Raw genomic sequence first — 121,896 nt, 5'->3', positions numbered from 1 at the left:
AGATGTACAGTCTGACTATGTCACTCCATGGCGCCTTAAAGCAGTGATTCCCAACCAAGGTGTACTTCTGCAGTTGACAGGGGGTACAGTATGTACTGTAGATTGTGTCGCTCAACTAATTCGAAAAAATAGAAATTACATTTGGATTCCAAAATATGTATCAATATATTGAGCCAGCTATAACACCTGAACACCATGTTATATAAATGAGAGTGCATGAAAACTAGCAAGCAAATAAAGAGGTCTAAACAGTTATTTGAAAGCAGGGTGCAATTTGGCACAGGCAATTTGCAATATCCCTGCCTCTGCTGAATCATTGTGGGGACAAAATTTATCCCCCTCATGCTACTTTACAAATAGAGCAGAAAAAATACCAAAAATATCTAAAATATTTTTAAATTATATCTAAGTAAATCACTGCAACGTGAGAACAATCAAATCAGAAATGGACTTTCTGCTGTGCCTCTCAATAAATGAATCAGGGGTTGCCTCATTCTCTACCCCGAGATTTGCAGAGATGTGGGTTCTAGAGGGGCGACACGACCCCTCCACAGGAAAAGCAGAAAAAGAAGATAGAAGTCTCTCATAAAAGCAGACCATTTTTTTAGTCTGACAAGTAGGCATAAACTGTACTTAGCCTCTATTATTTTTTTTTATGACAAATTTTGTGACCTGTTGAAAACTGACGAGCCATAACCGAGCACCGCCCAACGGCCCAGAGCAGACTTTCTCATTTTACAGCTAAACAGTACACTACTAGATGTTTCTGAAAACATTTGAGGCAAGAAATAGGCATTACAGTAACAGAATGCTGTTTCATATTTGATCAGCGGTGCCTAGTTTGAACGTTTGCGGGTTTCGTGAGCAGTGATTGACAGCTGCTGAGAGACTCCTCGTCTGATTGTTTGTTTTTGTCCGGGCGCGGTGAAATCTTGCAAATGCCATTAAGGAGCACTAGGAGGAGGCAGAGGGACATGATTTTTTTTTCACAGATTATCTGTCTCATGCACTACTGTCAGGATATAGAAACTGTTTTATAAAAATAACTTTTTAATTATATTCACTCAAAGTTACCAACTGCAGCTTATTCTTTCACTAAATGAAAAAGAATCTAACTATGCAACATGAAAATCTTGTTTCTGATATGTAATATATATATATATATAATTTCTAAAATTCTTACAGATTATTTTCATGCTGCTTTGGAAACATTGCTCCTTTCCAATTAAGATTTAAAGGCACTTCAAGTACATTTCTTTTTGCAGCGTGTGGAGATAGCAGCTATGCGTGCCCATCCTCGTTTGACTAGCCTGGGTCCAGAGTGGCAGATAAAAGCTCACTAAATAACAAGGAGCAGCCAGCGGACCAGTCTGCCCAAGGATAAGACACCCCCTGAGGACTGTAGCCCTCAACTTCAGTGACAAGTTAATCTAGAGAGCGCTGCTCTTCAACTGGACTTATTCCTTTGAGTGTGTGTGTGTGGTGAAGACATGTCTGCACCAGGTGATTGTGCAGCACACACACACACACACTCACTCACACACACACGTCACGTACAAGCTTTGACAATAAAATCATAGCTCTCTCAACATCTTCCCATCCCCATTTATAAATATTACTGACTCTGCTTTTACTGTCCCCAGATGCCTGCAATTCCATATAATGAATTGAAGAGACAGGCAGGTAGTGTTACAGTACTTGAGTTGGAATATTAAAGGGGTTTATACTGTATCAATCAATAACTTCATATTAATGTGTTTGAGTATAAAGAGTACCAGGGGAAGCATCTGTCTCATCTTAATATGTTCCTGTTGATGTTTACTGAGCGGAAACCTGACTCTCACCGACTCTGATGATATAATATGTTATGCGAGTGTGTCGTTGTGTATTTTCTGTATCCTCCTGTGTGTTTATGTGAATGTTAAGTCAAATAATTTTGTATCATCTTGCCTGTGTATGTGTGTGTGTGTGTGTGCCTGCGCTGTGTGAGGTTGTGTCTATGTTTATATCCACTTGCTCTTAATTAGGGGAAGCAGCGAGCATTGCCGTTCTGGAGGGGATTTTATGGCTATGTAAACATCATACATCATGATTCAGCGAGGTGAAGCGAGCGCAGCCCAGCGGCTGCCAAGTCTCGCTTAGATTGCTGTCGAGATGGTAACAGTCAAGGGTGACACAGTCAACGTGGGAAGTGATGACTGATCTGTTTTCTCTGGGTCATAACACATGAGGGTGGATACGATTTAAATGTAAACAGGATGTTTGTCTCTAGTTGCACTTCAAGTGTCACATATGCTTAAAATAAAATCAAATGATTGAGTCACATATTTAATCTCATATGCTTATTTCTTACAGCAACAGCAGAATATAGTGTCAGTTATTGCCAGTCTAACTATAAAGTAGGGATGCACCGATCCGTCTTTTTCAGTCTTTTCAGGCTTTGGGTATCGGCCGATACCGAGTACCGATCCGATACCAGTGTTTAATTAATAAACTGTGTCCCTCACTGTGTGGTTGTGACTGGGATTATTCTTTTATGTATAAGTGAACAACAGGCTTGACTTAAACATTGCTTTCCTAACTTTGTAAAACAAAATGTAACAAATAAATACATAGATAACATAACATGAATTTTGTGAATTGTTATTTATTATTAAAATAATAAATCGTACACCAACAATTTGGCAAACAAATCTTCAAAATTAACAAGAATTACATTTTTAATGCAGCAACAAATTAGTAAAATCTTAAAACAGGAATTCAAATTCCAGTATAGAATATAAATAGTATATAAACATAGAATTTAATTTGATTGATCAGCCCTGTTGTCACTGATATCCGATCCAGCTATTTGAGTCAGTATGGGCCTGATATCTGATACGGTATCGGTGCATCATTAGTATAACGCGAATAATCTCCGTCTATCTTTCTGTCTGTCTTTACGTATACTCTTTGCATATCTCGAGAACCGCTCATCCGATCTTCTTCACACTTGGCGGGTGTATTGCTTGGGCCCTAAGGGAGTGCAGTGACTAATGTGGTGCAATTTGACAAGATGGTGGCGCTATAACAAGGAACTTTACGTAACCTGTAACTTATGAACCATAAGTCTCAAAAAACATGTCATATCTCCTGAACGCTTTGTGCTATTGGGACCATATTTGGTGGACATGTGTAGATATGATGTCTAAGTGACCATGGCAAATTTGGTGCCATTTGGTCAATAGATGGCGCTGTAGCGGCATACATTCTCTATAAAGAAAGGAGTCTCTGTCTGTCTGCGTGTATACATGTAGGTATGAACTGTATGTATGTATGACTGTCCTTCGCATGTCTCGCGAACCGTTCCTCCAATCAACTTCACACTTGGCAAGATGCTGCATGCAGGCATCAGCCAAGCAAATGGCACTGCACTAGTTCAATAAAATCTCACAAAACTCTCTTCACTAGTATCAAGGAAATTACAAATGATCAATGCATTATAGTCAAGAGAACTGACACTTTTGCTTATTTACTGCAAAACAAAGGAGACTATGTTGAGACTGTGTGACCTCTATTTTACCCATCATCACTCTGTTTTCATTTCATCTTGACCGAAGAGGATAAATGTGTTTTTTCCATCAGCATTTCAGTCCCTCCACAATCGGTCATTGGCACAGACTCTGAGAGCTTTAGTTCAGGTTTTGTTAGATTCTTTTTTTCCTGTTTTGGCAATCCAACAAATGTCCCACTAAATCTAGCACTGTGGCACAAAAAGCTCCACTGCTTTTATTGTGGATGGTGTAACAAGCTTTAATGCTACCTGTATTTATGGAAGCAAAAAATCAATTCAGTTTACAGTGTACAGTAAAGCTCCCATTTGTTTCCACCAATCCCCCAGTATCCACCAGGCGATTCATTTCACTGCGAGCGGAGAGATATTTAACCCGCTGGCTGTTCTAGTGTCGCTGCCTTCAACACATGATGGATGTGTTGTGCATTATCAGGCAGCGTCGTGCATTTGTTATATATCTGAAGTTTTACATGCTCTTATTCACTTTGTCAGAGAGAAAGACAATCATGGCAAGGAGACGGTTTGCACTGGGAACAGCTCTGCTATATCACAAAATGCAAATGTGTCTTACATTACAGAAGAGGTGAAGATTACTTAGTTTTTCAACCTGTTCTTTCAGAGGAAATTGCTTTTTGAAGTTGGTGAAGTTATTAGTCTTAGCGATAAACAACTACTACGAATGGAAATATGTAAGGGAAAGCATGTAGCTGCCATATAAGACCAATCACAGCTCTTACAATCTCCACACAGCCCACGTTGCACCAATGCATCATTAAATTCTTGTGTTTCAGCTCCGGTGGGAACCTTTATGCGTGTCTCTGACATTCATATATTCCTACACCGCTCTGATCAATTTGATCCAAGAGCATACATTGACATGTCTCACACCAATTTTCTGAAGGTGCACTGAAATGTAACATTAAAATTCTGCACTGGTTATTAAAAACTGCATAATAGATTAAAAGAAAAACAACTTGTCCATCCATCCATCCCTTATCTCTAACCGCTTATCCTGTTCAGGGTCACGGGGGGGGGCTGGAGCCGATCCCAGCTGACAACCATTCACACTCACATTCACACCTACGGGATGACTGATTAATTGATTCGTTAGTTGGCAAATATTTTATTGACAACAACTGTGATTAATTTTTCAAGCAATTATCAACCAAAGATGTCAAACACTCACTGGTTCCAGCCTTTGAACATGAGGACTGCTGATTTTCTTTGATTAGTAGTTAGCATTAGAAACTGAATACTGTATGTTTAAGATTTGGATTGTTGTTGTGCAGTGCCTGTTTGGGGCGTTGCCTTTCGGAACGGGCTGACTGCTTGGTCCCCGGATGTGCAGCTTGCAGCATTGTTGGGAACCACTCATCACTTGTTGACTCCGGGGGAGTGACGAAGAGTTTGGTTGCAACGTTAGTGTATCCAACATCCAGCAACAAAAGTGACCTGCAGTCAATGAGCCACGTCCCATAAAGGCCTGATGCGAACAACATGATCGACTCAGTCCGCAGAGCCCTGAAGCCCCGCCCCCGCTGCTGCAGAGAACGCTTTCACTTGTTTATTTAAAGCATATTCTGGTATATTGTATTGCGCCAAATTCAACACTGCATGTCTTTGGGTTACCAGCAGTACACCCGTTAATTGTGAAGTAGATCGGATGAATTGTTCTCGAGAACTGCAAAGGACATACACACACACACATACAGGGATTCCTTGCTTCATAGTTAGATACACGATTAATCTATTAAAGGGGACCTATCATGCTCATTTCCAGGTTCATACCTGTATTTTGGGTTTCTACTAGAACATGTTTACATGCTTTAATGTTCAAAAACACATTATTTGTTCTCATACTGTCTGTCTGAATATACCTCTGTCTGAAACGCTCCGTTTTAGCGCCTGTCTCTTTAAAACCAAAAACATGTTTTCTGATCCAGGCAGCCCACAAAATACTGACTGGGTCGTCTTATTTCACAGTTTGTGGGTTGGTAGACACTCTATATACCCACATGTATGTGCACAAGCACTGGAAAAGTGAGTTTTTCATGATACGTCCCCTTTAAATGAAAAAATAACTGAAAAATGAATTAATAATTAAAATGATCATTCCCTGTGCTGAGGAAGGATTAAAGGCCTTTTCATTTCTCATTGGTTAATTAAATTCATTTAAAAGAAGGGAGGAGTGGGGAGTGACTTTTCTTATAGCCTAAATTACATTGATTTTGCCGTTGATAGGCAGTGGTGAACTGCGTAATATAATCCCCCACCCAAACTCTGTCTGCAGCAGTGTTAATTGCCTGTCTGTGTCTGTCTATACAGTCTGTCTGTCAAAAACACCCACATGATTGTTTTAGTTTCAGTTCAGTTAGAAATCATTTCTGGATCATCAGTTCAGATAGGAGACACAAAGTGAAACTGCTCTTCAAGTGCTTAGCATTTGCAAAACTTGACATAAATAACATGTCGCTTTCAATTCTGAGAGACAGAAATCTGCAGTCGTCAGGGACCTCAAAACCACACCAACATGGTGTCACATCACAGCAAAAAGTCTCAGTCCTACTGTAAATGTTGAAACATGTTGTCACATCTATTCTTAAGTTACTTTTTCATGCTATTTTTGGTTAAGGTCGGTGGAACCATCAGGCTTTTGTACGGTAAACTATAACCTATAAGGAGGAATCTGTGCGCTCTGCAGTATTAAATAAGCACAAAGCACAAATTAATTTGCTCAAATAAATACCAGGAAAGCTGTGAGGAGAAATAGGCCTCCAGCTGCATTCAGCTCATTTGAGCTACATGCAGTTTTACGAACAGAAATCAGCTTTTAGCCTCAAAATAATTAGAGAAACTTGATCTTAACAACACATGTACATTTCTGAGTGAATGGCAAACCTAGCACAATATGCATAGTGAAATATTGAAGTATCAGTAATGCACTTTGAGTCCATTGTCATAGATGTTTCTCATCCATTTTATGCTTTTGGCTAATATGCTGAATGATGTTGAATGCTCCTCATTTAAATGATCTGGAAATCATCTGTTTTGTTACTCATCTGATAGTTATTTTAGTTGTCGGTTTGTACAGGATGTGTTTACTGAATGTAGTGACTTGACACATTTTCACTCCATGTTTCTGTCTAAGGACCTGGCGACTCAGAGATAAAACTCTGGGACGTGCTGTACAGCGAGATCAATGCTCACAAGCTGTAGGTTTACCGGCTGCTTTAGTAATGTCTCTGACTGGAAAGCCATAAAAACCAAAGAAGCCACGGGCATCAAGATCTTCAACAAGTGGGCCAATCGTTCCCAGGAACTCAACACAGAGATAGATCATCTACATTTCATTAAATGCCACTTACTAATAACTTAGCTGTATCAGCTGCCTAATATCTTGTGTTTTCTCTCCAGCTGGCCATGCATAAAAGGATCCGTGGTCTCGATCCGGACAAAATCGTTCAGTTCTTTGAGGACTTTGAACACAAAGGGCACACTCGCCTTGCATTCGAAATGTTGGACAAGACTCTGCAGGAGCATTTGATCATTTTATCTCTGAGTAAGGTCAACGTGTTGAGTTACATATCTAATACTTATCAATGAAAGCAGGAGGGAAAATGATGTGCACACCAACACGTTCAAAATGTAGACTTTAAACTGCAGTGTCTTTATTTCTTCCTCTGTCTCTGCAGCTGCTAACCACACTTGAGTCTTTGAAAACTGTGGGTGTCATTCATGCTAACATCAAACCACAGAGCATCATGTTGACAAACCAAAAACACCAACCCTTCAGAGCCAAAGTCATGACTTTAGTTCAGCCATTGCAGCTGCTGAAGTCAAACACGGTGTTATCACGCAGCCTGTTGCATACAGGTGGGTTTTGTGTTTTCAAGCAGAGCTTTTCCATTAGTTATTTTTAGGGTATTCTTTGGATCTAATGCCACCATTTACTCTAATAATAGATGCTTGTCTTCCACTCTCAGGTTTCCTGATATTATTCTTGGCCTTCCCATCTCAGAGGCAGTAGATATGTGGTCTCTGGGTGGTGTTTTGGCAACCGTGTACCTTGGCAGCCTGCCATTCCCTCAGAGGTGCCAGTATTGCCAGGTATGTAATCTAATACATTTAATACAGCTTTATGTCAAAACCTAAATAGAAACTTGATCTTTCTGGCTGATGCATTTCATGTACATATTCTTTAACCAGATGAAAACTATAGTGGAGACGCTGGGTCAGCCGGAGGACGAACTCCTAAGTGACGGAGCCCACACCCTGCTCTATTTCAGACCGGACCAGGACTCCACAAAGCCAGCATGGAGGCTCAAGCTATGTAATCATACTGTATCTTGCACTGCATCAAGCAGAGCAGATATTTTGGTAACATTTTCTATAACGCCTATGTCTATAATGCATTATAAACATACATATATTCTGCATAGAGATCTGTATAATTATAGTTATGAGCACTCATAAATATTCATAATTCTTTATAACAATAATCATAACACGTTATAAAGCATTTTATAACGACTTATAAGTATCCTAATACTTCAAAAAGATCACAAAGATCATAGTGTATTCTAATTCCCATAGTTGAAATACATTAAACGTTTTTTTATAATGCATTATAATCACTGTCATTACGCATTATAATGTGATTATAAGCTACTCTAGGTGGTCATTGTTTGCTTTACATGAAGTGAAAAAAAATACCAAATCTATGCAAGAACAACACACAAAACTTAGAAAAATTAATTTTACTTTACTTAAAGCAAACAATGACCACTTAACATTAATGTATAATCACATTATAATGTATTATAACAGTGATTATATTGTATTATCAAAAGTATTATAATTATTGGTAAATATAATACACTATGATCCTTGCAAAAAAATGACCAGCAATTATGAAGTATTATGATACTTGACCTTATAAATCATTATAAAATGCTTTTTAATGTATGATTATTGTTAAAAAGCATTATGAATATGTATGAGTGCTTATAACGATAATTACACAGTGCTATAAGCAGATTGTAAGGCCTTATAAGTATGTTTATAATGCATTATAGACATGGGAATATAGACATAGAAAAGGTTACCGATATGTTTTCTAGATTTGGCCCAAACTCTCGCAAAAAAATGTATCTCAAATATATTCTCTGCTGTTTTAGACGGCTGATGAGCACAAGGCTGCGACTGGCTTCCGCCCCAAATCACAGAGGCAGCTTAATGAGGTTCGACTGTCTGGATGACCTGGTGATGGTAGGTGACCCTTGTTTTACTGCACAAGTAAATAATACAAACACTCTGTAGTGTATTCATTTGAACAATGTTTGATTTTGTTTCCACATGCAGCTGAACCCAGAAGAGAACTTTAACTATAGGGTAGGGTTTGTCAGCCTCCTGTGTAACATGCTGTATCTGAATCACGCAAAGTGATGCACCAATCCACCCTTTTATAACCCTGACCGAACAGGAGGGATGAAGACTCTCTAGTGGTGGAATCACCAGAGGAAGTCAACTCCTCTTGTTACTTCACCAATAAATGACAGAGCTTCAGCTGCCAGTTGCTCAGGTGTTGAAAACGTACCTGCTGTTTGCTCCAGTGATGCCTCAGATGGTGCCGCGGTTTCAGCAGATGTCTCCACTGCCTCTTTAGATGACGCTCCCGTGATGACTGGCATAGATGACAACGTTCCAGCTGGTGATGAGGCCTCAGAGAGCACTGCCGGTTCAGCTGAGGACAGATGAAGCTTTAAGTGAGTCTGTAAGAGCGGAGTCAACTGAGGCTGGTCCAGGGGAGGAAGTTTCAGCTCCCAGTTGCTCCCACTTACCCGCTGGTGGGGACTCAGATGCTGGTGGCTCATATGTTCAAGCTGCAGATGCTGCCACTGGTTCGGCTGATGATGATGAAGCTGCATTCATCCCTGCCTCTACAGAAGCTTCAACCAAGCCCCTGTAACGACTGACCTGTATGACGCTGTTCCAGCTGACGAAGGTACAGTCACAGCTGATGAAGCTTCAAATGCAGCTGAAGTCAACAGTCCCTCTGCTGGCGAAGCTCCTTCTGCACCGTTAACGGTTGACTCTGCTGACGCCAACATCGGCTCGGATGGAGTCTCCAGAAACAGTCGGTGGATCAGAAGATTCTTCGGCAGGATGTTTAGTAGTGCTGTTACTCGTCTGTTGATATTGGGGAATGATTCCATGTAATTTACTATGTCATTCTTCATGTAATTCATCATTATATTCATTCATTTGAGTTTTCAAAGGGGTTCCTTGACCTCTGACCTCAAGATATGTGAATGAAAATAGGTTTTAAAGGTACCCACGAGTCTCCCCTTTACAGACATGCCCACTTTATGATAATCACATGCAGTTTGGGGCAGAATTGAATGCAGTATAAATGTGTTATTTTCACCCATTCTTAAATGGCGTTTTTGAATATTTCTTTATACTGGGATCCCTAAACAGTCTTAGAATTGCATATATTGGGTATGACTGTAAAGCTGAGACTCTTGTGGATCAAATAAATCCAGTTGTATTCATGTGTAATGATGTTAATCCCCATAGTAGCCATTTCACATAGTGACCTTTTTTTTCAGTCAGATTTTATAGCCTACATGTGGTGGTGTGTCTTTATACTGTGACAGTTTTCCTAAAATTAGATTAGATCGCCTTGCTTACAGTATCGCAATATATTGAATCGTTACCCCTGTATCATGATACGTATTGTATTGCCAGATTCTTGCCAATACACAGCCCTAGCGCTAGTAGCATCTGCCTTAATCATTTTACAATGACAGAACCAGCCAGCGTGTACTGTACTTTTACTTTTTACCTTTTAAGTACATTTCAGAAGTAAACCTGTGAAAGCAGAAGTTTTACTTGCAATGGAGTTTTTTATTTTTCTTCCACCACTGTCCTTTGTTGGCAAGTCACCCAAACAAACACACCCCAGGCAGTCACAGATTAAATGTCTGCAAATAAAGTCGCCATGTGGATAATCATTGTTTTTTTTGTATAAAGGACATAAGGGGAATAAGGTTTCCCTGCACTGCTCTGTTCTCTTAATAAGCTAATGATTTCTTAATGCTAAAAATGCACACCTCATATTTTTAACGACTGAATACTAGATGACAGCTTTTATTAATTTTTTTACAGTAAAGTCTGCCTCCCCTGCATTGAAAAACTGACTAGTAAATTTAAAGCACTTGTTAGGGTTATATTCGGTGAATGTATTGGAGACTGTCAAGGCTTTCATTATGTTCACTCTTTATAGGCCGTTTCAGTGTGTGTTATATTTGTCTTTCTTTGTCTCCCTCATTTTGTCCTATCATGTCTATTACGCTGCATGAAGAGGGTTTATTCTTCTTCCTTAGGAACTCTATGTGCTCTAACCTGATTTAATAAAAAAAATAGATAACAAAAATAAAGAGTAATAGACATTTTGGGGTAAGTAGTGCGGAGGAGTAAGCATCTAATGCCAAACGTACTAGTGTTGTTTCTCATCTCAGAGTGGTCTACTCTTTTCCATTTACTCGAACTTGCGCTATTGCCGTCCCAAAATAAACTGATTGCAAAAGGATTTAGACCCATCACGAGTGTCACTGAAAGCCAAATATTAGCATTTATGGCTGCATTACAAGAGCGCCCTGGTTATGGGGCCGAACATTAACCAAAACCCCCCCAGAGGAGCATTAACATTTGATTGCAGCGCCCCATTAACGACGCACAAGGTCACGCAGAGTCCAGAGTGAAATAGGGTGCTGTCATAATCTTCACTTTATAGAAAGTCCTCTGACACCTGTTAACCAACGCGGCCCGGCAACACACGAGTCAAACGCCACACCACCTCCCTTTCCGGGCGAGTGGGTGGTTAATCAGCCTTAGCTGCAGATGTGTTATTTCTGATAGGTACGGGAATGAAACTTTCTGATTTAACCCAGGCCTCGGGGCCGTCCCTCCGCCAGCTGGCCTCTGCCCACTGGCACTCCCACCCCTCCTCCCTTTTCCCTTTCTCTCTCTCACTGTGTGCAGCTACTGACCCTAATCCCAAACCGCTGCTGTCACTTCTGCTTAGCCACTGCTTCTGATTACTCTACAGGGGTATGCCATAAAAGCACACTTTCTCCATTTTCTCCAGCTCAACACATGCAGCAGACTGCCGACGAAATGTGATATGAGGGATTTCAAGAACATAGATTTTGCTGCTGCCACTCTTTGCCCTTACCCCCTCGTGTGCTGCGTTCACTGACAATTTCAACAGCATCTGTGGAGCAACACGGACGACTTACGAAATTCCACAGGTGTGGAATTGCTTTCTGTGTTGTTGGGTATTTTCTCTTTTCAGTCTCTTGACATTTCACACCGTTCTGTCTCACATGGAAGAAGCCATTTTGAAAGGTTCTTTATGAAAAATTACACAGGCGTGAAAGATACTGTCACCCCCAGCAACCTTAAATATGTGTTTGAACTATATGAAAATATGAGTAAGAGGATTCCAAAATTCCACGAAAACACTCCTCTGTTAAAACGCATTACCTTGATCTTCATCATGGCACGATGTGTCACTACGACAGTTTTTATGCAGAAAAACCTTTTATAGGAAATGAAATAAAAGCAGGAAAAAATGGCATATTTGTGAGGGCAACCAAGTTCCCTGGTGTATCAAGAAGAAACCCAGAAATAGTGTGATCAAAAGCTACCCGGCCATGATGAGCATCTTTTGAGTTGTTTGCCTTTTTCCTCAAGTCTTTAGAAGGATTTTCTTAGTTAAACATCATCAAACGATAAGAGTTTGATGATGCCGGAGGATCAAACAGATCAGGATCTGTACGGTAAACACTCAAGAGGAGGTCACCAGAGAGCTCCTCAGACTGAAAGCTATAGTCATCTGGATGAGATCGACTCTGTGGACTGTTTTTATCCCTCAGCTTGCCTCTTATGAATCATGGGAACATCACTTAGAGGCAGAAAATAGAGGCCAATGACTGTCTTATGGGAAGTAACGGTCAGTGTGTGTGTGGTGGGAATGTGTTTGTGTGTGCCGACTACAAAAATATCCATTTGCAATAGTGCTCTAATCTAGTATTGTATTATAATTAGATTTTCTGTAAATATTCTTTATTTTCAATTAACTATGTCTTGGTACTTGTTTAATGATGATGATGCCATTTTTATCTTCAAAAGTCTTTACTCTGAGTAGACTCCAAGTCTCTATATAAATTAGATCTAGATTTTCACTGGAAACAAACGATATCATGTCGCCCTAAATGGTAATGCAATTTGTGCTTTAAGGTGAAGATGTTTATAGCTGACGTGTCCTGAGCCAAGGCCAGCCAGCCAAAGTATCCAGATTGTTTGTGTGGCAAGTAGTATGTTGTAATTCAATTATGACGAATGTGTTTGGTATTTAATGGTACTATGCACCATTAAAGCATGATTAAAAATGTATATGGTAAGGCTCCTAATGTAGTTTTGCAGATAATCTTGTTTTATTACCTTTAATATTTAAGTTGATATGTTGCTTACATACAGACTGGGCTGGGGGAACGTACTGTATGAGTGGGGAGGCCCAAAGCTAGTTTTGTCCCAGGGGTACGTAAAGCTTTGTTTATTCTCCGAAACGCCAGAGGGTATACAAACAAAAGATTCAGTGAAGAAGCAAGAAGTCAACGAGTGTGACCAGCAATACCCGATAAACCAAACTCCTCGAACAGAATGTGGCCTACTAAGTAGAATATTTTTTTTTATCTCTTTAGTTTTATTTCCAGACTTTTGTATAAATTATCCAGTAAGTTTGTTATTATGCTTTTAGTTATACATGGACAAATTCAATTTTGACATCTTCAGAGGAGACAAATCCCGGCGCAACCCCTGTGATCTTTGGCGGACCCCAGGTTGGGAAACACTGGTCTAATGAAACACACCATCAAGTTGCATCATGGGAAAGATAGGATCTAGCGGTTTTGGAGCTTGACCCAAATACTGGGGACTAAAAGTGAGGATATCTGGGCCTCTGCTGCATCAATTGTGTCTACTCTTTTTTTAAAATCTGTCTCTCGCAAGTCCCACAACTCTATGAAAGTGCGATACTAAATTACTGGATCACCTCTCTGGTGCTAAGACAGACGCAGGCTGAAATCCAAAAAGGAGGTTTAAGCTTATTGCTTTTACCGTGCAGTCATATTGCAGTGTTGCGGTGAGTTCACAAGGCAGTGTCTATTCTACAACAGAGCAGGTGCTGCATGTTCGAATACACCTGATTTGTTTTGTAAATGCAACTACACCTGGCATTATTCATGGACTGTACTGTACTGCTGCAGGACATGGTATATTTCCTTGAGCCAGGATGTGTCTGAATCACGCTTCACGTCTCTATGCTTTCACTCGCTGGAGGCCATATGCATTCAAACTCCCAGAGAGGTTCACCTGGATAAATTGGAGACAGTTCTCATCTCTGCACCCCTTTTATTCACTTCTGATGCATGGTATCACATAGCTCAAACCCAAGTCATTGATCAGGGGAGCGGCAGAAACTTGTTTAAGATGAAAAAAGAGCCTCACCGACACAGAAGCTCCCCAGCTAAACAGTTTCCAGGGTCGATGTCACGACTACATCGCCACCGCTGCAGCACAAGAGGGAAAGCGAGAGAAGAGAAAAGAGTGGGAGAAAATAAAAGGGGGGTTTTAAGATAGGGTTTGCTGAAGGAAGTAGCTGAAATATACATCACAGCATGCTGTTCTCTTTTGAGATCCCACTGCAGTCTCGGGAGGTGCAGGGGTGGGAGAATGGAAAACACGCTCTTTAGTCACAGAGAGATGAAACTCAAATACTGCGCGGCGAGAGATGGCAGGGATACAACTGCGGAAACTGTCTTAATGTGGCGGTGCGTTAGGTGGTAGCGTGAATTTCAATCACGGCGCCGAGTGAAATTAATCAGGGATGTGGAGGGGCTCTTGACGATTCCAGCAAAAGTGAATAAGATCACAGGAACGTCACAGTGCTGCATATTACAGGATCAGGGTTAGACAATAAGATAATCTGCTGCCGGGGATGAAGCATTATTATGAATAACAATGTCTGGGAGTGTGTGCGAGCGTGTGTGTGTCCGTGAATATTCTTCTTTGTTAATTGGAAGGCATTGCTCATGAGCTTACACCTTGTCAAATGTGTTCACCTTTGAAAACACTGCAATGTCTCTCGAGCTCACTCTGAAATGCACACATACACTTTTCCTTTCCTGAGTGTGTGTATGCATATTTGGACATATGCACAGTCCTTGTGCATCTGTCCTCCTCTGTCTCTGTCATGCATGTGCATGTATGTGTTGATAAAAACCGCCGGAGCTGCTCTGTATTCCCGACTCCCCACTGTGATGCAGAGGCTCCAGACTGAGCTATGACTCATCATGGGCTCTCAGCGAGATCTCTGAGGTCAGACACAAAAAAGAATACAGGCAGACAGAGCGGCAGAGAGACACACCAAGAGGAAGAGGCTTAACAAGCGCATAAACATGGGCTTGAAATCCACCGCCAGGTCGTAGCCAGACCACTAAAATAACCTCTTCCTGCTAAAGAGGAAGAAGACGCAGAGGAGGAGGAAGAGGCACTGAGAAAAAAAGCAGCATAGGGATGTAAAGCTTGCAGCGTCGAGGTTCAAAGCTACCTGAGCATACACACTTCTCCTTGCTTTTAATTTCCACTGTTTGTTAGATAGTGTACAAATGTGGCCACGCCTGCTGCCTCAGAGCCTTGCAGGAGCTTCGGATGCAAGTCAGCAGAGAAAAGAGACATTCAAACGGACAGACAAACCGACAGGACAGTGGCGTTATCGCACAAAATGCTTGTTACATAAACAAGCTCAGATCCTGCTTCCAATTTGAGGCCAATTACACGGTGCTCACAGGCCATGGGGAGAAACACAGATCTCAGGGCAGATTAGGGATCACTACAGCACGTCCAGCATAGGGGGCTCTCAATAGAGAGCTAAATGCAGCCATTCTGCGGTGATCTCGCAGATGGGCAAAGTGGGCAGCAGGTAGAGGTAGGTGTGTGTCTGTGTGTGCAGGTGAAAGAGGCGGTGGGTCCGAGGGTTTGTCCGTGCTCTGAGGCTCCACACGACAACGAGCAGGGGAAACACATTTGATAAGATTTTGTGCTAAAGAGCCCCATCTGATAAGGCGTTGTGGTTCATTGTGTAGAACTGAAGGAGGCGTGATAACCACAGCACAGATTGTGTAATCACTTCTTCAGTTTACATGCAGTAACCTGGTTAGTGGCCATATTCTGATTTAACTCAGGTTTACACTGCTATTAAATCCTCTGCAACAGAGTTCCTTTTTTAAATATGTCATGATTCGACTTTGTGAAGTGAAGTCAGTAAATTAGTGTCACAACGATGACGGAGATGGGCAACAAGGGAAGGACCCAAATGCAGACAGTCGCGGCAGCAGGATGATGTCAGTGGATTTTTGAAGTTGAAAGGCTTACAGGCAGGTAGGTCTGCCTACTGGTTCAGGTGGCTTGAAAGCAAACATAAAGCATGACTAAGCAATAGGGCTGCACAATTCATTGAATATTAATCGCAATAAAAAAAAAACACCTCTTGACAGCGCATTACGTGATGGTGGCACGGTAAATGTTTAAAATAATGTGCCGCCACCACGGCTGGTGTGTGTTTGGACAAGAGACAGAGAGAGGGGAAGAAATGGTGGACTATTGCACGCAGTTTCTGTAAGTTATTAATAACTTACTCGGAATGCTGCTTTGTCACTTTTTGACCTGCCTGCCCGATATTTCCTCGTAAGCTCACCCGAACCCGCGGGTTGTGGGTCAACCCGTGTATCACTAGCGCGCACCCTGCAGCGGTAGCCTGTGAAAAACTTTCCTGAATGTTGCGTTGACATTTATGACCCTTTGAGAAAGTCACTGTGAAGGTAACTTCAGAGCCGTAGCCCTGCTGTTTATCGCGGCTAATGTTACTGTTCGTCAGCCCTAAATATGTTGCTATTGTTAAGCTCTGAATACAGCACAGATATCGGCGGGACCCACCGCAGAGGACCAAACATCGTTTTTCCACCTTCGCTTTTCAAGCTTGCTATTGCAACCAGTAACTCTAAGTTAGCTTTTGTTCTGATTTTTATACTTGGCGATGTAATTGCTACCGCAGTTAGGGAGTTTATTATACAAAATAGACCTCAAAGTCTTGTTTCATTTCTTATTTTCTTATGGTTAGGTTAACTTTCAAATCCAAGCAGCAAAAAAAAGCTCATCATCCGTTTCTAAACTGTTGGAAAACGTATTAATCCATCATCATAAACCAACAAGAATCTATGTGAAAATGTGTGCAGCGAGTACCTCATTAAATAACTATATTAAAAACACACCTACACACCGATGGTTTACCCACAGTACACAGATGTTTTCACTTAACTGAGCCTCCTCTCAGGACTGTGTGGGTGTGTCCAGACTCTGTGCATAATGTTATTTCCCTTTACAGCCCTGATAGTTTTCTAGCACCTGTTAGGGTGGGACAACATTTATCATTCCCACATACTTACATACTCTTGTAACTGCAAGCTTAGCACCAGCTAACTTCAGCGTATGCAGAGCTCTATCAGGCAGAATACCTAAAAACAAATGTGATGCGAGTTATTAAGTTATAAAGACAGGCCCTGATGGGTCTACAGTAGGCTAATGGCAATGTTTGTCTTACATTTAATCCTTTTTTAGCTCCTTAGATAATTTGGGTAGAGGCACTTTTTCAAAGCAGACATTTGGACATAATTGCAGGAAAAGAACAAGTGTTACTAATACCATTCATTAAACTGCATTCTGCTTAGGTGAGTCATTTGTTCATGCTGTGCTGCCTGGCAGTGCTTACTTGGACACATGAATGTAAAAGTGTTTATTACACGGCTTTGTTGAATACTCTGATTCTGATTGGTCAATTACGGCTTTCTACGGTCTGTTATTTCTTTATAGCAGACCGTTGCTATGTATAACAGACCGTTACTATGGCCGCAGCTCTGATCTTATACTCTGGAGGACTGTTTTTGTGTCAAATTATATTATATTTCTTCAGTAAGGAGCCATGTCATAAGCGGGATAATGTACAGCTAGATCGCATCGCCCTGTCAGGGTTTATTTCACAACAATGACCCGCTAGCTGTACATTATCCTTTACATATCTAATGTAACAGAATGATAATTTATGTTATTTATTACACCTGTACTTTTCTTGTTATGACAGGTTACATGTCTGATGTGTAACATGCTTATCACTAGTTGGATTTATTATATACATTACATAAATTGCTCACGTTTCTCTGCTAAGACTTTGAGCATTAACATAATGATTTTTTGTCTGGTAAGAAATTGGATAACTCTTCCTTCTAGTAAGTATGCCACCAACAGTTGACTATTGGAGACACTAACATGTATGTCAGCCTTATAAAACCATGTAAAACAGAAATCAAATCATCATTTTCACCAAAATGAGATCAGGTGAAAGACAAGAAGGAACTTGGCTTGGGTCTTGAGTAGGGTTGCTTAATCAATAGTTGTTTGGTCTATAAAATGTCAGAAAATGGTGAAAAATGTCCATCAGTGTTTCCCAAAGCCCAAGATAATGTCCTCAAATGCCTTGTTTTGTCCACAACTCAAAGACATTCAGTTTACTGTCATAGAGGAGCAAAGAAACCAGAAAATATTCACATTTAACAAGCTGGAATTGACAACAAATCGATTAATCGTTGCAGCTCCACTCTTGAGGAATAGTAGAATTTATTCAACAACAAATGGCCTAAACTGTACACACACACTGCACTGCTACGTTCACAGCTATAACTTCACAACTCACCGTCACACACACGCTCTGGCCACTAATTGTTAATAATAAAATGAGTGATTGCTGAATTAAAGTACATTTAGCTTCTCAAGTTTCCGAGTCCTGGTTTTGTGCATGCTGCCTCACTGTCACACTGCCACGGCTTTACTGGCACACTTGAATACAAAGGAAGCCAATCGTTAATGTGATTAGTAACACCTGTGCTTTTCCTACTACTACGACAAGTCCAAATGTCTGCCCAGTTTCTGTGGTGTGCCATAGCACCACATGGCCCTCATTAGTTTGTTCTTATCAGGGCCATTTCAATACCACATGTAATTTCCTCCGATTGTAAAGCTACGGTGAAACATACGGTGAAACACAATGAACTGCAAAACATGTTCCTCAAATTTCCTTTTTGGATATTCTAACCAAACTGGAACATTTAAATGCGTCAATCTAAACTCAAGTTATATAATGTATAATTTATACTTCTAACTTTGTAGGGAGTCTTTGAACGCCCCTCAAGTATCCCATGGACATCATCAGACCTTAGTACAAGTAACTCTGTTTTGAAAAACTGGGGTGTGTGTTAAGCATGATGAGCTAAACGCCTCGTGATTAAAAGATTTGATTGAAATTCAATTTGCAGTGTAAAGGTCCCAATGGTCCAGATTTGCAAATTAAAAGGAAATGTGATTGACACTGAATGAGCCATGAGAAGTGGGTAACGTTATTTTAGCTGAAGTGCTGTAGCTGAAAGCAGTTTGTAGGCACTAGTTTAATTCTTGACTTCTTTCCAGTAATGTTTTAATCTATGTGTGAATAATTTGACTTGTTAGTTGTATTTAGATAAGTATGTCAGCTTTCTCTCATACTGCTACTTGTTTTCTAACATATCCCCTTTATATCTGTACCTTTTTTACCTCACTTTACAACAATTCGGTCTTATACTGTCACTAAATCATGGTAATATTTGAACCAAAATACATTTTTTTTGATGTGTATGTAATATCAAATGTAAATAGAGGAATTAAAGCATATGCTACCAATTATAAACTTTTCATAATGTCAGTTTAAATAGCAAAATGTAGTTGTAAAAATATCTGAAGAAGCATTTCAGACTGATGCTAATTGGCACGATATTTTACGTACTTAAAATGACTATAAGGAACTTTTAACTTGTTATGAAACAGGCTCAATATATACTATAATACTGATGTGTCTATATGACCTACATAAGCAAACGAGACCATCAGCGAGAAAATTGGTTATTTCTATATAGTTATTTTCAATCATTGGGTCGGATTCCCCGCAAAATCAGACGAAACAATTTACGACGCTCAAGTTCACGAGAAACTCCCACCGCAGAGACAGACCCAGATCCGGCTTCGCTGCCGCCTTCAACCAGCAGTCAGAGCTCCGGCGACAGGTGGAGCACCTGGCAGCGGCGGCTCCTCCTCCAGTAAGGAGTAGAGCTCCGCCTCGCTGCTCCACTGGTCCCCGCTGGGAGCCAACACTGACACCACCGTGCCTCCCTTCTCTGCTGGATGGAAGGGAGGCACAACAGAACCAGAACCAGGACTGCTGCGATCAGTTCACACCGTCAGTGAGATATTGTTCACAATGTACAGTAAATTAAACATCGGCTATTTCTTTTTCGGCAACAGTGGCATGATTTTAGAATCTCTTCTTTTGAACACCAATATTATTTTTTGTATAACATCAGTAAATATTAGAGCGCAAAATCAATCAATGAGTTGATCAATCTTTCAGTCTCTAATTAAGTTGCTTGTCAACACTGCAGCGTTATAATCTACTTAAACAAATCACATCACTCAAGCTGAACCTCATTTTAATGAGCATAATTTTTTCCATGTTTCTTCCTGTGACTCTAACCTGCAGCTCCCTCAGGAGAGGAACACTGGAAATGAAACGACAGCCGAGAGGCACTCACAAGTCTCACACATGTAATCTGCTTAAAACATTAAACAAAGGGGGGGGGGTTGTCAATAAATTCTGCTAACAGCTGATTCTTCCTCAGTGCATCAACATGTGAGTGAATCTCATTGCCCTCCTGCTTTGTTGCTACAGTGCAGCTCTGTTGCACTGCAGTGGATTTGATGGTGAAATGTGATTCCATACTGCCATCTTGTGTCGACTCCGAGCAGCACAGTTTGCTCTGCTGGCTGTTGTCAGGAGAACATGACATGGTATTACAGGGTTAAATGGTTTACTGATTTAAATTTGCAGTGTGACTGTTTACAGAATTAGCTGGCTGTGGACACGTCACACCTTTTACTCTCTAATACTAAGAGCAGCCATGTGGAGCTTAATAATGGGTTTGATGTGCAAAGCTGTGGGCACAAACACAACAAGTGGGTAATATGACAGGCCTCAAGATAAGATACACGCAAGACGTATTCAGATATTTTACTTCAGTAAAAGTAGCAATACTACAATGTAGAAATACTCTGTTACAAGTCCTGCATCCAAAATCTTAGTTGAGTAAAAGTGCAATATTAGCATCAAAATATACTTAAAGTATCAATACTCATTATGCAGAATGGCCCATTTCAGAATCCTAATTAGTGATGCATTAATGTGTTCATCACTTTAATGTTGCAGCTGATAAAGGTGGGGCTAATTTTAAGTTGGGGTGTAAATCACAAGCTTCATCACGATACGATATTTGCTGATATCACAAAGTCTGCCACGATCAGATTTTGATTTAATTCAGGGGCCTGCGATCGATTTTAGACAATATCATATACCCAATATCATATACCCGTTTAACACAATGGGTGTTAATTCACATTAACTCACAAAAAGAAACTAAAATATGATTTGACAATTGTATTACTAGGCTCTGAAGGAAGGAGGTGCACTTGGACGGAAATGGTGACACAGATGTGCCATGGAAATATCAAAATAAAGGCATATCATGCAACGATGATATTGGATCATTGAATCGATACAGCAATCCAGATCGATCGTTACACTCCTAATTGTAAGTACTTTATATACTGCCGGGTAACTTAATCTATAAAAATGTATCATAAATTGTTAGTTAATTTATATTTTGTATTATAAATCTAAATCTGCAAAGTAACTAAATCTGTCAATTAAATGTAGTGGACTAAAATGTACAATATTTGCCTCCAAAATGTAGTGGAGTAGAAGTATAAAATAGCATAAAGTGGTACCTAAAATGTACTTGTGCTTGAGTAAATGTTACATTCACACTACCACTGCACACAGGAATACTTATGAATGGCTACTGCATATAGAAATCTTTCCAGAATCCATCATCCACACACACTTGTGCTACGATCAATTACTTGCATGCTTTCGAAAGGTCTCATCAATTCTGTGTCAATAATCTCAATGACTTTAGACATTAATCTTCTCGGGAAGACTGTAGTTACTCGTGGCCTCTACCTTCTGCTGCTGCCCGTTTGATTGGACCGTTTATTGATGTTCCACAGACTGTGAGGAAAAATAATTGCACACTTTATTTCACATTCCTGTGCGATTTCTTCTGACGAGACCAATGCCGTATCGGTCTCGCTCGTGCTGAATCTGCCATGCCGAGATCTGTTTTGATGCTGTGATAACTCTCTCTGCCATGCTCTTTCAAACCACATTCATACTCGCTGTCCTGCAGGGAGAGTGACGGGCTCCGCAATGTGACTCTCTTATCAGTTTTCACACTGATGTAACTGATATTTCAGAGTGCCATGCACAGTCACGATACAGATAAACTGCGACTGTAAGAGAAGCTGTCTGGGATACCGCAAATGTTAAAAAGCATTGTGTCTGCAGTTACTCCAGAGATCGTTGGTTATTTACATTTTTACATATTTGACCTATGGTTTGACACTGAAGTCCATTTAGATTTTACAGTATTTTATAATTGCTTGGGCCTTGGATCAGTTTCCTTGGGCAAAATTTGACCTCTGGACACAAAATGAAGTGCAAAACACCAAATAAATGCTCGGTCTTCAGAATAGTACACAATGCTTATAGCTTCTTTGCATATAAAGTCACAAATCGCCGCACAGTCCAGATGGAGGGCAGGCAACTGGAGGCAGATTCTGAGGCAACGACCACCAACACTGCAGCAATGCCTATGGTTTGAGCTGTTTACGGCTGTTTGAATTGATCAAATCGGGGAAAATAAATAAGGGCTACTTTTGAGTACCGAAAATAATAGTACATAAAGGAGAAGTTAAAAAAAACTCGCAGAGAAACGGTAGCAGACGTGGATCAAAAACCTCAGACTGGAGAAGCGGAGTCAACCACAGTGTTGCTTTGAGTTGTTATTGCCAGAAAATACAAGCTAAAGTTGGCTAGGTAGCTAGTAGTCTGACACCAGTGGTGCATTCATGTACATGTTGAGTTGAAACAGCAATATAAAGAGACAATAATTCTTAAATACGTTTACTCACCCGGGCAAAAAGCAGACAGTATTCATTCAATACCACTTTGGCTCCGAGGTCGTGGACCCAACCGCACACTAAATTAGTTGTAAGCTATAGACTATTGTACGCCTTCACCTGGCTAGCCGTGACGAAGTAGTTTGTATCTTGTCCATCGCCTTGGATTACATCCAATATGTGTTTCAAGGTTGATTGTTTAATTGGTCGTGAGATTTCACATTCAATTTAATGATTAAATAATTTCATGCAAACAAAACATTTGTATTTTGAATCACTTTTTTTCAATTGTGTAGTGATTTCCAAAGCCTCTGCTCAGAGAACTACCAACCATCTTGTGTTTGATTTTCATAGATACATGACAATTTCCTCACCACAGGCCTGGGTTCACTGCGTCTGCCAAAATACCTGAACAGCAATTCTCCTTTTAATTATTGTTTGTGGTTATCTTTTGCAAGTGCAGGTTGAGGGGGAGGGGGGGGGGGGGTCTTCCACCATTACATTTTGAGCATTAAACGGCTCATTTCCTGCATTCTGGTGAATTTGTATGCATGAATTTGTGCCTTTCTGCATCAATTTATAGTGTAAATGTGTTTATTTTTTTCTGTTTCCATGACCATGGTAATCCTGACTACAATCATTTATATGAACTTACCTGTTTGTCTGCCTCGGTCTCTCTCTGTCTCTCTCTCTGTCCCTCTCTCTGTCTCTCTCTGTCTCTCTCTCTGTCTCTCTCTGTCCCTCTCTCTGTCCCTCTCTCTGTCCCTCTCTCTGCCTCAATGACTGCTACTTCCTGCATGAAGTTCACATGTTAGCAAGACTGGTAGCCTGAAAAACGTCATGTTCACGTTGAAAACATGTCGTGAAACACTGTCGTCTGAATTTATAAACTATATGTAAATTCCAATTGGTGAAATTCAATTTAAAATGTCCCAGCCTGTCAACAAATCACATGCTAAGTTACCATTCTTCTGAGCTTAGCACATTAGCTGCTATCACAACTCACAACTTACTTGGTTTTGTGACTTTTAGGGAGAAAAAGATGCCCTAATATCAGACCTCTTTCTCCTCCTCTTCTTCCTTTTCCCTTCTGGCTCCTCCATGGTTACTAAGGTTACCAACCGTCCATAGTTGCTGCCATCTTTACCGGAAGCACTGTTGCGTCTATGAGTCGCGTTATAACCGTTCTTCAAAATAAAAGTCTTGGTATAGCCTACTATCATGTTTTTATTTTGGTGCTAACTGTATTAGCATGTGGGTTGATGTTGCTTGCTGAGCTCATCCAGCTGGAATCAAATGTCTAATAACAGTTTGTTGCAGATATCTGGTAGGACTGGGCTTTCAATATGTGTGTGTTATTTATTTATTTATTTATTGGTGTATTGTGAACACTGTGTTTTTGTTGTTTGTTTGTTGTTGTCTGACTTGGTGGCAATCGGATTTCTCCACAGGGATCAATAAAGCTGTCTATCTATCTATCAAAGGGAACCCTCTATTGTGGAGCTTTGGCCTGATAGTGGCTACAATAAGTGATATTATTGTATAATGAAATGTTTTGGTGCATTGTTCACATTATTTCAGAAAATTGCCAGTAATTTTCATATGCACTGGACACTATTAGTTGTTATAATTGTGTCAGCTGTAGGCCTACATTTATAGGAAAGTCCATTTATTATCAAAGCTGAGCATACCATATTTGCAGTGCAGAATACCTATGGACGTTTATATTGGACTTTAATAGTTGTAATCCACAGAAGACAATCCACAAATGTGTAGACTACCACGATCCACATATTTCATTATCCATTTATTTTTTTTAATTTGTGTTGTGTAAAGTCAAATCCACAAAAATACAGATTGATTTGCAAATATGCATAACTTACTCTGTAAACACGTTTTTTAATTTCACATAAAACTGTTTAGGATTACATGTAAAGTAATATATACGCATTTGTGGATCTATGTGCCAAGTCCCAGTGATGATCTCTTTTTAAAAGGATTTCTGAATTTACAGAGATTGATTCAGTTGGAGGATCAGGATTTACAGCATGAGGATTATGAAGGCTGGAGGCATTAGAGCACCAGTATTTCCTTTCCTCTTTTCAACTTTGAGGCAATATATTGAGGTTACAATGTCAGGCTGTCTAGTCTTCATAATTAAGGCCCCAGTTAATCCAGAGACGAAAATCAAATTGCATTACATTGCTGAGGATGTTGACATAAGTTTAGCCTATATGTTAACATAATGTGTGATACCTATGTAATCAGTGTTTAAAATGCAGCTATCTTTGCCTCCACTTGGAGCCGCCAACGAGCAAGTGTGCTGGTACATCTTTAAAGGAAAGCATATTACAGAATTCACCCATAAAACAGTAATTATGTGTGGTTATGATGATCTCAGATCATCCTCTCATTCTGTATTCTGCTGACTCAGAGCTAATGGAGCTGCAGGGAATTACTCATATATTCCACCACTCCCTCTGGGACACTGCCGCCCTCTCATCTGGAACAAACAAACACACACATTTTGCATGTCTGCAGGCTCGCTGGTCTCACCCACTGCACTTCTAATTCAAATGTTGGATAATTAGCAGCATTTTTAAACAGCTTTGTTAACTAATGTCACATCTAACAAAAATGCAAAATGTAAAGAGTGTCACCAATACACACGTTAAACCTCTTTTATTGCTATCATTCATATTCATACACCAAATAAACATGCACAATGTTACTATTTATTTACAACAGGTTAAGCAAACCGATGCCTATATTAGCATACAGTATATAAATACATTTCACATGAAGATGTCCCAGGAACTGTGAGGTTGGTAGCCAACGTCACCTTGAGGCATTATTAGACACGGACCACAACAGGAAAGAAAGGGCAGTCCAACGGTAGCCAGTTTCCGGTTTTCTGTTGCCCAAAGTTGCCACATATATTCTGGCAATGTTGCCCATAAATGTTCTGTTTCACACCTTTGTTTCTGCAATGTATTCTCACTTTCCTTGGCTATTTGTAACCATCCAAAATGCTGTTCATTCAGAGCAAATCAGCCCTCATAATATAGTTGCAACCATGGAGCCATATAACTGATACTGTTGAGCTTTGTGTATGGATCAACTTTGAGTGAGAAAACGTTCTGTGCGGTCGCTCTTGTGGCTCTTTGGCTCCATATTGGCATTCATCTCCGTTCCGTACCGTTCACTGAGAAGATGGCTATCAAAATTACTACCCTGGTGCTGTATTGTATAAAACCTGACAGTCTGTGTTTTATCATATTAACCTTTTCAATGGGTCAGTGCTCGCCGACTTCCACCGAACAGACGCAGCTCAAAGGCAAATGAACACTGTCACCGATCACTCATCCTTTCAGTAAGACTCAAATAACTGGAAATGAGAAGAGAAGTTTGACCGTCCTGCACTTTTGGACCCCAGAGGAGACCCCAAGTAAAAGTTGCATCATTATCATCCTTTCAATAGCCTCAGCTGAGCATTTTATGACTCTTCTCTATATCATATTAAACTAAAACAAAATCAAGCAAAGCAGAAGAAACAAAAGTTTGCACTTGATAACCATGCAGGAAGAACAGAAACAAAATAAATCCTACTTTTCTATTATCATCAGGCAAGGAGAGCAATCAAAAGCATTTGTAAGTTGATGACATATTCAAAAATAGATTAAAACGTGAGAAAAAATGCAGGTAAAATATGAAATAACAGTTTAAAAGGCAATGAAATATAAATAGATATAACCAATTTAGCTGATGTTCAATACACATCGAATGGTATTTCTTAAAATTGGAATGGAATAGTGAGTGTATGTCACAGTAATAGTAAATACAGCAATAAATAAACATGCATCTTCGTTGTTAAAACTGAATACTGTTTTCTATCTGAAACGTAAAGTGTCGTGTTCATCTGCTCGTTGATTGCATGCTATTTAAAAAATGATCCTATCAATAACAAACATGATATTAACATTTGAAAATGCATTTAAAATCGAAACTTATTTAAAGGGTAACAAAGAGGAAATTAAATTAGGATCTTTGGCTCTTTGGTTCACATCACTGGTAGCGAACAATCACCTGAACTGAAACACTCACACAGAGAAAGATGAAAAACAGTCTAAAAAGCCGAGGACACAAGTGAGACCTCAAGCATATCCAGGCCTATCTCCAATTGGATAATGCACAAATGATGACATCCTGTGGAAATATTTTGGCAATTCCATTCATATTCAGATCACTCTACAATGTCTAACACATCTAGGTCTGACTACTGCTTTATGTATTACAAAAGCACAGTGAGAAACACCACCGGCGGCCTATAAATAGTGCTGCATATATCACTATTACGTGGTACCTGCCTGTCTAGGTGTTGCTGCTATTTGCATTACACCTGCCCAGCTAGTATGGAGACACAAAGTGTTCAATATTTAATAAATAAATAAATAAAACATAATAAAACACTCAATCACGTGAATAAATAAAGTGAAATTTATAAATGAACCAATACATTTTGAAGAAATGTAATGAATTATTAAAACTCATTCCATAACTATGAAATGTTATTTATGGAATAGTTTTATAGAAGTTATTTTTTATTTAATTAAAGAACATTTTATTTCAAAATGTCACTTTTTAATTACATTCACCTTGCCCCCATCCTCACCTGGCAGCGATATTACAAATTCTACTATAGCGAAGGCATGACCCGCCCTACTCTGCCTCTGATTGGCTTACCATGATATTCTTACCCTAACCCTAACCAATCCAACCAACGAAGGCAATGAGTACTAGCCAATCAGAGGCAGAGTAGGGCGGGACATGCCTTCGCTATAACAGGATTCGTAAATTAGCGAGCTGCCAGTTTGGCTAGAGGAACCAACTCTTCACTGAGTGTCTGAACATTGTTAGAATCATAACACTGATGAGGTAAATCTGATTTCGGCCACTTACTAACATTGGCACCCCAGTTAATACAAGTTTACAGCCTATCCTAGCGTCCTGCTAAGGGAGACTTAGCATTATGAAATTTTGAAATAAAAATTATATTTTTGTAAGCCAACCAGGAAGTTAGCATCGCCCTGGTTCCCTCGACAAAAAGCCAATGGGATTTTTCCATTGGGTTTTGGATTTTTGCAGAAAATAAGCTCTGTGGCAAAAAAACATTTATGATACTTTAAGTTATATTCTGCAAAAATAATCGTCACAAATGAACACCACTGTTATGATTTTTGAAACGTGAATGCAATCGCCAGAAGTAAAAAGCTAACGTCTATAAACGGCTATAAACAAACTACACCACGGTCACATGAACGTGAGTATACACAACGAGGCTGTAACGGCAGCCAAACCAGCGTGATGATGTTTAGTAGTCTCATTTAGCCAATTGTTAGCAACCGCCTTTTTAACACACATAAAGGCTTCAAAATTCACAAGTGGGGTATTTATAGATGTATTTTATGTCCTATAACAAAACAAATTTAAGCACCACATACCTTAATTCAGGCATCCAACTAAAAACCTATTAAAAAAAACTGTGTGCTAAAATGCTAACTCATTTTCGGGTTTTAGGACTCATTCCTGTAGTACTCTATGGGGAAAATGCCCGGAGATTTGAATAGTGACATTCTGAAATAATAAAAAAATCCATAATAAAATTAATGGAAATAAAAAGTATTACATAAAATGTTATAATAACTAGTTGAATTTTAATAATTTAATAAATTATTTCAGAACTTGCCATCTATATATTTCACTCTATTATTCATATGATACTTAACTTCATAATGTCATATTTATGCCATGTAATTTATTATTTAACATATTGTAGTTCCCTTTCCTTCTTTGTGAAACTGCAGAACAGATTTGTGAGATGACAACTGCCATAATACTGCTCATGGTGGCCAAGTTTCCAGAATACAACTGAAGGGATCAAAGGCCACTACATTTATAGTGTAAATGAAAAAAAAAATAAGAGAGACGGCACTGCTCAGTGAATTAAAAATAACTCACGGGAGGACGCGGAAGAAAGAGAGATTTCAACAGCGAGCAGAAATGTCCTTGGGAGACTGGTTTATAGTTTTTAAAACACTCTCCTTGTTGAGTTATTTTTCCAGCTCCCTCGTCTCTCTTTTTCATCCCTCTTCTTCTCCCATCCATTATTTTTGCTATTTCCCTCTAAATGCTGTACCTGCAGGCAGAAATGGAAGATGAAGTTGTAAAGTATCAATAATCATTCCATCACAGCAGAGAACATTTGCTCTCCCTCAGTCATAAAGCCTTAAATTACAGCTCCATCTTCTGCGTGTCAACCTTCACTTAAAATGAATATAAACTACAGCGATAAAGATGCAGACTGGACAATTTTTTCTTAAGCGATGCTCTTTTCATCTCAAGGTGTATCGGCTTTGACCAAATCTCACCCGGTCAGTGTCAGAGGGACCTTTCATTTAACAATACCTGCTGTATAAAATGTTAAGCAATGAGTTTGAGTACATAATATTTAAAAATGGAGCTGTAATCATAAGCGTTACTTTTCCCCCCGAAAATGTGAGTATGCTACTTCGCTCATGAATCCAAATGCAGAAATTTTACACACTCATCTCAAAACACACTTAAATAACACTTACTGTACATACATACAGTAAAATACACTTCTTGTCTACATACACTCTCCGTCTCAAACTCTCCGGGACACATGCTGCACTCGAGCCGATGCTAAAAGTACAGATAATAGATCCAGTAGAGCAGGTTAACCATGACAAAAGAGAGGGGGAAGGTGACTCTGGAGTAGTTGTCTATGTGGTGAGGGTTCTCCACGTGACAGCAAGTTAGGGAGCGGAGCACTTTGCGGACGAAGGCCAGAGCAGTGAGGCACCAGTGGGTGGGCGCCGGGGGCGACGCCTCGGGCTTGGGCTCGTTTCCCGAGGGGCTGGACGGGCTGACAGTGAGTTCTAGGGAGGCGGGAGGCGTGGCAGCAGCTGCGGCAGCCTCCTTCCGTCTCCTAGCCCTATTGTGATTGGAGATGGTGGTGATGATGCCGTTCATTTCGTCGTCAAGGTCGTGCAAGTGGTGGCTGTACTGTAGGAGGACGAGAAGCAAAGAAAAAATTAGCTTTGAATAGAAACAAAAACGTGACACGTGTAGATTTGAGCGTGTGTAGCACCGCTTCAAACTCACCCCAAAGTGCTCATGATGACATGATGATGATGATGATGATGGTGGTGGTGGTGATGACGATGACAATGCGCACCATTATAAAGACAATGACTGTGACCACAACAATTAACAAATAACACAGTACATCCAGGAGGTTCTCACCATGAGCACGTGTGTGTCCATGTGAGAGAGGGTGCAGAAGTGGGCCACGGCGTACTCGATGAGCGCTCCGAAGATAAAGCTGAAGCAGATTCCCAAGTAAACATCAATGGCCTTAATGAAGCAGTTGGCGTTGGGCAGTGACGTCCGGGCTCCCATCATCAGAGTGGTCATGGTCAGGACCGTGGTCACTCCTGCCACAAAATAACACACAGAGGCACTGGTGAAATACAGACTCTTTAATCAATCATGAAAGACCGTTAATACTCAATCAGCCTCTCAGTGTATGAGTGATGGAGCGCTACACGAACACACAATTTCTGCTACTGTTTTCATCAAAATGCTTCAGTCTGTTTGCCAGTGTCACAGAAGTCAGTAAATTTTGCATTTTGATGACTATATATCCTTTTAACATCATTCAAAACATTGTTAATCATCATTTAACCCTGACCCTAATCTGCCGGTGGGCAGGTGGGTGTTAAGAGGTTAAGGGATTTTGATACACAGGCAATACTTGTTAAATAGGATAAAGTCATGGCTGGGCTTTGGTCTTTTAATGGAATTTGTTGACAACACAGTAAGATAAATATTGCCTTATCCTTTGACATTCACAGAGAAACAATGGTAGTTCGTTAAACTGTATGTAACTGTGTTTAAAAAGAATGACACAGAGAGTGGGGTACTCAAATAGACAGAGCTGCTGACATAAATATCAATAAGAAGAATCATTCTAGCCCCGTCTTGCAACTCAACTCATCCAATTTACCAAGCCTACATCCCTATAGATGACCAGCATATCATATGATCTCATCTGGAGTTTGTCATATATCCCATTTCCTTACATATGAGACAATAGTTCAAATTGAACTTAGTCATTCATGGCATGGTAAGGATGCACAGATAATTATATATAGAAAAAGAGCAGCAACAACACATGAAATAAGCAAAGATCATCTGCGCTGACTTCACCAAAATTGAGCCCTTTAAATCCAGTGTGCCATGAAGTAGGATATCTTCTAGTTTTCTTCGTTTTGAGAACTTTGTGTTCTAAAAGCCCCCCTCAGTAGTGTTGGATTTAATTCAAAGCAACATCTATGTTTGGATGTCCTCACTAGATAACACCAGTGTCACACATGCTCTCTTCAACCATCAGCCCTCAAAAATCAAATCCAAACCAACGTCTGTGCTCACCAAAGGAAAGTAAACATCTCTATAGTCTATATCTGTGTAAACATTCTACTGATGACTGATTAAGAAGAGAAATAAGGTGGATTCTTTATCTCATAACAACAGTACACAGCGCCTACAGTGATGCACAACACCTACATACGCTGTGTAAAAGTGTGCGACATTTGACCAGGAAGGCAGATTTTCATATTTGATTGTAAAAAAGAAATCTTTGTCCCTTACCTATGCAAATACGTGCTGGAACAGAGGACAGGGAAATCCAGAAGGACACCCATGAGAGCACAACGAGCAGGCTGGAGGGGACGTAAGTCTCCAAGATGAAGTACAGAATGCTCCTCTTCAGCTCAAAGTGGAAGACCAGCTTCGGGTAATTGCCTTTCAGAAGAGGGACAAAAAAAACGTTGTGTAAATCAGAAATCCTTCCCATAAGGGCTCTAGTTGTTCATTATTTAACAACTGCTTTTTAAAGGTTCCATATACAGAATTCAGAGCATTAATATAACAGCAAACAACGATTTGCAATGTAAAGATATAGTGGAGTTATGTCTACCTGAGCAAGAATGAAGCTGTGCTTTGTTTGCGTAGACAAGCCGGCCGTGCAAGCATTTCAGTGCATGAGAGTCCCAGTATGTGTGCCCCACTGGCTAGCTAATTGCCTCCCACTCTGCATTGCACTCATATGGCGGTTACCGCTGATAACGCCGTCCCGGCCCACGGGCGATGTTGCTGAAGCGTAGTACTCACCCTCTGGTTCCCCCCCAGGTTAACACTGTTATCTCTGTCAGCACTGTTGCCATTGTTTGCACAGTTCCTGCTGTTAGCACCGTTAGCTGCTAGTATGGATGTAGGCTATAACAAGACCTGGATACGGTGCTGCTGTCGCTCAGCCTTGCTTCCAATTTTTTCCAGGGGCCACTAGCGATATTTCAGCGAATAATCCCCCTGCGGCCCAAAAAGCATTTTCCCCATAGATCCCCATTGTAAAAGACAAGCAATTCTCATTGGAATGAATAGACTCCATCTTGGGGTCCTATATCCAGTTCTAATAATACATCCATGGTTGCTAGCCGCGGGCTCAGCTGTCGCCATGTTGAGAGCCATGTGGATGCAATAGATATGCTCTGAATTCTGTATGGAGAAGCTTTAAACATAAGTATAGCCCTGGGAGTAACACTAAGCGATGGCTTTGAAGGTCATTGTTACCAGTTTCATAAACGGCCTCTGAGACAGATGTGTAGTGGTCCTCTACTGTGTACTGAGCCAGCTGCAGAGTGTCTAAACCACTGACAGACTCATTTCCTCTGGTCCAGTAGAACATGACGTCGTTGATGTTGTAACCCCCTGTAGGAGAGAAAAGAGATGGAAATTATAGAAGATTACAGAAATTGAATTAAAGCTGCACTAATAATATTTTAACAATGGATCCAATGAGTATATATATTGTGAAATGTTTTTGTCATAGTAAAGAACCCACCCCTCAGCTCTACGCAAAGACAAACTATGGCCGGATTTCAACTCATTGGTTTTGGTTTTATGGCCCACAACATTATTGTGTTGGATCAGACTCACAACTCTCATTAGCCTCATTTCTAGCTGCAGCAGCCAGCTGCTTTTAGCAAAAAAAAGCTCTGATAAACCCACTGTTCACTACCTTTATTACACAGCTTTGTTGAATACTATTTATTTTCTTCATAACAGACCGTTGCTATGGATGCAGTTCTGATCTCAGACTCTGGAGGACCATTTTTTGGTCAAATTATTGATTTCTTAAGTAAGTAGCCGTGTAATAAGCGAGATAATGAACAGCGAGACGGTCATTGTTGTGGAATAAACCACGTCAGGGTCCACCCCTCCGCTTCAGGCTCCTGCATTGCCCTGTCAGGGTTTATTTCACAACAAGAACTGGCTCGGTCTACAACATCCCTCACACGAAGCACCTAACACTAGACGGGCAAAGTTAGCGACTAGCTGTATACCAGGCCTGCTAAAAGGAGAGTGAATATCTGATTTAACGTTCGTCAGGTGGCCACAAACACTTCTCCAAATGAATATTAATGTTGTTCCATGTCTGCTGAATGAGTAAACAAGCAGCTGCTTGATAACACTTTCCCTATAAAACTTTATGAGGTGATAATATGTTAATATTACACAGTAGATAAAACACGTACATTTTCTTCTCCTGGAGCAGTGTCAGTGTTTGTGCAGGTGGAAATACGACAAGCACATTACACATTAGCCTAGAAAGCTGCTATAATTCATAATTATTGTGATGATGATAATGAAGAAGAGGATGATGATGGTATAGAAAGAGCATTAATAGTTCTTACTAAACCCCAAAGTAGCTATGGGGGGGAGGGGACAGCTGGGAATGTTAATTGCTAAAGCTATGCTGAAGCCTGATCCTCTTATGGTTGAGTTGTTTGGGATTGCAACCCATGGTGGGTGGTAAATTCCCTCTAATGCTACATATCAGCACAAGAGAAACATTTGGAAAGAACTAGATCTGAAAATCTAGTTTTAAGACGATATGCTACCCCCGAGAAGCAAACGGGTAAGATCTACACCGACACTTAAGTACTGTACGTCTGCCGTTAAAACAACACGACACTTTAAACTCTCTAAAATACAACGTTAATGTTTCATGAATGTATAGAGTCACAGCGGAAACAGAATATCCGTCTCTCTAACACAGTTGGACACACAGAGATCCAACAGGATTTGCTAATGGAAATGCATTTGTGGTGTTCATGTTTCGCTTCTTCAAAGGGGGTGATGAAGAGCTTAACTCTTGCCTCATACCATAACAGACTAATCATGCATATTGCACCGGGCCCTAGAGAGCCCTGATAACCCAAATAAAACTTGGAATAAGAAGCCATGCAAAATGAATGTGGTCAAAGATGCCGCAGCCAATTGAGGCAGTGATTTTCATAGTACAATGCAACACAATTAATAAGAACTAGTGGTTTCTATTATTATTAAATTTGCTGAAGACAAAAAGGTGTGATTAACAACCTCTTTGGTGTATTTTTCTCATTTATCTGCAGAGGGAGCAAGAGAATAAGAAACGTGAGAGGAAGTGCAGTTGGCTGAAGCTGGAATACACCTCTATAATCTGCTCTACATGAAATACTGCTGTTGCTCTCCACATTTAAACCCATATGGAGTCATGTATTATTGACCAGGGTGATGCTAGGAGCAAAGTCCCCTAATGAAGGGCAGTGGTGACTTTGATGCTGAAAGGTCCTGTAAATTCACAGTTTTCTCTCTCATTGTACTCATTATTTTCCTGACCTAAAGCCTTGACATTACTGTACAAATTAGAGACACAAATGGGTAGTGACATGCTGTGTAACAGCATGGAAAGAGTTACATGGGGGAGGTACATTCAACCTTCCAGTGCCCTATCACTCCTAGAAAACAAGTAGCCATATCAAAGATTTTTTTTTCAGAGCCACCACAAAAAGTTACATTAAAGCGAAGATCACAAAAGACTGCGACTATCTTCTGACTTTTTCTGCTGTCAGAATGCACTAAATATTTTACCGCAATCCCGATCTAAACGCGCCGCACCCTCCCACAACGACGCTCTCTTTAAACCTTCCTCCTGTGCAGAGAGGATACACTTTTGGCATAGCATTAAAAGAAATAAATCCTTGAATATACATCTTCATAAAGAGACAGGGCAAAGAGGGAGGTAGAGATTGAAGGAGAGGATGAACGGAGAGAGGGAGAGAGAGAGAAACAGCAGCAGGATGAGAGGGAGATTGTAAAAGAGAGAGACAGCAGAGAGAGAGAGAGAAAGAAAGATGCAGATATTTAGCCTGGAATTATTGAAGCATGTGGAGGAAGGATCCATCATCCTCTCAGTTACCTAACTTTAACCTCCAGATGTCTTTTTGTCTGCTAAGTGGGACTGGAGCTGCCGTTAAATGTTTTATTTGGCACTGAGGTCCTGGTGGGCTTCTGGCAGGGATCAGACTTAGCTTAGCCTGGCTGCCTGTCATTCAATAGCACGGAGCAGAAGCAAGCTGGAAAGCAAATGTGGCAGATGAGCGATGGAGGCTGAGGAAGGAGGAGGGGGTCTTTTTCTTCCTTCCATCCACTGCACGGCCAAAAAATCCATCTTGCCATGTTATTTATTCTAAATTGCAATTTGCCTTAATTATAAACATATTGCCACCACATTTCCACTTGAAACCATATCAAATGTAGTCAAATCAGACCTCTTAATTCAGGAGAATGTCAAGAAATCTCAGAATTCTTAAGTGGACAAAATAAGCCCACTGGCGGAGGTTTGCATTCTTAAAGAGGACATATTATGCTCATTTTTAGGTGCGTACTTGTATTTTGGGTTTCTACGAGAACATGTTTACACGCTTCAAAACAGCATCTCTTTTCACTCTCTGTCTGAAATGCTCTGTTTGAGCTCCTGCTCCAAAAGCATGTTTGGATCAGTAAAGGACCAGTTCCAATATTTTGGGAAATAAGCTTTTTTTGCTGGAAGATTGATATCACTCTCACGTCTGTGCATTAGAGGTGCCCTGTGTAATTATGTTGTAAACAAACAAAAGTTATGTGTACATACGTTTGGTTCCTCACCAAATCACATGGTGTGTATTCTTCAGGAGACCATATAGCAAAAGCTAAGCTAATGGTCCTGCCTCTTGCTTCATGCTTAAAGCTATTAAGAGGAACTTAATTTTTTTCTTGACTTTGGCGGTTCCAAAAGCAGTAGTGTTTCCGAGCACCAGAGTCCCTTTAGAAAACTTCTCATTTTACTGCAACAGGGTCTGACAGCCTGCCACGCTCAGTTCTGGTTCTCCCCTGCCTCCCTTCCCTCTAGAGGGCCCAGCAATACGGCCTGGGCCTCCAGCAGCGTGGTGTTAGTGTTGGCTCCTAGAGGGGACCGGTGGAAAAGCGAGGCAAAGCTCTGCTCCTGGCTGGAGGAGGAGCCCCTGCTGCCGGGCACGGAGCTCTCCATCTCCTGCCGAAGCTCTGACTGCAGGTCGAAGGCACCAGCAAAGCCGGAAGCGGGTCTTTCCACGGAGGCCCCGCTGGAGTCTGAGCTGAGGGAGGTTCTGGTGAACCTGCATGGTTTCATCTGATTTCGCCAGAATCGGACCGGGTAGCACCGATGACAAGCATTAAGAATAACTGTGTAGAAATAGCCAATCTTCTCGCTGATGGTCTTATGTAGGTCATATAGAGGCATCAGTATTAAATTGAGACGGTTTCATAACCTATTAAATGTTCCTCACAGTAACTTTAACAGGCCAAGAGAAGAGTGGTATCTGTCTTCTCATCTAACTCTGAGCAATAAAGTAACTAGGCATATTTCCCTGTTGAACTATTCCTTCAAGGCGTGGACAATTTTCCAGTTTTCATGACAGACTTTACGACAAAGCAACCTACACAGGAGAATACTCCACCATGACCTGAATTGCCCCCGCTGTGTGACATAAGCATGCAGTCTCACACGCAGACACATGCACACAGCAGCGGTGTAGAAGATGAGAGAAAGTGATCTGTTTGATCCTTCGGTTTGATCACATTCATTTGACATCACGCCCACCCACCAAGTCACTGCCACAGCTTGAAGCTGCACAGATCAGGATTTTCTTTATTAAGCATGAAGTGTCCTTACAGCTCTCCAGTTGTAGCGTGCAGGTCTGCTTGTCCATGGGGTACTTGGTCAGATCCATGTTGCAAGCCACGGTGGTGGTGATCCTAAAAAGCAAAAATGTTGTTATTAAAAAGAGACATTCAATGGAAAAGTGTACCTATAGTAAATATGATTTTTGCAGTAGATCTAACACAGTGGTTGTGACTTATACCAGGCATTTATTCTAACAACAACAGAGCAGATTTGTATGTGAGGAATTGGCTGTTTTTTATATGTAAGTATGCATGAATTGAGCCCTCTATGGCACATAACTGCAGATCATTTGTAAAGGAGAATGAAGGCTTCACTTTGCTGTCATGCTGTAAATCTGGGCCAGCATATATGAAAGCTTCTCACGGTATAATTTTGGTGTTAAGTAAATCAGAATTCTAAGAATGATGCAATTTTGGTTTTAGGATTAAGAATACGTGCTTAGTGTTGAGTTAAGACTTGGTCTCAGGTTATTGGCTACACATTTAACATACAGTATTTTAACATCCCGTGTTTTGGAAAAATAAAAACAATTAAACATGTATTTGATTCACATCAGGGATGCAACTAGTGATTATTTTTATTGTTTATTAATCTGTCGATTATTTTCTTGATTAATCGTCTATAAAAAGTCAGAAAATGGTGAAAAGTGTTGATCAGTGTTTCTCAAAGCCCAAGATTACGTCCTCAAATGTCTTGTTTTGTCCACAACTCAAAGATATTCAATTTACTGTCATAGAGGAGTAAAGAAACCAGAAAATATTAATATTTAAGAAGCTGGAATCAGAGAATTTTGACTTTTTTTTCTTAAGAAATTACTCAAACCGATTAATCGTTTATAACAACTAATGGATTAATTGTTGCAGCTCTAATTCACCTACATCTCCACATATTTGAATCATTTAAATGGTTACTATATTTAACCTTTTGATGAACAATATTACCAAAATGCATGTGTTGATATTTTAGACATAACTGTACGGTAATACAGTTTCTTCTATAAGCTTTCCTTTTGTAAGCATCAAGTCCTTGAAGTGTTTGATACAACTAATGATGGGCACGTCTTGATCTTTACATGGTGTGCATGAAGTTCTGATGATTGATGTGATGTAGCCATGACACATCATCTCTGGAGGCTTTCTGTTGGCTGATTCAGTCCTTAAGGGAGGGTATTTTAGGTAGACATAACTCGCGATGCGAGCGAACAAGCGAAGTTTGAAAAACTCCTCGCCCTGGCTCTATTTAAGCAAAAGTTTTCTTCAACCTATCTTCAACTGGTCAAAATTGACACTGACAGTAACTGACAGTTAATCAATATCACTCTATGTCATAGAGAGTGACATCGCTTGTAGTATATCTGGACGTTTTTCACGCTCCATTTGCCAGAGTTTGCTTGATCGCTGCATGTTAGGAGACACCACAGTCAGCACTTGAGGATCACACTTTTCTAAAAGTTACAGAGCTTCTCACTTTTTTACCAAGATTATTACTATTTCTTAGAAATGTCTTACATATATCAGTGAAATGGACACTCATTTTTTTGTATGAAATGAAATATTGTTTAAATTTCTAAACACCAATAAGCTGCAGCACATTGACACGTAAATGGGAAAATAGAGGTGGACCCTCAGAAAATCCATCTACCATGATGTACCTTGACTGTTACAGCAATCTACACAAGCCTTTATCTGATATGCATCTCTAGTCTTTACTGTACTGACATTTCTAATTTCTTCATGATATGTTTCATCACATGTAGACACGAACCGGACCCTCATAAACCAAAAAGTAGAATACAGTATTTCTAATTGAATCTGCCCATTTAACTGCTCAACCTTTAGCTCAGTGCTTTCTCATGTATTCCCTCCTGGCACAGCACTGAAACATTTACCACAGCTGTCCTTTCCTCAACACCTCATATTTCTCACTTCGCTCTGTCCCTTTACACAGCCCCAATTCCCCGAGGAGGCCATCGCTCTCCTGACTATGTTTTTTTTCCGGCTTGTTTTACTCTCACTAGTCCTGAATGCTCCCAAACTGTGACGCCTCCTCAACACTTCCTCTGTCAGGGTAAAAGCCCAGAAACAGTGCAGCAGCAGCTCTCTGTATGAAGGCAAAAGTCCATAGAGACTGACACACACACACACACTGACCAACATAAATCAACAAATGTCACTCTGTACATAACAACATCAGGCACTTGTTAAAAATAAAGAGGATGAATCACAACTCGTAGACAAGCATGTTCACACACCAGAGAGCAATGCAGTGATGTTTACAGTGTATGGAGGCATGATTAACTTGTGAGGCCAGACTGAACTGAGCCTGAATACCCAACCCAATTTATAACGATAGCATGACACCCACGTACTTTCTTGCCCCTGTGGTAGTTACAAAACAGCCATTAGGAACATTGAGAACATCTCCCGTGTGCTATTTTCCTCTTTCATTGTGTAACCAGAACATGTGTAGCCATAAAAAGAAGTTCAGCACCTTTGAGATCCAGGCGCAAATGAAATCAGCACCACGGACAGCTCTTACACAATCCATAGACGGGCTGAGGTTAAAGTATGTGACATATAAAAGCAGTGAAATGTGTTAATCCCATCATCACGGGCTTAAAAGAGCTGAACAAATTCACTCCCTGGATCATCTATAACCTTTCTATCTATAACCTGTCTGCTTGGCCCGGTGTCTAATCAGAACGTCAAGGTAAAGCATGTTTCAGAAGCTTGCCTAGAGCTTGTCACATGCTAAGCCCTTTCCACGCAGTGCAATCAATGCTGGGAAGATGCTAACGGGACTTGCTGTTGCTTTGATAGCTCTTGGTATTGACGGATCACATGCTCCTGTATTCGTACAGTCCAATACCCAAGTAATAGAATTGACACCAACTCCCTGCTCTGCAATCACATTATCTCGAATTCAACCCACGCTTCTTCCCTCAGTCAATTTCTCCTCCATTCCCTGGCCTACTTTGCATCGACTGTCGGAGCAGAAAAACAAACACAAGAACCAATAAACCAACAAGCTTGTTGGTTATCCCACCTCAGTGCATAGAGGACGGTCCCGTTGGGGAAGATGCGTATCAGCCTGTTCTCCACGGTGATGTCATGGAGGAAGGACTTCTTGGAGTCGACGATGAAGGTGTCAGGGACCCAGAGCAGCTCCACCAACCGCCCGTCGAGGCTCAGGCTCTTGTTGCCCTCAAACACCAAACGCTCGTCCGTCCAGCGCTGACGGAGGAATATGGTGGCGGTGTAGTCCTGCGAGATTTGGGCTCAAAGGTCATACAACAGAGCTAATGGACTATTTTAACAAGCATGTCACTAATATGCTGACAAACGAGTGAGGTTTTTGCAAACCAAGCTGCTCCTGTGTACCTGTATTTCATTAGTCAGCTTGTGGCTCTTCTTTTTTTTTTGCATTGTTGGGTATTGATGGTGTCAGGTCCCTAAGCCCTTCTGTGCCTGAAGCTACAGTAATCCACAGCATTGCTTCACGTCAGCAAGTCTGTTCTGGGTTTTAGGACACTGAACATATTTTGTGCATCCATGTGGAGCTACGTAATCAATTTCTCCTGTTGTGTGGCAACAAGCTGCGAGTGCAATGTCCTAGCTAAACACGTGCAGCCCCACAAGAATGAAACCCAGAGGAATGCCATCGTTCGATGTTTAAGTGAGGCTTAAACATGAAGTAGCCGGTGTATCTCTCTGTCAATCAACATGTCAAAAGTATTTTACTGATGAGCAAAATGAGCTTACATGCTTAGTTGTAATCTATTCTTGTCGAGCGATGTGTGCATATCATGTTTGGTTGAGTCTCATTCTCCTGAATTGGGAACAGAAACTACGGTCTCCATTCTCCAACCTTTTTCAAGCTTGATTTCTTGCTTGCAATGACCAGATTTGTGTGAATAGCAATGTGTGTGGGTGCCAGTTTTTGAGCTGAAGATGATTTGAATGAGTGATTTATTAGTCCATATTTCCTTTAAAGCCACCATATGTAGAATATTCAAATATCTGACATTGGCACCATTTAGTATTAGCAGGACTACAAGTCTACAGTTAAACTAACGGCTCTGTGAGGCCATCCTCGTGTTAACATGCTCTGACAATGTTAACATGCTGTTCCTTCCTATTCCTTCCTATTCCTTCCCCAGGTATAATGTTTATCACCATGTTGTGTGTTATTAGACTAACATTTGCTAATTAGCAGTTACAGCTAAGTGCTACTGGAAATCATTTTGTAGATATTTCAGAACCAAAGTACCGACAAATTATAAATTTAACCTGCTGCTGGCGCTGGATTAAAAAGTCAGGATCTCACCAAATTCATTAGGATTCATCCTTTGGGCACCATGAATCCAAATACAAAATATCACACCAATCCATCCATAGAGATATTTCAGTCTGGACTGAAGTGGCGGACCAACTGCCTGATAATTGGATCTAACTATTGCCTGAGTCATTAGAGGATTACAGAGCTGCAAATAATCTACCAATTATTTTCTCCATTAACTGTTTGCTCTGTAAAATAATGAAAAATAACAATTTCTCAGAGCCTGAACTGACCTCTTCAAATTGCTTGTTTGTACAACCAAAAGTCCACAAATTGAAAACAGAGAAAGACGGCAAATATTTACATTTGAGAAGCTGGAGAGTGACTGCAATTATTAATTATTTATCAAACTTGTTGCTCATTGATTTTCTGTCTATCTACTAATTGATTAAGTGACTAATCTTTTCAGCTCTAATTCATTCTGATGCTTTCATAAATAATTCACACTATTTACACACATGTAGGTGTTGACCCCTTTATGAAGTCAAAAGGATCAGTGAGGTGGTTTGACTTGTGGGAAAGTTGAGTAAAGGTTCCTCTGAGTGAAGGTTTGTTGTTGCACTTGATCAATTTTATTATCTCATTTACTGGTTATGATGCTGTTTCAACAAAAACCTCACAGATTTCACTCATTAGATGGATTACTGTTCTGTAACGAGCTTTCATTTTTGACACATTCAGAATTTGAATAAATGCAATTTGTAAATGGGTTTTTCAAGGCAACTACTGAACCGCAACAATTCACATCAAATATTTATTTAATTTAATTTTCAAACAGCAAGGGTTATTGTGAAAAAAGTGCATTACATCTGCGGTGTAAGACATCCATATTTGAAACTAACAAGAGTGTTTGAGAGGTAGATCAATGGAACTAGAACTAATGTTGGGCCTGGGATTGAAAGGGTTCATTCAGGTCAATGGGACATAAGGAGACATTCGTAAAACTGAACCACTGCATGCTACATTTGATTACTTTGGGTTTGTTTTTGGGCATACAAATATCGTCTTACCATGTTGATCTCTGAGATGGTGTCAATGCTGGCAATATCCAGGCTCATACCCACCGTTACAGGACCATCTAGAAACAAAGAAGAAGAAACCATCTTATGAATATATGTTTAAATGTGTCTGTGAGCGTTCATGCATACATACAGATGGCTACATGTGACTGAGTTATATGACATAACAGGGTATATTGAGGAGGCATAGGGATATACGGTTGTATAATAAGGTATTGTGTTGTATAATGAAAGGTTCTTGAAAGACAGCATATTTAAAAAACGCTAAAGATCCTCTGGCACATCAACAGCTGCAGTCTGTGGAGTGTGAATCCCCTTGAGGGAATTAGTTCTCCCTGATTCGCCATCAAAGAGGGGTAACTTTGCCGCTCTCTCTTATGTTTCATCTTATCATTCTCCTTCTCTCTCACTTATCAATCTCTATCTCTGTCAGAGAGACTAATGAGCCTGTTGCCAGACTTCAGATACTGCATGTGTTGATGTGTGTGTGCCTATTGTAGGTGTGTAGTTACCGCATGCATGATGTGCTTCTAATGTGTTTGTGTATTTCTTCACACAACGTCAGACAATTTTAACAAAACCTTAAATTAAGACATTCAGTTTGTACTTTTACTGGAGTTTAGCTTTAAAGGAATAGTTCGCCATTTGGGGAAATATGCTAATTTGATTTCTGGTGGAGCGTTAGATGAGGAGATGGATACAACTATTATGTCTGTACAGTAAATATGAAGCCACGGCTAGCAGCCGGCTAGCAAAGCTTAGCATAAAGACTGGAAGCAGGGGGAAACTGCTAGCCTGGCTCCGTCCAAAAGTAACAAAATCCACCTACCAGCACCTCTAAAGCTCACTGATTCACATGTTATATCTAATTTGTTGAATCTATACAAAAGATGAAGTGTAAAAACCAAACACTTTGGTCTGGATTTTGTTTCATTCAGACCATAGACTGTATAAAGATGGACGGCATGACAGCTCCCCAAATATGAAGCCAAAACATTTGGATCGCCCCCTGGTGGCTGGCTGCAGTACAGGTCATAAATCCACCCCCTCCATGTTAACAGATGGGCCAAACTAAAACTTTAAAGAACACGTCAAATATATTTTTCCCAAAGATGGTTTCTGTCATTTTAGGTATTTCTTATCGCGCTGATGTTCAAGTGTTAACTTTTCTGATAAGTTTGGTTTTAATTAGTTATTTGATGCTATAAAAAGGAGGTGAGACGTCATGATTGACAGCTGCTCTGAGTGAAGTAGTCGCGTAGCCAGAGGCTCGGGATTTGTACGAGAGAGGGAATTCAACTCTAACTTTCCATAACCGTCACGAGTCTGTGTGACAGAACATCTGTCAGTTTGATCATAAATGTAGTTATAGAGATATTATGGTCAGTTGTTGTGTCTTTCTAGCCAAACAGCTACCGTGGTGCTAACGTAGCAGCTAGGTGCCTCACGCTAACAAGCTGCGGCCGTGTTCGGCTCGTGATTGGCTCTGGCAGGACCTCGATAACGCGGCTCCAGCCCCCCACCCCCGATCACTGACTCCAAATGACGTCAAAATCTCAAGATGGCAGCTCCTGTATCCAGGATATTTTGGCTTCACTTTTGTGTAGTGGGAGGAAGCGCAAACGCGTCGTCCATCTACTGTATATACAGTCCATGCTTTAGACACATCCATGCTAACTGTGGTAACATATAGAGTGGTATTAATCTTCTCATCTAACTCTCGGCTAGAAAACGAATAAGCGGATTTCCCAAAATGTCGAACTAATCCTTTAAGGTTACTCCAGCATGAGAAATAATGATTCGGTTTTGAGTAGGGGGGCAATCTGCTTCAGAAATGTCTGCACTGAGCAGACCTGCTGGCGTTGCCCGGGGCTGTCTGGCCAGAGGACGACAGTGACAAGCAGAGAAACCCTGCACCTTGCACCATAATGTTGAAAATATTTTAACTTGCACTGTGTTTGTGTGGCTAGAAAATGCCACCAAAACACATTAGAGGAGAGTGCATGATGACGGCATTACAGATGCAACATATCTCGAGAAGCATTTCTGGGTGTTATTTTTCCCTCAAGGAGGAGGTAATGAATAAAAATCAATAGAAGTTCTCACAGCGCAATGCAAATACATGTGCGTGGGTGTGTGAATACGATTGTTTGCAGCCATCAGTGTGTGCCAAGCTTGTGTTCCTAGGCGGGAGGACTAGTGATTATGCTGAATAGCATTCGCCTTGGTAAAGTCCGAGGTGTTATTACAGATCAAACAGCGAGTAAACAAACCATAATCGCATTGTGGCGGATTCCCGGAGCCCAGAACAATAACGGCAGCGAGGGATTTGCAGGGAATGACATAACATCGTTCCTCTGAAAGCGTACACTGGGATAGACTTTGCTATTGGAAGTAAATTAGTCGCCTGCGGAAAATTGGAATCTAAATCACAGCGCGTATTAGCAGCTCTGATCTTGGTTAAGCTACTAACAGCATTTTAGATTTATTTAGATATTCGTATTCAAGTATATAACGTACCGGCCTCATATCAGTGTTTGCTTCTGCATTCCTTATTATCGTTTCATTACACCCGAAGTTTTATGGGATAATTTCAAAGATCAACTTGCCTTCACCTCGTATCATAAAATACATATGCAGTAAATTGAAATGTATGCATGTCAGCGTATATTACTCAGAAGGGAAACGCAAGCACAAAATTGCAATATGCACCCCTCTCGTTCTCTGTCAAACACACATTTCCCCCGAGTGTTCTGTCATTCCCGTGGCTGCATGTGTCTGCAGTTTCCTTACTGTCAAAGAAAGGCCTGAGGTACTTGTTGTATCCTTTCATCAGCCTCTGAATGGTAGGAGGCAGAATCTCTCCCTCCTTCACTTCTGCGTTGAGCATCGAGTTCTCTAACAACCTGAGAACAGAGACAGACAAAGGAAGAAAGAAGAGGGGGGTAGAGGAAAAAACACAGAAACAAGGATTATTTTTCGTTTCTGCTCCCGTTGTGCATTTACCAGGTGGATCCCTTCTTCGCAAGCACCTCGCTATTCACACAATCTGCAGGGTGTCGATTGAGCTCCACGGCAAATATTAGGAACCATGCCGAGTGGGAGAGAAGATGGGAGATTAAAATGGCAACTGAAAAACTACGGGAAGAGGAGAACAAAAAAATGTTTCTTTAATCATTTGATTACCTTAAATTGACCTGGATCAGAATATTTAAAAGCATCCATCTCTCTGTTTTTCCATTCACTTACGCCTTTAAAATTACCATTTGCTTTCTCCCCGTTGTTTCTGAATGCTATCCTTAAAGGCACATTGAAGTGTGGGAAGATGATTATATTACTGGCAATTGCGGCGGGGGGAAAAGAACACTCATTGCACCTTCCCCAGTGGTATGTGTGTGTTTGTGTATAAATCAGGCTCTAAATACAGAGCGCCTGCTCTGTAGAGAAAGCCCCGGGGCACGTGCCGTGATGTAAGAGGGGCTGAGGCAAGACAGATCAGGCCATGTGCAGAGGCAGAAAACATTCATCTCCATATGCTGGCAGCATTTCAGAGTCCCCTCTGTCACTTGTACGCCGCTGCAGTCAAATGAGTGACAAGGAGAGCATAGAAGAATATAGAAGCGAGATGGGATGCTTTTCTTACCTCATCAAATACCCACACATTCAGTCATTCATCACGAGGGTGAAGATGTGTTTTAAAAGCATCAGTATGTCATTGGAAATTAATTTAGGGTACCTTAATTGCTGTAAACAAGTTAAACGATTTGAGTCAAGATAATTGGTAGTTTCAATCTCAAGCCAGTGTTACTGTTTGTTCCATAAACCCTGTTGCTTCTTGTCATAAGGCGCTGTTTTGTGCTATGAAGCGATCCAGTAGCTTCCCTGCTGTATGTCTGACCCAGTGGTACACACTTTTCTTCTTCTTGGTGATGACCTTGTTTGTATTTGTTAATTATAGAAGCGTCTCAAGACGAATGTAATGATTTATTGATGATAAGATGTTGCATGTAGGTTTTGTTTTCTGCAGGGAGATACAGTGATTGCACTTTATGGAACACAACTACAGTTTGAGAGCAGTCTACAGCCACGCTAGCAGCTCTGTAAGGTTGTACGCACAGTACGCACAGCAGTGCTTTGAGCTCAGTGCTAATGTTAGCATGGCACACACAACAATACTAACATACACTGTAAAAAAAAACAGGTTTTTTACAGTTTTTTTCAAGAAATTTTACATTTTGTCTGTATTTCAAAATGACAGAAATTACATGTTTCATTTGTGATTTATATGTAAATGGTCTTAGATTTACAGTATTTTTTGTAATCACAATCGTAATTATCTGTATTTAAGCTTTTTCTTGATCATTTTTAAAGATAATTATTCTGTTTTTTAGAGGTTTATGACTCTATTTTAACAATTAATTTATGTTAGAAGAAAAAGGATTTCATGGAATTCTAAAAATATTTCTTGTAAAAATACAGATTTGTTTTGCAAAACTTCTGAGTTAATGTTAATTTGGGCTTTTGCAACGTAAAATTACATGTTTCATTTGTGATTTATATGTAAATAGTCTTAGATTTATGGTGTATTACTCTATTCTAACAATAAATATATGTTAAAAGTAAAATATTTCTTGTAAAATTACAGTTATAAAGGCTAATTATATAAAGATAATTACTTTTTTTTTTTTTTTTACAGTTTATTTCTGTTAATTAACGGACAGTATTTTTCCGTTTTTTAACAGACATTTTCTGCCTGCCGGAAAATTTCCGTTATTTTACACTTTTTTTTTTTACAGCGTACATAAGGATTAATGTACAGTGAGCCGGTCATTGTTGTGAAATAAATCCAGACAGAGCGATGCAGGACCTTGGCGCTTATTACTACTTACATGGCATCTTTGAGAGCCCAAATGCTAGCATGGATAGAAAATGTAATTTAACCACAAATATAGCAAAGATATCAACTGTCATTTTTCACTTTAGTCAAAATGTTGCCTCAGCCCATTTTGTTTTTAACATGACAGATGCCATTTGCTCCCAAAATTCACCTCTTCATTTGTGTGTTCAAAATGAATCACAGCTCCATGATTGACGAAGAAAGACAGAAATGGAGAGAGAAAGGTACGATGGTGTGTGAATCAGATCAAATCACTATCAAATCCATCCAGGAATAGCTAGTCCCTTTTATCTCTTCTCCCATGACAGGACAGGCTGTGAATCCAGCACACGGACCTGAGAGCAGAACTTCTCCACCAGACAGGCATCTACAAAATCACATAAAGCACAGAAAAAGTCTTCCCCTTCGAAACTCAGAACTTGTTTCACCTGACTGTGTCAAATCAGCTTAGACAGGGGGGTAACGCGCTCCCAGCACACTGTTGCTATGCTGCATAAAGTCTCACTCGCATGGCTCGCAGCCTGTTGTTTCGGCAGGCAACGGGAGTTGGATGGGAAAGCCATGTTAGTGACGGTAGTGGCAGCACTCTGCCTCTGGCATACTGCATTATCAATCTGGGTCGCCCTGTGTGACCCTCATTACATTCACAAATGGTTCTGCATCTGTGTATCTGTATAAATGGGTTCGTGTGTGTAGTTCAAGATATGCCTCTGCAGTGGCACAGGGGAGGATGGCGGCAAGAAATGAAAAATATAAAACATGTCAGAGGGGGAAATGTGATAAAAAATGACTACAATTTCAAGCAAACATACAACTACATGTGCCATATATCATAGAATTGATTTTCCTAGCACTTACTGACAGCGACAGAGCTACTGATCTTTGCAGTCCGTCAGTGTTTTACAGTTTGACTATGAAACGTGGCTTCTTCACACCAGAATATGTGCTAAGAGCTTCCACCTCCTCTCACGCTATCCATCTCTGTAAATCCCCAGACTCTCGAACTTTTGGCTGTCTAAACCTTCATGAGACCGCAGCTCTCAAACCTGCCAAACAGTCGCTATCCACTGAGCCCTGACAACGGAAGAAAGAAAAAAGAAAAGGATAGATCCGTAGAATCCTCCCAGAATCACACAGGCTACTAATTTTAGCAACTCCTCTTTGTTATGTATGTGCAAGGCAGCATGATCACGAATACAAAGAGGGTTTTTAGGCTTTGAGCCGCAGTGGGAACCACACAGAAACTCACACTGTGCACGCTCACTCGCGCCCGCACACACACACACACACACACACAAACACACAAACAAACATCACTCATATTTATATACTGTAGGGTCCCTCTCTCCCCAGACAAAAGCACAGTCTGCGGAGTGCACAGTTTCCCAGAATGCACGCTGACAGACCTGACACACCTGCCCACCAGGCTGCCTATCAAGAATAACAAGATGACACGTTGAATGCCCTCAACTGAGCTGAAGAAGGCCTCGGCCATACTAAGTCACAGGCTACTGCTTGGTTTCAACACCATTGCAAAATCATAAATATAAATTTAAAAATAACTGTGTTTTATGTGTACCTCTATATTAGCCCAGGAGGAATATTAACTATAATATATTATATGCAGATTATTGTAGAATATTTGAATGTACACGAGCAATAAAGTATCTTAAAGGTAGAGTGTGTATGATTTGGCGGCATCAAGTTGTGTGGTTGCAGATTGCAACCAACTGAGTAGCCCTTCGCTCACTCCTCCCTTTCCAAGACTGTAGTAACGAGAGCCGCCGAGTGCAAAACCGTGGTAATGCCGATCCTTACCATAATAACACTACTTTAGGAGCAACGGAAGTCAGACGCCGGCTGGTGGTACACGGTTTTGCACTCTGCAGCTCACGTTACTGCAGTTTCACAAGCGTGTCAGAGAACTACGGTGGCCTTCAGGTGACGTAAAAACAATAAAGGCTCTCTCTAGAGCCAGTGTTTGGTTTGTCTGTTCTGGGCTACTGTAGGAACATGGTGGAGCAACACGGTGGACTCCGTGAAGAGGACCCGCTCACTATGTAGATATGAAGGGCTCATTCTAAACTAACGAAAACATTACCGTAGCCAGTGTTAACACTAATACAGCCACCTTAGCAGCCACCTCAGTTTTGGACAATCTAGTTGTCCGAGTGCAAGGCAGTTTTCTGTGCAGCCTCTTTCGGCCTCACGCGACAACTGTTCATGACTTTTTTTCCTGCTAAATGTTTGTAGGGTTGCCAATTTCCACTAGTAGAAATATAGAACAGCTGCAGATGGATAGTGGCAAGTTTTTCTTTTTAGTAATAGCAACAATTTTATTGAGGCTATAACTAAAAATTCATTCTGCATCTGATTTTTGGCTGTACCAGCTGCCTCTTTGTGTGGTACGGGCACACCCTGTCACACAAAAACATAATGATTCTTAGTTTCAGGTGATTATTACACTAATGAAAACATAGTTATAGTTATTTCTGCTAATAGATCCCATTAAATGCTACACACTGGCCCTTTAAGCAGAGTAAAACGTGGTCTCTGACTCCTTTGTGTCTACTGATAGATGATGTAGCGGTTGGTGGTTCGGAGGCTCAGTAGCACTGTCACCTCACACTCCATCATGTGAACGCACCAGCTGGGTTTCCACCCACACGCTAAACACAAGCAGCACCCCCACAGGTACTTGAATTGCCTGTGGGTGGGAGTGTGTTTTTTCTATCTATGAGGACTGACAGCCTGTCCAGGGTGCAGCCTGCCTCTGACCCACTGCATGCTGAGATGGGCTCCAGCCCCCTCACAACCTTGAACAGGACTCGCTATATTCGTTAAATGGATGGATGGGTGCATCATTTTTAACATTACATTTGGCATTTGTGACACGCTAATCAACTACATGATTAAATGACAGTGAACCCAGTGACTGACAAGTGATCTCTGGTAAGTGCAGTGCAAAAAAAACACCAGAGAAATGGACACACAGTGTCGCCAAAGAGATGCAAAATGATTTCAAAAATGCATCTAGCAGATTAACACTTCAACTACTATCTCAACAGGAGGTTGACTTGAGCAGCAGAGTTACATGACACAAGCTGATATCTGAGGGCTTGATCTGTCATAGCACTTGAAACCGCTACGTTATCTGCACAGACACATGACAGTGTGGATGTAAACAACATCTTCTAATGTGCTAATTGGCCAGTCCCAAGTGGTTGCTTCTTAGCCTCCTGAACTTGGTGTGTAGGAAGTGCCAGCAGGAGACAATGATCAGTCTGTCTCTTTTTGTCATGATCAGAGTCCTCTGATATTCTCCGTAATGAGCCCTTTGGTTTGCTTGTTGTGCTCCGCTTCTTTCGTGTTCTTTCATTATTTCGCTCCTCTTCTCTCATTTGTCTTCTCATCTCTTTCTCACAGAATTAACAGTCAATGTCTGAGTTGCTTCACTGCGCCATGATGATGATAATTAACCAAACTATTACACCCATAATGTGACTGCTAGCTGTACTGTATCCACAGTGAGAAATAAGCATAAAAGCGGCGTACCACTTTATGCGAAATACTCTGAATAAAAAGAGAAAAGAATAAATCAGACACTGCCAATTAATGAGCAGGACAGGTAGCCAGTAGTTCCAGAATAAAGCTTTATAGTTCAACATTTTTACATTTGTTTTCTTTTCAAAAGTTAGATAAGAAGATAAATACCAATTTCATCTCTGTGCTTTAAGGAGCTGCTGCAGCCGCGTGATTAGTTTTGCTTAGCATAAAGACTGGAAACAAGGGGAAACAGCTAGCCAGTGTTTCTTTTACTATAAGTTCAATACACCTACCAGTACCAATACGTTGTATCCTGTTTAATCTGATATAAAAAGAAATAGTTCCAGCTTGTTACTCTCCCTACAATCACAAATTGTAATTTTTGCATTTTTAAACAACATACATATTTAGATTGAGAGACATGTTAATTAAGCCTCTTTCCCACTGGTCAAAAAAACAACTAACGTCCACTAACATCGGGCTTTTGTCTTTAGTGGGAAAAGTTACAATCGGCTTTCATTCCCAGGACAAATGACTCACACAGACAGTCACAGGTATTTATGGGCACCAGCTCAATCGGCAGAGATTGAAACATGACACCCGAGTGGACACACCAATTTTTTCCAGTTTTCCGGTGTGATGCTCCCATAAAATTCTGTCCAAGTAGCACTTGAACAGTGCTCCAAATTAGTTGGCACGAGTTTGAAAGTGACTGAATATGTAACAGATATAAAAAAAAAGAAAAGTAACCACCATTATATTTTCACTGGCCTCCATGCTGCTTTCTACTGTTTACTAACCATGTTTTCCAGGGCGTTCGTGAGGTTGAACTTGTCGCACCAGAAAAAAAACAAAAGTATACTCTTCTGGCAGTGGGAAAGGAGTCTATCGCCTATTTTTAATGGGTTTTCCCACGTTTAAAAAAACTGGTAATGTTGATGGGAAAAGGGTATGACTGCTGTTTCCTAATCACCTCCCAGCTCCAGCTCAGAATTAAATGCATTGACATGAGATTGATCTTCTTATTTCACTTTTGGAAAGAAAATAAATAAGCGTATTTTCCAAAATGTTGAACTCCTTTAGCTAACTTTTATACAGATGTTAAACATGCCACTTGTAAAGGATGGACCCACCACAATACATGGTATTGTTGGGAGAGCAGAATCTTTATGGATACGTGGATATGTCGAGCAATCATACTATATAACACATTGACTATTTAGCTGGTAGCTGTGTTAGTTAATGATAGGACCTATGGATGTCCTTCACTACTTTTTAATATTTGAACTACTCACAGTACATACAGAACATCTGGCCAGCTGATGTGCAGCAATGAGCGTCCTCCACCACCACCAGGATGGCCTTTATGGCGATATACTCTCCATCTTATGGCCTATAAGCTGCTGATGCGTCTTGTGTTTTGATGTTGGATGTGTGGGTGGAGGAAGAGCTTCAGATAGAGTTATACTGTACAGGGGTGACGGGGTGGCTTGGGATGAAGGACTCAAGCCCTGTGGGAGAATTTGCCTTTTCAGATCGTGTTTCATGACATAGCCTCCCCAGATACCCCCCCCCAACCCCCCACTCTTACTCTTCTTCTTCCCAATCTCTCAAGGCATCAGTCCAGGCAGCACTTGCACATTTCACAACAGATTAATTCAGTTGAACATAACCCCCGCAGAGAGCTGAGTAACGCTCTCCATGGACCCCCTTCTCCCTCTCCTTCCTCCCATTCTTCCTCCCACTCTGCAGTACGTTCATCTCCAACCCGCTTCTCACTCTTCTCTCATTGATTCATGTCATTCTTTGTTCCCCAAACTTCCTCAGCTGGCCTCCTCTCTGCTGCAGAAATCCTTGGAGCCGTTGGCAATGGCCATGATGCTCATCACAATGGAGCACAACATGTGTGTTCTGTCTACGAACAGGGAGCAATTTGATTGAATATTTCCCATTCGTGAACACAGACAAATCAGCTTAGCAGACTGGGATTTAATAAGGCGGGTGTGCAGCCTTTTTTTTACCCCTATTTTTTTGTATTCCCCCAAAGACGCACATGCACAGGTCCTCCGATACATTTTCATGAGATGAGTTTCCTGATTTGTTGCAAGCAAATCAGACTCTACTGAAGGTCATATTACTATAATAGTCTAGTTTCCTTCTTTATTCTATCAACCAAATTATTAATACAAAGCATTTAAACATGCTAAATGCAAGATTGGGAGCATTTCCATTGCCTCTGCACGGCTCCCAACATGGCGACAGCTGAGCCGGTGGTTCATAGCTAACGATGCTAACAGTGAAAACAGTGCTGACAAAGCTAACGGTGTTGTCCTCAAACCGGAGGGTGGGTGCTAAGCTTCCAAGACGGCGTCTCCAGCTGTAACCGCCATATGAGAGCAGTGCAGCCCGGGCTATATCAACCAAGCACAGAGAAGCTTGGATAACAATACATAAAGAGGGAAAGCGACTTCATTCTCTGCTCAGGTAGACATAACTCCACAATAGACAAATCCGTCTATTGTGTGTCTAGTGGCGCTGCCATTACTCCAATGGCAAGTCGTAGTGACTCAGTGTCAGCTAACAGTGTTAGTCTATATTAGTCTATGGGTGCTTGTAGTAACGTACGTAAATGGTTGGCGTAGATAATTCTGTTATGACAGATTGCATCAAACATGTGCGTATTGTACGGAGACGCCATGCAGTAATGGCGATTTGTCTGCTACCAATATTTCCCTGGAATCGGGTGTATCTTTACATAGCAAATAGTTGTTTGCTGCTATATTAATGCTCTGGACATTTTATAGAGAAGCTTTAATCACACTTTGGGTGCTAAATCAGTGTTTCTCAAACGGGAGAATAAGTACCCCTAGGGATATTTTGGAGTACTGCAGGGGTACGTGCGATTTTTTAAAATGTCGATTTAATAAATCATCAGTCGTGCATAGTTCTTAAAATAATTATACTATAATAAGTACAATAAAATATTTAAATATGGTTTAATAAACCATTTTTTATATTCAATATTCTTATTTTCAATGCAATTGTTAACTGCCGTAAATTGTCAACTGTCACAACAACGCAATCACGTTCAAGATTGTTCAGTTATGTGTTGCGCTGGTCGGGGGGTACTTGGTTGGAAAAATATTTCAACATTTATTACATTATTAAAAAAAAAGTTTGAGAACCACTGTGCTAAATGGGAGAATTTTAGAGACTGGTTCCAATTATGTGGGTTATGTCATCATGGATGTATAACGATTAGTTATTCAACACACCATATGGACTATGACAGTTGACCTTCAAGGTCAGAGAATCAATCTTATTCATATTCAAATGACAACTAATGACATTTGCGTCTTAATTCACAGCCCCAGATCTCAGTGAGCCATAGAAATTGCTTAATTTTCTTTCCATACAGGGCTGAAGTTACACTGCTTCACTGTATGAAAGGCACCCTCGTGACTTCCTGGTACAGTAGGCCGTAAGTCAGAAGAGGCATCTATTGTCTAGTGACAGGCTGCTGGAGAGAACAGGTAAAACATACGGCATTAGCTCAATCCTCAAGGTGTGCTCCAAACGTTCGCTCCACACTGGATGCTTCGCCTGTCAAGTTGAATTAAATGTCTTCTTTTCTTCTTTTGCAGAGAATATTCATTTTTTGCCGCTGTGAAATGGGATTTGAGGAAAGTCGCTGCCGCTCTCATATACAGAGATTATTCTCTCGCTCATCAGGGACTTTCGAGGCTTCCTCAGACCCCTCAGCTACTCCAGCCTCGGAGATGCAGAGGCAGGCACCACGAAAAAAAAGAGTTCATGTCGCAGACTTTTGTGGATAAAAGCAGCTGTTTCTCCCTTTCATGCTATCCCAGGCAGCTCCCTAAGCCCCACCACATAGGAGAATTGAAGAATTCCCTCCTGCCGAATACAGAACATTTACTGTTTTCATAAGCCCACTGAAGTCTGAATCTCAGAAAACTGTGAGTTGTGACATAACAAATGTGTGACTTTATTTCAGCCAAATCGGTAGATGGTACACTTTCATATGATTCTGGCTACTACTGTCTCATTTATATCCTCAAACATTAAAAAAGGAAGACGCCAGTTGTAGAATCATCTTGGCAAGTTGGTTGTAATTAAACCAGCTGATGGATACATTTTGCCTGGATTACAAGGCTTCACATGCTTAACAATCCTGATAGGTTTACTTTAATGTTGAAATGCCATTGCTTAATCATTACAGATTATTCTGACCTCGTTTTCATTATTAATACATGCAGGGCTTGAAACTCTGCTGATTGTTGAAGGGGCAGAGTGAGATTTGTCAATGAAGTGCTTTGCTCCATCACCCCCAGCCAATTAAGACCAAGTATTGCTCACTTTGCACTATCAACTTGTCATGCCCTCTTATACCCACGCAGTGTTTAATCAATTACAGCACCGGCACAATCAGAAATTAACCAGAATCGTACAGTAAATTGGATGGATTATTCATGTGAGCTTTACAGCACGGCCGTGTGTTAATTGTGTTGTTAATGTACATCAGCTGCTGCTTTTACACAGGACTGCTCGCCAGAGGCAGTTTGTCATTCAAGGAGCTGCAAAAATGTGAAAGTTTATGTGTGTGAAAGTGTATTATAAGTGCCACATTTGAGTCTACGCAGAGGTAGAAGGAAGTTATTCCCACTTTTATTGTTGTAGTTCGAGTAACTTGACGTCATATCTGTTTCAAGACCAAAACAAAGCTGTATCGAGCCAAAACCCTGGATGTATTATTAGAACTAGAAAGTAGAAAACATTGGAGGGTCGGCGTGGATACGACCTGCACACTCACATGTTAAATCCAAAGTGGTAAACACTACACACACAATAAAGTATGGAAACACTTTGGGTTTTACACATTGCCAGGAAAAGCAGAGCTAGACATGATGGCTAAAGCTGCATGCTAACTCTGTCATGGACAGGAAACGTTATCGTACTGCGGTAACGTGCGGTCAAGCCAGCCGTCACTCTCATCTCCGTGGTCAAATCGGCCGACGCTGCAACTGTAGAGCACCCATATACTGACATTTATGTTAAATGCATTCAAACGGTGCAGATGAAGCTGACCATGGATGTATAAAGGGAACGGAGCTCAACTTTTCCCATGGCTTAGTGTTAAAAAAGTGACCAAAAATCGCAATAAATCGTAATATCGAATCGCAATACTTAAAAATACATATCAAATCGGCACCCAAGTATCGGGATAGTATGGAATGGGAGATAGGTGTATCGTCCCAGCCTTAATTATTTGTGAAAACGGTAAGAATATGTCATTGTTAACTGCATTTCGACAAAAGCAAAAATACAAAGCCCGTACAAAATGATAAAAGAGACATATGGCTGTCTAAACAACAAGCAGTGCATAATTTGACAAATGTTCTTCAGTGAGTTTTTCCAGAGTGATTAAACACAGCTTTTGTGAGCCTGCATGCTGGGAGACGAATCCAGCAGGCATTAAATCAGCTGGCCTGCTCTCACTCTGATGTTTATAGATCCAAACGCTTGCTCACCTCTCTTTATGCAGTAATAGCGGTCTGAGAATCAGCCGTGGGTAATTGATTGAATGTGTGCACAGTCTCCTGAGTGGCTCGACTTTGGTGGGTTGCTTGTTGCCATGCAGGCAAGCAGGTCCTTTATTACTTTACAAAGAAAATTATGGCCAGTGCTGCAAGATAATGCAATTTCACTCTGACAGGAAAACACTGATGCAAATGTGAATGCTCTTAGGAAATACGGATTTAACTGACATGAAGTAGCGCAGACTTCCAAGGCCATACAATATATACGTGCATGGAATCGTTTCGACAAAGAGAGCTGACGGAGCTCATCCCTTACTGACTGCTTTGGAAGACTGAATTGTGTCTGTTTTAATTAGAGACAGTGTCACACTCACAGGATGGCGGTGTTTGCGAAGACTTGAAAAGGTTTTCATGAGTAGCCAAGCAATTTATTCCACATTCTCCTTGAGTGAAAAAACGAGGAAAGTCTAAATATATGCTTGTTTGGGTGCCAGTGCATCCACAGGACAACACTACTAGAGAAGAAAGTTTTCTTTTATTGCCATTCTAGCAGCTCTAGGGGACGGAAAAGCCTGTCTGTCAGTCGGAACATTTTGTACATATTTTCAGGAAATCTGTAAAAGAAAATGCGAATCAATGTGCATTTCCATCAGCTACTGTTAAGCAAATATTAGGAGTTTGAGATAAACAGCTGGTGGCGCTAATCCTCCAGTCAGCTGCCATTAAACTATTGCAGAGGAAGAGGATGCGACAGGATAACGTGATTAAATGAGCACCAGTCAAACTTCAAACGGGGAAAAAAACTAGATAGAAAACATGATGAAATTATGGCATTATGTTTGTTTCATGTATTCATTCGAGGAAGGTTACAGTCTCCTTACTGCTCCACACAGATCTGATGTTTCAGCCCGTTCTCATTCCCAGGGAGTCAAATACCGAGGCTTTGTCACGGCCATCAGTGTTGGATACCACCGTAAAAGGCACCCCTTAGCGCCGGTATGAAACGCACCGGGTGTTCCATTAACTACAATGTAAACCCATCCGTGGCAACAGTAAAAGCTCAGAGAAAGTGTGCCGGGAGTGTGGTAACGGAACTTAAATAGTGAAAAGACACACCGGACGGGAGGGAGGGAGGTAGATGGGTCCAACAAACACAAGGCTTTCATCCAGGAGACCGCTGTTTGTGTCCCATGCTTCACGTTACAATCAGCTGTTTGTTCGTGTCCTGTGTTCGCAACGTTCAGTTTAATTTTCATTGTACAAATGTAATAGTTTTAGGCTCAAACATATTGTTGTTTTTTTCCATTATGGAGCTAATATTGTGTTTTCTGATATTGGCATTAGTCTTAACTCTGCCAGTACAATTTAGTTTAGTTTGTTCTGGTTACGGAAAAAAAGTGCAAGATGCAGAGAATTAATTATGAATATAAAATACACAAATGCAAAATGGTGAGAAGGTAGTAGAGCTGCCAACTGAATCAATTTGCAATGTTTGAATTTATTAAAATCAATTTGAATAATTTTGTCATGTAGGTGTGTCTTCAAAACAAATGTTATTCTTTCAACTAAAACTGAACTGTGGGCAGAATCTGAAAAAGAATAGAATATAAATCTAATCGAATGAAATGGACTGAAATATCACTCTGAAGTTTAATATTATGTTGATAGAAACTGTAGACGTCATCCTGCTGAGGCTGCGATCAACAAGTGGGATTTTCATTAAGGGAAAGACACATTTAATGCCTCCGTGGTTAATCTATAAGTACTCTTAGCATTTTCTTCCTGCCCATTTCATGCAGAGTTAAGTCATTACTGAAGAAAAAACTCATTAGTTATGAAGAAAAATTAAACCAGCCAGAAAAATCCCATCAGCAGGATAATTAACTGTGTTTTCATTTCAACGGTAGATGAAACAGAGTAACAAGCATGTTAATGGATGCCTCGACCAAATGTTTCCACACATAACACGCAATTTTATGGTGAATTCAGAGCAATCATACCGTAAACAACAATGTTACTGTACTGACATAGAGTGAAGTTTCATGTGATATTTTTATATATCCAGTCATTAAATTGTTTTTACTTTATCTTTGAATGTTTATGCCAGCATCAGGTTGTGTGTTTGGATATGGATAATCATTCAAATTAGACTGCTAATAAGAGCCAAAAATTGGATGCACAACACAACGCACAAGCATTGCGTCCTAGACTGCACCATGGAACAACAAAAAGTGCAGTGTTGCCAGATGGGAAATGTTAAACTATCGTACCAGAGGCCTAAAATTATTGTATTTTGAGGAAAATTATCGTACATGAGTCATAACCACGACAACAAATAGGCGGAAATGGGTAATTTTTTGCGCTGTTATCGCGTTAACGCACATTTGTTTTGTGATTTTTAGGTCGTAGTGAGCTCAGTTTTAAAGCTAGAGTGAAGATACTGGGAAAAAAATGGGCTCTCTGGGTACCCACGATTCTCCCCTTTACAGACATGCACACATGCAGTTTGGGGCAAGTCATAGTCAAGTCAGCACACTGACATACTGACAGCTGTTGTTTCCTGTTGGGCTACAGTTTGCCATGTTAAGATTTGAGCATATTGTTTTATGCTAAATGCAGTACCTGTGAGGGTTTCTGGACAATATTTGTCATTGTTTTGTGTTTTTATTTGATTTCCAATAATAAATATATACAGTTCATACATTTGCATAAAGCAAGCATATTGTCCACTCCCATGTTGATAAGAGTATAAAATACTTGAAAAATCTCATTTTAAGGTACATTTTGAACAGAATAAAACCATCAATCTTACAATTTTAGTAATAGCCTACCATCAAAAATAAAATACAAGACAGAAAAACTGGAAGAATGTCCATATTTTGCATTAAAACAGTTAAGGCCATAAGCTAAGCTAACTAAATAAATAAATACAAAACTGGGCTTATTAGTGCATTCAAACTATATATCTTGTTTAAACTTTCTTCAAATGAGTGTTGAGAAGCTAAATTAATAAAAATGAGACAGCACAAACTAAAACCAACTACTATGTGAGCGCCACAAAATGGTCAAATTATCATACATTATGGCACTTTTGGGCATTATTGATCATACATCGTAAAGAGGGCAAAATTATCGTGCAAATACGATTATTATCGTTCATCTTGCAACACTGAAAAGGTGAACTTCTGAGCTCATGAGGATGTTATTCGACTGAAATCACTATTGTCAAGCCAGAAATATTTGAAGATCAACCTCACACTCAAGTGTAAATATCCTCACAGTTGTCCAGGTTACAACACCGCCTCCGTCACCTCCAACTCCCTATTAAAGGCTGTCAAATGTGAGTCGAGCTGCTGTCAAAGAACATAATAGTGGAGATTAGTTGGCAGAAGTTTCGTCACATCCATAAGAGAGCACATTAAAATTCCAGGGTTAGTCAAGCAGCACTTAATAGAGTTTTTGTAGAGCAACATTAAGGTATAGAGAATGAGAATATCCGCGGGGCAGGAATAATAACAGTCTAATTATATTCTCAAAAAGCCACTATCATTGTGCAGATTAATTTTTAAGGGAAGGATTTAAAATGCCTAATATTGTTTAATACATTTTTTTTTTTTTTTATGGTGGAAGAACTATCATCACAGTTACATGCTGCATTAAGGCTACACACTGCACAAAGCACACACATTTATATTCTGCTAAAGAAACCTTGAAGGGAGGACGTTGGCTTGAAAGCTGAAACATGTGCTCCGTGACAATATGTTGTAAGACCCTGAATGCACTGAAAGAGCTCCACCAGGCAACTGTAACATTTGATTTTGGTAAACGAGCTGGAAAGTGTGGATCATTAATATCACTTTTATAAGATCTGACTTTTTTGCTTTCCTTGTTAAAGGGCAACCGCATTCATCAAAACCTTTACCAACACACTTAGAGGTTATTCCTTCTGTACGATAAACATAACTTGTCTTCGTGAGGATGCTCACAAAAAAAAATCACAACTTCAACCAGAGAAATGAATCAGAGAAATTGGAGGGAAGACTCAAATTTGTGACGCAATCAGGTAAAAAGTTCAAAGGTACTGCGTGAGAGAGACGTATTGTGGACACAATAGTTTGTTTTGTTGTTAAAAGTTAGAAATACTGAAATTAAAAAGATTGAATAAAGTTTGTTGAGAGTATTTGTCTACCCTTCATTGTTCCTGTTATTGTGGAGAAGCTCCAGCATTTATAGATACAATCTTTCTCTCTGGTGTTTTGTTTTGGAGGTCCATGTTGTTCACTAAAGTTTATACCCAACAGTGTTGGACAGTAAAGAATTACTTGGTAATTTGCCACAGTAATGTGATTACTTTTTCTACTTTTTTTCTAAATTCAAGAATTACATTACATGCCAGTAACACTGCATTTTTGGGATTCGTCGTTGTGGGTGTTGTTCTGCGTTCAGTGGACAGACAGGTCCCGGAGCTATTTGTTAGTTTGGAGCAGTGGCTGGAGGTGTGTGAGTGGCAGCTATCCTCATAAGAGATGTGCCACAAGGTGACTCTAAAAGTCGTCTTATTTACATGAGTGTGTTCTTGCTAATGTTTGCTAAAGTCCATATTCAGGAATCAGCTGGTTTTGTTCAGAGTTGGAGGGTGTGTGAAACCGGCGAGGACGGGACATCTGCAATGTTAAGCTATCCGGTAATGATCAGTAAATTCACCTAGACCGTAGAGCTGGCTGCTTGTTATATACCCAGTGTGCAACCTCCGGGTCTGTAAAGTGAAGCCAATGCTGAAGTGCCTTAAACTTGCATTCTTCCTAACAGCCAGCAGGGGGCGACTCCTCTGGCTGCAAAAAGATGTCTGATTGTATAGAAGTCTATGAGAAAATGAGCCTACTTCTCACTTGATTTATTACCTCAGTAAACATTGTAAACATGAGTTTATGGTCTCAATCGCTAGATTCAAGTCTTCTTTAATACAGCATGATGTTCATTTAGTAAATTATGGTCCCATTTAGAGTCAAATAGACCATAAAGTAGGGGATGCTTTAGGGCGTGGCTATCTTGTGATTGACAGGTTGTCCGTGTTTCCTTCTTACAACTTTAACCCTTTCACAGTGTTTTCAGTTCATAAAAGTTCATTTTAACATTTTGGTCACTAAAAAATGGGTGACGTCACGATGACTACATCCATTTTTTATATAGTCTATGGTGAAATACAGTTTAATGAGTAATTACTTAAAGTTTCCATGTATCTTGCCCATCACTGAATCATCAGGGGACTGACAGAGTTATTAAAAACTACAGAAAGAACATGAACAGGATGATAACTCAATGTGGAGTGAAGTGTGACTGTATGGGGTGCCGCCAATTAGTAAAAAAATGGGGAAAATCTTTTGAAATTCACAGCTTGAACTATCTGTGCCCTCAGATAATGATTCAATTACTCCGTTACTTCTGCACTTTATCCCGTAATCATCAGGAAGTGAAGCCTGTAAAGCCGTGGTGTGTATGAGACAACCAAACACATGACAATCAGTTTGCGAGTGGCTTTTAGGCTTGAGAAAGAGGCTGCGCTGGTGAAGGAGATACAAAGTAAACCCCTATGATCTTGAGTTTAGCTAACATCCCTTAAGGCGAGCATGAGCTTTCTTTATTAAATCTTCTTTTATACCAGCTCTGAGATTTTAGGAGCTCAAAGGAAGGCCAAAATAAGATCTCAGTTATTATTAATTAAAATGGCACTACAAAGCGTTATCATGGTAATAAGGACCTTATCTTTGGCTCCGGCTTTGTGGTTTTGTAATATCAAACGGACCTCTGAGCTTTGGGGGAGCTCATACACAGATACTGTACATACTGTACAGGCTTACTTCTTTAAAATTATCCCATTGGATACTAACTCACTTATCTACATTTACAAAGAAAAAGAAATTACATCCAGGCAGCTTCCAAGTGAAACCTTGTTTTTTTTTTTATTCGATGATGTCTAAGAAATGGAGCGTTGACCTTTCCAGTTATATGTCAGAGATGAAGGTTTCTAATCACGGGACGGAGCCAGTCAGGAAAACCTGGACATTTTTTAACTTTGGGAGATTTGAACCCTTTCCTACAGTCGTAGTTGGAACATGCTAAGTGATATTTCATTAATAATTCAGTGTTTTCTGTTTAAGTACTGTGAAGAGTATTTCTGTTATATCGAAAAAGGAGTTTGAACAGTTTCTGTCTTAATGGGCACGTATGAAGGATTTATGGTGATTTGTGGCATGATTTGGTGTCATTCACCCATTTTCAGACTTACATTTTCAGTAGTCTGCCTTTCTTCACAGGGGAGGTTGGGGGGGGGGGACTTTTTGTTTGACTTAAAGCTGAATGGCTCTCGCTAGAGCCAGTGTTTGCTTTGTCCGTTCTGGGCTACTGTAGAAACATGGAGGCCAACTCCGTGAAGAAATCCCACTCCGTATGTAGATATAAACGGCTCATTTTAAGGTAAATGAAACACAACGATTCTTAGTTTCATTACACACTAAAGAAAACATACTTATTAATATTATATTTCATTTTAGCCAATCTAAACAATCCACCAAAATCTACTTCCAAAAACATTTTAAGCGAGAAATACGCTAAGCCAATAATCTCAATTCATTTGAGAACTAGATCGCTTAGTTTGACAGCTTGGTCAAAGTTTCGTGGATGGGCTCATTTGCATGTTTTTTCCCCACCTTTCATTTTGAAAGAGCAACGGCAGATGAGGAAACTCCAACGCTCGGCCGTCCAATCGTGTAACTTCATAACTCAGTCAGTCACTCAGTGACAGACTTTTGCGTTTGTAGGGCTGGCCCTCTGCGATCCAACCAAAAAAAGCAAACAATAATTACAGCAGGGTGCAAACTGGTTTCCCACAAGAAAGTTGGACACACTACTCGCCAAACACCACCCCAACCTCAATTTTACCACATAATGGGCACACTATTTCCTACATTGACACTGGACATAAATTGTGAGGTGCTACATTGTCCAATATGAACATAATTCCTGGGGATACCGGGATGGACAGGGCACCAGTGGCCGGGAGGGAATGTCAGTAACAGGATTAGCAGAACAAATGCAATGCAAATTAAATTCACAAAATTCAAATGACTTTTATGGTTAAAACGTTAGACTTCAAATCATGTGCCCAAAAAATGCTGCACTTCTAAATGGGGAACATCTGTCACATCTGTCATCTGCAGCAGGGAGTGAAACCAACTCCTCATGCAAATTTAATGACATATCATTTGTTAAAGCAGATTCAGCTTAGAAGAAGATGTTTAAACCTGTCAAGAAACGGCAGATAAAATACATTTTCATATTCTTTCACAGATCACAGCGGTGGTAAGTGTTTGCCCAGTAATCTGTTATAAATTGCCGTCATAGAAATAAAGAGGCCAATGAGTACATGCAGCCCTGTGGTTGAGAAAGTTGAACAGTATGGAATAATCACGTCTCTAGTGAGAAAATGCCTTGCTGAGGGAAAGTATAAGTGACAAGGGGACCATGGCAAACCGCTGTGGAAATGGAAATGGCAGAGGAACCCAACAGAGGCGAGATATTGCTCCAGATAGGGGATCTACAATTAAACTTAATGAACATGAAAAACTGGTTTTCACTTCGCTCTGCTGCAGAAAATGATAAATGATGGATTTCAAATAGGCGAGGAGAGGGAATCTCAAACAGCCGCTGTAGGAAAAACAAAAGCGGATCTTGGGAAATTTAAAAGAATCTCAATTGCCTCCTAATTTTACTCAGAGGAAAAGAGGCCTCGCAATTTTTTTGGGGTAAAAAAAGCTCAAATATTCTTTATTAACAATTTCTCCCTTGACCTGTCTTGGAAGCTTTCAAGCTTTTAATAAAATCACTGACAAACTAATGGATATAGTACCGTAGGTTATCTTGCGTTTCTATGGCAACAGCTGCAATAACTGCGGTAGCGGTTTTAAGCCACTTAGTATAAAAGCTAAAGTCTGATCGTATGTGTATTTTGTCTTTCAGTCAACCTTTAAATTGGCCGTGGCATCAGCTCTGAAACATGTGGTGTTATATTTTGGTAACTCTTGACAAGTGACATCAGTGTGAGCAGCCTCAAGCATTTACTTGTCAGAAGAAGTCAAATTGAGGATCACTCTTCCAAATCAATGTGCCAAAGCACTTGTTGGAGTTATGTATATGATCTCCGGGAAGCTCGCAGTTCAACATACCTTCAAACTGCATGCAGAGACTGGAGGTGTCGGAAAACATCGATACAGGAAGAGCCCAGGCGTTGAAGCAAATTTTCGTAATGGCCAAACGGCGGTACTACAACTTCCGTGTCCGTCACGTGACGCCATTGGGCCCAAAAGACGTTTTCGCGTAGACTAACATTGGGAAAGAGTTGTCTGTAACTCAGCTACCGAGTACGAACACTTGATTAGCCTTTATTCAATTAATTAGGTCCTAAAAGTTGTAAAATGCACTACTAGCTGAATCCCGAGTTATTTTCCTTCCTCCGTTCATGTGAATGAGTCTGAGGCTGGAGCGACGGCTGGGAGGCGGAGTTAAAGGAAACGCTTCTGCGCCTGCTCTATGGGCCCAATGGATGCGGAAAATCGCCGGATGATCCGGGTACTTTATCCCTCGGCAGTCGAGCCGTTTTGGCTTCATGTGCTACTGAGCAACTCTCACAGGAATGAACAGGAGCCCGCCTCCAACGCTGTATCCAGTTCTCTTTATACATCCATGGATGTTACAGGGACTGTGATGAATGCAAATGCAGATCCCACTGTTCTGATTGCATAAAAAAAGTCAACATTGTTTACTCCGATGTTATGCATATGGCAGTGTGTTCTTTATACCAGGGGTTCCCAACGACCGTGCCAGGGACTGGCACCGGGCCTTGGGTCGTTTAATATTGGGCCACGAAAACCCAAACATACACGGAGTACAAAAGAGAGAGGGGATGCCCGCACCTGACGGCTCTCATGTAGGATTACCTGCGTGCACTGTTGGTGTTTGACAGTTTGAGGCTGGATTTTCAGCTCTGACCGCCACCAAACAAGGCTTCGCAGCAGACTGGATGTTAGAAACACGCTGTGCTTGCCACTCACAAACATAACACCACGCTATGACCTCCTTGTCTCCAGAAAACAGGCTCAGGGCTCACATTGATGGTGACTTAAGCTTTGATTTCTGTGTTTTTCGTACAGTAGTTTATGTTGCATCATATATCTGAACATGACATGAGTAGTAGATTGGCATCAGGTGTGTAGCAACTCACCCCCACACTGGTCCGTCAGGAATATGATAGCTGCTGTCTGGTCCGTGCTCACAGTATCGGAATATATCACACTATATTGCGATATATTTAATCGTATAACCCCTGTATCACGATACGTATCGTATTGCCAGATTCTCGCCAATACACAGTCCTAGTAGAGACATTGTCTGATTCTGAATTAATATTGAAAATACACTTCACCAAATCCCAAATTCCCCTTTAATCAGCGACCTTAACTGCTCTTCATAGACCTGATAAAGTCATTTTAAGAAGTGCTGCCAAAACACTATTTATTTCCCCCTTTAGAAAAAACAAATTGTTCTCACAAGTCAATTATTTCTCCTCATGTTCCCTTTTGTGCTGTCAGGTTTGAGACAATCCAGTCACCTAATTATCTGAGCATAGGGGTACACTAATCTCTCCAGCTGTGACAATCAATAAAAAAAAAAAGCTGACAGGATGTGGATTTCTATACAGGAGTAAGTCATGTCTCTCCAGTAAAGGCAAGAAAAGCATACTGTAAGCCTTTAATCTGCCTGTAATAGGCTTCAGGAAAATTGTATCCATGCTTTCTGTAACCAGTGCCGTGAAACCATTGCTTCCTATATGCAGTACTGTGGTGTTACTTTATATTGTTAAGCCTCTATCGAGAGAGATTAAATGAGAAATCAAGCCTGACCGCTTCGATGCTGCCGCCTGGGTTTGTAAATGTGGATTTCTAAATGACTTGCAGAGGAAGGCAGATAGTTACAAAATCACGAATATGCCCTTTCTACCCTGTGGATGTTTTAACAAAGACATACTGTATGTACGTAATGAGCTACTTTTTAATGGCAGTAACATAAGTAACGTCACTCAACACTGAGTACAAGTCAGCTGGAAACATTAAAAAGTCAGCCAAGAGAAGGTGTTTTCGCTTAATTCCTGGAGCTAATTTGAGCTTGATTTGATAGCTCCTGCTGATCAAATCTGCCAGTGACAGTTGTATTTAAGCTGACAAAATCAACGGTCACCAGAAACAAATGAGCAACCTGCTTACGTTTGCCTCCGTCTGAAATCAAGGACCTATTGTTTCAAAAATTACTGCGAATTTAGAGTGGTAAATCTGCCACCATTATTATTGTAAACTGCATACAAGGTGTGCAACAACTTAACAAGAAATCTTAACAGGTGTAGCAACAGTAATGAAGAACAATCACATTTATTGTTTTGTGTTTCTTTTAAGAAATAAATATTTTTCAAATTGCTGGTTGACTGCATCTCTATTTTCTGATCCTTTTCATTTCTTCCTGCATTTTGTTGTTTGTGATTTTTAGCTCTCTCGCAAAAGACACCAATGTAAACATCGAGATAAAATCAGAGCAGAAGAATCAACACGTAAAAAACTAAATAAATAAAATGACTTTAAAAGCATACAGTATGTGTGGTCTGCACCATTGCAATGTTTAGTCAACAAGAAGTTAATACTTTATATGGCTGACTGCCTCAGATGACATGATATATTTGAAATAACAAGCTCAGCTGTGATCCTCTCGGATTTCTTGCTTTGTTCTTTTGACTCAGAGAGTAAAACAAAGCTCCAGTGCTGCCAGGGGTTTTCACCGAGCGCCACAGGAACATGAGAGGAGGAAGTTTACCTGAGGCTGGTTTGACACTCAACGTGTCATTATGGATCGGTGGTAAACTGTACCCTCAACATGAAGCAGGACATCAATCTTTCTACAGAGTTCAAACAGGCCATTTGTGTCCGTGTGAGCCTTTTTGTTGCTGGATGAATGTGAGACTTTCACGACCCTTTATGAGCGTTCGTTTGCTGTACGGTGAGACTCCTGGCAGTTTCAACAATGTCAAGGTCATGGGTCGTCTTCATAAAGATATTGGGTCAATAATGTGGCCATGTATGTTGGTGAAAAATCGTTGTAGGGCATTTGTATTCTGCTGGCAGAGGGCAAGCGGTATTTCCTATTCATTAAATCACCAAAGCTATCAAGGCTTCGGAGCTGAGCACCTCCTGCTGACAGGGTTTGTTGATGGACTGCAGGCCGTGATGAATCATATCACAGAGGTCATATCAATTACATACTGCGTTGTCTCTTACCATTTGCAATAATGGAATTTTCCATCGTGAAATTACACAGGTTTAGTTTGTTTATCAAGGATTAAATGAATCAGACCAGATAAAAACAAAAGATTTTGATTCATTACATTGGTGCATTTATGGCAATAATGTATAAATCTGGAATTGAAGAGAAAATGAGAGGGCATACTGAGCTGGATTTTCAACTTAATCAGCAATAACTATCCTAAAATTATCCTTCCAAGTATTGTCTATGGACAAATGATAGTGTGAGTCAAAGTCTGTCCTACATACATGCATGCAAACCCTAAGTCAAAGCTGTCACTTGTCACTAGATGTAACTTGAATTTTCAAAAACACCCCATTTCTATGTTGGGCTGCACGTCGCTGCACTGAGACACAGAAGAGGATGTTGTTCTATTTTCCAGTTGCACACAGGAACACAAGCCAAAGCGGCTGAGCATCCCAAGACAAAGCTGCACACAATAAGCTAACTACACGGGAACTGAGGACGAGCCAGACCCAACTCACTCTAAATAGACCCAAAGATAATTAGACCCAATCCAGAATTATCAGTGTACATCAGTGTTGATAGCGATAGAGTCTGCTTGAATTGGAACCTTCAGATTAGACTGAATAAAACTTTGTACCTGGCCAGATCCGGGTCTCGGTTTCCCATGAAGATCTTTTAAGTTTAGCACCTTTGTGCGTATCATGTGGGTATTAAATCTGCAGCACCTGAGCAGACTTATGAGGGCATGATTCTTTAAAATGTCAGTGAGTTATTAGCATAGCTGAATAAACAATAAGAGACTCAATAAAAATGCGGTGGTTGGTGTCTTGTTGAGCTAACAAGGACGTTATGTTTACAAGCAGCAGAATGCTGCTCAGTATACCTTTAATAAAATGTGCAAATATTGGCAGCTACTATTACGTTTTAACCCGAGCGGGATACCTGCAGACCCCAGAGGAATACTTTTTTGTCATATCTCACAGAGGCTTTATTCTATCACTCTAATTTTTCATGACATTGTCAATCAATTTGTCCCTAACAACTTTATATCATTGTTTTCTGTTTCTGTTTTAATTAGTGTTTCTTAAAAATGCCAAGCACCCAGGATGGTCGGAGCTGTGGCCATATTTATGTGTACTGCTGCCATTGCAAAGAACTTCCATATGAACCGACTTGCGGCAAGTCCCGAACTCATCGGGACTCACTCATGCCGGCGTGACGTGTACAACTGTGTTGGCGTCTAGTGTGTGTGTATTCACCAATGACAGCTGCGTCTCAATTCAGTTTCCGATTCGGCTCTGCAATTACCTCAGCTGCCGGTTTTAGGACGGAGCAACGATGTGTGACACAATTTACGGCCCCACTGACGTGTGTTGTCGCCATAACAACCTAAAGCAATCGCCCTTTTCTATTGAACTGTTAACGGCAAACAGTTCAATGCCCGTTCTACTCTTATTCTATTTCTATGGTCCTAATTTAAAGTATCACACACTATCTGGGGGGGTAGGGGCACAGTCATTGTGAAGGAGACAGACACAGATGCAGCAGACACAGATTTCCTCATGTGCTCCGTCTATTTCTGTTTACACAATATGCAAATTAACTGTAACATTCCTAAAATAATAATAATGATGTTTTTTTTTCTTCAGATGACATTCATTACATAACTAAGAGGAAGAAAAACAATACATTAACATTTTGCTATGATGGTTGTTTCTTACAGTAGTTTATTCTTGGGTCGACCCCAGTTGGTAGTCCTTGTCAGGCTGTTCTCATTCACCGTTCATAGCTATACCGACAAAAGTAATGCACTGTAATTCGTATATATATCACATAAAATCAATGCATATGTAATCCATGTAATCGTGAACCAGGATGTATAAACAGCAACAAACTCAAGGAGGAGGTCGAGGCGGATGAGTGGGTGAAAGAAACACTGGACTTTCGCCCAGGAGACCGCTGTTCGTACCCCGCGTGAAACCAGACGTCAACGTTGATTTATTGTCACGTAACTTCCGTACTTAAGTAACGCCACTCCCGGAGTTATTTTAACCCAAACCACAATCTTTTCCTAAACCTAACTAAGTAGTTTTGTTGCCTGAAGCTAACATTTCCTGTGAAGAAGGAAGATTATTTCGAAAACACTGTATCCATGTAGCATACGGAAATTGACATGTGTTGCTGAACATGCAAAGGAGAATGCATGAAAAAAGATATAAGAACCGTTGCATGAGGATACGTTGTCCTTGTGTGTTAAATATGTCGGTAGGATGAGGGTTTAAGTTATATTTTACAATAAAATAAAAAATGTTTCATGGATTAATAAAGAACAGAGATGACTTCTACAAACGTATATTCTTAAAGCTGCCTGACATGCATCAGTGTTTTGATGTCCACAGAGCACCGACTTCAGGGTCATTACACATGCAGAAGACAAATCACTCAAACACAACAATGATCGTAATCTGCTGGGATCTTTGAAAGCTCACAGATTCATGAAATTAATCTATTTCATGCTGGAATAGTCAAAGTATAGCGTTTTACACTAAAAGCATGCACACTAGTGTGGCAGGCAACCTGCTACAGCACATTAATCCCAGAGCTGATTGTGCAAAGAAGCGCTGCACTATACAGAGAATATCTTATTGCAGGATTCAGCGAGACCCGGAGGGCTCGCCTTATCGAAAATGTGCAAAGTGCATTCTGTGCTTTGAAAATAAACTGTAAAGAAGAGGAGAGGCTTCTCTTCACGGTTAACAGACAAATGTGCACCAAAACATCCCATCATTCTCTCCGTGTGACCTCTGCAGGGATTATACCACCAATTGTATGCAATGACTGATCCATGTGGTGCTGGATCCTGCTTCATCTGCTCTGCTCAGCAGCGCCATGAACGTGGCGATGGAGTTTCTTGTCTGTTGCATGGGGGGTTGTTATTGAGTATTGATGGCTCACAAGAAAACAATACAATTGGGTACCTCTCTATCTCCTCCTCAGCTCGCCGCATACAAAGCGTTGTTACAAATTAGAATCTGACATGACTAGATTATGCTCCCTGCCTGCTAAGATAGCTTTGTGGCTGCAGATCCCAGCGGTTGTGTTTCTGCACGCCGTCTTACCTGCTAATGAGGAGGATGGTGAACACGGCCCCTCCAGATGCAAAGAGAGCCATGGCTGCTAAAGGAGTGGAGACGCCAGGTGGAGTTTATCTGCGATAAAAGCACACAAAGGACAACAACATGCAATTTAGAGCTTTGCAAGATAGTAGATTCAGAAAATATGGATTTTATTTCCTTTGAAACGCATCTCAGCAAGGATGTTAGGTAGTACTTGTGCTGATCCGGTGACTCCTACATCTTGCTTTTTCAGGAGGTACTTTTCAAACTGAATCCGTTGGCACACATCACAGATGGCCTGCGCCACCTTTCCTATTTTTATCTTTTCAGTCCACAGTTCCACAAATATTGATGATATCTATCAGCCGGGTTACGCTGGTTTATCAGTGCCCCTTGGTTATCTTTCACATGTTCTCTCACACGCACTGAAATGTGTCATTTTCTTCTAGCCGCATTTGTAAATCACACGATAGCAAGTTTCGGCGCTGACATGCCTGAGGGACATTCTCTCAACAGCACAATGACCTCTAGTTACTGACTTACAGTCTGGCACTGTAGGCTTCAAAAGTAATAAAGCATATTGCGGTTTCCTTCAAAGAGAGTCATCTTGTCTCCTATATCTCTATGCTCTCCCTGTCTCTCTCTCTCTCTGTCTCTCTTTCTCATGCCCCTTTTAAGATGAAAGCAGACAGAAAACCTCCAGAGACCTGAATGACTTAACCACTGAGACCCGACTAATGTGGCAAGCTGGGCTGCGGAAATCTTTAATGAAAAGTTGAAAGCGAACTTCTGTGGCTGCGGTGTTAAAAGTGACTTTACAGTGGCGCAGGCTTGAAATACAGTAAGACCCAACTGTTGGTGGTGACGTTACCTCTTTGGCTGCAGATTTGGTTACATAACACACAGTGTGTGGTTCTGTATAAGACACCACCATGTCTGTAATGTCTTTATGTAAGCATGTAAGTAAGCTAAGCCGCTTTGGACAGATATGCAATATTTATTTTACAGATATGTAGTCAGAACTAGATTTCCTAACATGAAGTCTCAGTGCTAAAACTCTGCACAAGCCACAGCTTTGGTAGCCAAGCAACCACCCGTCAACCGAAACACACCGCACACAGCTACAATTAGGACTTATCTGCATACTGAGCAATTTTCTGTTTGTGCCTTTGCTGCCGACTTTGTCACAGTCAAACGGACTGCAATTAAAGACACGAGTGTCCCCGAAGAAGTGCAGGAATGTTTTCACTCACTGCTGAATAGCTCATTCAACAGCAATGTATTATGTAAATCATTGGCCTGACCCCCACTAGGGGTTGCCAAAGCTTCAGGGAGGGGTGGCAAGGCTTTCTTGATTTTAAGAGGTGTAAGAAAACCTTTTTAAAAATATACAGTTGGCCTATATCTCAGCATTTCATTCATTTCTGTGAGGAAAACTAAATTAAATGGTTATATTTAAAGTTTGGATTATTATTTAAGATATAAACAGGATAAGGGCACAGTGAAGACCTGATTCACAAAGCGTTCCCTCTCTGCGAAACAGCCTCGTCCTGGATTAGAAAAGTACGCAGTTAAAACAACCAAAGAACTAATAGAACGATGGCAAAGCGTCAGGGAGAAGAAAACACTGAATTTGTCAAAAAAGCAGCTTCATTAAGTATGTATGATTGTTAAAAATTTTAAAAAATATATATATATATAATACAGACAAAGATTTATTTGAAAAGTTCCTAAAAATAACAGGAAAACTCATCTCTTACGCAATATTCACAGGAAATAATCTGCTCCAAATTCATCCAAATCGCTCGTTTTATACAATCTTCCTGCAGTTATTGCGTTCACTATTTGGGCTTATTGTACTGTTTTTTTTATATGCATTGACTATAATATAAAATATCCATAAAATATGTCACATAGTCAGGGGTCGTCAGTTTACTCAATGATAGAAAAAGGGGTCCCTTGAGGAAAAAGGTTGGGAATCATTGATGTAAATAATGCATGCTGTCTAAATTCAGCATACATTTATTCATTGAAATTATACTTATATATTCTTTGCATAATTCTGCAATAATAAATCCTACATTTACAAGTCACCTTGGGGTATTTTATTTATTCTAACTTTATTACAGGTACAGATAGGAGACAGTAAAGAGCTGACAGGAGATGATGATGGAAGAGAGATGGAGTCTAAAACCCCAGGCCACTATAGGAAACCTTTTTAAATTGGGATTTAAATTGCCATTATAATGTGTGGACAATTGTCTTAAAACTACCTGCATTTCTTAGATTGGCCTGTCAATGGATGCATTTTCATTTTAGGTTTGATTCAAATTACAAATTATACCAAATGTCACAATGAATTTAACTTCACTTTATTTTCCCCTTGTGAGAGCTTAAAGGGATACAGTAGTTTGGGTGTTTTGAAGTGGGGTTGTATGAGGGACTTATCCATAGTAGGTGTATTACTTACAGTAGATGACAGTCGGCACGCCCCCAGTTTGGAGAAGCAGACGGGAGGAAAAACGTATTTTAGCCACCTAAAAGAAAGGTCCACCTAAAAAAAACAACGATATCCATTTAAGTGTATGTAATATTTAAAATATTTCCACCGCTTTATCTTGCCATCAGAGAGACCCGTCATCTACTGTAAGTAATACACCTACCTTGGATAAGTACCTCATACAACTCCACTTCAAAACACCCAAACTATCACTTTAACATAAAATCAAAATCCATGTCGTTCATGTGAGGAAGCAGCCCGATAGTACGAGCTGTGTGTGGTAGCTAAATGAGTAATAATCCCTTTTTACCATCATGTAAAACTCCATTCAAATTTACACCTGCTGCTAAAGCATTTTTTTGCAACGCTGCACATTAGCAAAGAAGGTTAATCATCATATTTCCACCGCGTCCATCTTCTCCTCGCTGACCTGTCAATCACAGAAAAACTGAGCAAATGACTGAGTGTGCTCCATTTCCACCCAGAGTGCACCACTTCTGAGTGCTTTAAGCACAATGAAGGATGTTGAACACCAAATATAAAAGTGTTACATTTGGACTGATGCACTTGAGACCGTATAAACTCAAACGCACTCAGTGAGCAGCAGAGTTAGGGGAATAAGTGGGAATGTATTTTCAGCATTTTTAAAAGCATATTTAGATGTAAAACACATTCACATTTGTTCCTGCTCCAGCAGATATTAATTACAAGGTGCTACTTTGTATGTTAAATACTTCAATTACATGCATTAGACATTCTGTTCGTCTTCCCCAGCACTTTATGCGTGGACCCCCACTGTGGGCTGCCATTATAAATGATTATACATGCAGCCTGGTAATGCATTAAAAGGTCTGAATGACGCCCACTCGCATGGAAGCAATTCAGGCAGTACATTACAGCACATAACCTGGAGGACAATTCAGGGCATTAGGGATAACCTTTCAACACTCCAACTGATCATTCAGTGCAAATGCTTGACTGCATCTGATATTGCTTTCTATTTTATGAAGGGCTGTCAAGAGGATAGAGTAAAAGATTCCTAGTGTAAAACAGTGGTATGAGAGTCAAAATACAAATCACCTGATTAAAAAAAGACGCATTATTCTGGGTGTAAAGTGATATGTATAGCAGTGCAATGTGGATTATTTTAATCTGCTGCAGTGGAAAGCATCCTGCAAAAAGTCAATTTGCACGCTCCAGTGCGTAGATGGCTGCGTCACCCATTACATATTGATCCAAATGAGCTTTTACTCAAGTGCAAGAAAAGGAAAACTTAACTGCATATGAGAAAATACTCAAATTAGCAGAGACGCAACAGACTTGTAAACAGCTAGAGTCCTGGACTCTGTGTATAACTGGGGAGACAAAATAATGACAAAATCTAGGGCTGTCAAAGTTAATGCCACAATAATGCATTAATGCAAATTTTGTTTTAACTCTACTCATTTTTTTAATGCATTAACGCAACTTGTGATTTTTAGGTTGTAGCGGGCTCAGTTTTAAAGCTACAGTGAAGATACTAGTCGCAAAGGAGGCTAAATAACGCTCCAATCTTGAGCTAAATTTTGGCGAGGAAAGTATCCCTTGACCTCTGACCTCTAGATATATGAATGAAAATGGGTTCTATGGGTACCCACGAGTCTCCCCTTTACAGACATGCCCACTTTATGATAATCACATGCAGTTTGGGGCAAGTCATAGTCAAGTCAGCACACTGACACACTGACAGCTGTTGTTGCCTGTTGGGCTTGAGTTTGTCATGTTATGATTTGAGCATATTTTTAATGCTAAATGCAGTACCTGTGAGGGTTTCTGGACAATATTTCTCATTGTTTTGTGTTGTTAATTGATTTCCAGTAATAAATATATACATACATTTGCATAAAGCAGCATATTTGTCCACTCCCATGTTGATAAGAGTATTAAATACTTGACAAATCTTCCTTTAAGGTACATTTTGAACAGATACAAAATGTGCGATTAATTGCGATTAACTATGGACAATCAGGCAATTAATGGGGATTAAATTATTTTAATAAATTATATTAAATTAATTTTAATCGACTGACAGCCCTACAAAATTCACATCAAAGCTCCTCTTCGTAAAAAACGTTTGTGACTTCCATCATAAAAATGATTAGACATAAGATTGTTTGTGTCCTTGTCTGTGTTTGCCCCAGTTACTCAGTGAGTCTGATGGACATTAAATGGGAAAAATACATAATAATGTCTTTTTTGTTTTTGTCACCATCAGATGTAATTGAATTCATCTGTCATTGTCTGCGGATAACATTTTGATCTATGAATAAAGTAAATAAATTATGCACAGATTTCAGACAAGCCTTTGTGGTCTTATTACAGTAGACTACAACACACTTGCAAACACAAACAGATGCAAAACCGTAGACACAAAAAGCTGTCTGATGATGTTTTAACTCTAATCTTCAAAATGCTTTCTTGTTATTTTAGGAGATGAGACCATGATTTATCAGCGCCCCCAGGTTAGACAGCGCTTCATCTAACGCACAGATATCTCCAGTCTTCAGTCCATGTTACATCTGTTCTGGCATCAGCCCGAGTTCAGTGACCATCACGATGATGACGGACACTCCGACATGGGAGGATGGGTAACAGCCCTCTATAATGAAGCTTGTCTTTCAGCTGTGACTCTAGCAATTTGATTTTAAGCCGACTTGAAAAGGGCAGTAGCGAATATAAAAAGATGTGTCAGGCAGAACTGAGTCACTTCATCTCATTCTCTTGCTTTTCTCTCCTTTGTTGCTCTTCAAGGTACTTATTCTAGGCATACCGAATGAGTCACATCAATGTGTCAACCTTTGTGGCCTCGGAGGTGCTAGTAGTCCGTACCCAAATTCACCCTTTCCCACAGTTATTATCATCTCTTCTCAAAATATATGAGCATACTGCATTGTTTGCTCTTGCTATTGTTAGCAGGACAGTCATGGCTAGCTAAACAGACACAATATTTATGAGGTAAATCATTTTCTTTTTCTAGTTGTAGTGGCTTTTCATGCGGGAAAGGCTTTTTTTATTGTATATTTCATGATTTTGATGAAACGCGAGACAAAATGTCAACACAAAAAGCATTTCCTGCATGGATAATGTTTGCTAGGTGCCTTAAGTGTAACCATCGGGTACTAAACATGGATGTATTAAAAGAACTGGATACAGCGTTGGAGGCGGGGCCCTGTTCATTCCTATGAGAGTTGCTCATTGGCACATGAAGCCTAAATGGCTCGACTTCCGTCTGGAAAAGTACCCGGATCTATGCGGATCTTGGGCAACTGGGACATGCGCAGTAGCGTCCGCTCGATCACATGACTTGGTCACGGGGTCCCGACGTCACGCCGTCGTCGCGGCTTGCGCTCCAGCCTCGGTCTGGGTCTCGCTCACAAGAACGGAGGAAGGGAAATAACTCTGGATTTGGCTATTAGTGCATTTTACAACTTTAAAAACTTAATTTTTAAAGTGTCTTTCCCAATGTAAGTCTATGGGAAAAAAGTATTTTTGGGCCCAACGGCATCACGTGAATGACACGGAAGTTGCAGTACTGCCGTTTGGCCACTACGAAAGTCCGGATCGACGACCGGCGCACTTCCCGGGGGCTTGGTACTAAAGCCACTACACAACAGATAGCTAACATTATGGATAATGGTATCTGGTTAGCTAGCAACCACTGTCCTGTTACACAATGTAAGCAATGTATTCATTTGCTGACATATCCTTTACAAGCTAAAGGCTAGTAATGACAGGTTTGCATGCCACATGTGACAATGCAGCTGCATTTATTAGCTGACATTTTCTTTACAAATTTAAATGGGCCTCCTAGCTAGTCAGCTAACGTTAGATAACATGCGAAAAACAACTTTTTCAGAGACTTACCGAATTCTGTAGGTCAACCCCCAAACCATGGTTATGGCCAAAACAAGCTGCCTCGTTCCTTCATTTACTGTTAGATACATATTATATACACTAACTACTTTACTGTAAGTGAGTAGTACCAGTGCTGCATAGCTGTAATAAACCTTTTCACAGCTGGAAAGGCACAGGTGTGATGAATGTCAATCTTCTTCTTCTTCGTTGGTTGTTTTATGGTGGTTGGCAAACAACTTTATGATGCATTACCTGGTCTGGAGTGTGGATCACTCATTAGTTTTACTACTAAAGAATATTAAAATACTTAAAAAAATAATAATTAAAAACAAAAATAAAATTAAAAATTAAAATAATTAAAAAATTAAAAAATGAAAAGAAAAAAGATATACACACATATACATGTATATACACACATACATAAACATGTACACATGCTCCAGGGATTGCATATTCTTGTAGGCCAATCAGAAAGTTAGAATCACCCTGGTTCCTTCAACAAAAAGCCAGTGGGATTTTTTCCATTGGGTTTTGGATTATTGCAGAAAATAAACTCTGTGGCAACAAACGTTTAATGATTATAACACGTTTTGTTCAGCGAGATAATCTCAACATATTAAAACCACTTTAATGATTTTTCAAGCGTAAAATGCAATCACCAGAATTAAAAAGCTATAAGAGGCTGTATAGGCGGATTAGTATTCAACGTGATGACGGTTTTCATTTACCCACTTGTTAGCAACCGCCTTTTTTAAGACACATAAAGACTTCAAAATTCACAGATTTTTTATCATAGAACAATCAAAATCTCTTCAGCTTGTGTTAACCACAGACCTTATTTCAGGCATCTAACTAAAAACCCATTGACTTTGAGACGAGGTAACCGGAAGTGCTAAAATATCAACTAATTTTTGTTTTTATGACTCATTCCTGCAGCACTCTATAGCTACTTATTAGGAAATTGTTTTGTGCCAATTTCCTGGCTACATGTTTTTCATTGCCGATTTAGTCACCTTCAGTCCAGTGTTTCACAAATGTCTATTGAACTGTTTACAATACTGATTTTGATATCTCAACTCAGGGAATACGGAGTACCAATCTGATAGCAATGCTCTCGTAGGGGCCATAGGCTACTTTAGCAAGTGATTGATTGGGATATATTTTGAGCACATTATTATCTTGTCTCATCTCACCAGCATCAATCATTTAATTTATGGCCCTAGCAGCATGATCTCTGCCCGAACAGCGTTAGCTCCTCCAAGAAGAACCTATAAATAGAAATATATGAGTCTGATACCATTTCAACCAGTAGGCTATCCTCCGTACGCACACAATATGAAAGCATTCTTCCTCACACTCAAACTTCAATCCAGTTCCCTTATTTCAGAGATTCAACAAGTAAAAGGAGCCTTTAAAGAATGAGTAATGTGAGAGTGATGGAATAGAGAAATGGAGTAATAACTTCATCTCTTTTATCGCAGGATCTGAGTGAGGTTGCCAACGTAGAGTCATTAAGGTTCTTGCAACAGTCTAACCAACATCTCTTATTATATAAAAGTGACTTTACTCTGTGTACTCCTCCCGACAGAGACCCTCCCAGTCTCACTTTCTTCCTTGCTCGGTCTCGTTCTCTCCTTCAAACGCACCAAAGCAATGTCTCACAGAAACATTAAGGACTCTATGGACTTCATCTCTCCTCCCCTGTTTCATCTGCGGGTTTAGAAGTCTCGATTCAGGCTCTGAGTGACTTCTACTTCTCATCATCTCAGACAGGTCTCTAGTGTCCATCACTCTGCATTATTATTAGTATGAGTCAGCAGTGTTGCCGTTCAAACATACTGTATGGGGAGGAGATCTGCAGGCGTGCAATTACAGCAGTGGTGAGGATGATGAGGAGGAGGAATCAGAGGAGATGGAAAAGCCATAAAAATGGAAGTTATAATGTTGAAGTAGGGATTGTGTTTAAAGGAAGAGTTCCAAATTTGGGGAATTTCACCTTCTGGCCAAGAGTTAGATTAGAAGAACGTTACCTCCCTCATGTTCGTATGGTAAATACATTTATGAAGCTACAGCCAGGAGCAGGTTAGCTCAGCACAAAGACTGTAAACAGGGGAAACCGCTAGCCTGGCTCCGTCCAAAGGTCCACATAAAAAAGCTCACTAATTAACAACAGGTCTGAGATGTGAATCCAATGCTGAAGTGCCTTAAACTTGCATTCTTTCTAACAGCCAGCAGGGGGCGACTCCTCTGGTTGCAAAAAGGAGTCCGATTGTATAGAAGTCTATGAGAAAATGACCCTACTTCTCACTTGATTTATTACATCAGTAAACATTGTAAACATGAGTTTATGGTCTCAATCGCTAGTTTCAAGTCTTCTTCAATACACCATGATGTTCATTTAGTAAATTATGGTCCCATTCAGAGTCAAACAGACCATAAAGCAGGGGATGCTTTAGGGCATGGCTACCTTGTGATTGACAGGTCGCTACCACGGCGTTGTCCGTGTTTTCGTCTTACAACTTTAACCCTTTCACAGTGTGTTTTCAGTTCATGAAAGTTAATTGTAACATTTTGGTCGCCTAAAAATGTCTTATTCAGCGTTCGTTTGTACTTAGCTCCGCCCTCTCGTGTCACTTCTGGTTGCAAAAAACCAAGATGGCGACAGCCGAAATGCTGAACTCAAGGCTTCAAGACGGCAGTCCACAAACCAATGGGTGACGTCACGGTGACTATAAGTCTACGTCTTATATACAGTCTATGCTAATTAACCGTTATAGAGTTGCAATGAGGTATTTTGAGTGCCCTTGGTTCCAGAAGTGAAAATCCCATTCATTTTACATCACAGTTGAAGCACTTCCTCAGCTCTGGTGAACTTTGAAACTCTCCCCGTTTAACCATCAGGACAAGTTATTAACATATGTTAGAAAATATCAGATTCTTGATTAAAAAATCAAAAGGTACCTAAAAACTTCACGTGCACCGTGAGAGTGGTAGTTTCGGTGAGAAATATCCCATCGCCGAGCATACCCGAAAACAGCCCCTTTTCACAGCATCTTTGCATTTCATTGCAGGGGAAGCACAGGTGTTATTGATAACATTAATTATGACCCTGTTCCATTTAGACTGGCCAGGCTTCTGGTATTGTGCATGCTGCTCACTGGAATGACTGTAATACTAAATAGAATGGGACCATAACTCATTTTATCAATTACACCTGCAGTTTACCCTGCAATTACATGTCAAAATGGCTGCTGTGAAACGGGCATATTCATTTATGTGTGCTGCTAACGGCGAGCTGGAGCTACAGATTACACTGTTGAGACAACGATAACAAGCCACAGATAAAGTTAATTCACTTTTGGATTCGATCAATGTTGGATGAATTCCCAACGGCAACAACAATTCTCTATATGCCTCTGTATCTGGCTTTTTCTTCATAGCAACAACGGCCAAAGGCTCATGGGTATTGTAGTATTTAGAGCCGCCCACCACACCAAAATGATGGACAAAACTTGATTTATCCATAACATAAACCTAATCCAGGAGAGGATCATTGAGGATGTTGTTTCTGCTAGAAAGTGAATAAGTATATTGACCAATATGTCAAACTATTCCTCCAAGAAATTATGACAAATGAAAATACACTGGACTCATTCAATTCCCTACTCTGTGAGAGTGTAACTACTTGAGAGCTTCTGGTCCATCAAAACCACACCTCTGGGCTTTGGCCACATTTCACATGTAATCACATGTCATCCTTGAAAACAGAGAAGCCTGAGGGACACCAGTTGATCTAAAAGACACATCTGGACACTGTGACAGCTCGAGAACGGACAATACCAGGAGGACGTAGGCCATCAGATTATATTACCGATGACACATGACACTCTGTGCCACTGAGCCGAGGCGATATCCCATGAGACGAAAACCAGAGTGACGCAACCGCTGCCGCGATGCACCTGCGCTGCAAACAAACCTGGTGTAGTCTAAAATGTTGCTTTGAACTGATGAATAAAACAGAACCAAAAAGCGGGGTCATAAGGTCTGCACCTATAACGGATGTGCTCCAAATGAATCCCCAGCCGCCCATTCCGGTGACACAAGGCTACGAGACCACAGAAAGCAGTCGATAAGCAGGTAAAAGAAGCAAACAGAGAGGTAGAAAAATCAATACAGAGAGAGAGAAAACTGAAAACGAAGACAATGCTATCAAATGTCCAATAAGGCACAACCACTCCAGTACTTGAATTTTGTTGCTTCTACGTTGTCCATGTTGAGAGGGAAAGAAAATGCTCGGCCCCAGCTCTGGAGTTTTGATGATAACAGAGAGCCTTTTCCATATTATCTCTACTATTTATGTAAATCTCTCCCCTTCTTGTGTCGGCCGGCCTGCACTGCGAGAGCTAAATCTAAAAAGGCAGCTGGCACTTTATACCCAATGAGTGAACAGAAATCTGCACCAATTAAGTGTGCCTTTACAATCTGTGCTTATTTCCGCTGATTGCAGGCATTATCCTTGTGGTAAATATAGTTTGAGAAAATTAGAGGAGGACTCGGGGAAACTCATCACGATGGAGCATTAGCGTGGTTTTAATTAGTTTTTATCACAGTGGAATCATATATGCATGGCCGGGAGCATTCGTCTGTTGACTTGACAGCTTAAATGTGTTTATCTGATGCAGAGCCGCTGGGTAAAGATTGGCCAAAGTAGACATCACCATTGATAAGAACTATCTAATACTGGCTCGTAGATGTCTACAGGCTGTGTAGAGTTTAACCCTGATAAAAATCTGCATTTATGTCTCCCAGTAACACACACACAGCTATCTGCATCACGGCTCTGTATTACATTACATTCCTGACCTTCACCTTCATGTCACTGTCAACCTTGAAATCACCCCTGTGGCCAATTAAAGGTTTGCTTTGATGAGCAGCTGGATTAACTTGAATGTTGCCCCACATATCTCCAAAAAAGAAAAATGGCCCTAGGGAGAAAATCAATCAATGATTAAGTGGCTAAGCAAAGACTTGTTAACCTTCTAACCCTCATTCACATCAAGAAAGAGCCTCATCTATGCTCTGCTGCACCAACAGCTCACAGAATTAATTGAAAGCAGCAGATTTTAGGAGAGAGTGTGCTGTATGGACACACACACACACACACACATGTATTTGGCTGTTAGGTAACACCGAGAAATTGTTGACTACGCATGAAGATTTTTACATATTTTTGGGGATATTTTCCCATCACTCCATTCTTCAAAGTTTAAAATCGTGGGTGGACTTTTGCATCCAGCTCCGTTCAAAGGCGCGCTGGTGAGAATAAAAAAGACGCACCAAATGACAACAAACGCTCCAAAAATTTGAGGCGCAGCAAACACGAACATGTGCCATTTAAACCATTTAAACAAAAAAAAACATCCAGGGTAATAAAGTTCCAACTTTACCTGTAACTGACGATCGCTGTGAGCATGACATATAATGTCAGCGCATCCTGCAGATAAGAAGAGTCCTGTTCTGTGAGATTTTCCCCGTCAGATCGAAACCGTGACTTCCATCCAGGTTTTGTTAAAGACAAGCTACCTGCTGATCCGCGCACACATATGCCCGCGCAAACAACTGGTTGTGCTCCGTCAGCGGATTCCCATTAACCACTATGAGCTGGACGCGCCGCTGCGCAATGACGCACGGACTCGCAGCTGATTTGGAGTCTCCATAAGCTGCCCAAGATGAATGCACAGCATGACTGTCATGATGATGATGACGGTTGTGCATTGCAGTTCCATTACAGTATGAAAGGGGAAAAAAACGATGTTTTATGCCACAACTAAAAACAATGGAGGAGTTTATGTCTTTTCAACCCCTTGAAACAAAGCTGTCTTTTAAATCACAGCAATTCACATCTTTTAAAGGTCCCATATTATAAAAAAGTTTTTTTTTATTATAAAGAAGGCTTAAGTCCTATATAAATACTGTGAAAGTATCGAACGGCTCAATCCACAGAGAAACACACACAGCCCGTATTCAAAAACTCTGCGTTTGAAACAAGCTGTCAAGATTTCTGTCCATTTGTGATGTCACAAATATACAATACTTAGACGCTTTACAAAGTTTTAAATGTAAACATTCTATATGTGTCCTAGTTTATTTCCTGTTGCAGTGTATGTGAATGTCATCAGCTGACAGGAAGTACACATGGACCCAAGCTGTTGCCTAGCAACGCAATTCTGTTGCAATTCCATCAAAATGCGCTAAAACGGAGCGTTTCAGACAGAGGGTAAATACAGGTATATTCAGGTCGACAGTATGAGGAAAATAAAGGGTTTTTAGAACATTACAGCATGTAAACATGTTCTAGTAGAAACACAAAATACAAGTATGAACCTGAAAATGAGCATAATATGGGACCTTTAAGTCAAAGGCAAGGCTAGGCAAGGCAGCTTTATTTGTATAGCACATTTCAGCAACAGGGCAATTCAAAGTGCATTATATAAACATTCAACAACATTGCGACAAAGTGCAAAAGAACATTAAGACATAATTAAAACAGTTATAAAAACATAAAAACATTAAACATTAGAAAATAAAAACAAGCTAAAAATAAAAGCTAGGACAGAAGCTAAAGTAGAATATAACACACAAGAGTAAAAGCTCTAGTGCAGTATAAGATCATTATCTGGTTTAATAAAAGGCAGCAGCAGCAAACAGGACAGTTTTAAGTTTTGATTCAAAAGAACTCAGAGTTGGAGTTGGTCCTGCAGGTTTCTGGGAGCTTGTTCCAAATATTTGGTGTATGAAAACTGAACGCTGCTTCTTCTGCATGTTTAGTTGTGACTCTGGGGACACTAAGCAGACCTGATCCAGATGACCTGAGAGGTCTGGATGGTTCATAACATAGCAGAAGATCAGAAATATATTTTGGCCCTAAACCATTTAGTGCTTTGTAAACCAGCAGGAGTATTTTGAAATCAATTCTCTCAGAGAGACAGGGAGCCAGTGTAGAGACCTCAGAACTGGACTGATATGATCCACTTTCTTGGTCTTAGTGAGGACTCTAGCAGCAGCGTTTTGAAGCAGCTGCAGCTGTCTGATCGATTTTTTTGGAAGACCAAAGACGCCGTTACAGTAGTCAAGTCGGCTGAAGATAAATGCATGGACTAGTTTTTCCAAATCCTGCTGAGACATCAGTCCTTTAATTCTTGCTATATTCTTCAGGTGATAGAAGGCTGTCTTTGTAATTGTCTTAATATGGCTGTTAAAGAGATCATAATGGAGTAACTGAGTCTATATTGACACACTACACATGCAATATGTTGTCATGCCATCTCTATTTTGGTACTCTGAAGAAATCAAGTGACATTATTCCTTGTCAGTGCACATTTAACACTTCACAGCAGAGCTTGAAGCTATTATACTTTCTAATCAGCTTCACGGAGACAAACAATAGGTAAGTTGGTCTAAACATTCAGGAAAGGGATGCTCAGGGCTAGTCAGGATGGAGGACCTTGTGCCAAGGTGTTCTCCTCTGATGGATGGAGCTTGACAACCTTCCCTATAGGCCTCACCTCTTTTCCTCTGCGTGGGCGAACTGGGAACTCTTCCATCCAAAACACCCCAAGGGGCGCGAGGGGCGTTCAGTCAGGCAGCAGCTGATGCAATCTTATCCCGCATGTGTGCCATAAGTGTTGCCACTCAGTGCTATAGTGGGAGACCACCATTCAAGCAGGGGAGAGTTCAACCCATTCAGCTGAAGCATGCTTAAATAGAGAGAGAATCCCCTTTCGCCCATAGATGTATTAAGCTTACAACCTCCAGGGAGGCGGCTCTTGAGCTGACCCTGACCTCTGACCTCACTGTGGACGAACGAAACAAGAGGAGATTCCACAATAACCTTTCAGCATATTGTAATTCAAGTGCTCTGAGAGAAAACTAAACTTCTGCACCTCCTCATGGCTCTGTTTTCAGGCTTTAGAAAATCTAGCCCATTATGGGAGACTTTGGCCAATCACAGGTCATTTCAGAGAGAAACTAGGCAGAGCTGATCAAATATGAATCAATATTCTGTTACTGTAATGACCTCAAAATGTTTTCAGAAACATCTTGTAGTGTACTGTTTAGCTGTAAAATGAGAAAGTTTGCTCCGGCTGGTGAACGGTGTTTGGTATTTCCTCAACTGATCTCAACATGGCTGCCGGGAGTGACTGACAGCTGCTCAGAGACGGCAGGCTCCACCTCGGCTCAAGATTGGTTGTTTTCCTCCGGTCTGTGAAATCTTGCAGATGTCATTAGGAGCACCAAGGAACATCGGAGGACACAGAGGCACATGATTGTTTTCAGATTACCTGTCTCATGCACTACTGTCAGGATATAGTTACCGTTTTATAAAAATAACTTTTAATCATATTTGCTCCAATCTGCAGCTTTAACATTTCACTAAAATGGTGCATATTTACCACTTACATGTAATAGCCAACTATCTCTTAAGAAGTGTCTCCCAACTTGAGGGTTGGGGGCCTTAAAAAGGTCACAAGATAAATCTTAGTGGTCACAAATTGAGTAACAGGGTAGAAAAGCAGAAACAATATATTTCTGCAACAAAACTATGTATATTATCTTCAATTTTTTTTTCTTCTTGTGAATAACTTCACAATTTTGCCTCATCCGGCATCTATAAATTATTTAAATAAAATAACCTGAGAAGGGAAATTACTCTTTGCTAACTGTTCACCACTCGTACCCACATAAATAGTGATTACTTTGTTTTTAAGAGGTCACAAGCCAAAGAGTTAGAAACCATTGCCGTAGGATAATTTCAGATCATTTTGTTGTAGGAAGCATTAAATTAAGCATCATTAAATAGAAGAAAATAAAGCATGGTCATGTGAATATTGAGATCATTGTTATCGCTTAAAGGCCAGTCTATCCATTCATCCATGCCACCTATGAACAAAGAAGTAAAATTCTTCTCTTGTCTTGCCGTCCTTGTAATGTGTCACAGGCTTAATATCTTCAGAATATCCTTGAAAACCCAACAGGGGACCCTCCCCCTGTCATTCGTTATGCAGAGAGGAATGGACAGGTGAAAAGATGAGCCCGCTAACATGAAGGCCATCATGCTCTCAACCTTTTCCACCAACGACAGGTGATGAATCTCTCCCTCATATCTTTCCCTGTCACATTTGAATGCCGGTATTTCACCACGTCCACCTGAGCCCTCCTCATTCATCTGCTGCTGCTGCTGCCGCTGCTTTCACCGAACCATTTCACCCAGGGTTATATGGCCATGTGCATGTTTTATGCATGCTTTATGTGGGCTGTGTTCTCCGAGTTCCATCACTTAGACCTGGGCCACCGGATTAAAGGTGCACCCCGAAACCAAAGCTTTCATTCATTCGTCCAATGATCTCTTAAGGGGTTAAGTGTGTGATACAGTATTCATATTCAATGACTTACAAGCTTCTGTATATGCAGAGATGAAGATATTTCTCTGAATGTGGCAGTGAAGTTAGTCATTGGAGTATTCCAGCTGAAGCATTGCAGAGTGTCTCTGTCTTGTCCAATCATTTAACATTCGACCACAGAGCCAGTAGAGCTTGCTGGGGGATATTAGCATGGCCATGCATTATGCAACATTTCCACAACCACAATCTTTACATTTAAACAATTCATCTATTTAAAAAAGCGGTTTCAATCAGTGTCAAGGTGACCTTGCCCTCTCCCATCAAAGTGATGGATATCAGTGCAAAGCCTCAGAAATCACTCGTCTGCAATTTATTTCCCAAGCAGATGAGGGTTGGCTTTGCAGAGCTAGTTCCAGGTTTTCAACCATGGAAGCTATTGCCCTTGACTTGGAAAGGTGAAGATCTATATCTGGCAACAATGTCTGTACCATTGAAGCATCATTATTTCTCATATGACCATTATGAATTGGCCAAACATTTATCTTGGCCCTATATTTGCATTAATTCAGAACCCCGGACAGCAAACATTTCTCTATGAAGAACATCTTTAGATTCAAAATGTGTCAGAAGTAACTCTGAATTAATCAGCAAACGTCGGCTGCTGCTGTAAACACTGTCTCTTCACTTTGACGCTGAGTAATAAATCAAGCTCACAAACCCCGCCAGTTAGCCAGCTAATTAAGGAGCATGTGCAGCCTTGTTAAGCTGAGACAATTAAAGGAAATGTTAGTTTCTGTGTCTGTGCACTGCTAACAGGAGCTAACTGGCTAAATGTGGCAGCAGTGGTTGACCTAAAGAGGCAGAGAGGCTTTAAGGTGAGAGGGCAGTGACACCACCACTGTCATGAAAAGTGACATTATGAAACATTCTTTTTTAAAAAGGGGGCGTATTTGACCAAAAATTTTAAATTAAAATTCAGATTATGAAATTAAAAAAAATCCATAAAACTCTTTAAATAAATAAGAGTTTTAATAAATAAATAACATTTCATAATAATGAGTTGAGTTAGAATATTTTTTAATTATTTCAAATATAATTATTTCTTACATATATTTGACACAATGTAATCATGCGATTATTTATTTATTTAATATTGAACAATTTGTGGCTCCATACAGCTGTAGTCTTATACAGGGGCGTGTTCAATCAATGGAATCTGATTGGTTATCCCAAGAGTCTCCTTACCAGAGTCAGAAGGTGATAGGTAGTTTGACCAGCTGGACCAAAACCACTGCATAAAGTGGTTTGGAAAGTCAATCAAACGACTACAGACACAGAAAACAACGTCATTAGTTGTTGTTTTGTCTCTTTTATTCGGGGTATCTTGTTTCTACAGTATGTACTTACTAACGTTTTGTCAGACCCCTCTGCGTCATTTTTTGGTCGCAGTAAACACATGCTTAATGTTGTGAATTAAACAGAAACACTTGCTTAGGTTCAGGAAACAAAATCACTTTAATTAGGTTTAGGAAAAAACAACATGATTGAGCTTAAAATTACTGTTTGGAAAATGAAAATGACACTGAACGTTGTGAACACGCAACACAAATGAACAGCTGATTGTAATGTGAAAGTGAAACTTAATGGACGGGACACAAACAGCGGCCTCCTGGATGAAAGCCCTGTGTCGCTCAAGGGTGCCTTGTGCGTTTGTATCTAACGCCGGCGTCAGTGACAAAGCCTCAGTGTTTGGCGCCCTGTGCATGAGATTGGGCTGGCCTACATGTCTGTGTCCATGGGTCCATTGTTTTATAATCTGTCTATGGATCTGGCTGTTTTGGTGTTACAAATAGCAGCTATTTATTGATATTATTACATATTAGAATAAGGTCTTTTTTGGAATTAATTTATATTGTAAAACAACATATTTATTAATAATGTACAGTGTATTATTGCCAAGAACCAAGGCTTTAAACTTAAGTCGTACATTTCTAAACCTGCCCCTGGTCATATGGCTCTAATCACTATCACAATAGAAAAAAGTGTGCAGTTCACACAGTATGCAGCCTATTTAGAGGTGTTGCAATATTGATTATCTTTAATGGAGCAAGACCACAAATCCCTCATTTAGCTGTTGGTCACATCTGATAGAGTTATTGGTTGGATCCTCTAACTGGCAGCGAGGAAAAAATCACTACATCAAACTTTAACTATGTCCAATTCATCATGTGCCCACTGCTTGGCTTGTACAAATAAATATTGACTAAAAGCAGCAGTGAAGATGTTCTCCATGCAAACCCTCAGATAGATTTTTATAAATGCAATAAGAAATGAAACATCTGGATACAGATTGGTAGATTTTAGACATCGCCTCTCGCAGACGTGAGCTTTTTCATCCTTATACGTTCTTGAAAAGTTGGAAACCTCCCGATATCAAAGCGCCGTTATGTCTGGCTTCACAGGAGCTCCTGTGCTCCCTCATTAGACAGATGCCGCTGCCAAAGGGGACCGTGGTATCTGGGGTAAACTGTTAGTGACGTCCCTGCTTCCCTTTCACAGGAACAGATGTCAGAGGAAGCCAGGGCTGCCTTGTCATTACACCTGAGGTTTCCATCCTTTCATTCATCTTGTGTTGTTCATATTACATTGTTTTTGTGTCTAGCGTTCGCCGACACTGTCTGGCGCTGTGATGACTGGAATCACAGGGCAGAGTGTCACAATACAGCCGTGCTAGGCTGATGAATAAATCAAAACATGTTGCAATGGTGTGTCATTAGCTGGGAAAGTAATTACAGAGCTGAAAAATATGTGTCACTTTCCAGCTAAATAATGTTGTATAATAATATCATTTATTTTGCGTAGCTAGAAGGGATCTTGGGTCATTAAAAGTACGTGCTTTCTTATTTTGTTTTTAAAGAAATTAATTTTAAACATACTGTAAGAAGGTGATATTTTTCTGTAAAAGTCACTCAAAGACTATTTAACCGTTGGTGAAGCAGGTAGAAAACACACCAAGCATAATTGGTTCCCACAACACATTTTCCTGTTTTCGTCCCCTTCCCCCTTCCCGTGACATCCTTTATCTCTCACTCCCCTTTGTAAATATTTTCCCCATTTGATCCCTCGTTCTATCTTTGTTTTTTCTCTCCGTCATTCTCTGCCTTTGTTTTACTCGTATTTGCCCACATATACACAGGAAAAGCTTGCTTATTGGGCCGAAAGAGAATCCAATATTCAGACTGGCAAGCGTCAAAAATAAGGATTTGCTACTAATAGACACATCTACATGGAGAAAAGGAAAAACTTTCTTTTATCTTTTAAAAATGACATCCTATTTGTATCTAATTTCCTCTCAGAATAGCCTCCAGGTTGCATCACCTGTCAGTCCGTCAGCTTATTAATTTGATAGACTGGATTTCATCTTCGCATCAAAATTGCAGCAAATATAAAATCCATCAAGTCATAACAATACAGTTTGACTCACAAAGAATTCAAACCTTGCAGAGATGGAGCTAAACAAAACGCTATAAAAAGATGAGAACAAACATTACACCTACAATGGAATCGTGCTGAAGTTATAGTACTAAAATGTGCTATGTGAGTCATCCAAGTCCACTGGAGACCATACCACCTTCAGTTTGTTTTTCTCTGCTCCGAAATATTGTAGAAACATTTGGTTCACCCGAAGCTGCTCGGTTGCAACTGACCCAGAGCTCCAAAAAAAAGTCACAAGGGCTCACAAGTAGTTTGAGGGGTAGTGACTTGTTGTTGTCCCTCCAGATTGGAGATTTTGTGAGAGCAAATGTAATTCCAGTTGATGCCACCCCATTTGAGGATTATGGTCTTTTCTGGGCTCTTCGTCTCTGGTGTTTAAGAATGCATTGAAAATAGCTGAGCCTTATCTTTCGCTCAGGCTGTGGTTTGCCCCATGTTTTCCTTTTCCTGCTGTCTGATCAATTTAAACCAGCAACACCTGTGTTTTCTTAAAAGAGATGTGCATTTTCTGATGCCAAAAACAAGCCCGATTAATGTTGTAAATTCTGCCCTTAAAGAAATAGTTCAACATTTTTTTTCATTTTTTTTGCCAAGTTAGAGGAGAAGATCAGTACCACTTTCCTGTCGGTGTGTTAAGTACTGAACTAGAGCCAGGAGGCGATTAGCATAGCTTAGCATAAAGACCAGAGGCAGGGGGGGTAATAGCAAACAACAGCTGGATGCAGTGACTTCTAGGAGTTTTGTCATTACTATGAAGCATCCAGAGGAAGTGCTAAACTTTACTGTTGTTGTACACTCTCTGATAGAATCATTTTTGGCCAGAGCATGCAGCAACAAAACAGCTCTAAAAACCCACAGACACAGTTAGCAACTCAAGTGAATATAGTGGAGCATTTAGCAGATTAAGATTCAGATGTTTCCCCTCAGGAGTTGGTCGGAGGAGACCAAAAACAGAGCTAAAAGACAGTAAATACGTAACTTGCATTTGCCAGGTTGCAGAAACACAACACCGTGTGTAAAAAAGCAACTGTTTGCCAGTTCACTATATCAACTTATAAGGTGATGATATGTCCAACGTAACCTCATACAACTGTACGTATGATATCTTACAAAAAGTTATTCCTCATTTTTTGTGCGTTTTCCCACGAATGTCCAGCGACACGTGGCGTGCGTGTTAATTTCCACCAATTACATGCATAGTCTTTTCAAAATAAATATTTAATTTAAAGGAAACAACTGAGCAGTGGTTCACAAAACTACTTAGTTAGGTTTCGGAAAAGATCAAGGTTAGGTTAAAAAATAATTTTGAAAGTGACATAACTTAAGGGAGTTATGTGACAAATAAATCAATGTTGACTTCTGGTTTCACTCGGGCTACGAACACCAGTCTCCTGGGTGACAGTCTGGTGTTTCTTGACCCACCCATCCACCCATCCATCCTGACCTCCTGCCTACATGGCATTCTGGTTCATGATTACGTGGATTACATACGAATTGATTTTGTGGGGTACATAAGAATTACAGTGTATTACTATTCATATTTATACAAACAGTGTATGATATGTAAATGTCATGTTCACTGTCCCCCCCCAAAAAAAAAAATAAAAAAAATAAAATAACAATCATTACTTCACTTAGAATAATCACATTATAATGCACTATAATAGTGATTAAAATATATTATAAAATGATTGTAACGTATTACATCTATGGGAATTATAATACACTATGATCCTTGCAAAAAAAAGTAAATGAAAGTATTATGATACTTGACCTTATGAGTCATTATAGAATTCTTTATAATGTGTTATGATTATTGTTTTTTTTTATAATGCATTATACGTTTTTTTTTTATAATGCATTATACACATGGGCATCATAGAAATTGCTACCAAAATCAGTTATTGCAGGTTTAACAAACCTCGACATGTGAGAGTAGTATCAATCTTCTCATCTAACTCTCAGCAAGAAAACAAAGGGATAGTGAGTTTTGAAATCCAAATATTCACATACTACACTGCAAATAAGAATACAGTGCAGTTGTATTTGAAGAACAGCACATTGGATTTGTGTTTGCTGCAGCCAGATGGATGGAAGGATGGTGAGGTGGGTAAAAAGATCATCTTGGAAAGACTTGAATATCTCAGGTTGCATCCTGTCAAGGCTTCCTTCAGCAATATCTCTACCAGCTCTTGCATGAAAACAATGGGATATGCAGTGTATGCAAGACAAAACTAATTATACTGAGCTTTCATGGTGTAGATTTGACATATTACCTTTAGTACGCATTTCATAAGCTGATGAAAAATTGCAGTTGGAGTGGTTTATTGTTAGTTTGGTGATTTTCTGAATACCACATATTAACATGCACATTAACATTCAGTTTCCAGTTTAGTAGAACCATATTAGCAAGTGCTCTCCCAATGTGCTTGTTTTGTTTGACAAATAGACCAATTAAACACTAAAATATACTGAGGCAAATGTACAATTTACTGTTGGTCCATGCAGAGTATGCTTTGTTTCCATGGTAACATGCTGAATATACTGCGTGTTGATGTCTGCAGGGATATCGATGAATAGCTTATGAAGAGGCTTTAGAACAACATAGCCCAACTCTGACATTAAAGTGAGAGTTCAGATTTTTGTATGAGGTACTTATTCATAGTCAGTGTATTATCAACAGTACATGACAGTCGGCATGCCGCCAGTTTGGAGAAGCAGACAGGAGTTACTAAACGGAACCAAAACAATGGGTTATCACTATCAGTTATAAGCTATATTGAGAATATTTTCACCGTCAGACAGCCCTTTCTGATGGGGGAATGAGGAAATGAAGAGGTCATCTATGCTCTCCTCAAAGCCACCAGACTCCATTGATAAAAACAGTAATTTTACCTTGCAGGACACGGAAGTTGCTGGTCTTCCGCTGCCACGATTGGTTAGTTTGTTTGTTTTATTGTGTCATTTTGTAGAATCTGAACTAACCCTTTAAAACACCAAAGTGAGAGAGGTTATAGAGGTAAATTTACTGTTTTTGTCAATGGAGTCTGGTGGCTTTGAAGAGAGCATAGATGGATATACAGAAAAGGTAAAGGGGAACATTTTCTAAGTTAGGGCTGCCCCCTCTTAGACGATTAGTCGACTAATTGCCCGTTTTGGTCTTAGTCGACTAAGATTTCTTTAGTTGATTGGTCATTTTTTTATGCTTTTTTCATGCTAAATGACTTATTTCTAAGAAACTTATCAGCACATCTCTGGAAAGCAAGATTTAAAGTGGTGCTTTTGTGTGATTCTTTGTGGAGGAACTCAGTTTCACAGATCTTAAGTATTAGTCGAAAAAACTGTTTGAGTGTTAGTCGACTAAGAATTTCTTTGGTTGAGGACAGCCCTATTATAAATATAGCGTGCAGTTAAACTAATATTGATTCTTTTAGATGGCTAAAATACGTTTTGCTGCCGGCCCCGTCCACAGCAGTACATTGCTTTGCTCCTGTGCGGTAACTCCTGTCTGCTTCTCCAAACTGGAGGCGTGCCGACCGTCATCTACTGTAAGTAATACACTGACTATGGATAAGTACTTCATATTAACCCCACTTCAAAACACCCAAACTATCCCTCTAAACAGATTGCAGCTCTGACAAATCACTCTGAAGGATGAGCCAGCTTCAGTTCCACAGCTCAGTTTCATTTTGCTGTTTCCTGGACTATTGTTTGAGCAGCATTTCCATTTGAGCAAATTTGGGCTCGGCAGCATTTCCGTGACAGAGTGGAACAGTTTGGCACCTCTTTGTATGTATATTTATTTCCTCCCCATCTGTCTCTTTTCTCAAATTTTCTTTCTCCCTCTCACACACGCTCCCTCTCTCTGAATATCGACAAAAAAAAGTTTGAAAACTAGATGTCTGAAAAAACAAAGATTGCAGGACCACCGGCTCATATGTACATAAATTATTTAGAGAGGTTGCAGATCAACCATATACTTCAAGCTATTCCACTGAAGGTGAAGCGCCTGTCAGTAAATAATAAGCTGCCAGCAACAGCTAAAAATTTAAAACCCAAGCCACCTCATACTGTATCTGTAAAGATTTCAAACCTCAGGAAATAAATATTTCAACTCACAGAACAAAGCAATGAGGCACGGCCTGTTCAGGGCCTAAGTGTAAATAACTCTATTCTTAGTGACTGGAAGTTACAGTTGAATTGAATCCACAGGTTCAAAGAGCTTCTGCAAATATTTGTATTTCCATCACTGCTAGTTGGAACAGAAAAGTTTGGTGCATTAATAATCTCCTGGGAAAGCTAACTTTCTGCAGGGTGTCTGGCACGTAGTTTGTTGCTGGTGCTTCAGTTTTCTGTGAGATTGCAGCTGCTGAAATAAACAGTAATAGGGTACCAGGAAATATGCTTACCCAGGGGTCACACACACACACACACTGGTAATGTACCACACACTGGCTAGACATTGTTTTGGAAACCAACATGAGAACACTGGACACCAACAAGTTTGATCAGGTCAGAATAACAAGAAACAGCCATGGCAGATAACCAAAGCATCGTGTGTTTGTTGGTGTGTCATGCCACAATACAATATGATGCAATTTAATACAACAAAATCACAAACTACAACCTCAAAAACCTGTTAAAGTAACACCAAAAAATCAGTAAACTTTATTGCGTAGCTTTTGTTTTGGATTAAATTATGCTATGGTGTGAAAAAATGTTTTTTGTTCAACAACTAAATGTATTATTCAATCCAATGGTATCCAAAAGCCAGCCTGCAGGTATCACACCTGTGCAGAATACTCTAGCTTCTGCTCTCTGTGCCTTGGGAGAAGAATTTAGATTTGCCTCATGAATTAGGAGTCAGCAGTGTCTTGCGCTGAACTGTCACCTACATTTTCGGTCATCCTTGCACCCTGTGTGTCAGAATGAAAAAAAAAAAAAAAAGAATGAATACCGAACATTGTTGTTTCTTTACTTTCGGTGATTTAAAGGCAATAAAACAAGTTGTTTTGTACATATATTGCACTTTGCTGAATAAATCAGGCATCCAAAATTATAAAGAGTTACTTTAAGCCATGCTATTGGCTCCATGGATGGCAACGTTGGTTGATCCTGACGCAAATATCTCAACAACTATCAGATGGATTGCTGAGAAGTTTTGTACATACATTTGTGGTCACCAGAGGATGAAGCCTACTGATTTTGGTGATGCTCTGACTTTTCTTCTAGCGCCACCAGGAGGTTGACCTTTCTGATTTTGAGTGAAATGTCTGCACAATATCTGCCGGATGGCCTGTTATGAAATTTGGTTCCAGCATTCATGTCCCTCGCAAAAATCAGCATTTTGGATTGTAATTTATCAGCATGTTAGCATCAATCATTGTTTATAAATGTGTTCAAAACCCATGGAAAGCTTTAATGTTCAATATTGATCTTTGAAAATAATACCTAGACAAATTCTTATCTGACTGCCCACCTATTAGACTCTCCCAGAGCTTACAACCGCATCTCATGGCCTTCATCAAGGGATGGAATCTGCTCATGTTTTATGTATAAACCAGTTAGGGAGGTAGTGAATGAGCGTACATCTGCATTAGTGATGGACAGGCGAACTGTCCAGGGTGTCTCTTTGCTAAAAGCATGCTGGGATTGGCTCTGGGACTCATTACCCTTAAAAGAAACCATCCAATAAAGAAAATAAACGAATGACGAAGCCGTCATGTGATCTGTGGAAATTAGAGAATGCAAAGCTATGGACGCAAAAGGGACTAAAGGATCTGGGCGTAATGCACGTGTAGTTTGGCATTGACTGACAGATGATTGATGATGATGGATGATGGTTGCAGCTAAACTAGAATTATTTACACGCCTTTTCACAGCCTGCTTCGCCCGCGTTAGGGGACTGTCTGCTCCACATTTTCCATGGGCTGTAATTAGGACGCAGTTTTGCATAAAGTGTCACCATGAGGGAGAATCCATCATACTGTCTCTGTCAGCACGCTGTCAACACAAACGCATGAGATAGGGGGGAAAGCCAAGAAACACACACACACACATATAGAGTACTGTAGACAACCATTCACAAGCAAATAAACTAATGTATGTTGCATGAAAGTATGCAAAATTTAGTGAACTAGTGCAGTGCCCATTCGGAACGCATGCCCATCCAGAACAGGCCAATTGCTAGACCCCCAGAAGTGCTGCTTGCAGCATTGAGAACGGTGGTATGGCTGCTTGTACCCGCCAAGTGTGAAGTTGATTGGATGAACGGTTCTCGAGATATGCTTAGGGCAGTCATACATACACAGATAAACAGACAGAGAATACTTCAGATAGATGATACTGCTACAGCGCCACCTATTGGTCAAATGGCACGAAATTTGCCATGGTTACTCAAACATCATATCTACACATGTCCACCAAATATGGTCCCAATAGCATACAGCGTTCAGGAGACATTACATGTTTTTGTAACATAAGCCCTGCCCACAGCATTTGAGCTAACTTCAAGTGCCAGCTATAACAAAACTATATGGAACATCAACAATCCAAATAAATAACTTTTTCTGGCTTGGTCCAGAGATGTTCTGTACCAAATTAGGTGACAATTGCTCAAAAAATTGTAGGAGAAGTAGCAAAAATCTGATTTGGAAAAATTCAAAATAGCGGAAAATCAGTCTGGACACAAATGGGCTTTGCTTATATAGATAGATTTGTCTAGACCCGCAAAATCCAGCGAAGAAATTTATTTCTGAGACTTACGGTTCACATAACATAAAGTCATAAAGTGCATTATTATAGCGCCACCATCTGGCCAAATTACACCATATTCAACACTACACTCCCTCGGGTCCTGAGCAATACATCCGCCAAGTGTGAAGTAGAGCAGATGAACGGTTCTAAAGATATGCAAAGGACATACGGAAAAACAGATTGAGAGAGATTCCTCTCTTTATAGTTAAATGTTGTCCAGTAATGCATCTCAAACATGCTGTATGTATTGTCTCATCTATGAATGACATATGGACATTCGCATATGTGAATGATGCCTCACTGACGTTTCACTAACGCACTGTAGATAAATAATTGATAACCTCATTACTCACAGCATGAATTTCTTCTCCAGAGTAAGAAGGCTACAGTGTTTTTCACACCATGTATTTGAAGTTGCTTTTCAAAGTGACTAAAAATGTTCAAAGTTACCAAAAATAGTTGTAGTGAAAAGATATAAATATGCTCAAAGCAAATGTGAACAATTAAAGTCTCGTAGTAGAGAGCCTCTTGGCTTTAATAAGGTAGCTTGGTCTCTATGAAAGTGATTATGTGTAACACTCGAAGTCAAGGAGGGATGGGCCGCTTGCGGGGACACATATCCAGAGAAGCAATTGTCTATATGTCTGTGAAGTATGATTAATAACCCACACGTTTATGGAAGGAGAGAATTTGTTGAGGGTACCTACGGTATGTGGCTTCGGGAAGTAATTATAATCAACAAGCATCAATAAACTCTCCACCAGCTCCTCGTACTGAAAGGGATGTAGATTCTTTTGTTAGTAAATGAGAACACCAGCAACTAATTATAAAGAAATTATATTGATTAATGACCACTGAAATGAATAGACCTCGGTTACATGTGAGCTCTAGCAGTTCAGTATTGGTTTATATGCCTAGACTGCAGTTGTATACTGTACATTGACCTTCTCAATTAAACTGAACAAAGACTTTAAAAGTGCTGCATGAAGATAAATGAGTCGGTTTTATCTCACAGCCTACTCGATGAATCCTCCACCTTCCCTGTCTTTTATGTATGACAGCTCCAATTAAAAACATGATCTATTTCACTCAGTGGTAATTTAAGAAACCGTGTTACATGACGGCATTTAATCAAGGCTAAGTCCATGTGTTTAATTATGAGATTTGCTGGAATGTAAAGACAATTTCCATCAAGAAAGAAAGAAAGAACATGCCAATAAAACCGGTTAAAACTGTAATGAACGGAAGGGAATCAAACAAACAAATAGAATAAGTCCAATTTAAGTTACCGTGTTACATGACAACATTTAATCTTAATTTAAACACAATTACCATCAAAGTTGATGAAATTAATTTAAATTTAAATTAATTAAATTTCACTGCAGAGAAAAAAAGAAAGAAAGAAAGAAAGAAAGAAAGAAAGAAAGAAACAAAGAAACAAAGAAATGCACCATCTAAGAACATTTTTAAAACTCTTAAGAAATTCATAACAATTCAACTTTGTAACATGTTCCTCTTAAAGCTCCCTTAGGGCAGAGGAGGAGAATTACACAAAATACATTTTTAACTTTATGACACAAGCTTGAACTTGCTTTTCTAAATGAGCCAGACATTGTCTTTGCAGTATGTTTTTTTTCTCTATAATTCGCTGGAGAGGGATTTAAGACTCCTGATTAAATGAACTCTGAATAATGGATAGTCTAACATCTCCTCTGCTTCAAGATAATGCAGCTCATCCCTGAGTGTAGTTTATTTGTAGAGCAGGATTGTGTAAAAATGCTATTTAAAGTGCTTACAGGGAGGTTACAGTACACAAATATTTAACTTATAAATGATACTCAAATGCACCGTGTTTATACAATTATTATACAGTAGCTACTACCTAACCAAATATTTGTGGCCTCCATACCCTCACTTTACTTTTTTTGTGAAATTTAGCAGTGAGTCTACAGTTAACCATCCACAATATCATGCAACGTATCCTGATACAATAGTTTGTATTTTTCATACATTTTCCTACAAATGTCCAGCAACACATTACGCACACGTGTCAATTTCCCCTCCAGTCTTTTCAAAATAAACTTCCGTCTTTACAGGAAACAACTTAGTTAGGTTTAGGCAACAAAACTACTTCGTTAGGTTTCGTGGTTTGGGTTAAAATAACACCAAAAGTAGCATAACTTAAGTATAGAAGTTACGTGACAAATAAATCAACGTTGACTTCTGGTTTTACACGGGGTACGGACACTAGTCTCCTTTGAGTTAGAAGTAAGATTTTAAAATATTAAATACTCCCTTTATCTCATCTTAGTGTTGAAACAAAGGCCTTCTCCCTATGGAGTGTGTTAACTTGATGCAGGATGTAATAATACAAGAAGGGCACTCAAAGAGCTCAGACCTTCGCCAAGGCCAAATACTCTGTCTCGGGATGTTACCAAAAGTGAAAAATAATTCCTGGATCCACCCTGTGACTCAGATCTGCTCCAAAATGTATTGGGTTCTTCCTTGACCCGTACTACACCCTTCCACCAAGTTTCATGAAAATCGGGCCTGTAGTTTTTCCGTAATCCTGCAGACAAACAAACAAACAAATCAATGAACCAAAAACATAACCTCCTTGGTGGAGGTAATAAGACTGTTAACAGCTTTACAGCTTGAAATGCCAGTTGAAAAGAAGGTCACAGAACATCTGAGTCTTCAAAAATCAAACATCTGATACAGCTTTCTAACTGTATTTCCATACATGGCATATTGCCTAATGTCAGCTGTAGGATCTTCTGAGAAAATGGCACGTTCTATATTCTGTACACATCGCTTCAGAGACGGTCTTAATGAACCAAAGCGCATGCAATAGGCAAAAAGATCTGTACGTTCTAAGGGGGGGATGAAGCAGTATATGGCCTTACTCTGACCTACACTATGTGATGCACTTCAAACACATTTAAATAACACCCTGTCCCTCCACACATAACATCTTGAAAGCAGGGCACACTAGCAACTAGGCAAACTGGGTTACTAAACAGCTTACTGTAGCGGTACAGTTTCAGTGGAACAAGTACAGTATTTCAGGCATAAAACGGCACATTTTTGCCTCTTAATTGGTCATTACAGCATGCATGTTTCAATGATATGAACATGATAAAGGCTAACTCATCATGAGATCATCAGAATAATATTTGGTCTTACACCCCAACACTTTTTGCATTCCCTCGGATCCATTGATCTGGAGGGAGCTACACTAGTAAAATATGCTGTGGCTGTATCTGTGATTATTGGCTGGTTTCTGTTGCTGTAATTGGTGGCTTGGCTGTTAAGATTACCGAAGCTGTAACACATATTCGTTTAATGGGTGTAAATAACATGCTGGAGTTGTCAAGCCCGCATTAAAATACCATGGGCCCCGAGGCTATACGACTTTTTCGAGGCCCTCCCCAACTCCCCCAAGCACCATCACCACTCAACTATCCAACCTGCACAAACATCAGCCACGCTTAATTTGCACACACTACAGTGCATCAACAATCATTCATGACTGCAGTTTAATTGTCTTTTAATTCACTGTTGTGGCACCAAATACAACAAGTGAAGCATACATACATATATGATACAGAAAGTTTGTCACTGTAGACCAATATCTATGTCTCTCACACATAATTCACACATATGCCTTGTGAATGAAAATTGGTTCTATGGATACCCACGAGGCTCCCCTATGCAGACGTGCCCACTTTATGATAATCACATGCAGTTTTTTTAATGCAGTACAAATGTGTTATTTTCGCCTATTCTAAAAAACAGTATATTTGAATATGTCTGCATACTGGGGTCCCTAAACAGTCTTGAATTACATACATTAGGTATCACCGTAAAGCTGATACTCTTGTGGATCCAATGAGCCCAATTATATTCATGTGTGATGGTGTTAGTCTCCATAGTAGCCATTTCATTGTAGTGAGACCATTTTTTTTTTTATCTTGACCTCATTGTATAAAATGACCTGTGGTGACCTCTAGGATAATCACAGCCTCATGAAACTTAACAACCACAAACTAGACACTTAGGACATTCAGAAGATGGATAGTTATCCTAGATTGACAATAAGGGTTTTTTTGAGCAGTTTCAAGAACAGAAGTGCTCGCCATCCAATAGTCGAAAAATGCAATTCTTGCAGAAATCTCCAAATTTCAAAAGTTTTTGATACCAAATCACAGCATGACTTTTTCTATGGTGTTCCTCAAGGTCTTGGTGTCTTAATGTGATATTTTAGAGGGATTGTTTGTCATATTTATCAATTCTCGAATGGTAAAAAATGGTTAAATTTAGCACCAAATCTGTGTAACAAATGGTATCAACCCAAAAATTGCAGCAACAACTTATGAGACATAATACAGCATGGGGATGGACATCATACTGTATACTTCTATCATAATGTTCTTAGCCCGTATCTGCATCTCAAATTGATCTTCAGGTCCCCAGCTTTCAGATGATGTACACCACTTCTATGTGACATCTACTGCTGACCTGCTATCTCCCCCTAAAGACCCCCCTACAAAAACAAAGACAGGGTCTCTAAGGGTTAAGCCTTAACTTGCACAAACCTCAGGCAGACTAGACCAACATATCCAACTAAACAACTCCTCTGCCCTTGCACTCTCTCTGCTACCAGGGGATGGAAAGAGGAGATGGCAGGTATGGTGTGGTTAACGAGAAGGATTGCATCCCCCCCGCACAAATCGCCTACTGGCTGTGGCCACGGCTCCAAGTGGTGTTTGAGCACCCAACCTCTCAGACCTCGACTTTCTTACTGAAATACAGATCAGGGGGAATGCAAAATGTATTGCAAGTCAACACAAAAGCAAAGCTTAAAAATAGGGCTCTGTGGAAATCTAACAGCAAGCAGTAGGGGAGAGTGGGATGATTTGAGCCTGTGGGGAAGCTGAGCCACCCCTTGTTTCTAGGCAACCATAGACAAAATTGGTCATGTGACCACACTTTTTCCTCAAGCGAGTCATCCATTTTACTCATGCTGTGATGGAGACATGTGGTAAGCACATTTAGGATAAAAAAACATCTTTTTGCCGTTCAAAGTGGATTTCTTTAATGTTCAAGGAGTCCTGATTCTTTTGTCTGAACAATTACATAAAAAAGTGTCACATGTGTTTGTGCATTAGGAAGTTACAATATGATGGTATACTGTTAGCATGGCGTTCGCTCTAAACTGCTGGATGATACAAGTTTGTTAAAACGGCGGGGGTGGGATAATTTGAGCCAAAAGGCCTGGGGGGAAGTGAGCCATTTATAATTATAGATTATTTGATGATAGCTCCAATTGTTTTATGCAAATCTCAAAGTAAACTGCAGTGGTTCAATAAATAAAAAGATGATCATGTAGAATAATCAACTTTTAACCTTTTCTAGGACATTATTGGTTCACGTTTTAGGATGCGTCACCATCTGTCATGCTGCACTGCTGAAGCTACCTCTCTCAGAAGAGAAAGAAAAAGGTTCTTTGATAACCTCACTTCAGTGATGGACAGGTATGATTGATAGATTAGGCGTACCGATATAGCTCAATTTATCCCTCATCAGGGGCAAGATGAGCCAAGAGACCACTTATTTTTTTGGAAAGTCATATTTTGAAAACTTTTTATTTTAGATCCAAAGTGATCATCCTCAAGGATGCATCAGATCCTGAAATATATGTACATGTTTTAGTTGGAGACGTCACTGTCATTCCCTCAAGTAAAAACTGGCTCAACTCACTCCACTCTCCCCACACACAACCAGATATATGGTGTTCTCTTAGTGGAGCCATTAGGGTTTCAGTGTTTCTATGAACAAGTCAAATGAATAAGAATTCTTTATGTGCTGCGCCCATCTATAGTTTTCATAATCAATAATCTCCTCAAGGAGAGAAACTCCTCCCTGTAGAGTCTATTATATACTGTATATAAAGTTTACGAGGGCTTGGAACCGGAGTTAAACACATGGCTTATCGCTTCAATGCAATGGGCGAGTTCAAGTCTGTCTGAGCTTGCGCCCAGTGTAAAATGTATTGCCTTGCATTGCTCATCTATCATGCATGCACCATCTGTCTGGGGGATTCATTCCGGGTTTCTTCTCTCTCCTCGTATGTATTGTCTCTCTCTTTCACCGGCTGTCTCCCTCACATTGGGAAGCTGTCTTTTTAATATCAGGATTCTGCCAGTGATCAGGTGACAGGGGGGGTACACTATGTCAGATTAGCAAGTCTGCCATATTATCCAGAAATGTGTGGGAGACTACAAAGCCCTGTCAAGTGCCAGAGAGGCTCACTGTATAATCTCTCAGTACAAACTCTGCCGCAGGACACAGCAGCTGTTTTTTCTGCAACGCCACAAAAAAAAAAAAAAAGGAGAATAAGGCAGAGGGGCCATTCTTTACTCCCATGTTCGGCCCAATCATGTACGTTTGCATTCACCACCGCAGTGATTACAAAGGATTATAAGGAAACGGAAATATCACGAGGAGACGACAAAGTGTACAGCGTCAAATGTCTCTCAGCTTCAATCCAGCTGGTGCAGCTGCTATTAGACAAATCCTTCCTGTGGGAGGGGAGGACCGATCTAGTTTACTGCAGCATTGCATAATATTTTATGTAATTTTTCCAGCCAGACATATCAGCCAATTATTGACGCTAAATGGACTACCCCAGACTGAAAACAGTAAGCTATTTCCTCACAACATTTTTCCAGTAATATCCATCCGTCATGCTGGGAGTCCACCTCCTGAGAGATTTCTGCACTCCTGGTGGTTTAACACCATTTAACAGATTCTCCCATCAAAACACGGCCTAATCAAAGCCAAAGAGGGAGCGGGAGGAACATCTAGAAAGTTCAGGATGAAGAGGAGCTAGTTTTTCACGGCTGCAAAACACCATAAATTGACTCTTCAAAGCTCAATGGGTGACCTACTTTTGTGCAGCCAATTATATTATGTCTGCCTCTTGCATCTTTTTTTTTTTTTAAGTGGGTCAAGAAACACGAGAAATGTGAAAACAAAGTTTGTACACAGAAGGTGTGGTGACTGATGATAAATACATGTCTCGGGTTGTCACGATCAATTACACATGAAGAGCTTAGACAAACAGAAAGTTGTTGACATGAATGGAAAGATGTTTAAGGAGAAGACGTACCGAGATAAAAGAAGGATTTTGCTGAAAGGGTTAGGCATGGGAGCAGATCATCAACATCTGTTATGCTATGACTTCTTGCAAATGTATGTCTGGAGTTCATACAGTACAGTACTCTAATAAACAGAACTTACTTTTGCCCTGTTTTAGTTTCACATTTCCATAAAAGTCAATGTGTTGTGGGCTGTTATGAGTCTCTTTTAGCATCATGAGCACGTCAGACAGAAAGACATTGACTGATTACCTCTCGGTTCATGAACATCCATGATAGCAGAAAAACTGGCAACCCCCAGAACAACCTGCTACTAAACAGTTGCCCAGACCTGATTGATGGAGTCAGACCATGTGCACCTGTATGAGTCATGATATGAAAAACTGATTTGGCTTTCTTCTGAAAAAGTCCCAATGTTAAAAGTGCAGCATGTATGGTATTTATCTTTATTACAATACCATTTAACCTTTTATATCTGACAGCAAACAGTGAATATGTGGATACAAAGGGGGAGCAATAACAGCCCCTGCACTCAACGCATTGTAGTATGTAAATGCAGCGTTCATTCACATACAGATATCCGTTGGTAAACAACAATATTCAGAATGCAAATTTTCTTGTAGCATTGCCAAATTACAATTAAGCGCAGGTGGGATGTGTTGCTGCATGCAGACGTGAAGGTTAACAGTCTAGAGTGAAATGGAGCACAAATTTGCCAAAATGTGTTTTAGACCTAGAACACCTTCATCTGATGCTTGTAGATTGTGTGAAAAGATGAACAAATAAAAAACATTGTATGCAAGCAGAATTACCGTTTTAAGGTCTGTTGATCAAGCCATGTGGCATTGTCATGAGGCTTGAGGTTCATGGTTTAAACCTCCATTATTGATCTCAATTATTCACATTTTAGAGCAGTATTAATCAATTTGTTTCCTTCTTTTGACAGTTGGTGGCAGTGCAACAAGCTGTAACTGCAACACGGCATATTATCACCTTATACTAGGGCTGTCTACGACCAAAGAAATTCTTAGTCGACTAAAACTCATATGATTTTGTTGTTAGTTGATTTAATCGACAGATCTGTAAAACTGAGTTTCTCTACAAAGAATTACACAAAAGCACCACTTTAAATCTTGTGTTTGCCAGAGATATGCTCATACGTAGCTTGGAAATAAATCATTCAGCATGAAAAAAATATAAAAAACAACTAATCAGCTAAAAAAATCGGAGTCAACTTCAAAACGACTGAATAGTTGACTAATCAACTACGAGGGGGCAGCCCTACTTACATTATAGTAAAGTTGATATGGCGGATATTCTAGCAACAGTTGCCTCTGTACACATCCAGTAGACACAGAGCAACATTAGCATTCATTTAGAGTCATGCTTCTGGCTATACCCAATAATTGTAAATTAAATATTCACTCTCCTTTTTCCTCTGTTTTGGTCTCCACCAACGCCTGAGGGAAACATCTGGCTGTTTTTCTGTTAAATGCTCAAAATGTTCACCAGCTATAGGCAACTGTCTGTCTGCTGTTTGGTGCTGGAAATGAGGTTGATGAGAGCGGTGACAAACCAAAGCAGTAAAGCTTTAAAACAAAAACAACTAGCTGAAAGAGACTAAAACGTTAAGTGCCGTAAAGCTGAGGGGAACAGCAGAATTTGTGATAATTTTCTTTCGGTTTGTCACTACAACTGATTGCTGTCACATTACACAACCTCGTCTCACAGGAAGGTGTATAAATGGCAAAACATTGCAAGGACATTCCGCGTGTCATGAGGACGCATTTTAGGGTTTTCGTGTGTCATTACGCCACGCAACAAAACTACGGTGACATCCACAGTTGACAGGCCATAAAACTACTTAGTTAGGTTTAGGAAAAATGTCGTGATTGGGCTTAAAATAAACGTAAACTAAGTGAAATACATACGGAAAGAACGTAACATAACGAAAACACATCACAAAAAAAACATGTGACAAACATCACTAATGTAACTTACAAAGCTAAACACCGGCCTCAAACACCGGCCTCCATGGTTGAGAATCATGTGTTTGTTGAACCCCTTCACCTCCCCTCACACCCGCCATCTCGCTTTTTATTATGTCACAAGCTCTGACCATAGCATGTTTACGCAGATGTGTTTACAGTCAGTACAGATGGTGTACAGATGTCTGGCCAAAAGCAAGAACAGCGTTCTTACCGCACGCTAAATGCCTCTAGTATTATTATGTCATTCATGCGCCTTTGTTGTGCAAACGGGCTGTACACAGTAATTAAAACCATTGTTAATATAAAAAATGTTATTAGCGCAGCTTTAACTTTCTGTCTAACTGATATATTGTGTACGTGTGAAACATTTTTATAAAAATGTCACACAATATGCTATGGGAAAAGTTGTGTACATAATATTAAATGTGAATTTGTTGCTGTCCAGATCATATATTTATATTTAATTTGGTTGTTTTATTCTTATAGTATGTTAGCACAAGCAGGTGTCAAAGATATACAAAATGTTTTGCCCATACTGCCTCCAACTTTGTCCGTGGTGTGTAGACACTGGTACTGCAGAATGTTAAGATACAGCAGCGATCATTAATAACCCCTACAGACGGTCTCACTTAGTATGATGGATATTCTTTTCATGCTGTGATATGTGTGCTGTGCAGGTACCTGCGCCTTTAGAAAACATGGAAATGGAATTAGACAGGGGCTCTCAATCACCAGAACAGCGGTGTCTGGTCTTTGTTGTTTACAAATGCTGCACGTATCACCCAGATAGAGGATATGTGTGTGTATTGCATAAGTGGCACAAGTGTCTTTGTAGCACAATAGAATACTGACAATTCCTTCCTCTCATGTTGTCTTTCTCAAACTCTGTAAAGACAAAAAAAAAAAGCACTGGTGCACACATGAGACTACTAAGAGCCAATCCACCGAAAAGAAAAAGCAACTTGGCGGCAGCAGTCAAGTTCTTTTAAAACTCCATTACTGTCCAAAGCCAACAAGACACAAAACAAACAGAGGTCTGAGTTGAATTTCAAATGTGGAGGTGAGGCATGAAGCAGGGGATAAAGCTGCTTAACAACTCGTATGAGTTTCTGTTTCAGCTTACACCTCCACCACAACAAAGCATCTGTCTGCTAAACTCTCTGAGTTAACAAGGCATGAAGCCACTGTTCTCGCTGATATCTTACTTTATTTTGCTCTCCAGCCTGATGGACTGAAAAGAATGGATTTAAAAGCTGGCACCAGTACTTTTTGAGCCAAAGCTGCTAAAAAGCTCAAACCAACACTCAATAGGCTACCAGTAAAACTGACCACTTTCATGCCAAACACTTCTCTAAAAACACTATTCACTGTTGTCCCCAAGAGATTTTTAAGCCACTGATACTGAGACAGCCTTAAGAAGATAAAGCACTGAAATTCAAGCCCATGGCCATAATAATAGACCCCTTTTCTGTTAGTAAATATGATGGCGTATGTAGGCAGAGCATGGGTGGAGGCAGAATTATTCTCTGAACACATAGATAACGCTGGCTAGTAAGTTTTGTTGGCTTGGTTTTAACAATGGCTGGAGGACGAATATGTAGGACTCACTCTCAGGGACCGCGAGTGTTAGTGATAAGACGGACTTATCAAAAAGAAAGTCGTACAAAATCGGCAAAGCATTTCAGAGATGGAGGAAAAAAATTGCTAATAGTTTAACTTCTGCTAACTGCAGCCAAAGGGTCACGGCTTCTGCTACGGTTTGCAGAATTATTAGCAAAGACCTGCTATACCTCTGAGCCTACAGTGCTTCGGCGCCTCCCCCATGGTTGAGATGTCAAATAATTTTACACAAAATTTGCATCCAGCTCTCTTTTCCCATTTGGAATTGTTAACCAACCAGGCTTTGTATTTGGGATCGTCAAGCCAGCCTTTGGAAAACTTGCATTTACCCATTGAGGCTGTTCAGTCCACAGCCCTATGCAGGAACTTGGACGACTGTCAAACATCTTGCACCTGAGGCAATACTGTTCTACACTAGGTGAAAAACAATTATGCAACTGGGACAGACTGGGATGGAAATCCATCCCGGGACTTTGAGATGGAGAGGCCATTTATGCAAGCGCCCGGGGGGCAAAAGCTGGAAAATTTTGGGCAGTAATTTTATAACTAATACATTTTTCCTCCTCAGTTTGTATAAGCACGTCGCCACTGCAGTGAATCAAAACAAGACCGACCAGGCAAGCTGAGGTCAGCTGGAACACTAGTCACAGTTCATCACGTTCACGATGAAAATGACTGAGCCAATCAGATTTCAACCAAAATGAGGATCAGTCCAAATTGGAAGGGGCCGCTTGTATCCCCCCTCACTATTGAAAATATTAGATTGTCCCAGTCTGATAGGCAGCGTTCTGCTCTGTGCTGTCAGTCTACAGTTTTTGGTTACTTTATATTATCATATTACCATTGTTATTTTGCTCATAATGAATAGTTGGCCCACATTTCGCTGCCCTTGGTAATTGCCTTTATTGTTTTTAATTGTTTTTAAATTACTTAAATCAAATCCATACTTTTTCATTCTTTTTCATACTGCGTAGGAACCCTGTCCTTTGTTTTGCCTCCAGCTAACACTGTGACGTAATGACGGCGTTGGCTTTAAAAGGGTCTATACACTCAAAATATGCTTTAGATACAAATCAGGGTTTGCTGTGGACAGTGTAGTTATTAAATCAACATGATACAAATTAATCCCTTTAGCCACCATATTACTTTAATAAAAATGCAAACTAGTATTTCAGCTAAGCCCTTAATGATGATCAGTCTGGTGAGAGCCACTGTGTGGGTTTGTGTGGCAGGCAGCAGAGGCCACTTGGCAAGCAGGGCTGTAGTCTCTGTCACCGGGAGGAATACACAGCAGAGCCCGAGGAGAGGAAAGAAGAAGTGGAAGGAGGCGAAACGCCAGCGGACACTCCAGAATAATCACTCTCTCCCCCGTCACCCACACACTGAGTTCTGTCAGCACAAACACAGCCACCCACCCGCTCTCCCTGTCCAAGGTCCTGCAAACACTGCGGAGCCAAACCGACACAGTTCAGCAGGTTTTTTGGAAAAAGCGTATGCCTGGTAATCACAGTCATAAACAGACAATGGCAGAGACCTCTTCAACAGCCCAAACAGGTCACACAATATGTGAGAGGAAAGTAAACAGCAGCTGCTCTCAAATGTTTAATGAGAATGGCTGAGTTACAGCCTGGGGAGAAATGGTGGCTTGGCAGTTGTGACTTTAGTTATTAATGTGGATTTCTTAATGTGTGACAGCTAGTTTATTATGAATAGACTTAAAGCACATGAAAAACTTGTTTCAAGCATAAGATTTTCTTTTTCAAATTAAATATTTGTGAGTAAATAAGCAACTGTTGAAAAGTTTGAAATTAGAAATTAATAAATTTGAATTAGAAATTAGAAAAGTTTAACTGTCAAATTTGCTTCTTCAAGACTGTGTGGGTGCAGTTTGATCAGATGATATCTGTGCATGGCAACTACAGAATAGTTTAGGTTAGAGAAAGATTGCGGTTATATCAAATAAACTACGGTTAAGTTTGGGCAGCCAAAACACTTGGCGAAAAGAACAACTTTTTTTTTTTAGTTTACACTTTGTAAAACAAACATGATATAGCATCTTAATTGGTGAGCTTTAGAGGTGCTGGTATGTGGAGTTTGTTACCGTTGGACAGAGCCAGGCTAGCTGTTTTCGCCTGTCCCCGCTCTTTGTGCAAAGCTGAGTTAGCCAGCTGATTGCCGATAGCTTCATATTTGCCGTACAAACATGAGAGTGGTATCGATTTTCATTTAACTCTCGACAGGAAAGCAAATACATTTCCCAAAATGTCTGTTGCAAGTCTGTAACGGGATGCAAATTCTGATCCCCTGCATGAAAGTCTGACACGCTACAGCACATCCACCCCCATCCCTCGCTATATAAGGGCACACTGTCTTCTGCATTTGCATTGAACACTGGCATTGGATGTTGAACTGTGAGGTACAGAATTGTCCAAATTGGATGTAATTCCTAGGAATACTTAAAGGTCCCATATTGTGCTGATTTCCAGGTTACTTGTATTTTGTGTTTCTACTAGAACATGTTTACTTGCTGTAATGCTAAAAAAACAACTTTATTTTCCTCATACTGTCTGCCTGAATATGCCTGTATTTACCCTCTGTCTGAAACGCTCCGTTTTAGTCCATTTCAATAGAATTGCAACAGAATTGTGTTGCTAGGCAACAGTTTAGATCCATGTTTACTTTCTGTCAGCCGATGTCATTCACATACTATGCAACCTGAAATAAACGGGGACACATTTTCAGTATCTATATATAGCACTTAAACCTGCTTTATAATATAAAAGATGTGAAAATCTCTTTTCACTTTTTACAATATGGGACCTTTAACCTGACATGCCAGATGGTTGGTTACACAGAACCATTTGAGAAGCCGTCATTGGAAACTGTTTGGAAAAGGGCGGGCACTTTCAAAAAATACTTGGCAGGTGATTGGATGAGCCATCCGTCAATCAAACTCTTGCCGAAGCCAGCCGGGAGAAGAGCGAAAACATCTTTTCCATTGAGAAAACCCGTCAGTGCCGTTCTTTGCTCTTATTTCAAAGAAGAAATACTCTTCAGTTATGATTTAACTGATGCTATTGCAGCATCTACGTTAACCTCTTTGTTATTTTGAACTAACAGTTGCCTTTCTGTGTCGCATCACACACACCTAAACCACGCATGAAGCTGCCAGTAGCTCCTCACAGGACACTGATTGGTCTGAACCACTGTGGTTCGGACATAAACGCATGATTTGAAGCCTGACAAGATGGATTTTCAAATGATCTTGTGATATCGCGAGAATCCAGTTGGCATGCAAGGTAAAGGAATACTAGACTGGGGGAGAAAAGCACAAAACTCAAATGCCAATATCTCCAGTAATATTATAACTTCTGCATTCAATATGTACATACAGTTATAAATACAGTTCATGTAGGACCCTGTCGCTTAAAGTAAGAATCTAAAGGTGGAGAAAAATATTTTAGGCCTTTAAATTGGCAAACAACAACAACAACTTTACACCTTTCATATCACAAATGACAGAAAGTGCCAACTGTTACTACATATAGCATGTTTGTGTTTTCCAGTCTGGTTGGTCTGTGATGCTTTAAAGCAACAACATCAACAGAACAAGACGGGGAAAACTTTACAGCGTCACGCTTACCTTGAAGTTACATGCTATCCCACCTATGAGAGCTGTTTCAATGAAAACAAAGACAGGCTTTGAAATGGAATTTGCTTTTGAGGGATTGCCTCTATCCATTCCCTCCTGTGTGCATTGGGTGATTGACAGAAAACACAGTGCCGAGTATTGCAGCACTGATATGAAAACACTCAACTGAGGGATGTTGAAATGAGATTACACAGAAACTTTGCCGAAATCAAATTAAAAGTAGATGCTTTCTGTACTGTTGAGGTCTTGCTCTGCTGAAGTTGTTGTCAGACTGCGGGAGAATGAATGACAGCCATTCAAGGACTAAAATGAGTCCTGGTGTTTGATCGCGTTTATGCAGAAATAATCTGTCCAGTACCTGCATATATTAATATCATTTAGCCCACAGCTTTGTCACTTGTAAAGGAGAATACGTCCTCTCCATCACTGAGTGGCATTGTGTGTGTTTTTGTGAGAGGAGAGAGAGAAAATGTGAGTGTAACGGGCTCCAGCAGGAGATTCACTGATCATTTTGGGATGGTAGGAGGACAGAGAGGGTGGGTGGAGAGAGAGGAGAGGATGAGAGCGAGAAATTCTAATTTGCTCAGGGTTGCATGGCAAATATGTTCTGCTTACAGAAAAACAGGCTGGTGGATATACTTGCTGTTCTTGCAGCATTCACTAGTGTACTTCAAATGTAGAATGTGTCAAAATACAATATGCTGCACTCATTGCTATGCAAGGCTTAGGCATTTTTCATCACCAACACAACATTTTGGTGCAATTGAGCAGTTGTAATTTGAAGCATTTTCTTCTAGCAGGAAGAAGATACCGAAGAAGACCGTGATGCTGTTGTTCCTTGTCCTTTGTAGCTAACTAGGCCTGAGAGCCGATGCACCGCTAGTGTCTTGAGATTTGTGTCACACGTCATGTCCCACTTTATCATGAATGACTCAGAGAAGAGTAGCACAATAACACCTTTGCCAGTGTGTTTTGGCAGCTATCGTGAAAATGGATGATAGGGTAAAGGAAGTCTAGATGGTTCATACTGTATCACATATATATATGACTGTCGTTACAAAAATAGAAATAATTGTATTCATACCACAACTTTGCTCCTGTTTGAGCTGAAATCAGTAGTTGCTGTGACGAGTAACGAAAGTACTATTGTGACCTCAATTTCAGTTGTAGTTGTGTTGTTCAATTTTAAGTGAAACTCCATTTACTTGAGGATAATAGCACAATAGAAGCTAGTGAGCCATATTTTGGTAAAAATGTGACTGGAACATATTGTGCCAACAGATGGGCAGTGGATTATGCTGCATTTTTCCACCTCGAAACTTTGTCACTATCAGAACCATAGACTGTATATAAGAAGTGCAGTCACCGTGACATCACCCATTGGTTTGTGGACTGCCGTTTTGAAGCCTCAAGTTCTGCTTTTTCGCCGTCGCTATCTTGTTGTTTTTTTTTTTAAACCAAAAGTGACGCAAGAGGGTGGAGCTAAGCACAACCGAATGCTGACATTTTAGGAGACCAAAAATGTTACAATAAACCTTTATGAACTGAAAACACACTGAAAGGGTTAAAGTTCTAAGATGAAAACACGGACAAACCCCAGACCGAACAATGCCGCAGTAGCGACCTGTTAAATACAAGGTAGCCACGCCCTAAAGCTTACGGCCACTCTACCCAATGAGACAGCCGTCCCAGACAGTGAAATGACAACAGACAGAAGCAGAGAAAGGAACACATTTTGAAGTCGGACTGCTTGGAAATGATTGGCTCAAAGAGGTTGTGGCTAAATCAAATTAGTCAGAGGGAAAAGTGTGAACGACATTAGTCAGCTCATTGAGTTGGAAGCAGGAAAGGAAAGAAAATATAAATGCATGAAGTGAGCATGAAGATAGTCTTTCTGATTTTAGTTTCCTTAAGCTTGTTATGTCATGTATGTTATGTAATGTTTTATCTTTTGGTTGTTTCAGATTCAAATAAACATCAGGCTTCTGCACAACAAAAACACCACATATGTCAGAGTACCACCTAAATCCAAGGACAAGGATGTGAGAGTCCAGGACACACGGTTTGATTGATGTCTTGGAAATGCAGAAAGGACATATTACCATTTCATAACCAAACCACAAGTAACAAAACACTAAAACTAAACCTGACTCAGCTCAGTGTTTTTGAACAAAAACATCCCCATCTCACTAGTTGAAATGGAGAACATCTGCGATGGCACCTAGCGCAACATAAAAACAAAAGCACACAATGTAAGTTTAATAGGCTATAGCCAGCAGTGTTCTCAGTTTGATGTCTTTGCATCTGCTGTAAGCAGCAGAGAGGCTGTCTGTTCACAGGAGGAGTCTTCAGCATCCTTCCACAACATCATACGCATCAAGCTGGGATCTGAGCCCCCCGGGATCTGGGGGGGTTTGGACACAAGTTTCACACCCGGAAAAGGATCTGAGCTAATTCTTTAAGAAGAAAAAAAACTCAATTGGTCTGAATTGGTTCTCAGCAAGAAGCTTGCATATTATTTTACAATGCAGAAATAATTCTTCTCTACTTCAGACAGCTTTCAGCACGAGTCTGCCTTACGTCTTTTCAATCTGTATCAGTTTTTCATATTGCTGTCAAGCCCGTGCACGCTCTGACTAAAGCCTGAAAATAAACTGCGTGATGCCCGGGTCATAACCGGACTTCTCTGGCATCTTGACAGGAGCGTGACAACTTGGCCAGAGTAACACTGATCTGAGGAAACACTGAATGAGGAAGTAACGGAGTGACAGCATGACCTTCAGATGTAAAATTGGCAAGGGTCACTGGATGAAGCAGGCAGTCAGCATTTGGCCAGCAAGGTCAGTGTGTCGTAGGAAGAGGAGGATGGAGGATACAAGGGTTGTCTTTTTACAGGATCTTGAATGGCTCAGAGCACCCAGCCACTGCAGGCTTCTCAAAAGGGTCTAGTGAGCAACAGAGGGTGTGGACATGAGAGAGAGAGACAGTAAAGGACAGATGTCTTGGCTCACAGGGGATAGGTTTTTCAGGAGCATAACAATCCATCTGTCGCCTTACATAAAGTGTTTCCCCTCAAGTGAGATTGTGAATCGAGAGGGAAATGCCCCGCGCCGTTCAGTCTGGTGAAAGAAAAGCCATGTGAACCGTAAAAAAGGGAGGGACCATCCTAAAGGGCATGTGATGAGGTATCCTGCCTACCCTTCCCTCCCCCTCTGGTGTCCTCTTTTTGATCCCTGGCTGTCATCCTTTACTACTGTAGTAGTGACTACACACTAAAGGGATGGAAAGAGTATTATTTCAGTGAATTAATTGTGTAAAAATGTTATTAGATTCCATAAAAAAGGGGGAAAAAGTCAGAACTAGCAGCTCTAGCACAGCTTTCTGCCCTGCAGTTTTTTATTTTTACAAGTATGATAGCTAACTATATTTTATCTTTTTTTTTTACTATTATTATAATTTATATTTATGTATTCATATATTCTGGATTATTATTATCATTATTATTATTATAAACGTTTTAAATTTTATGTTGTGATTTTTAAATTTGTATTATTACTATGAAACATTACATTTTTTCATGTCTTTTTTGTGTGATCACTGAATATATAAAGTATTGTACCACTTGTTTAAAATTACAATAAACGAAGAGAAAAAAAAGTTCTTATACTATATATAATGTATAAGTGAACAACATCACGACAACCCGGGCGTGAATCGCACCACCAAATTCTCATGTCGAAAACAACAATAAATTCCCTTTCTATAGATGGACTTCTGTAGCTGGTTGTACAACCACCTTCCAAGAATAAATAAAAAGAAACATGCATTCAGGCTACATAAATGAAAATAACCTTCCACTTGAACAGGAAAATAAAGCATCACCAATGCAGCCAACACAGAGACGTAAAGACGACATAAACTCGACAGCAGCCCACAAACACGCACATTGAAGAAAAAGAGAGACTGCAGTTTTTACACACAGCGTATCACACACACGCACAACGCTATGTTTCTAGGCAACGCCGTGGTGGATGACGACCTCTGTACAGTGAGTTACAACAATCAATAAGTTTGTTGTTGTACTCACTGTCTGAACGTCTTTTTGTGAGTCGTTCACAATATACTCCACTCTTCTGCTGTTCATTCTCAAAGCAGAATATAACCAGTCCAGTCAGCCTCTCTGTCCCACAACATGTAGGCCAACATTAGCAGTGAGTTCTCATCCTAAAAGCCTTTTCTCTTGTAATGTTAGAAGTGAAAACATATAGACCTGACCGGAACAATAAAGTACAAATCTATATTTCTAATACTAGGACTAACTATCTCTACACTGCAATACAAGAACAAGGCTGTTTCTTTATTTCCATGTCTTCTACTTGCACACTGTAATCAGCTGTTGAGTATGTTGACTTTTTGTCTGGGACTTGTAGTTTTAGCCTCAGTCTTTCAGCATTACAGCATGAATGTAGCCATTAAAGCAACAGTGTGTAACATTTAGGGGGATCTATTCAGGCTGTTCTCATACACCGTTCGTAGCTATACCTACGTAAAGTAATGTAGTGTAATTCGTATTTATCCCACGAAATCAATTTGTATGTAATCCACGTAATCGTGAAACAGGATGTATAAAGAGTGACAAATTTCACCTAGGAAGAGGCCGGGGTGGATGGGTGGGTTAGAAAATACTGGACTTTCTCCCAGGAGACCGGTGTTTGTACCCCGTTTGAACCCAGAAGTCAACGTTAATATATTTGTCACGTAACTTCCGTACTTAATTTACGTCACTTCCTGTGTTATTTTAACCCGAACACCGATCTTTTCCTAACCCTAAGTAGTTTAACCAAGTTGTTTCCTGTGAAGACGGAAGTTTATTTTGAAAAAACTGGAGCGGAAATTGACAAGTGCATCACGTGTTGCTAGCCATTCGTAGGAAAACACATGAAAAATTAGGAATAACTTTTCATCATATGAACCGTTGTATGAGGATATGTTGATCTAGCAGAAATGGAATATAATATTAATAAATCTGTTTTCTTTAGTGTATAATCACCTGAAAATAAGAATCGTTGTGTTTTCGTTAGCTTAGAATGAGACGTTTATATCTACATAGGGAGCGGATCCTCTTCATGGAGTCAGCCATGTTTCTACAGTAGCCCAGAACGGACAAACCAAACACTGTCTGTTTCACGTTTTTGCGTCGGTCATCGTACTTCTTCTACATGTTTGGCACACAGGAGAAGTTCAATAAGGTCTCAGTTGGTTGCAATCTGCAACCTCACTGCTAGATGCCACCAGATCCTACACACTGCACCTTTAAGAAAGAAAAAAAAAATACTAACAATTTCAAATGGTAAATCTACCACCATCGTAAACATGTCCAGACAGGCGTAGCAGCACTATGGGTGGCTGGGCTTAAAGACATTAAAGACATCCATTTTGTTGTTGCTTTGGTGCTGTACACATAATGTTAAGTGCAACCTAGCTCTTCAGAAGACTAATTACATCTCCCCACTCTTATATTAGATCATGATTTCGATTTCGATTGTATTTTTTGACATATGCGTAATCAGGTAAGGCATCGTGCACTCGTCCTTTGAAGAATAAGACGGAATATAAAAAAACAATGGAGGGGGCAGGCTTAAGTTTATTAGGACTTACTTTGACTTTCCTGTGATTAAATTGTGAGTTGTCTCTATTTAGAATAATCATGTAGCGAGGGCCAGTGGGATGCCTTATTTTGGCGAGTGTCCTGAGGCTAGAGCCAATCTGTCGGGCAAACAGCCAAGGAGCAACAGAGAAAAGACAGAGCACCAGAAACATAATGCTCACAGGAAAGACTCCACAAAAAAAAAAATGTCCTCCAAAACATTTAAATATAATTCATGACTGATCCAAATTGGTTTCTCTTAAATTTTGTTCTTTGACATATCTAAGATTGTTCGTTTTTCAATCATATTGTGACAGCGTTGCATTTTTAGTTTCTTCAAGCACACGTCGCTTTTCTTATCATCAAAGAGAGAAAAGGGAGAAAGAGTGAAGAGGGAGGAGGGAGAGAGAGAGAGAGAAGGGGGGGGGAGCAGCTCACTCAGAAATTGCTTTCATAATGTGACCGCAATGTGAACTTTGTCATCAGCACAGCAACAGTTCTCAACGGTAGATATACATGCTGAAGATCAGTCTGATATACGACTACATGACCAGTTGCTTACTGCCACGTGTGTTTCTAAAGATGTTAGAACGCAGAAGTCCGTTTTAAAGTATGGGAAATAGAGGAAAAAAGGAGATAAAAATGGGACAGTTTCAGAGGGAGGAGGGCGGTTCTGGCTGGTTACCATGGTACCTGAGCTCAGCGATGTTGCAGAAGTATTAAATATCACTGAGGGTACTTTTGCTTCTCATCCAACTCTTCCAGACGCAGACGGCCCTCCGCCCCTCCACATCCTGGCAGGACCAGCACCTGTCTGGAGCAACATTCATACACAGTAACACAATCTGATATAATATATAACAGCATGATGAAATACAGGTTCTCATTAGTCACTCTGAAAGACAAGTTCCTCCTGAAATATTCATAAAATGCATCATTTTCACCTGTTTTTGAGAGGATGGTGTCGGATTGTGTCACAGCTGATAAAGTCAAGTGAGATATCTGAGGAATCTGTAAATTCCCATGGCACTGTGCATAAAACCTTACTTCTTTGTTGTTGTTACTGCTCACAAGCCCTGCCATTAAAAAAAAGACCAAGGAATGTGTTTATGATTTCCAACTGTGAGGAATTTGCATGCAAGAAGGATCCACAGTTCTTCGAATACCAGCATAAATAATACGAATGAATATGTAAAGGTGACATCTGTTTATCCGGGCAATTTGAAGCATGCCACATTGAATCATACAAAAACCAACACCTGTGCCATTATGTATCACTCCGACATCAGTCATATTTTCACATTTAGAAGTGCACATCTCATATGTCTTTACGCAGCAGGCGGTAAACTCAATGAGCCAGGTGAAAAATTCTGGCATGAAACGACACAAAACATCTTTGACGCATTGCTAATGATTGCCTTTAAGCTATTGGGCTACAGCTCAAGCAAAGAGTGTGTCAACAGAAAACATACAAAAGCCATCAAACCAAAAATTTGGTTAGAGATCAATCTACAAGCGAACATGTCACAAATAAACAACCATGCTGCTGGAGGGCAACAAAAAAAAGAAAAGCTTGAAAGTCAAACTACCAACGAAAATACTAATAAACAGTTGCAACCATGTCCATCTGTGTAGCCCTGGGATGGCTGTTTATTTCCATTTCACTCAGTGCTCAGTCTTCATGGGTTAAAGTACATCCTGTACTCTTATCAGCAACACCCTGTTTTTCATTTGGCTGTAGCCTACATTCTCGCATTGGAGCTGAGAAATACAACACTCTTCTAGTTTTGGCTAGTGACAGCTCAGCTTAGCAGTTTGGGGTCAAGTCCTGATACCTCATCACTACTTTCCAATTTCAACTCTGTCGTCTCTGTGATGGCTGCACTGGCTGCCACACGGCTGATTTAAATGTCGGTAACCCTCCTGCACACACATTAGTTTTCTTCATAGTTTAATAGTTAATTTTCTCCTCGTTGAGTTTGTTGACCTTTTGACCTCACACACATTGCACATACATCAGCAAACAGATTAAGACAAATTATAACACATAGCTTTTGTTTCACACATCATTCTCATAGTTTAGTATTGTTGGCAGTACATTAGCTTCTATTTGTAATGCCGACCTTTAGTTCACTTCTGTACAGTCATACTTTAGTTTGTCTTTAGATAAGTTTGCTATCTTTGAGTTACCAGTGCAGAGGGTTCTGCTGCTGGAGGGACATCTTGTCAGGCTAAACATGCATCCCATAAAGCAGAGCTCTTAAATACAGGAAGGGGCTGATCAGGATGTACCATTGCTGCCACATCATGGGGGGCAGGATATCTAGTTCAGGGATTTAAACTTCTTGGATACCTGTTGCTGCTACTGTGGAAAATGTACACTACTGTAATAAAATATCGAATATATATTGAAACAAAAACTGATACCATGACAAAACTTATTCTATTGAAATGTATGTAAAATAAATAAATGTGATTTCATTCATTTACAAGATGTGCAGTGTCATTCCTAAAGAGATTAATATATAATATGTAGATTATTTGCAGATTATTATGTGATATTATATGTTGATTATTTAAAGATTATTATTTTGAAATATGTATTAATGATGAATGGTGCACTAATGCCGTTTTCCAAGAGATATTGGAGTATTTGATTTATAAATTATTTGATCTTTTTCTTTTAAGGTAATTTACCCCTCTAAAGCCTACATAGACAAAAAAAATGCCGGGACATAGTTTATAATTTTGCCAATTCTGAGCTTATTCTTTCAGTCAGCACCAAGTGTTGTACATCATATGATTCAGGGGAACCTAGCCTTTTTTGGGGGGGGAAGTGTAAAGTCACCATCATGCATCACCTTTGTGTAAGCATATCATATTTGACATTAAAAAAACACTGAGTGAAAAAGCTTTTCGGGTTTGGTTGAATAACTCCATAATCAATCAGGGAATTTTAGTTTTTTCAATGTGAAACGTTGTAGGTTTGGTGGAAATACACCTTTTCCTCAGTGAGTTGCATCCATTTATTGGATATTGTCCTGGGCCACCCCTGATGCCAAATCGGGCATATTATTGTTTGTTTCATCTAAATAAAATCCTCTTTTTGAAAAATCCACCTCATGCCTACCAGCGCAGTCCCTCACAGTCTCATTTAACAACAATGTTTAAAAATGTCAAATACCAATCCCATCACCAGACCGTTGATCGTACCCCGCCATCAGAAAAGCAATAAGCTGTAGAGAAGCAGAACTCTTGAGAAACATTACATCGTGATGAGGAGAGGCTATTTCCTATGGGGAGTGCTTGCACAAACTTCAGAATATTTATGTCAGTGAGCATGAATGATAATCCCCTTGGTGAAGTGACTCAGGCTGCAGTTATGTCTATGAATATGATATATGGTTTATGTTCAGGTCAAGCTGTACTCAAGCACTGTCAGGCGGCAGTAGATTGGAGGTAAAAGTGCAACCGGCATGTGTCTTTAAGTGGTTTATTGATGCCTGTCAACGGTAGTGTCGCTAATCGCTAACCTGTCTCTGTGTGAATGGGACAGAGATGGAGGTGTTGGAACTTCTTACCAAGAAGATTGATCTGCCGGCTGATCCTTTCAGCAATCTATATGGAGACGACTTAAAGTCTATAGGCATTCTGCAGCATTGTGAGGCGATAATTATCATTACACGTCAGAAAAGTTGATGGATGAAAAATAGGGATATAGCTTTGCTATTCTTAGATTGTTACCATTAGTGGGGCAAACGTTTAAAGTCAAAAGGGGTTTATTTTATTGCCACGGATACCCAGCCTGGTCTCATTCCCAGGGATTCAAATACTGAGGCTTTGTCACGGCCATTGGAGTTCAGTATTGCCACACAAGGCACCCTTAAACACTGGTATAAAACGCACCGGGCGTTCCATTAACTACAATGTAAACCATCCGCTGCAAAAGTAACGCTCTGAGAAAGTGTGCCGGGAGTGTAGTGACGTAGTTTTAAGAGCAAAACGACACACACCGGGCGGGCGAGAGGGGTGGTAGACAGGTTCAACAAACACAAGGCTTTCACCCAGAAGACCGCTGTTGATGTCCTGTGTTCACAACATTCAGTTTCATTTTCACTGTACAAACATAGTAGTTTTAAGCCCAATCATGTAGTTATTTCCTAAACCTAACTATAGTGGTTTTGTTGCCTAATCCTAAAGTGACGAAAATCCAAGTTTTGAAGCATGGGGGAATTTGAACATTCAGCTAGCTTCACTGACAACTTTCATTATAGTAACAGTGTTCTTAGGATCAGCTGCTGAATGGCATCTTTACCATGCTAACATGCTAATGATAGCATGTTAGAGGTATCCCATATAGTTCAACTGAAGTATAAGTTTGACCCATTGATGGCACTAGATCATCCTACTAGAATTCATAAGATTCAATCTTTGTGGGCCATAAATAGACCACATTTGACGGCAATCCATCCAATATTTATCTGATGTAGATATATATATCACTCCAGTCTAATGTATTAGACCAAGAGTTTGACTGACAGACCAAGCAAAATTGCAGTCTTGAGAGTCAAAGCGCCACTGTAGCTGAAAATTCCAACTGGTGAATAAAATATCTCATTTATCTTTCATGCACCTCGCTAGTCCAACTGATTAATCATTTCTCAATGGCTCATCAACCTCCATCAGATGCATTAGGGCTTTTTAATCAGTCTGTTGAGCACTGGCAGTAAAGTCGAACACTCAAACTGTCCAGTGATGATTTAAGTGTTTTAGGGGAGACCTTGCCAGAGCAGACAATTTTTATTTTTGCATGGCCACAAGATAATGACACCATAAACAATGAGATAGCCAACAAGCACAATGGATGTTTGTGCAGTGAAATGTGAAGTACTACAGACATCATTAGAATATAAAACTGTGTGTACTTTATGTATT

The 121,896-nt window shown here is 40.2% G+C and overlaps 1 protein-coding gene and 1 long non-coding RNA gene across 3 annotated transcripts; both read right to left on the bottom strand.

Moving 5' to 3' along the window:
• Positions 1-2,759: 2,759 nt before the first annotated feature.
• Positions 2,760-23,525, bottom strand: LOC119495894. Its single transcript, XR_005208588.1, has 6 exons — positions 23,487-23,525; positions 17,125-17,193; positions 14,129-14,190; positions 9,394-9,742; positions 9,150-9,296; positions 2,760-3,015 (listed from the first exon to the last, which is right to left on the bottom strand). It is a non-coding gene; the product is annotated as an uncharacterized LOC119495894 (long non-coding RNA).
• Positions 23,526-29,030: 5,505 nt separating this feature from the next.
• LOC119495999 (gamma-aminobutyric acid receptor subunit pi) lies at positions 29,031-82,922 on the bottom strand. Of its 2 annotated transcripts, XM_037782993.1 has the most exons (11): positions 82,684-82,922; positions 73,313-73,396; positions 70,846-70,935; positions 45,152-45,264; positions 42,350-42,417; positions 40,047-40,264; positions 36,990-37,072; positions 32,546-32,683; positions 31,565-31,717; positions 30,158-30,348; positions 29,031-29,917 (listed from the first exon to the last, which is right to left on the bottom strand). In XM_037782993.1, exons 3-11 carry the CDS (start codon positions 70,896-70,898, stop codon positions 29,555-29,557), a joined length of 1,380 nt encoding a protein of 459 aa, XP_037638921.1. In that variant the 5' UTR covers positions 70,899-70,935; positions 73,313-73,396; positions 82,684-82,922; the 3' UTR covers positions 29,031-29,554. The 2 variants fall into 2 exon arrangements, with proteins under 2 accessions (XP_037638921.1, XP_037638922.1); XM_037782994.1 differs by lacking the exon at positions 73,313-73,396.
• Positions 82,923-121,896: the final 38,974 nt, after the last annotated feature.

The sequence above is a fragment of the Sebastes umbrosus genome, chromosome 10, assembly GCF_015220745.1.
Source record: "Sebastes umbrosus isolate fSebUmb1 chromosome 10, fSebUmb1.pri, whole genome shotgun sequence".
Lineage (NCBI taxonomy): Eukaryota > Metazoa > Chordata > Actinopteri > Perciformes > Sebastidae > Sebastes > Sebastes umbrosus.
The sequence above is the reverse complement of the archived record's forward strand: the minus strand, read 5'-3'. Positions and strand labels throughout refer to the sequence as shown.

What these genes read in the sequence shown, in the direction of transcription:
- LOC119495999 (XM_037782993.1), bottom strand. Translation starts at nt 70,898, where the DNA reads ATGGCTCTCTTTGCATCTGGAGGGGCCGTGTTCACCATCCTCCTCATT. An exon ending in CACGCTACAACTGGAGAGCT is followed by an intron (nt 32,684 to 36,989) that starts GTAAGGACACTT and finishes TCTCTCCTACAG; the next exon opens with GGGGTTACAACATCAACGAC. An exon ending in TGGACACACACGTGCTCATG is followed by an intron (nt 29,918 to 30,157) that starts GTGAGAACCTCC and finishes GTCCTCCTACAG; the next exon opens with TACAGCCACCACTTGCACGA.